Consider the following 144179-nt stretch of genomic DNA (forward strand, 5'->3'; position numbering starts at 1 on the left):
TGCTGACATACTTTTCCCCAGCTTTGGGGAAATAATTATGTACACAGAGAACCGCAGTTGACAAACAATGCCTGAGGCTCATCTGCTAAGACAAATTGTTCTGTACTTCTTAGCACAGTAAGATACATTTTCAGAAACTGAGAACCAAAGATTATTTAAAACACAAGCAGAAAAATCACACATACTAGTCATACAAAAGATTGACTGATAACACTGAAATTCTGTCAAATAGATTTTCCTTGAGGCTTTCATTTCAAACAAGTCAGGAAAAAAAAAAATCCTAAAAAACCCACATGGCTTTGTCCTCTTTAGAGTTGCTTTCTCATTTAAAGTTTAAAAATAATATTTAGAAAAAGAATTACTTATTACAAGAGGGTTTATCTGTCTCAGTCAACTCATTGTGAGAGGTTAACAATTGCTTTTAATGTTCTAATGTCAAGAAGTTGGAAGGCAGAAATAAATTTTGCAATTAAATATATGGCACTATGTGTCTCCTAGGGTGGGATTTTGTATTTCCCCTATAGCCTAATTTAAAAAAAAATTATTCCTGTCCTGGCCGGTGTGGCTCAGTTGGTTAAGCGTAGTCCTGTCCACCAAAAAGTGGCAGTTCAATTCCTGGTCAGGGCACATATCCAGGTTCTGGGTTCAATCCCTGGTCGGGGTGTGTTTGAAAGGCATTGATCAATGTTTCTCTGTCCCAATGATGTTTCTCTCTCTCTCTCTCTCTCTCTCTCTCTCTCTCTCTTCCTCTCTTTAAAAATCAATAACATTTAAGAAAAAAAATTAAAAATTGATTCCTTTAAAAACTCAGAACTAAACATTGATAATTTTTCTACTTCTCTTTCAAATATTTCCTAACATTTTCACCAAGTTTTTGCTTCGTGTTTGGATAGCATTTGCCATGACCTTTGTGTAAGAATTTTCCTCAGCCACCTTAAGGCTGGACAGTCCACTCCAGATACTCAATGCCAAAGGAAGCCCCACTAATGCCTCAAATGGGGGCTGGGGTGACCGGGGCAGTAGGAAGTAATAGCAGAGGGGTGGTATTAAGAAATTACTAACATGAGCTCAGTTGGCTGGAGCATCATCCTGTACAGCAGAAGGTTGTGGGTTCCATTCCTGGTCAGGGTACATACCTGGGTTGTAGGTTCAGTCCCTGGGGCACTTATGGGAGGCAACCAATTGATGTTTCTCTTGTACATCAATGTCTGTCTCTCTCTCTCTCTCTCTCTCTCTCTCCCCTTCCTCTCTCTAAAATCAATGAAAAACATATCCTTGGGTGAGGATTTAAAAAGGAAAAGAAGAAAAAAAAGAGAAATTGCCAACATGAAAGGCTCAAAGAGGCCAGGAGAACAGTTACCAAGATAATAAGAAACCTGTCCAATTCCATCTATAGTCTTTCCTTTGGGCCAGTTGAACATGGAGCTATTTTGTTTTTTAACTTCACATACCCTTTGTAGAGTTCTCTGAGAGCTTGAAAACAAGAGAATACCAATAGAAACTGCAGGGTTTTTTCTTTTGGATAATGTATAACTTTTTACATCAATTTTCCACTGGAAAAACAGTACTATTGGAATTGGACTTTGTTTTATGGTTTTCTGTCCTACACTTTGTTTTCTATAAATTATATTTCACTAGAGGCCCGGTGCATGAAAATTCATGTACTGGGGCGGGGGGAAGGGGGTATCCCTCAGCCCAGCCAGTCCCCTGTCACAGTCCAGGAGCCCTCAGGGGCAGGAGGCAACCCGGTGATCAGGGGAAGGCGACGCCCGCATCACACCTCTGCTGCTGCCACTGCCGGCAGCACAAGCCTCAGCTGGCCCTGGTTACCTGAGCCTCGGGCAGCCCTGGGCGGCTGGGGGGCTGAGGGAACTGGGTGCTGCCATCTTGTGGCTGTAGGCGCTGCCATCTTTGAGGGTGTGGCAGTCAATTAGCATATTCCTTCCTTATTGGCTGTGGGCGCCACCATCTTTGCAATGGTGTGAGGGTCAATTAGCATATTTCCTCTTTATTAGATAGGATTTCTACAAATGAATTAAGCAGGAAGTTATACTAAACCAACTAAAACAGAAATGCTAGGTTTAAATTCTGACTTGAATGCTGGCCAAAATGATAAGAGAGCTCACACTGGGGACCACCCACAAGCAAGCAGAGAAGTCCTATGAGTCCTTCTTTGGAAGAGTATGAACACTTAACTCCCAGGACACATCTGTGGTTTAGCGATATGAAGTCCTTTGTCGCTGTTACAGAACTTTAAATTCATGTACTTCATTTGGTGTAACCAAACCATCCTACATACTTCATACAATCATGACCTTTGAAAAGAGGCGTGAATTAAGTTCTTAAAAATAAAGGTACTCTAACTGAAAAAGTCATATAAAATTCCCTTTGTGTTACTTCTTGTAAACTATCATTCATTGAATTCTGCAATGTAATTTTTTTTCTTCTTTGAAAGCAACTTGCACGCATAACATTTTTTTAGTCTTCTTGGGGTGATTTTCTTTTCTCCACAAAAAACCAATTAAGGACGTTGTACCAATTTACTCTTACTTCCTTCCTGTTCATTGAGTTTAAAGTGGGTATAGGCAAGAATGCCAAATAATGTACATAACATGCCAAGACACTGATTAACTGACAGCGGATCCTTAAATAAAACATAGCCTCCAAATAAAGTGATGCAGAACTTGAAGTGTCCAAACATGTTGTAGCTGAGGGTTTTGGATAAGGATAAAAAGGAATAACAGGCGAGGTGCTATATTCACACACACACACGCACACGCACACACCCGCACACACACACACACACAGCAAGGGCTTCCTGAAGCTGGAAAGAATGGCGTGACACACAGCCGGAACAGCTAGCCGTCCACCCTGCCCCTCGTCTAAAGAACAACGGGAGCTTCAGTGAAGTGCTGGGTCCATCCTAGTTCCACAGGTAGGTTTCAGCAATGAGTCAGTGACAGGAGACTGCGTCAGCTATTCCTGCTCACCTCTCCAAAGAGAGAAAAGGGGCTAAAACAGAAAGTTAGGAAAGGAATTCCGAGCAAGGTAGAGAGAAGACATGTTGTACAGCAATTTATGACTGTTTCAAAGTGCCATTTCTAACAATAACTTCCCTTGGCAAGTGAGGTGAGATGCGACGTGTAAGGCACCAGAGAGCTGCCTCAAGGCAAGCTCTCCGTATGCTTATTTAGGAGGGTGTGAGGGGAGGGGAAGGAAGCAATACTGAGCCCCAATGACATGCCAGGCACTAAGCACCCTGTGTGTTAGCTATAGTAATAGTTATCAGCAGCAGTATTGATGCATAATAAACACCTGCCAGGAGGTGCCTGACATATTCTCTCAAACACTCAAAACCAACCAACCATCACTTCGTAGATATCATTTCCCCCATTTCTTAAGTGACGAGAGTGAGGTCCGAGAGCTCTCACGCCTTGCTCAGGCCCACAGGTAGGGGCAGAGCTGGCGTGTGCACCTGATCTGCCTCACTTCAAAGCCTAGGCTCTTTGCTCTGTTCTGGGGCCAACTGAGCAGCCAGGAAGCTCCTCTCCGCAGGAAAGTGCTGGCGTGTCACAGGGTTACCTGAGCCTGCCTGACCCAACAGAGGCGACTTCCTCAGAGACAGGATCTTCCCAAGGATCGTCATGAGAACATGAGAACTATGCTTATTTCCAATGAGGAGCTATCTTCAAGTGCACTGCCTCTACCACTGTGGCATTCCTTTATCGCCCAGCCTCTTTTAAGAAGATCACGATGTGTTAAAGATATTTATACAAGAGGGAAGGCTAATTTAAAGAAATTCTTCAGGAATCCTTTTGTCAATAAAAAGAAGAGCAGCTATACTTGGTATTTACAATTCCTCTCTCCAATTTTCCATTCGTTAATTTTCACTTCAGCACCCTGAAAGCTTTTCTCAAAACTGTCAGGACCTCCGCCTTGCAACCCCCCTCCATGGATTACCAGTCTCGCTCGCACCTGACCTGTCGGTGGCATCCCTCCTCACTTGGTTTCTACAGCACTCTCCTTCCTTTCCGCCTCGGTCGCGCTTTCCCTGTCTCTTCCACCTGGCTCCTCTCATCCCTCTGAGCTCGAAACACTGAATGGTGCAGGATTCCATCTTTGGGCGTCTTTTCTTCTACTTCTTTGCTTGGCCTTCTCAACCAGTCTCACCACTTTAAACCACTGGCTCTCTCTGGACTCTCCCCAGCTAAGACCCTGAGCTTCCAGACTTGTTCACCCAAAACTGAGCATGTGCTCTTCCTCCCCACCCCCAAACCTCAGGGCTGTCCCATCCCAGCTGACGGCAACTCCATTCTACCATGTGCTCAGGACAAAACCAAAGGAGTCAACCTTGTTTTCCCTCATATTCTCCACATCCAATTTGTCAGAAAAACCTGTTAGTTCTACTTAAATATATCCAGCCCTGGCCGGTGTGGCTCAGCTGGTTGGGTGTCTTCCTGCGCACTGAAAGATCACTGGTTCAATTCCCAGTCAGGGCACATGCCACGGTTGAGGGCTTAATCCCTGGTAGGGGGTCTGCAGGAGGCAGTCGATTGATATTTTGTTCTCACATCAATGTTTCTCCCTCTCCCTCTCCTTTCCTCTCTAAGAAAAATCAATAACAATATTTTATGAAATATCCAGAATCCAATAACTTCTCACTGTATCCACTGCTACCACCCTGGAACCAAACCACTGTTACTTCTAAATTAGAATATTGCAATGGCCTCGACAATTTCCTTTCCTGCGTTGCTTCACATAGTCCAGTGGTTTGGTTCAATGGTAGCAGTGGATATAGTGAGGGGTGGACTCTGCCACCTAGACAAGGTCTGATACATAACTGGGGTCAGGGAGTGCTACTGGCATCTACAGAGGCCAGGGATCCTGCCAAACATTCTACAACGCATAGGACAGGCCCCTGCAACAAAGAATTGTCTGGCCAAAAAGGTCAATAGCACTGATTTGGGAAACCCTGCTTTATTCTTGACACGGTGGACCAGAGTGACCTTATTAGAACATAAGTAAAACCATGTCATTTCTCTGCTCAAAACTCCAGCGGCTTCCCTTCTCACTCAGAGGGACGGTCCTTCCGTAAGAGTTCTACCCCACCTGGCTCCATCACCTCTCAGTCCTACTACACACCTCCCTCTGCGCTTCCTGCTCCAACCGCAAGGGCCCCCTTGTTCCTTAGGGCTCCTCACCCACCGTTCCCTCGCCTGATCTGCCTAGAGTAACCTCTTTCCCTTCAGGTCTTTACTCAAAAGTCCCCTTCTTACAGAGGCCTTCCTGACTTCTCCCCCTAAAATTTCACTCTGTCCGCAACATTCCATATCCTCATCCCTGCTTTATTTTTTCTCCCTGGCACTTAACACTATCTAACACAAATCTGTATATTTTCTTTTTGTGTTTTGTTGATAGTCTGTTTAAGCCCATGAGAGCAAAGATTTTTGTCTATTTTATTATATCTCCAGTGCCTGACATACAGTAGATATTCAATATGTAAACAGAAACTCAATGAACAGTTTACAGTGGGTGTTCAACAGATGTTTGTTGAATGCATAAATGTTCTTATTAAGGGCACACACTTGGATGCCTTGACGTGGCGCATGGTGCAGGAGTTTGGGACCAGACTGCACGGTTTGAAATCTAGATGCAGCACTTACTTCTCAGCTACCCGACCTCGAGTTACTGACTCTCTGCACCTCAACTTCCTCCTCTGCAAAATACAGGAATAGAATTTACCCGACAGAGCCGCTGTGAGAACTAAATGCCTAACATACCCACGGTGACTGGAGAAGTACCTGGCACAAAATAAACATTTATTAAGTGTTGTTCTTTTAAAAAAGTGATTATTTATTGATAGCTGGCAAGTAGGATGCTTTTTTACTTTGATGACATCAGTGTTCACTCACTTATATAAATCAGTACACTATGACATAACATCACTAAACTACTTCTCTGATGTAAAGAAGTCCATTCTTTGCATTTGCCTAAGAGTGGAGCAAAGGGAAATGAGAAAAGAAACAGAATGACAAGCAGAATGTTAAGAACTGGTAGTTGAGTTTGATTCAGACCTTCAGGGTATGACTTCATTTCTTAAATACTGAGAAAAATAGGCACACCCATATCCACATAAGCACAAAAACATATGCTAGAATTCAGAGGTCACATGTCAATTTCAGAGGCCTGGTTATATTTTGTCATGTGGATAACCACACCTCTACTTTGTTACTATAGATAACTGAGAATTGACTGAAGACCCAAGCATCCATCCCATTATTCAACCCACAAACATTTATTTAACCCCACTGTGCAAGAAATGGTTTTCTATGTTAATTTTGATAAGGGAAAGGGTCATCTATGATGTGAGAAAATGAAAGAATGTTCATGATACAGAATGCTAATGCATTTTCCCAGTTCGCATTTCTTTAAGTTTCTACAGGCTTAAGTGTGGAATGAGATGATTAATGATTAAAAATAACTCACTCTACTCAAATTAGGCCATGCAATAGTAATTGTCAGACTCAAGGAAGTTAATGTGATGGTGTTTTAGAAAAATATAAAAGACTATGCATTTGTAAGTCATTAGGAAAAGGATACGTGACTGGTGAAGTGTTCCCAATGATCCAATAAATTGATAAGTTCACCATGAAAGCTATTACTCCAGATAGAAGCACCATAAGCTACAAATAAAGCAAAAGAATCATTAATGCAGCTTCAATCATTATAATCTTCAAGTGAAAATACATTTCATTAGGCATTTCTAAAAACTCAAATATCAACCATTAGGAACAAAATTTTTAAAAAGAATCAATTTAAACCCTGGCCAATGTGGCTCAATTGATTGGGCGTTGTCCCTTACACCAGGAGGTTGCCGGTTTGTTTCCTGTTCAAGGGCACATACTTAGATTTGGGGCTCGATCCCCAGTAGGGGGTATGCAGGAGGCAGCTGATCATCGATGTTGTGCTCTCACATTAATGTTTCTCTCTATCTTCCTCTCCCTTCCTCTCTCTAAAAATCAATAAACTATTCTTTTGTTTTTTTGTGTTTTTTTTTAAAGAATCAATTTGAAAGACAACAAGAATTGAAGGTAAAAGAATAGAATAAATAATATTCAGAAATGTAATTTTGTCTAAAAAAACTGAAAGGAAAATCTACACTAATAATAGAGGAATATGCAAATTGTCCAGGATGCTGTCATGTAAGGATCAATCAGGAGGGGGTTGCCGCGGTGGAGAGCTCTCAGCACACCTGTGCTGCGGGTCCAAAGGGCAAGGAGAGGAAGGGAGAACAGATAGGCAATTAAGGGGATCAGGCCAGGAGGGGAGAGCAGTTAGGGGGATCAGGCCGGCAGTGGACAGCAGATAGGCAGTTAGGGGGATCAGGCCAGGAGGGGAGAGCAGTTAGGCAGTTAGGGGGATCAGGCCAGGAGGTGAGAGCAGTTAGGCAGTTAGGGGGATCAGGCCAGGAGGTGAGAGCAGATAGGCAGTTAGGGGGATCAGGCCAGGAGGTGAGAGCAGTTAGGCAGTTAGGGGGATCAGGCCAGGAGGTGAGAGCAGTTAGGCAGTTAGGGGGATGAGGCCGGCAGTGGACAGCAGATAGGCAGTTAGGGGGATCAGGCCAGGAGGGGAGAGCAGTTAGGCAGTTAGGGGGATCAGGCCAGGAGGTGAGAGCAGTTAGGCAGTTAGGGGGATGAGGCCGGCAGTGGACAGCAGATAGGCAGTTAGGGGGATCAGGCCAGGAGGTGAGAGCAGATAGGCAGTTAGGGGGATGAGGCCAGGAGGGGAGAGCAGTTAGGCAGTTAGGGGGATCAGGCCAGGAGGTGAGAACAGATAGGCAGTTAGGAGGATCAGGCCAGGAGGTGAGAGCAGTTAGGCAGTTAGGTGGATCAGGCCTGGAGTGGACAGCAGATAGGCAGTTAGGGGGATCAGGCCAGGAGGGGAGAGCAGTTAGCAGTTTAGGGGGATGAGGAGGCCGGCAGGTGGACAGCAGATAGGCAGTTAGAGGGGGATTAAGGCCAGGAGGGAGAGCAGTTAGGCAGTTAGGGGATTAGGCCCGGCAAGTGGACAGCAGATAGGCAGTTAGGGGATCAAAGGCCAGAAGGGGAGGAGCAAGTTAGGCAGTAGGGGGATCAGGGCGGCAGTGGACAGCAGTAGTCAAGTTAGGGGGGATCAGGCCAGGCAGGTGAGAGCAGATAGGCATTAGTGGGATTAGGCCAGGAGGTGGAGAGCAGATTAGGCAGTTAGGGGGATTAGGCCAGGAGGGGAGAGCAGTTAGGCAGTTAGGGGGATGAGGCCGGCAGGGGACAGCAGATAGGCAGTTAGGGGGATCAGGCCAGGAGGGGAGAGCAGTTAGGCAGTTAGGGGGATGAGGCCGGAAGTGGACAGCAGATAGGCAGTTAGGGGGATCAGGCCAGGAGGGGAGAGCAGTTAGGCAGTTAGGGGGATCAGGCCGGCAGTGGACAGCAGTTAGGCAGTTAGGGGGATGAGGCCGGCAGTGGACAGCAGATAGGCAGTTAGGGGGATCAGGCCAGGAGGTGAGAGCAGTTAGGCAGTTAGGGGGATCAGGCCAGGAGGTAAGAACAGATAGGCAGTTAGGAGGATCAGGCCAGGAGGGGAGAGCAGTTAGGCAGTTAGGGGGATCAGGCCAGGAGGTGAGAACAGATAGGCAGTTAGGAGGATCAGGCCAGGAGGGGAGAGCAGTTAGGGGGATCAGGCTGGCAGTGGACAGCAGATAGGCAGTTAGGGGGATCAGGCCAGGAGGGGAGAGCAGTTAGGCAGTTAGGGGGGATCAGCCAGGAGGTAAGAACAGATAGGCAGTTAGGAGGATCAGGCCAGGAGGGGAGAGCAGTTAGGCAGTTAGGGGGATCAGGCCAGGAGGTGAGAACAGATAGGCAGTTAGAGGGATCAGGCCAGGAGGGGAGAGCAGTTAGGCAGTTAGGGGGATCAGGCCAGGAGGTGAGAACAGATAGGCAGTTAGGAGGATCAGGCCAGGAGGGGAGAGCAGTTAGGCAGTTAGGGGGATCAGGCCAGGAGGTGAGAGCAGTTAGGCAGTTAGGGGGATCAGGCCAGGAGGGGAGAGCAGTTAGGCAGTTAGGGGGATCAGGCCAGGAGGGGAGAGCAGTTAGGCAGTTAGGGGGATCAGGCCAGGCAGTGGAGAGCAGTTAGGCAGTTAGGGGGATCAGGCCAGGAGGGGAGAGCAGTTAGGCAGTTAGGGGGATCAGGCCAGGAGGGAGAGCAGTTAGGCAGTTAGGGGGACAGGCCAGGAGGTGAGAACAGATAGGCAGTTAGGGGGATCAGGCCAGGAGGGGAGAGCAGTTAGGCAGTTAGGGGGATCAGGCCAGGAGGGGAGAGCAGTTAGGCAGTTAGGGGGATCAGGCCAGGAGGGGAGAGCAGTTAGGCAGTTAGGGGGATCAGGCCAGGAGGGGAGAGCAGTTAGGCAGTTAGGGGGATGAGGCCAGGAGGGAGAGCAGTTAGGCAGTTAGGGGGATCAGGCCAGGAGGGGAGAGCAGTTAGGCAGTTAGGGGGATCAGGCCAGGAGGGGAGAGCAGTTAGGCAGTTAGGGGGATCAGGCCAGGAGGGGAGAGCAGTTAGGCAGTTAGGGGGATCAGGCCAGGAGGGGAGAGCAGTTAGGCAGTTAGGGGGATCAGGCCAGGAGGGGAGAGCAGTTAGGCAGTTAGGGGGATGAGGCCGGCAGTGGACAGCAGATAGGGGGATCAGGCCAGCAAGGGAGAGCAGTTAGGCAGTTAGTGGGATCAGGCCAGGAGGGGAGAGGAGTTAGGGGGATCAGGCCAGCAGGGGAGCCGTTAGGGGCATGAGGCAGACAGGTAGGTGAGCAGTTAGGAGCCAGTGGTTCTGGATTGCAAGAGGGATCCTGGATTGGAGAGGGTGCAGGCTGGGCTGAGGGATGCCCCCCCCTCCCTGTGCATGAATTTTGTACACCGGGCCTCAAGTTCTCCAATAATATCCTGCCTCTGAATGTGAATATCCAAGTTCATTTTCTTATCCATCTGAAGAAAAATTACTTTTTAAAAAAATTTAATATTATGAAAGTAATACATGTTTATCATAGAAAAATCAGAAAATAAAGAGAAACATAAAATAATTTTTATAATCCCAACCATCAACCACTGTTAATACTTTAGCATATATTCTTCCAGATCTTTCTTCTATTGAATTGCTCATATTTGTTCTTATTTAAATTAAATCAATATGTATTCATTGGATATCTACAAAACGAGGCCACGCCTTGTGAGGAACACAGTATGTTCTTGTCCTCAAAGAGCTTAGAAAACACTTAAGGACACAAAGTCATGGTAATCATAGCTTACACTTACATAGTCATTATTATGTGCCAAGAATTGTCCTAAATGTTTTACATATATTACTTCATTTAATCCTCACAAACCCCATGAGGTAGTAAAATATTATCCCTTTTATAGACGAGAAAACAGGACACAGTGAGGTGAAGTAATCTGCCTGAGACCACACAGCCAGGAAGTGGCGGGCTGAGATTTAAACCCAGCAGTCTGGTAATGGAGACCCTGCTTTTAACCCACTCTCTTATGCTACCTCTTAGCCACATGAAAGCGAGAGTGCAATGCAAGATTTCTGTCTCAGGCAATAAAAGAATATGAGCTACCTCATTTATAGGCAAACAGACAATATAGGTTCTATATGAATCTCTAGGCAGGACACACCATTTTGGGCTGGGATAATGAGAAAAGTCTTTGGATTTCAAATGTATGTATCCATTAAAGAAAAAAGAGGGGGCGGGATTTCAAGCAGAGGGAACAGTATGGGTCAAAGCATGGAGGCATGAAAACAAAAGGTACATACATAGGATAGTGAATAAGACAACTTGGCTGAGGACTGAGGAACAACGTGGGCTGAACCACTGTATACGTATACAGCATTCCGTTCAAACCTATCTCACACTTTTATTTTAAAAGTTATAGTCATTTTTTTATTTCTAAAATAAGAGAGTTTAGATAAAATATTAGTTATGATTTGAATTAGTAAGTAGTTTACATTCCAAAGAGATGAATAAGTCATATTGGAAGATTCTTTCTGTCTCATGTGGGTTTTTTCAGTTTCAGATCAGCACAGTCATAAGAGGCCTAGTGGAGTTGGATTTGTGTCTTATTTAGGTAAAAAGAGTAATCTGTCATTTGTTTAATAAAAGTGAGGCCCATTACATTTTCTTTCTTTATCTTATTTTTTTATTAAATTGATTGGGGTAACATTGGTCATAAATTTTCAATTAAGAGAAACTTGCTCCTTAAATATTGTAAAAAATATATATTTTATTGACTTTTACAGAGAGAAAGGGAGAGGAATAGAAAGCTAAAACATTGATGAGAGAGAAACATCGATCAGCTGCCTCCTGTACGCCTCCTACTGGGGATCGAACTCGCAACCAAGGTACATGCCCTTGACCAGAATCGAACCCTGGACCTTTCAGTCCGAGGGCCGATGCTCTATCCTCTAAGCCAAACTGGTTAGGGCAACTCCTTGAAGATTTTAAAAACTGTTTCTAAAAATATATCATTGTTAATTTTATTGAGTTCACAGAATGTTACATACTTATTCTTGATGACTTAGCATTAAAAATACAATTACAAGCTCTACTTTGAGGCAATGATGCCCTCTAGGGACATTAGAGAAGGAAGGTGACTTTCCCTTACTTAAATGGCCTTAGTGCACTAAGTATCTTTGACTTGCCTTATGGCTTTTCTGCTGCTCTCTTCTTTCAAATCTGTCAGAGGACCTATGACAAAAAACCTCTCCATTTCTAATTTAAGATGTCTAAGCTGCAATGGTTTGAAGACCAGATCACTAAGATGGTTAGAACTTTTGTAAGATTAATAGGAAATATCTGACAGAGGGGACAGCAATTTCTATTTTGGAAAAAAGGGTTTGTGTTGGTATGGGCTTGCCCAGGGTGGGAATGGCTGGTGGGGGGAGGGAGGGGTGTCAAGAGGGAAAAAGGAGACATATGTAAAATTTTAGACAAATAAAAAGGGGATTTATGTCAAAGCACGTGAGTTTAAAACAACTATCAATCTGCTTACAGGCAGCACAGTGGATTGGTGAAGAATATGGACTTTGGGGCCAGAAAGCATCGATTCCAATTCTAGCTCTGCTTACGAGCTGTGGGATCTCAGGTCGGTTACTTAACTCTCTGGCTCTGTTTCCTCATCAGTCAATATAGGGAGAAAATAGCATGGATCCACACAATAAAACTGTTATAAGCAAGCTAATATTTGCAAAGTGCTTAGAACAGAGCCTAAATAGACTAAGGGCTATGTAAGTTTGATAAGTTAACACCACTAACAAAAAAAAGACATTCCTATTGACTGTGTTCCAAAGGTTACACGGGAAGCAGACATTCCTTCCCTAAGTGGGGGATTATACTTTCTAACTTAAAATATCACCAAAGTACATATCGCTTTGACCTGGCAATTCTACTTTTAGGATTCTATTTCATTAAAAAAAAAAAGTACCAGTTCACCCTAGCCGGTTTGGCTCAGTGGATAGAGCGTCGGCCTGTGGACTGAAGGGCCCAGGTTCAATTCTGGTCAAGGGCACATGCCTGGGCTGTGGGCTCAATCCCCAGGAGAGGGCGTGCAGGAGGCAGCCAATCAATGATTCTCTCTCATCATTGATGTTTTTATCTCTCTCCCTTCCTCTCTGATATCAATAAAAAATATATATATTTAAAAAAGAGTTACTTTAAAAAAAGATACTTTCATGAGATATTACATGAGAAAAGTAAGATACAGAAAATCATGTGATATGATGCCATTTTTGTAACCAAACAAATGTCTATTTATGTATAAATATATGTGTGCTTTGTGTATGTTGATATATGGGTATGTATACTAAGGAGAAAAATATGAAACAACAAATACTAAATGTTGACATGTCTTACTTCAAGGGACAGGAATGGGATAATGATATGTGGAAGTGTGCATGGGAAAAGGAATCCATGATGGAAAAAAAAAAGCATATATGGTAAGGATCCGTGCATATAAAATTATATATCCACACATACAAACACACATACATGTGTGTCTATGTATCTGAAAAATAGATGGAATAATCACGAAAATGATAAAGGTGATTATCTTGGCTTTAGAGGACCTTCACTTTCTTTATATTTTTACTAGGAGCCCGGTGCACGAAATTCGTGCACTGGGTGTGGGGGGTGGGGGGAGTGTCCCTCAGCCCAGCCTGCCCCCTCTCACATACTGGGAGCCCTCAGGCGTTGACCCCCATCACCCTCCAATCGCAGGATCGGCCCCTTGCCCAGGCCTGATGCCTCTGACAGAGATGGGGGTCCCCTGTCCAAGCCTGACACCTCTGACAGAGGCGTCAGGCCTGGGCAGGGGACCCTCATTTCCCCCCATCACTGGTTCTGCCCCCAGCCCAGGCCTGATGCCTCGGGCCCAGGCATCAGGCCAGAGGCGTAGACCCCCATCACCCTCCGATTGCCTGATCGGCCCCTTGCCCAGGCCTGACGCCTCCGCCAGAGGTGTCAGGCTTGGACAGGGGACCCCCATCTCCCCCCATCACTGGCTCTGGCCCCTGCCCAGGCCTGAGGCCTCTGGCCCAGGAATCATGCCTGGGCAGGGGACCCCCATCTCCCTCTGATCGCTTGCTCCACCCCCCGCCCAAGCCTGACGCCTCTGACCCAGGCTTCAGGCCTGGGCAAGGGGATCATCATATCCCCCCAACCCCCGGCTCCGCCCCCAACCCAGGCCTGATGCCTCGGGCAGAGGAGTTGGCCCTCATCACCCTCCGATCACCAATCGCCGGATCAGCCCCTTGACCAGGCCTGAGGCCTCCGGCAGAGGTGTCAGGCCTGGGCAGGGGACCCCCAGCTCCCCGCGGTTGCAGGCTCCGCCCCTGCCCATGCAAATTAACTGCCAACTAAGATTGGCAGTCCGGCCCAGGCAGCGGGGACCCGCAGCTGCAGTGGCCCCGCGATCGTGGGCTTTGCTTTAGGCCCAGGCAAGGGACCCCTAGCTCCTGGGACTGCCAGCTTCAACCGTGCCCAGCTCCCTCGCTGGCTCCACCCCTACTTCCTGCTATCACTGGCCAGGGCGGAAAAGGCACCTGATTCTCCGATCATGGCTGGGGGGCATGTTTCTTTTCTTTTTTTTTTTAATTTTTTTTAAAGTATATTTTATATTTTATTGATTTTTTACAGAGAGGAAGGGAGAGGGACAGAGAGCCAGAAACATCGATGAGAGAGAAACATTGATCAGCTGCCTCCTGCACAACTCCCACTGGGGACGTGCCCGCAACCCAGGCACATGCCCTTGGCCAGAATCGAACCCGGGACCCTTCAGTCCGCAGACCGACGCTCTATCCACTGAGCCAAACCGGTCAGGGCAATGTTTCTAACTCTCTATCCCTCTCCCTTCCTTTCTGTAAAAAATCAATAAAATATATTTTTTAAAAAAGAGAAAGAAATGTTAATGGACTTCTTTAAGAAGAAAGAAGATAAAAACAAAATCAATAAGCCTATATTTTCACTGTAAAAAAGTAAAATAAAAGTAGGTACCTGAATTATTTGTGGGCTATAGCTTTGAGTGGTCAGAACAGTAATCAGGCATTAGCAGACCTGAATTTTAGGCCTGGTTTTGTCACTATCTGTCTGACCCTAAGCAAGTCCCTTAATCTTCATGCCTCAGTTTCTTCATCTAAAAAATAATCCTTACGCCAAACCGGTTTGGCTCAGTGACTAGAGCGTTGGCCTGCGGACTGAAAGGTCCCAGGTTTGATTCCGGTCAAGGGCATGTACTTTGGTTGCGGGCACATCCCCAGTAGGAGGTGTACAGGAGGCAGCTGGTCCATGTTTTCTCTCTCATCGATGTTTCTAACTCTCTATCCCTCTCCCTTCCTCTCTGTAAAAAATCAATAAAATATATTTTTAAAAAATAATCCTTACTTTGCTTCCCTGAAAGGATAATGATGAATATTAAATATGAGGATGGATCTGAAACAGTGCTCTGAACATTAAAACTGCATTAATGGAGGGGTTGTTATTATTTTGTTTCTTAGACACAAAAAACAATTAGAACTCACCAAAGCAGAAACTGACCAGGGGCTGAAGAGTCCTCCTTCTCCAAATAGTGGCTCAAAGAAGGGCACTGCGACCAGCAACATGCCCGATGACATTGGAGCCTGGTAGTACAGCAGCTGCATTGAGTTAACTTGCAATTCATGCTGTTTGGCTCCTACCCACTGAAAATTAGGAGATAAAACCAGTTAGGCAGAAAAAAAAATAGTATTACTCACTATAAAGCAAAGATGCAACTCTAGCCACAAAGATGGAAATGTGAGGCACAGGGCTGGGGGAAGAGGAAATGCCTGATTATTCTACAAAATTTCAAAGATCAATAACATATACAAATGTTCTTAAAGCACCGTGGATGAGAGGAGCTTTATTAATTCAGTGTCTGATCATGTATTTTCTTTTTTTTTTTTTTATCTCATTTTAGTTTTTTTTTCTTTCTTTTGATTATGTATCTTCTTCTGAATTATAAAGAAGAAGAAAAAGATCCTCTCTTCCCTCCCGATTCTAGTAAATGGGGATATCCATGCATACAGGAGCCCACAAGCATAAGAGATCTCAGGAAAATATGTCAGGAATGGAAATTTTGGTCATTAGTAGGAATACAGATGCAGTGTCCAACTTCATTTCTTTCTAAAATGCGCCCCCACAAAGAAACTGGGGGAAAGGGCAGACTAATTAGAGACAGACAGGAACCTCAGTTACCCCAGGTGGCTGCCAATGTATGTGGCTAGAAAGGTGTGTGAGGTCTTTCACTTCACTTTAAAAAGCCCAGTCAATGGTAAAAGGACTGAGGTCTTTCAATTCCTCTTTATGGATGACTTTTCTGTGGGTAATCTCCCTCTAATACATGTCGAGAAATGAGATGATCACAAACCCTAAACAACTATATCATTCAGCAGAATCAGCACCTCAAAGCCAAATCCCACCAGTCCTCTAAATGCTTCACAATTATAACTGCTTAAAGAAAGCTTGACAGGGCGGTTTGAATAAGATCTGGCAAAAACAGCCAGGCCTTTGAATAACTGCTCCTACATAATTCTTTTTCCTGTAGGTCTGGGTATCCTATTACATATACTCTAAGTCTATAGAACTTCACCAACACAAAAATAAAAGAGCAGGAAATCTGACACATACTCCTGCCAGCCTTAACTAACAGTCTTCTGTGACTATGAAGGACAAATAATTGATTCTTCTGCTGCTGGCTCCTTGGGGCACCGCAGTGAGCAGAAACGAAGGCAGAGTGTACCCCTGCCCCTCTGGCAGCCTCGCCAGGCAGCTGGGTATCTCTGACACGGACCCGCCTGGTGAGTCAGGGCCTCTACTTCCTCTTCTTGCACGGCAGCCTGGCTTCTGCCCACCACCCCTCTAATGCAACTGCTCCCTCAAAGGGCACCATCACCTCCAATAGCTCCATCCAAAGAACTCCCTTCCAATCTCCTCCTGCTGGAGCTCTCTGCAGAATCTGAAAATTTCTCTTGGAAGAACCTGATCTCTGGTTTGCACTGCTTCCTTTCTCACCCCTTCCTTCATTTACTATATTTAAGGCTGGTGTCTGGCCTTCCTCTTTTAACTCCCTAATTGGTTTCCATTACTATCTGCTGACATCTACAGCTCTGACCTCTTTCCTTGAGCATCCTTAAACTCACATCTTCAACAGTTTATGAGTTATCCTCACCCGCAAGCATGTCAAACTCGCAGCTGGTGGGCCACATGCCTTGTATATTTAAAGAGGAAAATTCCTTTTACCATCAACTGGGCTTTTTAAAGTGAATTGAAAGACCTCACACACCTTTCTAGCCACATTTATTTAAACGAGGCATGCGGCCCGCCTGTCGCGAGTTTGACATGCTTGAATCAGGACTTGTGTGAAATCGAGTTCATTTCTTCCTTCCCCAAATTAATTCCTCTTGCGTTGCTCCAATAATTGATATAATCTCCTCCAAGGATCAGACTCCTTGCTTTCCTTGCTCTCACATTCAGTCAGATCCCACTCATTCTTTCTTTGAAAGGTTTCTGGAGTGTTTTCCCTGACCTATTCCACTACCACTATGCTTGATGAGCACCCTCCCGTCTTCTCCTTGAACCATGGAGAGCTTCCGAACTGTTACCCTTCCTTCCCTCTCTTATTCATTCTTCATTACCATGAGTTAATTTTCTAAAACACAGGGAATGATCAAGTGACTCCCCTATCCACACTCCTTTCCTGATGCCTGCAGGGTGAAGAGCACACTTCCTTCTCATGACAGCTAAGACTCTACCATCTGGTCCCACCCACTTCTACGCCTTGTCCTTCCACAACAGTCTCACCAAACAAATCAAGTTCTCCAAGAATGCTCCATCACTGCAAAGAAAGACCTCTGCTATATTTATTTGCTAAGCAAATTCGTCTGTCCTTCGATGTAAATTGTTCACGTTTCTATGAAGACTTAACCCACCACCTTCTGGGGTAGAACTGCCACTTCCTCCCTGGTGTACCTCAGAACTTTCCTCATACCCTGAGCTATCCTACTTGTGATCAGCTGTCTAAATGTGTTTCTGCAATACTGGGTTATAGCTGCTTTTCATCGTTGTATCCTCAAGGCTAAGCATAAAGCAGAAGAAATGTCTGCTGAATGAATCAACAGTCTTTCCACACAGTATTTCTACAAAGATGACCACTCATCTTTTAACTCCTTTTAATGCCCCAGCAGAAATAACTGACAAATTATACCTGGATACAATGGGAAAATCCAACTTTCTTTAAAATGAATTTTGGGGAAATATACCTATTTTGTAACAGTACTTTTACCACTTACTAATAATGAAGAACTCTGCCCATTTGTTAGTCTACAATCATTCCTTGGTCAATCTCATTTCAAATATCCACCTGAGGGATATTGAATCCTTTGATTCTAATCTATAACATGTTGGGACTTGTGTGGACAAAAATGTTCATACTGGCATGAACAAGTGAGTGCTCTGAATTTAAATTATATATAGTGAATACAAGAAAGTCTAATATTCAACAAAATTTCTTGCCATATTTAATAAATATTTAATCCATACTGGGCAGAAAAAAAAAATAAGTTCATTTAGCAGAAAAGAATGCTCATTTACTTTATCTAAAACAAAAGTTAAACTCACTGCAGGACACACAGTATAATGTTCTTAAAGCACAAAGCTGAGCTTCCTCTGGTTACTCTCTGTAGTAAAAGACAATTTCTGGGAGCCAAGTGACAAGACTGCGTGGGTGCTCATCCTTTCATGCTGCTGGTGTTTTTTTCATACTGTTTCTCTGCCACTAAAATGTGTATTCAACCCCAGAATGTTTACATAACAACATTTCTGAAATGATCAGTATTATAAAGTTTAAGATGCTAAGGCTGTATCATTAAACTTCTAACACTCAGTAAGAATGCCTTAGTTTATAACTAGTAAATGTTTGCAAGAAAAGTAAAATTGGTTACACATTTTGACTCTAATTTCCCCATGCAGGCACACCCAGAATTTTCAGTCCAAGGTTTCCAGTATAGAGAAAATACTGTTTCACTGTACCCTACACCAACTTACTTCCCCGCCCAATATAAAAAACAAAAAATATACTTGTTCAGATTTTATGGTAATGAAGTAAGTGGATCCATGAGCAAATTTTTAACGAATGCCTGCTATATAGGCAAGACACTGTGCTAGTACAAGAAGTGAAATACCCATTGCTATAAAATATTGATATAAATTATTCGAAGCCAATAATTGTAACAGTAGCATTTTTTTGAGGCAAAGATTTATAAATCTGTAATTTTCCTTTCCCATTCAAATTTTTGAAAGTGTACTCACTCCTTTCACAATGTTATAATTTAAGAGTAAATGATACATGTAACCCATGAACTCAGTCCTCAAGCAAAAAGTCTTATTACTCATTTTGTGAAGAATTCCCAGAAAATAATGTACCACCACCCCAAACTCAAACTGTTAAGCATGGGTATTATACACTTACAAACAGGTAGGTGGGTATTTGGTGAGCATCGCACACCCAAGTTTCTCTGTCTCCTTTCTTCTCTTCACCTTGAGTCAGACAAGTTATGCAATGATGCTTTCTTCCTAACAGTCTATTGTCTCTATACTGTATTTTATAAACCTTGGGATACAGCTTCAATTATGAAATCTGCTAAAAAGGCACATAAAGAAAAAAAAATTACCAACCACTTGATAAAGGGATGTAACTAAAACACCAAGAGCAGCAAACACCATTCCAAGGAAATTAAACTTCACATCGTAATAAGAATTTAGGATTACACCTAAAGTTATAGGAATCTGTAAAGAAAAAGAGGTAAATGTTGTTCAGATTAAGTTCAAGAGTATTCCTTTCATGGTGTCTTACCAAGTTAATTTTAAAAAAACATCACTAGGAAACAATGAACCTCTATACATTTTTCTTTTCTATTTGAAAACACTGACTGTTAATCCTGTTTCCTTAAAGTTAAATATTATAGTTCTCACTGTGTTCACATTTAATTCTATTTAAAATTTTGGGTAGCCCTACCCGGTTTGGCTCGGTGGATAGAGCATTGGCCTGCGGACTGAAGGGTCCCAGGTTCGATTCAGGTCAAGGGCACATGCCCGGGTTGCGGGCTCGATCCCCAGTGGGGGGCGTGCAGGAGGCAGCCAATCAATGATTCTCTCTCATCATTGATGTTTCTATTTCTCTCTCCTTCTTCCTTCCTCTCTGAAATCAATAAAAAATATATATTTAAAAAAATAAAATAAAATTTTGGGTAAAATAATGAGTTAATGCATTGCACTTTGCAAGAAATGAATATCATATGCCGGGACATAGGAGGAAAAGAACCCCCAAACTAGTGTCTAAACAACATATAAACATAAACATATAACAATAGCACTTGGATCTTAAATACTGTAAATTATTAAGAGCTAAGATTATTTTAGTCCATTTCCTTCTATTTATAGATGCAGAAATCACTGCAGAATGTTGCTGCTGACATAGTCAGAGACATATTTTATCTTAAACCTTTAACGTTTATTATACATGGTTTGGTTCCCCTGGGGGAGGTGGGCTGTTTTCGGTTTGAGATTTTGCAGATATCTAATGGACTGAATTGCACTACCCAATGCAGCTTTTCTTTCTTACCGACCACAGCATTTAAGGATATCCAACAAACAGTAGTTATTAAAACGCACAAGCACACTTGTAGGCTAAGAGCCCAAAGGAGTGTCAAGATGGCTTTTTTCCATCTCCCCCAAGTAAGCCTTAAACTGACTGCTCACAGATGACACGTGTGTGGATTTCAAGATGATGAAAAAAAGCGTGGCGCAAGGTTAAACATTCAAAATTCCCGGTGAAAAAGACAGTCCAGGAGGTGGGATGTTAGAGGAGCGCCTTGCGAAGCTGAAGCTACTCACCAGCGTGAGCTGTATTTTGGTGGAAAAGGTTTTCTTGTAGCAGAGGGTCTGGATCACTATGATCACCGGCGTGGTCATGGCCTTGGCCAGCTGATAGGTGCCGATGGTGTTGTTCTGCAGGGAAAGGTTGGTGAAGACCACGAAGCCACAGAAGCTGAGGGCCAGGAGGAGGAGCTTGGAAGGCGGCAGACTCTTGGGGGCAAAGATGTTCAGCTTCTGGCAGAGGTACAAGCCCAGCCAGGTGACCACAAAGTGCACCAGGGTCAGGCTCATGTTGGGGAAGCCGTGGTGCACATAGATCCACTTGTTGAGGAACACGATGCAGATGGACACCAGCAGGTTGAGCAAGAGCCCGGCGGCGATGCGCCCATTGCCCCTCATTCTCTCCGCCAGCGATGCCATGACCCCCACGAAGCCCGGGCCCTTCAGCCTCGGAGAGGGACGCCCGGCCTGCCTCCGGCTGTCCTTGCCCTCTTCCTCCGCGGCCGTGTTCCCGCAGCCCCTGGCTTCAGCTTCTGGCCGGCTAGAGGGTCCCAGGCCAGCAACAGCAGAGTACACATGCTCTGCCACCGCCCATTGAGCCTGCGACGACGCGGCGGCACGTCCCGCGCGCCCCGCCCCTTGCCACGTGACTCGGGGCGCCGGCGATTCCGCCCCCAGCTGGGAGCCGAGCAGCCGCTACCCTGCGCAGGCGCACTGGGCTCATCGTGTGCAAAGCTGCGTTCTTCATTCTGTGTTCCCCCTTAATTGCCTAACCTGGACCCTGCGGGGCCTATCTGAGTTTCTTTTGATGTTTGGTATTTTCTGTGTGTCAGTCGACTCGACTTGCTAGGCTGCTGCTCTCAAGCTGATGGAATGGGCTGTGCACACGGTTGGTCAGCTTTCTGTATGAGACAGGTGCTGAGCAATTTTAGTCCTCCAAATATACAGAAAAGTCAGTATGATGAAACTTAATATATTCATCATGGTTCGTAAACAATGCAGATTTCCTTTTTGATTGTCCTTTTACTATTCTAGAAAAGTGTCCATTTTACTTAAGTGTTTTATTATACTTGGTTAGAGTTGTAGATAATATTCTATCATATTTTAAATTTATTTAATCTGTTGTTATATCACTTTACTTATTATGCATTTGGGATTTCTCTGTCCCTTGATTAGCCTTGCCAGTGATCTATCTATTTTATGGGTCTTTTCAAAGATTACTTCTACTGATTTTGTTTCAAGTCATTACTTTTTTCATTCCAACTTCCCCCCACTCCCACCCCCAATCTCTTGAATAGAATGTTCAGTTTGTTTAAAGGATTTAAAGCTGTGATTCCCACCCACCCCCCACCCCCAAGAACAGCTTTGCCCACAGTCCTCTGGACAATGTAATATTCTCATTGTCCTTAATTCCTAAGTCTGATTGAATTTTAAGAATTATTCAGATATTGAGCACCTAGTTGGTGTCAAGCACTGTATTTTGCACTTGGAGATAATGGAGAGCAAAACCAATCCAGACTCTTTCTTATAGAACTTAGTGAGAGAAACCTGGTACTCAACAATTATAAACCATAATGAATGAATGTTGTGAACAAAATATGGTCCTATGAATGTATAAGAGAATTTAATCTAAACTTGGGGAGGCAAAGGTGGTCAAAGGCTTCCCCAAGAAATTACTCAAACTAACATTTGAGAATGAGTGAAGTTATTTAGGCAAAGTCTAAAGTCTACCTTTCTTAACATGGTCTTTCTGATATGCTTTTTTCCCTATCAAGCCACCAAACTCTATCATACTGTGTTATGTGCCTTTCCATTGTATACTTATATTGCCATCCTTCCTTCCAGTTTGGACCTACAGATCTCTACCTGATCAAGGATTTATCATGTTTACCCTCACCTGTTTTCCAATGAGAAGCCTAGGCTTTAATTAGCCTATCTTTGTTGTCTCCTTGTGATTATAGATTTGGACTGATAATCTTAGCATGGATGATAAGTTATATTTTTATCATTCCTCTATTTCTTATACTGTATTTTGAAAATAGTTAAACTATGAACTCATAGTTTAAAATATCTAGTTAACCCATTTTGACACATTCAACGAGTTCCATGCCCTTTTCACTCCCCAAATAAAAGCTAGTTTATAAGAACCAGTGTGTTATTTCCCAAGTCCGTCATGTCATCAGGCTAAAAATAACAATAATTTTTAAAGTCCACTTATTTGTTCTGTCCTTAGTGCAATTGTATTATGTTTCTAAGTTAACTATTAACAATATACATAACTTGACATCATTTAAAAAAAGTTAAAAATATCTAGCAGATTCTAACTGCCTGTTGGGTTAGGGCAGTGGTTGGCAAACTGCGGCCCCTTGAGTGTGACTCTTCCACAAAATACCATGTGCAGGTGCGCACATACAGTGCGATTGAAACTTCGTGGCCACACTCAAGGGGCCAAAGAGCTGCATGTGGCTCACGAGCCGCAGTTTGCCGACCACTGGGTTAGGGTTACAATACTGTCATTCAAGGCCTCCCTTAGTCTGATGCCATCTTTGATTCTGTCATTCAAGGCCTCCCTTAGCTGATGCCATCTTTGACAGTCATCCAATTTCCCAGTTTCAGACTTTTACCTCTCCAGGCTGATTTAGTTGGTAAATGGCTTTATTTCCTTCAGCAAAGCACAGAAGCCCTAACCCTTATCAACCTGAAATGTGATTATCTTACTCTCATTTTTACATGTTTAAAATAGAGGTTCATGGATGTTTTCTTGCGGCTAAAATGGGATGAGGATAAGGTTCAAACCCAAATTTCTCTGGCTCCCTAACCCATTTCCTTCCTTTTTGTTATGGAAAAAATGCAAACTTGTGCAAAGTTAAAACAGTGCGGTAAGCCCACTTGTACCTGTCACTTGGTTCCACCAACTGCCATTCTTGTTTCATGTATACTCCCCACCCTTCCATTCAGGTTTTAAAAGGTAAATTTATAACTCTTAAACTGTACAATTTTTAAAGTATGTTTTTTATTGATTTTTAGAGAGAGAGGAAGGGAGAGGGATAGACATATCCATGAGAGAGAATATCATCGATCGGCTGCCTCCTGCACACCCCTTACTGGGAATTAAGCCCACAACCCAGGCATATGCCCTGACTGGGAATCAAAGTGTGACCTCTCAGTTCCTGGGTCCAAGCTCAACCGCTGAGCTACACCAGCAGGACAAATTGTACAATTTTTGACAAATGGATGCACCAATGTAATCCACACCCATTAAGCTATAGAACATTTCCATCACCACACAAAACTCCCTAAATTCCTGCCCACATCCAAGAGGAAGCCACTGTTCTAATTTTTTCACCAGTTCTATAACTTCATATAAATAGATCATACAGTATGTACTCTTTTTGTGTCTAAGTTTTTTTGTTGAGATCAATTCTTTCCTTTTTATATTGCTAAGTAGTACTATTTTTGTGTGTGTTTTCATTCGCCCGAGGATATGTTTTTCATTGATTCTACAGAGAGGAAGGGAGAGAGAGGGAGGGAGGGAGGGACACACACACAGAGACATAGATGTGAGAAACATTGAGAAGTTGCTATGCATCCCGACCAGGGATTGAAACCACAACCTGGGTGTGTGCCCTGATTAGGAATTGAACCTGAGAGTCTTTAGTGTATGGGACAATGCTTAACCAAGTGAACCACACCGGCCAAAGTAGTAGTACTGTTTTATATAAATACTAGAGGCCTGATGCACAAAATTCATGCAAGAGTAGGCTTTTGCAGCCCTGGCTTCATCAGGAAGGTCGTCCGGACAGTCATTCCGCTGTTTGGTTGATTTGCATATTATTCTTTAATTATAGATTCCACAATTTGTTTAGTCATTCTCCTAATGACAGTATATGGTATAAAGTGGGGGTCAAGTTTATTTTCCATATAGATATTCTGTTGTTCTGTCACAATTTCTCAAACTCCACCCAAATTTTTCATTTTGAAAAAATTTAAATCTATAGAAAAGTTGAGACTAGTATAATAAACATTCTTGTGCCCTTCCTGTAGATTCACTAGTAAGCATTTAGCTGTATTTGCTTTATTTTTGTAGACTTTTATTTTAAAGCCTAAACCATTTAAAATTAAAGTGTAGACTTCATGACCTTTCATTTATAAATATTTCAGCATGCATCTCTCCTACCTAGCCACAATACCATTATCATACCTAAGAAAATTAATATGAATTGAATCATCCCAACTAAAATGCAATCTATTTTCTGGCTGGAATTTTTATGGGAATTATGTTAAACCTGAATATCAGTTTGAGAAGGGCTATCTTGACCATGTTGAGTGTTCTAGTTAATGAATGTGCCTCTCCATTTATTTCACCCTTCTTTGGTTTCTTTCATCAGTATTTTGTAGTTTTCAACATACAAATCCTATACGTTTTGTTAGATTTACTCTTGCTTATCAGTTCATATGGCTCTATCTCATTTTAAAATGGATACATAGTAAGATATAAAAATTAAAAGGTTTTGATAAGTAAATATCTCATCTTTGGATCACTTTAGCTAGAAAATGAGGCAGAGTCCATGTCTCTATTATGATCAACAGTACACTGCTATCTGCTTTAGGTTCAGGAGGAGTACCAATACCCATTTCTGATGTAAGCCAGAATGACTCAAACTTAGCTATTTAAAAATCACCCATAGCTTCATTTAAAAAATACAAATTCTATGACCCCATTCCAGGCTTCCCGAGCCCAATATCTCTAGAGCTGGCACCTATAAATACATATTTAGCAGTTCCTCAGGAGATTCAGATGATTAGCCAGTTTGGGTAGTTATTAACCTAGACCGTGTTTCCTATTAGACGCACATTGTCTCTTCCTTTCTTCCTACACTGTAGTCAATGTGGCACATTTGCCGATTCATAAACATACAGTGCTACTCTTTCTCGGTCTTGCTCATACCGCTTTCTTACTCTGTAGTGCCTCACCCTTCTTGTGCTTTAACTTTGCTTTTGCAAATTGAGTGCATTACTCAAATCCCAGCCCAAATGCTACTTCTTCGGGGACCTTTTAGCTGGAAGTAGTTTCTTCCTGCTCAGATTGGCTGTATATCCTAATGGCATTTACAATGTATATTGATTGTCTTTCCCTTCCTAAAAGGCTGAATTAGGTTTTACTCATTTTGCATTCCTCAAGTCATTCAGTTTACTGTGTGCCGGGTCCCACACCAAGTCTGTATAAGCGCCATTTCAGTGGCAGGCTTGCTGAGAGTTACTAAACTGAAAATGTCTTCAAAGTCAAGAAAACAATAGCTTAATATTATTTTAGAAAACATTCTTCCTCTATTCATCTCCTTAGCTGTACTATTTAAAGAAATACTAAATTTTATGATGAGAAATTACATACCTGGCTTAAATCTACTTTCCACCCTCTTCATAACTTTAAGATACCAGAGTACTTATGATCATAGGAAAAAAATGGAATAGGAATTTTAATTACTTATTATATAACAGAAATAATCCTGGAATTTCTAAGAAAAGATTTTAATTTTTACATAATTTTATTAATAAACACAGGGAAATACTGATATAATACACTAAAATTTCAGTGTCACCATAATATTCTGAAAAGTACAAAATTCAAATGTCTACATTTTAAAAACATTTCTCCCCATGATAATGCAAAAGAAAAGCCCCAGTAATTACAAATATGTATATTTTACAAAAAACTCCATTTACCATGGAAATTGGTAAGATTATACAGAGTAGATGAATTATGACTGAATTTCATATCCTAATGGGTCAAGTCCCTGGTCTAGAAGCATCAAAGAAGATTCTCTTAACTTCTGTAGCAATTTCCTTAGTTCTTCCTTAGAGAATACCTGATTTTTAAAAAAGAGAAAAATGTTAAGAATGAGAACAAAGAAGAGTAGGAACTTATAGTCAACTAATCAACCTGATTAGCTTAATACAAGAAGAAATTCCTTATTAGACTTAATAAATGAATTTGGCAATGTAGCAGGATACAAAATTAATGCTAAGAAATCCATGGCATTTCTTTACACCAATAGTGAACTTACAGAAAGTGAAACTACAGAAGCAATCCCATTTACCATTGCACCAAAAAAATTAAAATACCTAGGAATAAACTTAACTAAGGAGGTAAAAGACTTATATGCTAAAAACTACAGGACACTGAAAAAAGAGATAGAGGAAGACATAAACAGATGGAAGAATATACCGTGTTCATGGATTGGTAGAATCAACATCATCAAAATGTCCATACTACCCAAAGCAATTTATAGATTCAATGCAATCCCCATTAAATTACCAACAGCATATTTCACAGATCTAGAACGAACGTTCCAAAAATTCATCTGGAATAAAAAAAGACCCCGAATAGCTGCAACAATCCTCAGAAAGAACAAAGTAGGTGGGATCTCAATACCAGATATCAAACTGTATTACAAAGCCACTGTTCTTAAAACAGCTTGGTACTGGCACAAGAACAGACATATAGATCAATGGAATAGAATAGAGACCCCAGAAATCAACCCAAACCACTATGCCCAATTAATATTCGATAAAGGAGGCAAGAAGATACAATGGAGTCAAGACAGTCTTTTCAATAAATGGTGTTGGGAAAATTGGACAGATACATGCAAAAGGATGAAACTAGATCACCAACTCACACCATACACAAAAATAAACTCAAAATGGATAAAAGACTTAAACGTAAGACGGGAAACCATAAAAATACTAGAGGAATCCACAGGCAGCGAAATCGCAAACATATGCCGAAGAAATTTCTTCTCTGATAATGCTCCTAGGGCAATGGAAACTAAAGAGAAAATAAACAAATGGGACTACATCAAAATAAAAAGCTTTTGCACAGCAAAGGAAACCATCAACAAAACAACAAGAAGACCCACTACATGGGAGAACATATTTGCCAATGATACCACCGATAAGGGTTTAATTTCCAACATTTACAGGGATCTCATGAAACTTAACAAAAGGAAGATAAACAATCCAATAAAAAAATGGGCAACGGACCTAGATAGACACTTTTCGAAAGAGGACATACAGAAGGCCGAAAGACATATGAAAACCTGCTCAAAGTCACTAATTATACGAGAGATGCAAATCAAAACGACAATGCGTTATCATCTCACACCTGTCAGAATGGCTATCATCAACAAATCAACAAACAACAAGTGTTGGAGAGGATGTGGAGAAAAAGGAACCCTTCTGCACTGCTGGTGGGAATGCAGACTGGTGCAGCCACTGTGGAGAACAGTATGGAGCTACCTCAGAAGACTAAAAATGGAACTCCCATTTGACCCAGTGATCCCACTACTAGGAATATATCCCAAGAAACCAGAATCGCCAATCAGAAAGGATATATGCACCCCTATGTTCATAGCAGCACAATTCACCATAGCTAAGATTTGGAAACAGCCTAAGTGCCCATCAGCAGATGAGTGGATTAGAAAACTGTGGTACATATACACAATGGAATACTATGCTGCGGTAAAAAAAAAGGAACTCTTGCCTTTTGCAACAGCATGGATGGAACTGGAGAGCATTATGCTAAGTGAAATAAGCCAGTCAGAGAAAGATAAATACCACATGATCTCACTCATTTGTGGATTATAGAGAACAACATAGACTGATGAAAAGGGACAGACTCAAAGACTGAGAAACAGCAATCAGGCTATCAATCCCCAGAAGGAAAGTAGGGGAGGGCGGGGGTAAGGGGAAGGGATCAACCGAAGGACTTGTATACATGTATATAAGCCATACCAATGGACATGGACAACAGGGGGATGGGAGCATGAGTGTGTGTGTGGGGGAGGTTGGGGGTTAATGGGGGGGATGAGGACACATTTGTAATACCTTAACTAATAATAAAAAAAAAAAAAAAAAAAAAAGAAGAAATTCCTTTTTAATACTTATGTAGCCAGAGGCCAGTACATTAGCATGGTTAGGAATTTCAAAGCTGTTTCTCTGAGCCAGTCTATATACCCCTAACTCAGCCGTGGGCAAACTACGGCCTGTGGGCCGGATCCGGCCCCGTTTGAAATGAATAAATCTAAAAAAAAAAAAAAAGACCGTACCCTTTTATGTAATGATGTTTACTTTGAATTTATATTAGTTCACACAAACACTCCATCCATGCTTTTGTTCCGGCCCTCCGGTCCAGTTTAAGAACCCATTGTGGCCCTCGAGTCAAAAAGTTTGCCCACCCCTGCTCTAACTGCTTAGGAATGTATACATATTGTGAAAAAAAACAAAACAAAACAAAAAACAAAAACGGGCACAATCATTAAAATGAGACTATTTAAGAAAATCTAAGTATAGCTGACCAAATCACTAAAATTTAAAAGCGCAGGTGCTCTAGAACTTACCAGATACAGTTTGTGGCGCTCAGAGGATACCATATCGGCTAACTGCAGGCATTCCTGATATTGACCCGTATTGTGCAATATGGTGTGAAGCAGAAAACACAACATTGGCAGACAAAGCTTTCTCAGTAGAACCATCTGATGTGTTCTTTCATGGTCTTCTTCAGCATCCTACAGACAGACATTAAGTAGTCATAAAGTTGTTAAAAATGACTACCTTTCAAGCATCCTGTCCAGATATCTTCCAGGCAGAAGTAACCTTTTTATTTCCGGAATTTACAGAATACTCAATTGGTGTGTTTCTCATGGCATTTAGTACTTTTATAACTGATTCTCAACCCAGCCTACACATTAAAGCTCTCTAGACAGCTAACAAAACAAAACAAAAACCCAGCCCTACCTTAGACTAATTAAACTAGAAACTCTGGGTGTAGAACCGAGTAGTTTTTAAAAGCTTCCCAGGTCATTTAAGTGGACAGCTCAGAGGTGAGAGCCACTGCTTTATATATGTACTAGAGGACTGGTGCACAACATCCATGCACTCGGGGAGAGTGGTGGTGTCCCTCAGTCTGGCCTGCGCCCTCTAGCAGTCCGGGAGCCCTTGGGGGATGTCCGACAGCTGCGGAGGCGAAGGGAGAGGCTCCCGCCATCACCGCTGAGCTCGCCAGCCATGAGCCCGGCTTCTGGCTGAGTGGCACTCCCCCTGTGGGAGATCACTGACCACCAGGGGGCAGCTACTGCATTGAGTGTCTTCCCCCTGGTGGTCAGTGCGTGTCATAGCAATCGGTCATTCGGTCATTCGGTCGATTTGCATATTAGCCTTTTATTATATAGGGTTACTCATACTACTAAGACTTATCTTTGTATCCCTAAACTGAGTTGAACACATGTATAATTAAAAATTTTGGTCCAGGCCCTGGCCAGGTGGCTCAGTTGGTTAGAGCAGTGGTTGGCAAACTCATTAGTCAACAGAGCCAAATATCAACAGTACAACGATTGAAATTTCTTTTGAGAGCCAAATTTTTTAAACTTAAACTATATAGGTAGGTACATTGTTATTAACTTAATTAGGGTGCTCCTAAGGGTTAGGAAGAGCCACACTCAAGGGGCCAAAGAGCCACATGTGGCTCGTGAGCCGCAGTTTGCCGACCATGGGGTTAGAGCGTTGTCCTGATATGCCAAGTTTTGGGTTCAATCCCTGGTCAGGACATATACAAGAATCAACCAATGAATGCATAAATAAGTGGAACAACAAATCAAAGTTTCTCTCTTCCCCTGAGTGAACATATTAAATCTGAAGAAATAGTTTACCCAAGAGTCAAATATTTCCATTCTCTAGCTCATATTTTTAGTTTAGGTTTAAATTACGGGATGTTCAGTTATAAGAATAAAGGTTATATAAGAAGTATAGATGCTCCTATTCAGAAAAAAAAAAAAAAATTAAAAAAACAAAATAAAAAACTTTTGCCTGACCGGTTTGGCTCAGTGGATAGAGCGTCGGCCTGCAGACTGAAAGGTCCCAGGTTCGATTCCGGTCAAGGGCATGTACCTTGGTTGCGGGCACATCCCCAGTGGGGGCTGTGCAGGAGGCAGCTGTTCAATGTTTCTCTCTCATCGATGTTTCTAACTCTCTATCCCTCTCTCTTCCTCTCTGTGAGAAAATCAATAAAATATATTTTTAAAAAATAAATAAAATAAAAAAAAATAAAAAACTTTTGCCCAACCAGCATGGCTCAATGGTTGAATGTAACCTCTGAACCAGGAGGTCGATCATGATTCCATTGCAGGTCAGAGCACATGCCCAGCTTGCAGGCTCAGTCCAGGAGGTAGCCAATCAAGGATTCTATCATTCATGTTTCTATTGCTCTCTCCCTCTCTGAAATCAATAAAAATATATTAAAAAAACAAACTTGTGTTTTGCTTTTAGCTACAAACAATACACATAGCTTACCTCTCTAACATCTACCATCCAGCCTCCATCAACAAACAACAGGACATTATACATTTTTTCCTTCACGTCAGCAGTTAGGGCATCCAAATGCCCTTTCCAAATACCATAATCCATCTGCAAAACAAACATAAGGCAGATATATCGTGGACGAAAACCACTAAATAATGTATTTGTAAAGTACAGACAGGAATATATATGTGGAACATCACTCACAAGCAGCGATTTTCAACCTTTTTCATTTCACAAAACACATAAACCAATTACTAAAATTCTACAGCACACCAAAATTACAGTTTTTGCCCATCTGACAAAAAGAGAGTTTAATTTTGATTGATTTACCAAAAAAAAAAAGTTATTACTATTTTTGCTCCAAAGTGACTTTTTAAAAAGTCAAAAATCAGATGCCTAGCCTGGCCAGTGTGGCTCAGTGGTTGAGTGTCGACCTAGAAACCAGGAGGTCACCATTCTATTCCTGGTCAGGGCACATGCCCGGGTTGCAGGCTTGATTCCCAGTGTGGGGCGTGCAAGAGGCAGCCAATCAATGATTCTCTCTCATCATTGATGTTTCTCTCTCTCTTCTTTTCTGAAATAAAAATATATTTTAAAAAAATCAGGTGCCTATACTTGTATATAAGGATTTCTGATACCAAGTACTAACCAATCAGTCCTAGCTGTGTGGCCCAGTTGGTTGGAGCATCATCCTGTACACCAAAAAAGGCTTCAGGTTTGATTCCTGGTCAAGGCACACACCTAGGTTGTGGAATCCGTCCCTGGTCGGGGCACGTATGAGAGGCAACCAATCGATGTTTCTCTCTCTCTCAAATTAACAAACATATCCTCAGGTTGGGATTTAAAAAAAAAAAAAAAGAATTAACCAATCAGATGCAACCTTATTATGCAACATGATCAATAAGATACAACTCTATTATATGACCTACATATTTATGATTCGAGACAGGGCAGTCACACCAGATGGCCATTGTTGGGTTGGCTGTTGTCATTTTTTCATTTGACAATTTAAGGAAAGAGGTCAGTGCCCCTGACTAAATAGTTAGGTATTGCAGATTTTAAAAATTCTTGTGGCACACCAGTTGAAAATCACTGTTTTAAATTGCTGACATTCAGTTAGCCAAATGTAAAAATAAACATCAACAGGCTGCAGTTAAATAAAACACTAAAATAATAGCTTTGTACATGAACATTACTGTCACCTGAAGGTAGGTTTCAGGTCTATTTAATTCTCTACAGAAAGTTTTTTTTTTTTCAAAGTAGAACACAAACAGCAAGATCATCTGTTATAATAGGAATATAGTTGCTGAAAAATGACCTCTTTAAGTATACGGCATGTGTTGTTAAGGTGCAATACACAGGTTTTAGCTATAGTCAACTTACTTCATATTTCTTTTCTTTGTGCTCATGAGCCGTTTTCTCAATGAAGGTTGGTTGAGGTATCAAACTAGGTTTTTGGGGGGCTGAATTCATATGTTTAAACCACTCATTAAAGGTTTCATGGGCTTCCTAAAAATGAAATAAAATAGAAAAATACAAAAGAAGTTTTCACATATGTTCAACAGTTTTTCAAATTTGGTTCTTAGAAATAATTTTGCAGCATCAAGAAATAAAACTTTAAGATTTACTTTTTATGCAAAATAATCATTGGAATAAATGTTTTGTTGAGTGACAAACACTAGTAAGGTTTATATTATACTAGTAGCCCGGTGCACGAAATTCGTGCACATTAAAAGGGAATTAATTGCCCTAACCGGTTTGGCTCAGTGGATAGAACATCGGTCTGCGGACTCAAGGGTTCCAGGTTCGATTCCAGTCAAGGGCATGTACCTTGGTTGCGGGCACATCCCCAGTAGGAAGTGTGCAGGAGGCAGCTGATCAATGTTTCTCTCTCATCAATGCTTCTAACTCTCTATCCCTCTCCCTTCCTCTCTTTAAAAAATTAATAAAATGTATTTTTTTTAAAAGGGAATTAATTAGCAGAGATATTTTAATATTGCTATTTGCCCTTTCTCTATAATAGAAGTGTGAGAGATAAAAGGAAATTAGTAAAATGTATATGAAAATAATAAATTTATTAATAAATAAACAGTAACAAAAGGATATAACAACAACAGAGGCATGATATAAAAATGACAAAAACATGATATGAAAACAACAAAATGATAGGAAAACAATAAAAACATGATATAAAAACAACAGTGATGCAAACAATGACTGATAAAGTGATTCAACTTATTCTAATATCTCCCTGTACACCACATTAAGAGTGAAAACACTTTCAGAGTGCTTGACTAATTTCCCTTGTGATGAAGTACTTAGAACTTTAACTGTAACATCACATGCTCTTCAAACTTGGGAGAAAGCAACCTATAACTGACCATGTGCAAAAAAGGGTTCAGGTAGGAATATGCCTACTTTATCTAGACTTTGTCCTTGTGATTTATTAATAGTCATCACAAATGCTGGCATCATGGGAAACCGTCGTCGAATCAATTTAAATGGGAGGCCAGTGTCAGATGGGGACAAATTAATTCTTGGAATCAGAACAGCCTCTCCCTCTGCAGATCCTGTTAATACTTCAGTTTCGATAATGTTAGGTCATAATCTTTTGGTAATAAATCTGGTACCATTACAAAGACCCCATTTACTATTGAGATTTTTCAATAGCATGATGATTGCACCCACTTTCAATTTTAATTTATGACACAACATTCCCAAAGGAGTAATACTATCAAGAAATTCGATGGGAAAATTTTCCTTTTCAGCATCATCTGTGGAATCAATGGAATCATCACTCAAATATGTGTGAAAATCTCCGTCGAGTATATCCATATTTTCTTCATTTAATTTTTGAACATGCTCATTTTTTGGACAAAGAATTGCACGTTTAGATATATTTGTAATACTATCTATAGCAGTGGTTCTCAACCTTGGCTGCACATTAGAATCACCTGGGAATCTTTTTAAAATCCTGATTCCTGGGCCTCATCCTCCGGATATTGTTTCTTTGTTATGGGGTGGGGCCACAACATTAGTAACAAAGAAACAGAATTAAAACTTTATTGTGGGGAGCCGCTACAGTGTTTTGGACAGGTTCAAGCCTTGGACTGATGAGAGGGCACAGTCCTCTCATTGCCACGTGCAAGTTCCAGCTTGGAGGGCAGGGCCCTCCCAGCACAATTATAGCCAACAGCTGTAGTTGTAAGCTTGAACCTATGGTCCAAACACATGGCCCCATGTGCCTGAGTGATGTAGGCTTGACAGAGTTCAGGTGCATGTAGTTGAGTAGGATTGAAACCCAGGAGAATGTTGTAAACATCTTGGTCACGTCCTTACTTTGCCTCGTAGCATCTGCTATAAAATAAAGGCATGGCTGTGGGTGTGGTCGCTGTCTCTCAGAGAAGCAGCATCTCACCAAGACCCAGCTTTCATTCTCTTGTCTGTCTTTTCTAAGCCTTTCAGCCGCCCCCACTCAGGTTCACCCTTGGCTGTGCTGGTGCGGCACACTTTATAAAGATAATGCCTCCACGCTCCCAGGGCGGGCTCCTGCTTCAAACCCCGCCCTTATAGGAAACAGCTGCGGGAAACAGCTCTGGGGAGGGCGCAGCCGTTGCCAAGACAACCCCTGCAGGACTGACTCCCTTCCGCTTAGTCACGGCGGTTCTGGTCATGATGAACACCACCCAGGGTTTTTATATAAGTAGATAGATAGTAGAGGCCCCGGTGCACGAATTTGTACACTGGTGGGGCCCCTCGGCGTGGCCGGTGATCGGGGCAATCAGGGCTGGACGGCAGGGGGGAGGGACAGTGGGAGGTTGGCCGGCAGTAGGAGGTTGGCTGTGGGAGCGCACTGACCACCAGGGGGCAGCTCCTGCGTTAAGCGTCTACCCCATGGTGGTCAGTGCACATCATAGCTACCAGCCGGTCATCAGGTCATAACGGTCGCTTACACTTTTATATATATAGATAGATATGTGTTTTCTGGCACTTATTCCTATCTTAGCATCCTGATCACGTATGTATCTTGTATTTGTCACTCTGTAATGTTATCACTCTGTGATGTATGCATGTTTACTGTCTTTTTTATTGGTCTATTAGTTTCTAGAAGGCAAGGACAGAAAGCCATCCACAGATTTAGTCCTAGAACATAAGCCCACTGTAATCAGTTCATTATTTGTTGAATAGATTTTGAATGAGCTTGTTATTATTTTAGTCAGAACAAATAGAGAATATATTGCTTTTCTCAATTATTGCCAAAAACAGAAATATTAAAGACAAAGCATTCAAAGAATCTTAAGAAAACATAAGTTACAGATATCACATACACTATGTGCCATGTGAGATGTTCTTAATTAGCAGCTCATGTTAATGAAGACAAGGTCATGATTTCAATGCCCATATGGATCAGTCAGTACCACAGTCACAAGAGAGATGATAATGAGCCAATCATCATTTCTGCAAACAGTTCAAAGTCTGAGAGTGAACCAGAAAATCATCATGAAGATAGGCACATTTGTTGTTTTCTTTACAAACTCACCAAATAAGCTCTAATGCACAAATATTCTCTGATAGCATTATCATCTTCAGGGGGAAGTGGACTTTCCATTCCTTGCTCTTCCCACTGATTATAGATTTCTGCTATAGAATCCTGAGGAATTTTCACAAATACTTCTTTTGCAGCTTCATGCTTTTTTGATGCTGTGAAAAAGATACAAAAATTTTCAATATATGTAGATTTATTTCTGTATAATGGTTTATAAAAGGGAGTCTAATAATTAGTTTGCAACTTTTACAGTGAGCAGTAACATTTCAGGTCCCAACATACTTAAAGGTCTGGGTGATCTTTCAGCCTAAAGGCTGGAGTTTTTCCTTACTTCAATGACATAATCACAAAAGGATTTATTAAATACAGTTATTTTCACATACATCTGTGTCTTATAAAAAGGATTACATTTTTCAAAGCCTTGAGATTATATGCAGAATTGAGTAGGATGTGAAAATTCACTGTAAACATTTTGTTTCATAACATCAGGTTTGATACAGGAGAGGCTGTTTTGTGCTCTCCCTTATTGGAAGGGTTAGAAAAACAAAAAACAAACAAAACAAAGTTTAAGAATATATGGATTTGAACAAATACTTTTAAAAAAGAATATAAAAAATACAGCATACCCAAGAATTTTCTCATTATTGCATTGCCTTGTTTTAATGCCTCTGCCCTCTGTGCTGGGTCAAATACCAACCAGTCAATTACATCAATTTTTAAACGGTCCTCCTATTCATTTAATTGAAAAAGGAAAAACAAAACAAAACATCAACTTTATTATTTTCTAAGATATTCTGCAAATTAGTAAAATTAACTTACACCTGCACTTTAATAAACATAATTTTCCCTCCAGTTATACAAAATTGTGAAAGAATCTAGCTTTCTTTAGTATATTTCCACATTTAATAGCTTTCTATTAAATTACAGAAAAACTTACTGGACTATGAATCTGGAATTGTATATTCTATGACCCACTAATTTAATCGTGATTCCTTTAAATACTACTCTTAAATTTATTTTCTTTCCTAGACAAAACTTTCATTCCTTTCTGAAAATAGTAATAAGAAAGCTTCATAAGGGTTAGTATCTAGAATAATCTGATGAGCAAAAATCCAATGCTCAGGTTTTTTCTATTAAAGAAGCTTCCTGTAACATAATACTAATATAAGTAAGCCCTTACATAAGACCTTAAGCCTGCTCCTGATTTTTATAATTTAAAAGGCTTGGCTGACAAAACAGAATTCTTAAAAAAAAAAAAAGCAGCCAGAGTATTTTAAGGCAGAAGTTCACCAGAGCACAGCACTTCCCTTCCCTTCCGCTTCATATTACCTCAGTAGTGCCAGTATCTAGGGCTGGGGCCAGGTCATGATGACTGAATTCACCATTATCTTTCTTTCGAATATTCTCAACTACAGTTTTTGTTATAGTAGCAATATCCAGATCTAAAGAATTTTTTAAAGAAACAAAAGCAAGAATTAATTGTTCACACTAATATTCTCTAAATAGATACAATAATTTGGGATAACCATTTTTTAAAAATATAACATAAAATGAAACACATTTTTAAAATGCCAAAATTAAAAGATATTTTATGCATGAGTTACAGTGCATCTTATTCCTAAAACAGAATTTCATTGAAATTCTCTTAAGAGAAATAAGATTTAAAAGTAGAAGGATAAATGTTACTAAAATCAAAATGATAATTTGCTTACAAAGCTCAATAGATGAAGTTCTCAATCATTCTTACCTGCTTCTTTAGCCAGCTCCAGGCAATGGTGGCGCTGTTCAAATTCTGTAACACCTTCCAAAAATAATGCATACTGGGCAACAGCAAGGTCTTGAGGCAAATGACAGGTATAAAATGCTACAAGATTTGTATGTTTCTCATTTATTAAAAGCTAAAAAACAGAAAAAGATCAAAGTATGTAACCAGTTAAACAAAAATTTTAGGATCAGTGGTACTTTTTTTAAAAGTTCACTTCAAAATTTCAAACATATTTAGGAGAAATTTATACAAACATAGATTTGTGCTGCTAAACAGAATAATTTTGAACTCTAAAAAAAATGAACTTTGGATAATTAAAAATCTCTTGTGGATTCTAATGAATTTCCTGTGACTGGGAATTAAAATATTATCATTTTTTTCATTAAAATAGTAAAAAATAAAAATAAAAAAGGACCATATTGTGGATTCTTAAACTTTACCTGTATGTATGTCTTTAAGACCTCAATGGAAACTTCTTCCTTCATAGGAAAAAAAGATATAATTCAATTTTAAACACAACTGCCTATATATATCAGCAATATATCTAATAAAAATTCTGCTATGAAATGATTTAATGATTCAATATTTAACACTAAGCAATAACTAGTGCTTAGCAAAGTCCATGCATTGCCTGATTTAACCATACCATATTCTCTGTGAGTAGTTACTATTATTCACATTTTACAGAGAAAGAAACTAAGACCTATGGAGGTTTTATTTACCCAGAACTAAAAAACTGTAAGCTGGTGGGTAAGGCTGTAAACCCAGGATTCTTACTCCAAAACCCAAGCTTTTAACTACTGTATCATTCTGCCTTCTACATGTACTCTAATCAAAATGTTATTAATCATTTAGGAAAAGAGAAAAAGAAAAAAGAAAACAAAGGTTTACAATCTCATATAGAATTTAGTCTGGTTCAGTTAGCTTAGCTGGTTGATTCAGAGTTGGGTATTAGTGAGGATTAAAGTTCCGAATTTACCAGAAACCAGAAGAACATCAGCATTCTGCAGCGGCGGATTAGAACCCTAAGGGGTCACCCACAGGGAGACTGTACAGAATACTTTGGCACCCCCATCACCAATTGTAGAAAACCACAACAAAAAGCAGTGTTTTCCTGATGACAGGTGTAAAGCATCAGCCTTCCAGAGAAGGGTAATGGTTCACTTTTATTTACTTTTGTTTGTAGTCCCAGCGTGCGAAAAAACAAAATGAGATGAGTCATGAAGCGGAGGAGGTGTCCAGGCAGGTTATTTCTGCTTTTGGAAAGCCATTTGCTAAACTCATCCATCAAACCTGTAAGCCATCAAAGCAAAGATTCAACAATAGGGATAAAAAACAACAACAAAAAAGCTAAATAAACATCACTAAAAACATTTACCACATCCCTCTAGTGCAGGGGTGGGCAAACTTTTTGACTCGAGGGCCACAATGGGTTCTTAAACTGGACCGGAGGGCCGGAACAAAAGCATGGATGGAGTGTTTGTGTGAACTAATATAAATTCAAAGTAAACATCATTACATCAAAGGGTACGGTCTTTTTTTTTTTTAGTTTTTTTCATTTCAATCCGGCCCGCGGGCCATAGTTTGCCCACGGCTGCTAGTGCTATGAAATCACTATCTCATTGTTAATAACCATCACATAACACAGTCTCTGGATGAAACCCAAACTTTATAACAATTAAGTGGATAGTTGCATTTAAATAGGCTGACATTTATACAGATTAAAAGATGAGGTAAGTCATATGCATTGCTTTGACAATTTTTTACATTACTATAAGACAACAAGGAATTCATACAAAGTAAACTAAAATTATAATATCTTACCATCAATGTCTCCCAGGATAAGGAATTTTTGAACTATATGATAATGCTCTTGATTCTCTTCCAGAACTCTCTGAAAAAAAATTTTTACATTTTCCATAAATCTTCTAGTGGTCATTCTGTAGTATGTACTCATTGTTAAACTAAAAATGTCACAAACTTCTGAAAATACATATATAAAGAAAAAGTTGGAAATGAAAGATTTTAGAAAACTAAAACAAAATAAAATATGGACAGAATTCTGCTTCTGAATATACTTAAGACTTACAAATCTAGGACTGAACAGTATTTTTGAAAGCAGAGAAGTATGATAAAATGACTTAATCTCTGTGAATGCTATTATTAAACTTTAATTTTTATATTTTACTACTATTTTCCTTGGCACTCCATGGTGGACTAGAAAGGAAGGGCTTTAGTGAAATAAATTATAAAGATTTCTATCGACATGAACAGCATTCTTTGGGTAGTCTCTTCAGCATATGGCACTAAGAGTAATAAAAAACCATCAAAATAGTGATTAGGCACAGAGGAGAAAAAAAAATCTACAGGTCACTGGGAGATGGATTTCTTGTAGCAAATAGTTTATTTTTTATTTTTTAGCAAATAGTTAAATTTTTATTTAGTTCACATTTTCTTTCAGTATTTATTCTTTTTACATTTGAACCATTGCTTCATCTGGAATTTATTTTAATACATGGCATGAGGTAGGGATCCTGCTTTGTTTTCTGTCTGGATGGAAAGTCAATTATGCCCATACTGTGAATCTAAAGAAACCATCCCTTTTTCTCTAATATGAAAGGTTACCAGTATCATTTACGTTCTCATCTATACTTGGATTTCATATGAACTTTTGTATTCCTGTGTCAATGCCATACTGTTTTCCTTTTTTAAAAAATCTTTATTGCTGAGAGTATTACATATGTCCCCATTTCTTTCCTCATTGACCTCCTCTAGCCTGTCCCCGCCTCCCACCCCAGGCCTTCACCACACTATTGTCTGTTTTGCTGTATCTCTATATTAAGTTTTATTATGAAGACAACTATCCCATAACTATTGTTCTTTTCTAATTTCTCTTCTTTTTCTTATTCTTCTATTTGGAAATTTTCTGTCTAGAAATAATCCCCTAAAGCACTAACTTTCTATGTTAACTTTGGAATGAATGACATTTACTAAGGATTAAGTCTTCTCATCTAGGAATGTGGTATATCTATTTATCTGTGTTTTTCTTTTTAATTTTTATTTATTGATTTTATAGAGAGGAAGGGGAAGAGAGAGAGAGCAACACTGATCTGTTGTTCCACTTATTTATGCATTCATTGGTTGCTTTGTATATGTGCCCTGACTGGGGATTGAACCCGCAACCTTAGCATATAGGGATGTCGCTCTAATCAACTATCTGACCAGGGCCATCACGTTTTTCAATAAGATTCTACAGTTGTCTTTAGGAAGGTTCTTGAACCTTTGGTTAATTTTTAATTCTAGGTATCTTATAGTTTTAATCAACAATTTAAATGGCACTATTGGGAAGGAAGGCTATATCCTTTTCGAACTAGTTGTAACAAATATAGAGAGGCTATGACTTTTTTGTAACTTTTTTTTGAATTTTAGATGAACAAATTCTTATCTTATTAATTCTATGGAGTTCTGAGTTTCTAGATTTACATTTTTATCATATGAAAATTTTCCTTCCTTTCCAATATTTAGATCTATTCCTTGACTTTCTTATTTTATTTTCATTAGCTGGTATCTCCAAAATAATAAACTGGCAATAAACCTTTGACAGAAAAAGCATTAATTTCCTTACTATACAAAGAACTCATTATACAATAAGGAAAAGACAAAACCCAATAGAAAAATAGGTAAAAGATCTGAACAGGAAATTCACAGGTGGTCAATAAACATAGGAAAACTTGCTCAGCCTTCTGAATGCACAGAAAAATGAGTAGAACAGTGCACTCCTATTATCTTTTAAAAATATATATATTTTTATTGATTTCAGAGAGGAAGGAAGAGGGAGAGAGAAAGAGAAACATCAATGATGAGAGAGAATCATTGATCAGCTACCTCCTGCACGGCCTCTGCTGGGGATCAAGCCCACAACCTGGGCATGTGTCCTACACGGGAATCAAACCCGGGACCCTTTAGTCCACAGGCTGATGCTCTATCCACTGAGCAAAACCAGCTAAGGTGGTACATTCCTATTTTCTACCTAATGTGATGGATGGGCAAAAAATAAAAAGGGTGATATCTGGGACCAGTGAGAATGCAGGGAAATGGACACACTAATAAATTACTTGTGGGGGTATGAATCAATTTCTACAACCAGTTAATAAATTCAATATACATACACCTTTTAAACAGCAACCCTGCTTTAAGGAAACCTATCCTAGAGAAACAGGACTAGTAGATAAGCATATATATATATATATATATATATATATATATATATATACACACACAAATGTTCATTACAGTGCTAGAAACAACCTAAATATCACCAAAAGTGGGATGATTTAAAAATTATATATCATTGCCGAAACCGGTTTGGCTCAGTGGATAGAGCGTCGGCCTGCGGACTGAGAGGTCCCAGGTTCGATTCCGGTCAAGGGCATGTACCTGGGTTGCGGGCATATTCCCAGTGGGAGATGTGCAGGAGGCAGCTGATCAATGATTCTCTCTCATCGATGTTTCTAACTCTCTATCTCTCTCCCTTCCTCTCTGTAAAAAATCAATAAAATATATATTTAAAAAAAAAATTATACATCATTATACAGAATATTATGTATCTATTAAAAAGAATAAGTTGAGTTGTTAAATCTGTATCTACTAACTTGGAGTATCATTAAATGAAAAACACACACAATAGAAGTTGTAATGTATATGTACTATAAGAAAAGCCATAACAAAACCCAAAATCGTACAGCAGAATATCTACATTATTTCTACATATTTGTAAGACTATGGAGAAACATATGGAAGAATACATATCAATTTGCTTTACCATCTCAGGGGAATGAGAATAACCACAAAAGTGTTGAGAGGAAATTATAAAAGTTTTATTATTGGACTAGAGGCCCAGTGCACAAAATTCGTGCACAAGGTGTGTGTGTCCCTCAGCCCAGCCTGCACCCTCTCCAATCTGGGACATCCCTCTCACAATCCAGGACTGTTGGCACTGAACCACTTGCCTGCCTGCTTGCCTGATCACCCCCTAACCACTCCCCTGCCAGCCTGATTGATGCCTACCTGCTCCCCTGCCAGCCCGATTGCCCCTGTCTTCCCCTGCCAGCCTGGTCACCCCTAACTGCTTCCCTGCTGGCCTGGTCACCCCATACTGTCCTCTCCTGCAGGCCTGGTTGCCCCCAACTGCCCTTCCCTGCTGCCCCGGTCACCTCTAACTGCCTGCCCTTGCTGGCCTGGTCACCCCCAACTGCCCTCCCCTGTTGGCCCGGTCACCCCTAACTGCCCTCCCCTGCAGGCCCGATTGCCCCTAACTGCTCTCCCCTGAAGGCCTGGTCCCCCGCAACTGCCCTCCCCTGCCAGCCTGGTCCCCACCAACTGCCCTCCCCTGCAGGCCTGGTTGCCCCCAACTGCCCTCCCCTGCAGGCCTGGTTGCCCCCAACTGCCCTCCCCTACAGGCCTGGTTCCCCCCAATTGCCCTCCCCTGCTGGCCATCTTGTGTCCACATGGGGGCGCCATCTTTGACCACATGGGGGTGACAATCTTGTGTGTTGGAGTGATGGCCAATTTGCATATTATCTCTTTATTATATAGGAGTAGAGGCCCGGTGCACAAAAATTTGTGCACAGGAGGGCGGGGTCCCTCAGCCTGGCCTGTGCCCTCTCGCAGTCTGGGCACCTGCACCCCTCGGGGGATGACCACCTGCTGGTTTAGGCCCGCTCCCCGGGAGGTTGGGGCTAAGATGGCAATCAGACATCCCTCTGTCAGCCCGGCAGCCCTCGGGGGATGTCCATTTGCCAGTGGAGAGCAGGCCTAAGCTGCAGTCTGACATCGTTAGTGCTGCTGAGGAGGCGGGAGAGGCTCCCACCACCACTGCTGTACTGGCAGCCGTCAGCCTGGCTTGTGGCTGAGCAGAGCTCCCCCTGTGGGAGCGCACTGACACCAGGGGGCAGCTCCTGCATTGAGCGTCTGCCCCTTGGTGGTCAGTGTGTGTCATAGTGATCAGTCATTTCCAGTCTTTCTGCTGTTAGGGTCAGTTTGCATATTACCCTTTTACTATATAGTATAGAGGCCTGGTGCATGGGTAGGGGCCGGCTGGTTTGCCCTTCAGGGGTGCCACTTGGGTGCCTGCTCAGCCTGGGTGAGGGGCTGATGGCTGTTTTCAGGCTAGCCACACCACCTTTAGGGTGGAGGGTCCCCACTGGGGTGCCTGGCCATTCTGGGTGAAGTGCTGAGGGCCGTTTTCAGGCTGGCCAAGCCTCCCCAGCGACAGAAGCTCCCAGCCTCTCCTTTTTATCTTTTTTTTCCTGGGATTTATTTACCTTCTCTAATTGAAACTTTGTAGCCTGGAGTGGAGCTCAGAGCCGGCCAGGGTGGGTGGGAGGGAAAGCCTCCTGCGCTCTCCAGCTCCGTGGTCACGGCTGGCCGAAAGCAGGTATCTGGGGTTTATTTATCTTCTATAATTGAAACTTTGTTGCTTTGAGTGTAGCTTACAGCAGGCCGCGTCAGGTGGGGAACCTTGGCTTCCTCCATCACTGGAACAAGCAAGACTCCTGCTCATTCCAGCTCCGTGGCTGCCGGCCACCATCTTTGTTGGCAGTTAATTTGCATATCTCACTGATTAGCCAATGGGAGGCGTAGCGAAGGTATGGTCAATTACCATGTTTGTCTATTGTTAAGATTACTTTGCTCCAAGGACATATGTTATTACTTTGGTCATATAAAATTTTTTAAAGAGCATTACTTTAAAAATATTAGATTATTTTAAGATCTAGGAAAAGTTTTATTATTTTCAATTATGTGTCTTTATTTTTCAAAAGAAAAGGGATAAATTAGCTTACATACATACTGTATATTTAGGTGAGACCAATCCTAAACCAAAGAAACAGAAATGTTGTATTACTTAAATATGCAATTACGCTTTTTTGCTTTTAAAGACTATCCCTCATTTGGATAATAGGTGAGGAAAAGAAGGGAGAAGATAACAAGGTTTCACATATTTTTTTGCCTCCCAGCTACAGTGCACAATAGCAGAACATTTATTGTTTCCTATTTCAGCTAACGTAAAATATTCATATTAATATTTACCTTTTTATCAGTAGCTTGAAGTTCTTCAAAAACCTTTTCTAAGGTCCAACTTCAAGAGAAAGAACAGGAAAGGGATAAAATAATATTAATAATATGAACATATGAACAAGGAATAAAAAATAAAACTTTAGAGTATACTAAAAATCACCATGACTATAACAAACGAACAAACTCACTTTGTTTCCAAATATTCTCTAGGGAGTTCTTCAGTTTCATCCAGAGTTATTACTGATGTCCGGATCTCCTGTTCCACCAGACTGTCCACCATCACTCGAAAATAGGCCCACACTGTGTCTTCCCAGGTGTCACAGACAGGAAGAAGCTTTTCCCCCAATCCAAAACAAAAACACAGACACGGTCAACAAAAAAAGAAAGGAAAGCAGTTACATCCATGGATACGAACTATAAAGTCACTATAATCACAAAATATTACGGACTGCAATGTAAAATAGCATAACAAACACCCCACCCATTCCCTGCCAAACCACATCTTCTAAGTTTGAACTATTAAGATTTTTCCATACTGAGTTCAATTTTCTATGCTGCTATATGATGGGATTTCCACTAATATAGCATACCTCAAAATGGATGTAAAATGCATGGAGTAATAGGGTTACACATAGGATTGTTAGACCTCAGTGGTACACTTCTGCATAAAGCTATGCATTCTATAAGTCATCAGCAAATGTATATTGTAATTAAACATAATTCTTAGAAACTGAAGTCAGATTTCATGTATTAAAGCATCATTTAGAGTATGGGGTACATCATATCTAAAATCTTGAGTCATTCTATTGCGTGATTATTTTTATCATTGTTACTCTTAAAAAGCAGCTGAAGTTTATGATTTATTAATATAATTAGAATATTTTATGTATCTGATTTCATTCCATAGGAAAAAAGATTAAAATAGATTGCATACCTGTTTGAGATTTCCACTTAAAGCAGCATAAATTGCTCTCTCATATCTATTAAAAAGCTCCTGAAATAAAATAGAAATAAATTTGGAGAACTATTTTTCTTAACATGTCAATTTCTTTCATAATCGAGTATGGCAATATCTTCCAAACTGAACTTATTTGATAGTTTCTAAACTTTAGTGAAAGATCTGGTGGGGTAATAGAGAAAGAATCGCACCCAGGCGTGGCTCAGTGGTTGGGCATTGACGTATGAACCAGGAGGTCACAGTTCAATTCCCAGTCAGGGCACATGGCTAGGTGCAGGCTCAATGCCTGGGGGCCTGAAAGACGCAGCCAATCAATGATTCTGTCTCATCATTGATGTTTCTATCTCTCTCCCTCTCCCTTCCTCTCTGAAATCAATAAAAATATATATTGGAAAAAAAAAGAGAGAGAGGATCCCTTAGTCTGATGATATAGTCAATGCTGATATCTTTAGGAGAAGACAAACATCTAACTTTCAAATACAGGATAAAAGCAGATCCAAGTCTAATGGATTCTTTATTTATAATAGTCCAATTTTAGTCCAAATAGAATGTGTATAAGTGTTGTCAGCTAGAAAGTTCCTAAATATCTAATACTACCTAATACTGCCCTAAAAACATCAAAACAAAGCACTTGGACCCGCATCAGTTTGCATCAAATTCCTAAACAGAATTCATTATATTCATCAAATGATTCCTTTTTACTTCCAGAATCTATTAATGGTACTTCCAGTTTTCTTATCATCCACACAAGAGACTTCAGAGACTCTCACTATCTGAGCCCTCCTTCTGTCTCCAATTACTTGTCCTGACCATTCTTGCTCCCTCCCTTTCCACTTTCAATATTATTCTAGGACAGGTCCTTATCACTTAGTATCTGAATAATTCTAACAGGTTCCTATATAGTTTCTTGGCCTTTAGTCCAATCAATTATAAACCTATTTTCCACTGCCAGGCTAATCTTAACACTGCTGTCCCGTGTCCTTGAGGTTTCAATGGTTCACCATTATCTATGATAAAAACCCTCTCATTCCTTAGAACAGCACTCGAGGACCACACTGCCTGTTCTTAATTCACCTCTTTCATCATCTTTCCATTACAGTCAGTTCTGCTACAATGCTTGTTTTGAAAATGTAAATTTGTTTCAATGCAATTGGTATATCAAGGAACAATCTGAACAAAACGCAATTTTCCCATTTGATTATGCACAATTTCATCCTCAAGAAAGACGAAGTGAATGTAGAAAACTACACCCAGCTGAACTGGCTACTTAGACATATACAAACATCTACCAGCCACCTCAGTTCATCAGGTGTGTGATCAGCTAAACTGACCCACAGAGTGTTATAATTTTCTGTTTGATTTCAGATAACCTCATAAGTTGGAATCCTCTGACCCCCAATTCCACAAGCAAACTTTAGGTCTCTTTCAAGGTAAAGTGCCACATTTATCATAGTATTTATGTCTTTCCTAACCATTTAAGTGTGAAACTGTTTCTATTAAGTTTTTATCTTTTTATGTATCACTGATGGTTTCTCACTATTGTATTCTTAACTCCTTTCCCCCCAAAAGCCCTGTGGGTTTTTGTACAATTTTGCATGCTACAGTGAATTTTAGGAATGCACAAGTCACATCATAACCTATGCATCCTACCTAGAATTCCTTATTTTCATGCCCAACAGCCCAAATCCTACTAATTGTTAAAGGTTCAATTTAACTCTCTCTCCTGGGAACCAGCTTTAGTCCAAAGCTCATTTTCAGGATTCACTGGTCCTCCTTTATATTTTTGCCTTATATCAATTTTTAATCCTTATTACTTAGTGTCTGAATAATTCTGATTAGTACTTAAGTCTGCCAATTCCTCAATATGACTAAAAGTTCTTGAAAGCAAGAACTTTAATCTTACACTATTCTGAGCATCTAGTAGGCCTTCAATTAATTAGAGTAAAAATCAGTAATAGTAAATATTTTATTATATCTTACATCTTCTGCCATTCTCCAACAGCTTATTTTCCAAATGCATCTATATGGATTCCCTTCAACAGGCTCTAATTCTGTTCCTGTAAAACAGTTAAAGAAATAAAATATATAGTTTAAAATGAGATCATTCATTGATTTCTAAAAACAAAAGCTATATTTCACAAAGACTGGCATTTAGAGCTAAGAAACTATATGTCCCCAGCTCTCAGAATAAAATCTACTAAATACCTCCATTAACATTAGGGTCATGATAGAGCTTCCAGCCTTCAAGTGTTGCAGCTCTCCATGCCTGACCACAACGTTTACAGAGCCGCTGTGCCTTCAGAAACAAGAAGAGCAGTTAGTCACCTAACCAGTGCAGTGCTGGGAAAGTCCTAATGCGTTATAGAAAAGTGTGGGCGATGTGTGACAGGATTAAGTAACTTATGACATGTTACAAAGGATAATGCGGACAACTAGAAATGGCATTTCACTTTATCACCATATGCATGTCTTACTATTTTCTCTGCCTTTCTTTTCCTAATAATCCCTTTGCTCTGATTTTGGACTTATCAACAGGTTCCCATGGAGCCCACAGGCATTTAATTCTGCTAGAGACAAATGGGGCTAAAGAGGTTGATTACCCTCAATTTATGTAAAAGTATTACAAAAACATTGTTAGTTTCTATTTTAGAATGACAGGGTGCTATTGTTCATTCACCCTATTGACAATATTTCTTTATGTTAAGTGTGGCCAATCAAATGAGCTCACTATGACAGTCAGATAGATAGGTTTTTGTTGTTCCATCATCTCCTCAGGAACTTTCTCTTCCCCATTCTTACTTAGCTTATATGGTTTAAGTAGGCCTAAGCCCACGTCTGAACTCTAGGGTTAGGCATATGATTTAACAAGAATCACCCCAGGGCTCTTGCTGAAGATACTGAGAAAGAGATACACTCCTTCTGCTGGGATTGCTAGCTGGCAGGAAGATGTAAACTGCTGGTGGCCATCACAGATGCAAGAAGTGACTTCTTGAGAATGAAGTCAGAGAAGGCGGAGCCAAGAGATAGTATCCTAATGACATCTTCTGAGTCCCCGAATCCTGCTTCAACCAGACTTAACCCTCTGTACTTCCCTGTCCCATGAGCCAATTAATTTCCCTCTTGTAAGTAATATTTTGGGTTTCTCGAACCTAAAAAACCTAATGAACACAACCTGTTAAAGAATATCTCAAACACCACTCTGGATTGGTGACTTTAAAACATTATGAAATAAATTATAAAAGCTGTGCAGAAACATGGAAAAATGTTTTGATAGGCTACATAAAAATAAGATTAAAAGCTGAATCTAAAACCTTGAAAACATTCTAAATGAAATAAGCCAAACATAAAAGGACAAATATTACATGATTCCACTTATATGTAACTAGAGGCCCGGAACTCATGCAAGAGTAGGTCTTCCTTCCCCTGGCTGCCGGCACCGGCTTCCCTCTGGCACCTGGGACCCGGGCTTCCCTCCGGCCTGCCAGCAAGCACCCAGGACTCGGGCTTCCCTCGCAGCCCTGGCTTTGTCCAGAAGGACATCTGGTCTAATTAGCATATTACGCTTTTATTATTATAGATATCTAGATGAGGCAAATTCATAGAGACAGAAAGTGGGTTAGAGATTAGCAGACACTGGGGGAAGAGGGAAATGGGAGTTACTGCATAATAGTTAATAGAGTTTCTGTTTGGGGTGATGAAAACTTTTGCATATAGAGGCAATAGTTTCACAATGTTGCGAATGTAATCAATGCCACTGAAATGCACACTTAAAAATAGTTAAAAAGACAAATTTTGTTGCCTCAATAAAAAAAATCAATATTATACTAAAATCATTGAAGTATGTACCTTAAATGGGTGAATTGTATGGTATGTGAATTATATCTCAATAAAAATGTTAAAAGGAAAACAAACGCTGAATGTATACTATGATTACAATTATGTTAAAAAGTTATACAAGAAAAAAGCTTTAAGTAAATACAAAAACCTACGATCTGGGGTAATGTAAACGTAGAGGGACCTGGAAAGTTCTTGTTTCTCATGTCTTCAGTAATGTGATCATTTTCTGCTTTCTGCTTTTTGTTTGCCCTTACCTTTCCTAGTTCTTACACACGCCTGGCAGACTTAAATATTTTCTGAGTAAATGAATGTATGAGATCACCTTCTTTTATTAATTAAAAGAATGATGCTTATTAACCCAAGACTATTAATAAAAGAAGTTACTTAATATATGCTAATGGTTTATAACCCAGAACAAACAACAATTTGAATTAATTCAAAAAGGACATCACCAAGAGTACTGCAAAAGATGTACAACATAATATCTAAAGCTTAAAGCTCCCATGCATCAGACTGCCTCATCTAGTAAGTTGTCTAATTAGAAACTTAACATTCTACAGGCAAACCTCATTTTATTGTGCTTCACTTTACTGCACTTCATAGATGGTGCATTTTTTACAAATTGAAGGCAAGACCCTCTACCATCAAAAAGATTACCACTCGCTTTATCATAGTGTTCTGGAACAGAACCTGCAATCTCTCAGAGGTATGCCTATACATTCAAGATCTTAAAATTCACGAAGGAGATTAATTTTAAAGAGGTGAGATTAAAAGGAGGAAATCTGAGGGCCATGATGATCTTCAAATGCATCTTTTCAGTGTCACCTGAAAGAGCAATTTGGGGCAGACTTGTTCTCAACTCTTAAAAATCAGAACTGGAAATAATGGAAATATGCCTAGGGAGGCAAAGTCTGACTTCTTTTTTTTTTTTTTTTTTTTTTTTTTTTTTTTTTAATTTCATATTATGTTTATGTATCAAAAATATTCTTTTCATTGTTTCCTAACCTTTAAAAAGTGAATAAAAATGATTCTTATCTCATGTGACATATATAAACAGGCAATAGTCCAGATTTCACCCACTGAGTATAACATCCTGACACCTGGTATGCAGATAATATACTGACATACCCTCCTTTATAACATCTATAAAAATTATTTCCTTCTTTAATATAAAACAATGAATAAAATAAGTCAAAAATTAAAAGCTCAGATATTCTACATGATGATGAGCAAACCAGTGACCTAATGAAAAATTCTGGCTCTCGACAGTGACTTGGTCAGAATGCAGAAGTGTCCTGTGTTGAAGTTATTCTGCAGGGACAGACTGTCAGGAAGCAATGCTGGGTGGATGAACTAACCCACACTACTGAGCACAGCAGGATGGCAGCAAGGAGCCCAGGGTGGCCTCCTGGTACTGCTCAGAGGCGCCTCCAAGTGGCGCAGCAGCAGCAAACGCGCCTGGCAGGCCAGCCTGGCAGATCTGGCCACAGGCTCCCATGTGGGTGAGGGGGACACGCCTGGGGACCGCGAGTCACAGGACCCGCTGGGCTTCCTGGCTCGCACTGCTGCCTCGTCCGGGTCCACCAGGGTCCCGAGGGCGGAGGAGCCATTGGAGGCCGAGCCCAGCTGGTGTGGATGCCGCCCCTGCCACCAGACCAAGTGCATCTGCCTGGAGTCCAGGCCACCATCCTGCAGGCTCTCCTCTCCAACATGTGGGCAAGATCCACTTGCTCATCTGAGGGAGGAGCTGGAGCGGAAGCTGGTGAGGGGCAGCGCTGGACCAGACCACCTTCCTCAATGTCACCAAGGTGAGTGCCCTCCTGCTCACCTGCCCAGCGACTCCAGCCTAAAAGCCTAGTCGACCCCCCGCCCTCCCCTCCCTGCAACGGAGTGCGGGTTCCAGCCTATCTGGCACCTCCCAGGTGCTGGGACTTGGAGTGTCCCACGTGGTAGTGGCTGTTGTGGGCGGGAAGGGCTCATTCCAAGGGTGAACTTGTGCCGGGGTCCAACCCCAGCAGGTCCAGGGGTCCCCAAAGGTGTAGACGGAGTCGGCGAAGAAGGAAAGACACAGAGACAGTGTTCAGTTGATCAGCAGCCTAGCCAGGATCTCCAGCCAGGATCTCCAGCCAAGTTCTGGTCTGGATCTCCAGAGAGGTTCTGGTTCAGGATCTCCAGCCAAGTTCTGAGTCCATGTTCCCTTTGCTAGGTTCTCCAGGTTCTCCAGCCAGGTTCTGTAGCCATGTTCCCTCGCTAGGTTCTCCAGCCAGGTTCTGTCCAGGTTATCCAGCCAGGTTCAGTCACCAGGTTCTAGTCAGGTTCTCTTGCCAATTTCTGTAGTCAGGTTCAGTCCAGGATCTTTCGCCATGTTCTCTCCAGCGAAGTTCTTCTGTCTGTAGGTTCTGTGTAGGTTCTGTCTTCTTAGTTCTGTGTTCTAAGCTCTGTATTCTAAGTTCTGTGTCTTGCTGTCTTGTTGCATCTGTATTTATAGCAGTTGATTCAATCCTATCAGTCTCTATTACAAAGGTTAGGGCGTTTCTTATCTTCATTCCAGGGAGTAAAGATTATGTAGCTTAAGCACGATTGTTCGTAGTTAAAGTGATTAATTACCCACCTGGCACTTAGTTAAGAGGTTTTATTCCCTCCCTAACTTCAGGGGAAAATCCCTACCTGGGGAAACAACCTTTCTCAGAGAGGAGACCTTGGTTAAAACACATAGTGCCAAGAAGGTGAGCAAACATATTAAGAACAATATGCCATATATGCCAGGTCCCTTGAAACAGCAAGGATGGACCGGCTCCCGGCAAATTCCCCCTTTTATATTTTTTAAAACCGGGCATTAAAAAGAAAAACCTGAAATGCTCTCTTGTATCCATTTTAAGAGTAGGATTGGCGCTTTCCGCTATTACCTGAGTCCTGATCTATCACCCCAGGGAGAGCTTGCCAATCCTGCACTTTCCCGGGATGGAAAGGCTGCAGTGGGGTTAAGGATAAGGCTCCTTGGGCCTATCTTCTCCCATGCCTTTACATTTACCTTTCCAGCACCTTTCCTTCCTCAGAAAAGCATGGACATACTTCTTGTATAAAACATTCCATCTGACTGGGCATAACCTTAACTCCTCTGCTAGCAAGCATATGTGTTAAAAGATCAATACAGAGTCTTATTTCTTTAGACTCAGTATGGCACATCTTCTTAATCTAAAGATCAATACAGAGTCTTCTTTCTTTGGACTCAGTATGGCACATCTTCTCAATCTAAGAATCAATACAGAGTCTTCTTTCTTTGGACTCAGTATGGCATATCTTCTCAATCTAAGTTCTGTACTATCCACCTTCTTACCCTACTTATCCTCTATAGGGGGGGGGTCTGTAGCACCCTGGTGGAGTCCTATCCGTCCTGAGTGTGGGGTTCTCAATGGGGGGGGGGCTTACCTAGGGGAATCCTGTTCCAGGGGTTCCCAAAGGTGTGGACGGAGTCGGCAAAGACTATCCACCCTCTTCCTACGGTGGAGTCCTATCCAACCCGAGAGTGGGGCTTACCTAGGGGTCCCTGTTCGGGCGCCATTTGCTGGGGTCCAACCCCAGCAGGTCCAGGGGTCCCCAAAGGTGTAGACGGAGTCGGCGAAGAAGGAAAGACACAGAGACAGTGTTCAGTTGATCAGCAGCCTAGCCAGGATCTCCAGCCAGGATCTCCAGCCAAGTTCTGGTCTGGATCTCCAGAGAGGTTCTGGTTCAGGATCTCCAGCCAAGTTCTGAGTCCATGTTCCCTTTGCTAGGTTCTCCAGGTTCTCCAGCCAGGTTCTGTAGCCATGTTCCCTCGCTAGGTTCTCCAGCCAGGTTCTGTCCAGGTTATCCAGCCAGGTTCAGTCACCAGGTTCTAGTCAGGTTCTCTTGCCAATTTCTGTAGTCAGGTTCAGTCCAGGATCTTTCGCCATGTTCTCTCCAGCGAAGTTCTTCTGTCTGTAGGTTCTGTGTAGGTTCTGTCTTCTTAGTTCTGTGTTCTAAGCTCTGTATTCTAAGTTCTGTGTCTGACTTCTTAAAAAATTTTTTCTATTAAGAGTTGTGCAAACTAGAGTGCAGTGCCCCTGAGGCAATGTGTTTCTTATCACTGAAAATGTTCAAACAGCAGTTACATCTAGATACATTGAGAAGGCATACTAGGTGGTCACAAAGATCCCTTTCAACTTAAGAAGAGTCTATGCCTTTTTACAATTGGATAAGCACAGAGTACACAATTTACCTCTTCTGTCATTCCAGCACGGATTAGAGTGAAAAGATATTTGAGTAATCTAACTTCATCTTCTCTATCCAGATCATCAAGGGGCATTTTCTGTCTTATGGGAGCATCAGGGTCCTATAAAAACAAAAAAAAAAAATCACCAACTGTAAGTCCTTTGTACTCACATACATTTATTTATTTAATATATTTTATTGATTTTTTTACAGAGAGGAAGGGAGAGGGATAGAGTTAGAAACATCGATGAGAGAGAAACATCGATCAGCTGCCTCCTGCACACCCCCTACTGGGGATGTGCCGGTAATGCGGAATCGAACCTGGGACCCTTCAGTTCGCAGGCCGACACTCTATCTACTGAGCCAAACTGGTTAGGGCTGTACTCACATACATTAAACACATCAAGAGATGATAAGTCTCTCCTGAATATATTACTGAAATAAATTCACTTACGATTTAGTTATTTAACAGGAATGAAAGTGTCACAAGTGTTCCAAATAGCCACACAACTGCCTACTGCCCATTTCAAATAGATTCCTTTGGCCCACAAAAGTGTATGCCTAGGTCAGGAAAAGTGGAAATACCACTAGCTTAGCCCAGCCCAACCAAGTAACTCTAGAATGATACTCATAATTCAAGATGGCTTGATCTTTACCCTGATACAGTAGCAACTACATGGCAAGTTAATTCTAAAAAATGAGCACAGAGGAGAAACTGAAGGAATCTCAATCTATTTTGTGACTAGAAAGGGCTAGTTGGTAGTTTCTGATAACCTATGTGAAGAGAGCCCATTATGGGGTTAATGCAAGATAAAACACACCAACACCGAATGAAACAAACAGATTTTGAATAAATAAATCCACTCCCCCCCCCTCCCCAAAACAAACAAACAAACCCATCAGTTATTCCTTCCTACTACCTTTCACAGATAGAAAGAAATGTACTTTTTAACGTTTGGGAATAATATAATGTTCTCACTTTTAAGCCAAGAGCACCATGATCTGCATGTTGAATTTTACATGGAAAAATATTTTAATGTGACTTAAAAAAGGAAATAATTCTTATTCCAATGCTACTGTTTATGGCAATGTGAATATACAGAAAATGAAATGCATAACAGGTTTGGCTATTTTCACAAATACTTTGCAGACAGATATAATCATTCAATTTTGGAATATGGTCTCTTTCTGGAAAAAGGAAACCACTACTTTCCAGATAAGAGAAAATCACTTTCAGCTGCTTGCTACTAAGTAGTTTAGCTATAATTTATTCCAAACTCTTCTAACAGTTTCCAAACAATTTTCATCAAAAATCACTTTCGTGCCTGACCCATGTGGCTCTGTGGTTGAGCGTTTGACCTAATAATTAGGTGGTCATGGTTCGATTCCTGGTCAGGACTCATGCCCAGGTTGCGGGCTTGATCCCCAGTTGGGGGCATGAGGGAGGAAGCTGATCAATGATTCTCTCTCATCATTGATGTTTCTCTCTCTCCCTCTCCCTCACTTTTGTTACCAAGTATAATTTTATCAATTTTTTCAACTGTTACTTATTTCTCCCACTGTTCACTATAAATATTTATCACATGCTGCCTCCTGTCACAAAGCTCTATTCCTTTATTTCTATAGACTCCTGTTCTTTTCAAATCCACTGTTACTCATGTCCGAGAATGACCTTTCTAACCTCAAGCTAATTCACGAAGCTTTATTTTTCCCCCTGCTTTCTATATGAAAGAGCTTTCATAGGTCACCATCAAATAGTTCAAGAATCAAACCTTGCTGTAAGACCAAAATTAATTTGTTGTTAATGCTGGAAAATCAGGAACACTTCTATACCTTCTTTTAAAATTTATAACTCATAGGTCACAGATATGTTCAAATACATGTCATCAAATTTAAATGCATCTTAGTAGTTTTAGAGTTAGTTTGTGCAAATCTTCAGGAAACAAAAACAAAGATCCAACTCTTAAAAAAAATATCACCTAACTTTGAAGACAACTTTCCCTATTTTTCTTCAGTTTTTCTTTACTTTTTCTTCTTTTTTTTTTTTGAAGAGAACTTTCATTTCAAAGAACACTTACCAATTCAGTGACAAGAGTACGGACACTTCCTATATAAGATAGCTGCCGCTGTTTCAAGGTATGCAGAGTATTTTCCCTGAGAGAAAAATAACAATTTCTTTTTAAGGAGCAATTCTAATAGGTTTATTTAAAAAAAAAAATCATGTCAAAGTTAAAAAGCGTATAAACTCAGAAAAACAAGCAAAAATGCTAAGTATAAAAGGGCATTTTATATTTTATTTTAGCACAGATGAGTAATGATATTGAGCATTTTCATGCTTTTGCTTTTGTGAGGTATCCATCTAAATCTTTGCTCTTTTTATTATTGGGTTATCTTTTATTACTGAGTTATAGTTCTTTATGAACTATGGGTTCTATGTTTCTTCCAGTCTGTGGCTCACCACTAATTTATTTTCTCAATGCCTTTTAGTGAGAAGTTTTAACTGATGAAGTCAACTCAATTTTTGACCCCTGATTATTGCTTTCTGTGACCTAAGAAAGAAACACTTGCCTATCCACTAGTCATAAAGATTCCTCCTATATTTTCTTCTAAAAGCTTTATGGTTTTGATTTTTATATTTAGCACTATGATCCATCTTGAATTAATTGTTCAGTATTTTTCACATAGATACCAAGTTTTTCTCAGTTTGTTGAACAGAGAGTCCTTTCCTTATCTGATTGCTTTGATTGCTTTGTTGAAAACCAAATGACCATATAAGTGTGGTCTATTTTGAGGTTCTCTATCCTGTATTTATTTAAAACTTGCAAAGACCTTAACAGGGCATTTTAACTAAAATTTTTTTTCTGAAAATGAAAATTCCTGTTTTGCTCAGAAAAATCACAAATATTGAAGATTTAATTTTAAATAAACACTCAGTAACACTAATTACCTAGTTAACCAGAGAAAAAATACAATTGACTTGCAGACTTTGTACATATAATATTACTGAATTCAAAGGCAATCTGAACTTTTTCTTCAAATCTTGAAATAAATTGTCCCTTTAACCTAATGGTGCTTTCTGGTTTCAAGGGCATACAATAACTTAAAAGTATTGAAGGGTATGGGGAAAAAATTTTTTTTAAAAATTACAAATAGCTAGAAACATAGTACAAAGTGTCTTTTTTTTAAAAAAATATTTTTTTTAAATTGATTTCAGAGAGGAAGGGAGAGGGAGAGATAGAAACATGAAAGAGAATCACTGTTTGGCTGCCTCCTGCACGCCTCCTTTGGGGATCGAACCTGCAACCCTGGCATGTGTCCTTGACCAGAATTGAACCCAGAACCCTTCAGTCCGCAGGCTGATGCTCTACACATTGAGCAAAACCAGCTAGGGCCAAAGAGTCTTCTTGATCAAATAATGATTATTAAGAAAATATAGCAGGTGATTGCTTGAAAACATGAATCAAACCATATCACATTCTATTACTCTCAAGGTTTCCCATCACATTTAAAATAAAGTCCCAAACACTTACCTTTGCCTGCCTGTAAAAGTCCTACGTGAGATGGCTCTCTTCTATCTCATTTCTTATTATTCTTTTCTTTACCGTGTTCACAATGGCCTCCTTATGAACAAACATTTTACCTTCTCAGGGTCTTGGCAATTTCTGTTCTTAACCAGAACACTTGTCCCCCATATTTTTGCATGGCTCACCGCCTTTATATCTTAAAAGCCTCTTGCTCTTAACTACCTGTTACTTCCTCAGAAAGGCCATCCCTAATCACTTCTACTTAAAGTAGTACCCATTATCATTCTCTATCCAGCAACTCTGATTCTTTTTTTTTTCAAAGCTTTTAATGCCTAACAGGATATGTATTTGTTTTTCCTCTTAAACAATTACAAATCCCTTAAAGGCAGGGTTTTTATCTATTTTGCTCACAGACTGAATAAGTAGTAAGTGAATATTCATCTTTCAGTATTTGCTGAAAGAATGAATAAACAAAACCAACTTTAAGTCTTTGGAATAAAAGTTTTAACGACTTACCAATATACTGATTTTGCATAAAACTCAATATTATCAGAAAAATCTCCAATCTCATCTTTGGCAATGCTCTCTAACCAATCCACCACCAACTAGGAAAGTTAAAAAAAAAAAAGAAAGTATTAACTATATAAAATGTTAGTATTTTATTTGTAGTACTCCGACACTTAATTTAAAAAAAAAGTTTCTGATACAAATATACCAAGTAACAATTTCTCTAATCACTATTTTTACTTTTTAAAGATATATAAATATTATGGCAAAAGAATGAAATTTTCCACAGGAATAATACAGTTCTTAATAGGCTTTCCTGGAAATACTAGGGTTATTATTTGAAAACCAAAAACAAGGTTCTTAATTCCTTTTAATTACAAATAAAAGGATCAAAAAGAAAAAATTAAGAAAAAAAGTTTTAAATTAAAACACCTTTATTTCTATGTTTCATAAAAAATATTTAAAAATTCTAGCCATACCTGACTTTGTCGGACAAGTGAATCTCTCTGAAATAACGCCTCCACAACTGCTTTTTCACTAGCATTAAGAGCCTATTAAAAAAATATTAAAGGAAGAAAAAAAAATGCTCTAAGAATATTATTTCAACAGGAAGGAAAAAACATACCTGAAATAAGGATATTCAACCACCATAAACATTTTACTACACAGCGAATTGGTATATTTTTCTAAGAAAAGTTTCTGTAAATAAATTTCAAACTGCTATATCAATGTGTGGCTGCTTTTACTTGATATTTTAGTTCTTTAGCTTTACTTGGAGTTTAAAATATCTATTTTCCCCAGAGATATTGTTTTAGGGCAGTGGTTCTCAACCTTCCTCATGCCGCGACCCTTTAATACAGTTCCTCATGTTGTGGTGACCCCCAACCATAAAATTATTTTCGTTGCTACTTCATAACTGTAATATTGCTACTGTTATGAATCGTAATGTAAATATCTGATATGCAGGATGTATTTTCATTGTTACAAATTGAACATAATTAAAGCATAGTGATTAATCACAAAAACAATATGTAATTATATATGTGTTTTCCAATGGTCTTAGGCGACCATTGTGAAAGAGTCATTCGACCCCCAAAGGGGTTGTGACCCACAGGTTGGCGACCCACAGGTTGAGAACCACTGTTTTAGGGGAAAATAAAATAAAGAAGAAAATGAAACAAACAAACAAAAATCATAATAAAGAGATGGATTCAGTCATGTGACATGTTAGAAAATTAACATCTAGGAACTTAAATATCTATTATTCTACACGGCAGAAATTGAGAGGTGATAAAACTTAACAATCCAAGGCTCTTAAGACCAACTTTAAGGACACTTTGACAAAAATATGAGTAAGTAATATTAAACAGTATATTAAAAGGATAATAGTCCAGCTGATGTGGCTCAGCGATTGGGAATCATCTCATGCACCAAGAGGTCACTGGTTCGATTCCCAGTCAGGGCACGTGACAGGATTTTGGGCTCAATCCCCAGGAGAGGGCTTGCAGGAGGCATCTGAGCGATGATGTGTTTCTCTCTCATCGACGTTTCTATCTCTCCCTCCCTCTCCCTTCCTGTATCTCTAAAAAACCAATCAAAAAATATATTTTTTAGAAAAGAATAATATGTAGTGATAGAACCTATAATCAATCTTATTCAAAGATTCAAGGAGAAAAGCCATAGGAACATCTGGATAGATGACAAAATGTCATTTCATAAAGATATCTTCATAAATTACAAATAGAAGAATATTTTCCTAATATGATAGAGTACTAGCTAAAGCCTAGAACAAATATTACACTTAACTTGAAAACCAGAAAAAAACACACACAAAAACCTAAGCAGTAGTAAATACAGAAGAAGAGTCAAAGTTGTCACTGTTTTTAGTTAATAGGATTGCCTACCAGAAAACCAAGACAATCAGTAGAGAACTATTAAAGCTACCAAGGTCATTAAAGAGCCAAAGTAAGATGAATAATCTTCCTAGACATGTATATCACTTGGTTGGCATAAAATAAGTATTTGCAGAATAAATAAATTAAAAGATTGAGAAAGCAACAAATGAACACAAAAATAATAAACAAACAAAAATTCATAAACAATAAGCATAACCAGTGGACATAAGACATTGGGGGGTAGGGGAGGCTAGGGGACTGTCTAGGGCGGGGGGATAAAATGGACACATATGTAATACCCTTTGTAATACTTTAATCAATAAAAAAAAAAAAAAAAAATTCATAAACAGACATATGGTATAGTGGTTACGAGATGGAAGGGGGGGTGGGAAATAGTAAAAGGTAAAGGGGGTCAAGTATATGGTGACTGAAGATGATCTGCCTTTGGATGGTGGGCACACAATGCAGTCAGTATAAGATAATGTATTACAGCCGAAACCGGTTTGGCTCAGTGGATAGAGCGTCAGCCTGCGGACTCAAAGGTCCCGGGTTCGATTCCGGTCAGGGGCATGTGCCTGGGTTGCGGGCACATCCCCAGTAGGAGATGTGCAGGAGGCAGCTGATTGATGTTTCTCTCTCATCGATGTTTCTAACTCTCTCTCTCCCTTCCTCTCTGTAAAAAATCAATAAAAATATATTTAAAAAAAAAAAAAAAAAAAGATAATGTATTACAGAAATGTACACTTGAAATCTATAGAATCTAATTAATGAATGTCACCCAATAATTTTAGTTAAAAAGTTAAATTAAAATAAAAAAAAAATTAGCCGGTTTGCTCAGTGGATAGAGTCAGCCTACCGACTGAAGGGTCCTGGGTTAGATTCCAGTCAAGGGCATATGCCCGGGTGGAAGGCTTGATCCCTAGTAGGGGGCATGCAGGAGGCAGCAGATCAACGATTCTCTCTCATCATTCATGTTTCTATCTCTCTCTCTTTTTTTTAATATATTTTATTGATTTTTTACACAGAGGAAGGGAGAGGGATAGAGAGTTAGAAACATCAATGAGAGAGAAACTTCAATCAGCTGCCTCCTGCACACCCCCTACTGGGGATGTGCTTCTCTCCCTTCCTCTCTGAAATCAATAAAAATATATAAAAAAATTTTTTTTCAACCCATAGGTTGAGAACCACTGCTATATAATAAAAGGGTAATATGCAAATACACCAAACGGCAGGACAACCAAACAACCAAGCAAAGCATAATATGCTAATGATATGCTAAGGTTGCTCAACCACTGGCTATTATGTGCACTGACCACCAAGGGGCAGATGCTCCAACTGGTAGGTTAGCTTGCTGCTGGGGTCCAGCTGATGGAGACTGAGCCAGATGGGCCGGACACTCCCTAGAGCCCTCCCGCAGTCCCTCCCCAGCTCGACTGTGCTCTGGTGGGTCCCTCAGCCTGGCCTGTCCCTCTCGCAATCTGGGACCCCTCAGTGGATATTGGAGAGCCAGTTTCAGCCAATCTCGCAGGCCATCCCCTTGGGAGGGCACCAGATGCAGGGCTAATGGCTGGTGAGCACTGCTGTGGCAGCGCGAGCCTCTCCCAATGGGGACTGATTGGGCACAAGCCTGCGGCAGGCACAGTGGGGATGGGATGAGTGGGAGCAGCAGGTAGGAGCTGCAGGCGGCATTGGACTGCAGGTTCCAGCCTGATCCCTGCAGGCCACCCAGAGGGACCCCACCCGTGCACGAATTCGTGCACCGGGCCTCTAGTTATAACTTAAAACAGATAACTATAGAAGCTAAAAATTAGCTATAGAAGCTAATAAATTATAGCAGATATTACAGAAGCTAAAGAAAACATTTGACTGCATTCAAAATCTATCCCAACTCTTAGCTAGTTAGGAGAAAAAAAAAAATCCATAATCTGTAGTAAAACAAAGTCAGGAACGCTAACTGATATAATTGTATAGATGCTCCTAGTCAACGGAATAAAGGAAAAGTAAGAAATTAGGAAGGATTAAGGAAACTATTTATAAAATACTGCCAATATAGAAAGCCCAAGAAAATCAATGAAAAACTTACTAGAGCTAATAAAAGCTCCAAAAAAATGGCCAATTATAAGTTTCAGACATAAATCATTGAGCTATCTCACAGTTATAACTAATTATAAGATGTAATAGGAAAGAGAATCCATTCACAATAGGATTTACATAGACTTTCATAAAGAGCACAAATCTATATAAACTATATAAGATCTAAATAACTGGGGAGACATGCAATGATCATATACAGGAAAATTCAACATAAAAATGTTATTTCTCCTCAAATTAATTTACAAATTCAATATTACTGCAATAAATATCCCAATTAACTTAAAAAAAAAATGGAAATTGTAATGTTCACCTGGAAAAAAAAAAGTGTGCAAAAATAACCAAACATGTTTTTTAAAATGAAGGAGACTAACCATCTGAGATAATAAAATTTCTGAGCTAGAGTGATTCAGGTGAGTAGTATTGCCTTTCAAATGAATCCATCAATAAAACAGAAAAGATCCATGCATAAGTATGATAAATATATTTGCTTGATAAATGGTGTTGGGATAAATGACTTTCCATATAAAAAAGTTAAATCCCTTACATCTTTTTAAAAAAATATATATTTTTATGATTTCAGAAAGGATGGGAGAGGGAGAGAGAATCACTGATGGGCTATCTCCTGCATGCCTCTACTGGGGATCAAGCCCACAACCTGGGCATGTGCCCTGACTGGGAATTGAACTGGGACCTCCTGGTTCTTAGGTCAATGCTCAACCACTAAACCATGCCGGCTGGGCTAAATTCTTAGCTGCTTCAGAGACAAACTTACTCCAGATGAATCCAAGAGCTTATTATATAAAAAATAAGATTTAGATCTGGAAGAAAACATTGGAAAATATTTTTTTAAATAGATAGTAAAGGTCTTCTTTAACAAGACAGAAGATAGTGAATGACAAAGGAAAATATGACAAATGTGATCAGTTAGATATGGAAATGTCAGCTTTACAAAGACCCTTAAACAAAGCTGAAAGACAAGTGACAGAAAGATGATTATCTTTAATATATACAAGAAAAGAATTATTAGGAAAATAAGCTAAGGATATGAATATAGAATTTATATAATATAAATCCGTAAGAATGACAAATATCCCACCTCACCACTAATTGTCACTGACATGTATCTTAAAATAATGAGATATCTTCCCTCCAATTGGCAAATTCAAATGATTAATATCAGAGTAAACATTTTCACACACTGTGAGAGTGTATGTAAATTGGTACATTCCATTACCAAACTCTGACCCAACAATTTCACTTCCAGAAATATAGAAAATACTCAAATACATAGATAAGTATGAAGAAGAATATTCATTGCATTATTGATTGCTATAGCAAAAAGTACTGGAAACAACCTATATATATATCCAGCCAAATGTCTGAAAAAATTATGGTATATTTATGTTCTCATATACTATAAAAAAATAAGGTAAACATAAGTAAACTGACATGAAAAGCAACTAAAAATATTGATAAATAAAAACTCTCAGAATAATGTACAAATTAAATCATACCATATGTTAAAAAAAAATCTGTGTGAATAGAGCCTGGGAGACTAGATGAAAGCTATTGCCGTAATCCCTGCAAAGAATGATGATGGCTCAGGCTGAAGTGGTGGCAAAAGAAACAGAGATGAGTGGTCACAGTTGGGACTGAAGAGATAGAAGAGAGTCAACCAGACTTGATGATGGATCACATTTTGGAGAGCAGACAGAGACCAGGATCTACACCCCTGCTACTCCGAGTGTAGTAGACAGAACAACAGCATCAGCATCACCTGGAAGCTTATTAAAAATGCAGAACTGCTCTAGCTGGTGAGGCTCTGTGGACAGAGCTTCAGCCTGCGGACTGAAGGGTCCCGGGTTCAATTCCGGTCAAGGGCACATGCCCGGGTTGCGGGCTTGATCTCCTGTAGGGGGCTTGCAGGAGATAGCTGATCAATGATTCTCTCTCATCACTGATGTTTCTATCTCTCTCTCCCTCTCCTTTCCTCTCTGAAATCAATAAAAATATATATTTTTTAAAAATGCAGAACTCATGCCCTGACCAGTGTGGCTCAGTTGACTGGATGTCCTGTGCACCAAAGGTCGCCAGTTTGATTCCCAGTCAGGGTACAGGCCTGGGGTTGCAGACTCAATCCCTGGTAGAGGGTTGTGCAGGAGAAAACCAATCCATATTTCTCTCTCTCTTTCCCTCTCCCTTCCTCTCTAAAAAAAAAAATCATAAAAATATCTTTTTTTAAAAAATGCAGAACTTAGGCCCCACACCAGAAATAGTGAATCAGAACCTACATTTTAACAAGATACCCAGGTGACTCATGTGCACAAAATAGTTTGAGAAGTACTGATTTAGAGGACATTCAGGTTCCTTGGAAAACTGCCTATGGTGCTGTCCAGTGAAAGACAAAATCGGGTTTGGCTTTTGGCAGGCTTGAGTTATGATGCTTGAAAGTTATTTTGAATAGAAAAGACTAGACTAGACTAAAGTAGAATTTAAAAAAAGGTGCTCGCTCTTGAAGGGGAGCAGTTTATAAGTTCCCCTGAATCTACTAGGAGGCAGAAAAGAAAAATATGGGGAAACTATTTATAGAATGAAACAGAGCCAGGGGACACATTCCTTTCAGGCTCTATCTTCTTTCTGCTTGGAGTCAAGAAAGGAATACATCCCAGCATTGATGAGGAGTCTGCACAATTCAATAACCTGATACCTTTGCTAGGCACCAAGTCATTGAATCCTGCAACACTTTACTGAGATTGTATAAAAAATAAGCCCTTGAGCTTTTGCTGAACAGCCTGAGGGACAACCCCCCTTAAATTTTCTAGAGGTTCAATGTTTGATACAGAAGACAGTGAAGCATACCTCTCTTCACCTTTGAGATCCCTGTCTGAAGGAAGAGATCTCTAGAGCATCACAGTGGCTCTTTCCAAGAGTTAACCAATTATTTCACAATGAAACTCTCATCTTTATCTTTTTAAAAAACCCAAAACAATAACAACAAAAAAGCAAACTATGTTTGCATATATCCTATGTAATAAAAGGGTAATATGACAATCGGCGGAACGGTGGAATGACAGGTGGCTATGATGCGCACTGAGCAGGCAGGCAGGCAGGCAGGCAGAGCGGTTAGGGGTGATCAGGCAGGCGAGTGGTTAGGAGCCAGCGGTCCCAGATTGCGAGAGGGATGTCCCAAGGATCGGGCCTAAACCGGCAGTCGGACATCCCCTGAGGGGTCCCGGATTGCAAGAGTGCGCAGGCTGGGCTGAGGACACCCCTATGCCCCCGTGCACGAATTCTGTGCACTGGGCCTCTAGTGCATGTACAAAAATGCATAGAAAAATGTCCGATGGGCTACAATACCAAACTCTTAGACTGAACAGTAAGAGAAATAAAGTGGACTTTTATCTTTTATTCTATAATATAAATAAGTATTTCATTATTTTATCTTTTACTCTTTTATTTACTTGAAAAAATATTAAAATGAAGAAATTCAAAAATCAAATTCTACTACTAAAAACATTTTAACTTTTAAGCATTTATGAAAAAAATTAATATAAAACTTACGGTAACTGCAAACATATTTTCATCTTCTAAGGCACACTGTATCCTGTCTCTGGGGAAAAATAACACAAAATTTCACAGGAGTATATAAAATCACCTTTTAAGCTATATGCATGCACAAACCTACAATCTAAAAAGTGGGTTTCAATTATCTTAGCCATCATGCGTTAAACACAAGATACAAGCAGTAAATGCCTTCTGAATTTTACCCAAATAAAACTGATATTTCTTAAAAATACACCCTGCAACAAGCATATCACACTCACGGCCCACAACGAAAATGTTTGCAGCCCAGCCAATATAACAGTATGTAAGAAACGTTTTAATAAAAATTTCATAACTTAATTTTTACAATATCCTGTTATACATAATTATTAATAAGGAACTGCAACGTTTGCTAATGACCGATTACTATAATCGTGTTGCATTCATTTCCCTTATGCACCTTACACACAGGTGCTCCATTTCTTTCCACTAATACTAGCAGCAAATATTTTAGCAGCCAATTGCCACATCATTAGTCTTGGACTGACTTGTTTGGTGTGTGCAATAGGAAATATTTCACTTTCGGAGAACAGGAAAAATAGGTTTATTTGTGTTACGCTTATTAATTTGTGCAGTTATTCAGTGTCTGGTAAGTTAATGTTCAAGAAAAAATATTAATTTTTATTAAAATGTGTATTATTTTATCTTAATGATTACTCATTTATTTCAGCCCTTTGTATCCAGCATGTCTCTATCAAAATAAACCTACGTTTCTATGAGAATTGAAGCTTTTGTTTTTTTGTGGCCCATATAAACTTACACCTGGTTTACTCGGCCCGTGTTAGCTTTTGAGTTTGACATGCTTACCCTACAGTCTTTATTAACTACCTGCTGATGCATACACCTAACTTTTGAATATAATGTTTTCGCATGGCAAGATTTTCTCATAAGGATGAGAGAGTAACAATGAATCAAAACCACTGAGCATCTGAGAGAAGAAAAATTTTGTTTATTTCTTTCAAACATCCATATTACATAAATCATCAGTTTTTTCTTTTAATCTATCCTCTCCCAAGTATTATAGTATTTTTAGCACTTTCCTTAAATCTTTATACATATCCAATTTTTAGTAGCCACCAGCTTTATGACCTGATATTCAACTCCTCCCTCACTCACTCCTAACAGCTAAGGCATCAGAAATGATAAGCGTAAAGAATAGCAGAACCTATTTCCAAACACATCCTACTCTAACTTTTAAATTAATTTCTGTTGGTTTGTGTTTATTTTATTCATGACTTGTACACCACTTTACCTGTACAAAGAAGCCAGCAGCCTCCACGTGACCATCTCCTGTTGAAGAAGCCAGAGCATACTGGCTGTTTTTGAAAACTTTTGAAGACCAGGTGTTGCTCGGTTCACTATTTTACTCAGTATATTCACCTGGATTATAAACACAGACATAAGGAAGTTTCCTGTAATCCTGAATGACAACTTTGTATTCTTTAAGTATATTGTGCTAAAACTAATTACATAATAGTACGTATGTACATATCCTATCTAGTAATAGAGAAACATGGTAATTAACCATAACTTCACTACCCTTCCCATTGGCTAATCAGCGAGATATGCAAATTAACTGCCAGCAAAGATGGTGGCCGGCAGCCACGCAGCTGAAGCGAACATGAGGCTTGGTTGCTCCAGTGACGAAGGAAGCCAAGGCTCCCCGCCTGCCGCAGCCCAGCTCTGAGCTCCGGATGCAACAATGTTGCAATTATAGAAGCTAAACAAACTCCAGATACCTGCTTTCAGCCACCAGCGGGCTCAGAGCTTAGAGCGCCAGTGATGGTAACAGAGTTTCAATTATAGAAGCTAAACAAACTCAGATACCTGCTTTCAACCAGCTGCGGCCTCAGAGCTGGAGCCGGCTTTCAGCTCCATTGACAGCTATAGAAGGTAAATAAATCCCAGAAAAAGAAAAAAAAGAAAAAAAAAGAGGCTGGGAGCCCCAGTCACCCACCAGCATGAAAACGGCCCTCAGCCCCTCAACCAGACTGGCCAGGCACCCCAGTGGGAACCCCCACCCTGAAGGGGGTGTGGCCAGCTGCAAACAGCCATCAGCCTGTCATCCAGGCTGGCCAGGTACCCCAATGGGGACCCGCACCCTGAAGGGGGTGTGACCAGCTGCAAACAGCCATCAGCCTGTCATCCAGGCTGGCCAGGCACCCCAGTGGGGACCCGTACCCTGAAGGGGGTGTGACCAGCTGCAAACAGCCATCAGCCCGTCATCCAGGCTGGCCAGGCACCCCAGTGGGGACCCGCACCCTGAAGGGGGTGTGACCAGCTGCAAACAGCCATCAGCCCGTCATCCAGGCTGGCCAGGCACCCCAGTGGGGACCCGCACCCTGAAGGGGGTCTGGCCAGCTGCAAACAGCCATCAGCCCATCATCCAGGCAGGCCAGGCACCCAAGCAGGACCCCCACCCTGATCTAGATCACCCTTGAGGGCAAAGCAGCCAGCCCCCACCCGTGCACCAGGCCTCTATCCTATATAGTAAAAGGGTAATATGCAAACTGACCCTAACAGCAGAAAGACTGGGAATGACTGGTCACTATGACACACACTGACCACCAGGGGGCAGACGCTCAATGCAGGAGCTGCCCTCTGGTGGTCAGTCGCTCTCACAGCAGGGAGCTCTGCTCAGCCACAAGCCAGGCTGATGGCTGCCAGTATAGTGGTGGTGGTGGGAGTCTCTCCTGCCTCCTCAGCAGCGCTAAGGATGTCTGAATGCAGTTTAGGCCTGCTCCCTGCTGGCAAGTGGGCATCCCCCGAGGGCTGCCGGGCTGCCAGAGGGATGTCTGATTGCCATCTTAGGCCCCATCCCCCCGGGGAGCAGGCCTAAGCCAGCAAGTGGTCACCCCCAAGGGGTCCCAGACTGCGAAAGGGCACAGGCCGGGCTGAGGGACCCTCCACCCCTGCCAGAGTGCACAAATGTTTGTGCACCGGGCCTCTAGTCTATATATATAAAAAGCCAGTGTCCCTAATGACCAGAATGACCAATCGACCAGTTGCCATGAGGTGGCATTGACCACTTCTTGGTTCCCGCCTGCCCCCCAAACTCCCCGCAGGCTCCGATGAATCAGATGGTGAATGAGGGAATAGGGTAGGTGGTGGGAGGACCGGGCTGGTTGTCAAGCTGTTGGGATCACCAGCTTATCCCTGGCTGCTTGGGGTCTCAGGCCTGCGGGAAAGTGGGCGCTGGCAACTTCACCTCCTTGTGTGTGCGCCAGGCCGGCCGCTGATGGAATGCACTGCCCGCTCAGGGCCGCTCATGCTGGGATGGGTAGGTTGCAGGTGCACCCCGCAGCCTCTGTCAGTGCCTCAAGTCCCAGCAGCAGTGGCAGCGGCGGCGACACCCACATGAGCAGCCCCGAGCAGGCAGCACATTTCATCAGAGGCCGGCCCAGCACACGCACATGGAGATGAAGTCTCTGAGCAGCTGCAGATGAGCTGGTGATCCCAACAGCCTGACAGTCCGGCAGTGGGGGCAGGGTTTGGCTGGGGACTGGCGAACGGGCAGAAGATGGCCCTGATAGCAGGAGGCTAGGCCTAGAGACCCTATCCGCATGATTAAATCGTGCACTGGGCATCTAGTTATATTATAAATATGTCCTGCCTATCTATGGTCTTTTTTAACTAAATTTAATATAACGTTTCCACTAGAAGTGGCCTTAAAGTAAGGTGTGTTTATGTGAGTATATATGTAAAAGTTTAACATAACCTAGACTCAACAAGAACAGCTTTGGGTATATTTTTTTCTCTCTGTATATTACCCAGAAGATAAGCTAACTCTAACCTACACCTGACAAAATCATAACATGAACCAACGGAGTAGCAATGAAAATTAAAAATAAGATATCTTCAAATTATGGCTGATAAATTTATACCATATAACAAATCAAGAAAAATGTTTTCTTAAGATTGGCACCAAAACAATGCCAATTCTAGCCAAAACTTCAAAGTAAGTCCCTCCTTGTTCTAAAACAGTTCTTAACCTTTTTGGGACTGAAGTAAGTGTGAAAAATTAATGAAAGATATGCATGTTCTCTCCAGAAACACACACAAAATTTGTTTATCAGGAGGTTTAAGTACTCTGGGTAAAAGAAACCTTTCTCAAAGGTATTAATGAGCTGGCACAATAAGAGCACCCTCCTTATCTTATCAAAGGGAATAAAGAAACATGATTATTCTCATTCAAACCTTGAAGAATCACCACCACAACAGGTTTCCCTCCCTTTGAAAAGTATTCACAAAGTAATGTTACTTCTGTCTTAGGCCAGTTTTTAATAAAAGTGGTGGCAGTGTTTGGCATATCTCTACTCTCATTCATTAAATTCTTTTTTTTCCTTTTCATTGAATTTATTGGGGTGACACTGGTTAACAAAATTATACAGATTTCCAGTGCACAATTCCATAATATATCATCTGTTCACTATATTGCATGTTCACCACCAAGTCTCCTTCCATTACCATTTATTTCCTCTACTAGAGGCCCAGTGCACAAAATTTGTGCACTTATGGTGGGGGTGGGGGGTGGGGGAGACAGTAGTCCCTCAGCCTGGCCTGCGCCCTCTCACAGTCTGGGAGCCCTCAGGGGATGTCTGACTGTCAACTTAGGCCCAGGACATCCTTAGTGCTGCTGCGGAGGCAGGTGAGGCTCCCACCACTGCCACTGCGCTAGCCAGCCATGAACTCAGCTCTGGCTGAATGGCGCTTCCCCTGTGGGAGTGCACTGAGAGTCTGCCCCCTGGTGGTCAGTGCACATCATAGCGACTGGTCATTCCACCATTCGGTCCATTTGCATATTAGCCTTTCATTATATAGGATACCATCCTCCACCTCCCCTCAACCCCTACCCTCAGCAATTACCACTGTTGTCCGTCAATGTCCCTGAGTTTTCTTTTTCTCAATCCCCCCCAACTCTCTTGTCTCTTTATGGCATGATAAGCTTTTAACACTGAATACTACTCTATTGTCTGAACCCAGAACCACAGTTGATTTATCCATTCACCTACTGCAGGGGTGGGAAATGTCCAGCCTGCTACAGACCGTATAAGGCCCACGAAATTATTTGGTCTGGCTTTGCCAAGGCAACTGCAGGTGGGACTCAAAATTCAATAAATCTAGGAGTTTTCATAGCAGCATAAATTTATATTAAGTGAATGATGTTATAAATATCCAATTAGTCCTTGGTAGAAAAAAGGTTCCCCACCCCTAACATACTGAATGGCATCTTGGTTGATTCCAAATTAAGCCAATCCTATATAATAAAACCTTAAAATGCAAATGGACCAAACAGTGGAACGACCAGTCACTATGATGCGCACTGACCACCAGGGGGCAGACGCTCAATGCAGGAGCTGCCCCCTGGTGGTCAGTGCGCTCCCACAGGGGGAGTGTCGTTCAGCCAGAAACTGGGCTCACAGCTGGTAAGCACAGCAGCAGTGGCGGGAGCCTCTCCCGCCTCCATGGCAGCGCTAAGGACCCCTGGGGGGATGTCCTGGACTGTGAGAGGGCTTGGGCTGGGCTGAGGGGACCCCCAACCCCCAGTGCACGAATGTCATGCACCAGGCATCTAGTTATGAATAAAGCTGCTACAAACACCTATATGCAGGTCTTTGTGTAAATATAAATTTTTAACTTATTTGAGTAAATACCAGAGTATGAACGTTGGATCATATGCTAACAGTATGCTTATATTTGTAAGAAACTGTCTTCTAAAGTGGCTGTACCGTTCTGCATTCCCACCATCAATGAATGAGAGTTCCTGCTACTTCACATCCTTGCCAGCATCTGGTGGTTATTAGTGTTTTGGATTCTTGCCATACCAATAGTACTGTGTCATCTCATTGTTTTAATTTGCAATTTCCCAGTGACATCTAATGTTGAGTATCTTCTGATATGCTTATTTGCCACCTGTACATGTTCTCTGGTGAGGTGTCTATTAACATGTTTTGTCTATTTTTTAATTGAATTGTTCATTTTCTTATTATTGAGTTTTAAGAGTTTTTTTTATATTTTATTTTATTATTTTCTTTTTGTTAATCCTCACTTGAGGATATTTTTTTCATTGATTTTTAGAGAGAGTGGAAGGGAGAGGGAGACACACAGAGAGAGAAACATCAATGTGAGAAAAACACATCGACTGGTTGCCAGGGATTGAGCCTGCATCTAAGGTACGTGCCCTTGACCAGAATCGAACCTACGTCCCTTCACTGATTCTCTACCCACTGAGCCAAACTGGCTAGGGCTAAGAGTTCTTTATTTTAGATTTTCCTTTTTTAAAGCAGCAGAATCCTTTTGACTCCAAAACAATTCTGATATGGACCCTCAGTATGTAAAAAGCAGAGCTACTTTGCTGATGTGCCAACCATGCCATCCCTGCCATTATAGCTAAGACATCTCTTTTAAATAACATATAGAAATTCACAGGTTGATGCTGTTAAAAAAAAAACACACAAAAGAAAACTAAGCATACTTCAGTTTGACCAACAATGGTGTGAATTAACATACCTGAACACTACAAATGTTTTCATACTCTTCTACAAGGTCAAAAACTGTAGTTGAAGAGTGCTTCAAAAAAGACTGCAGGAAATCAGAAAACATACTCATGGATGCTAGAACACATTAAAAAGAAAAGAAATAAAAAACATTAAATGACATACTTCTAGGTAATTGTTTGAAAACTTAAAAGCATAGGTACGAGTCTTTTTTTTTACTGCAATATGTTTTAAAAAATTATAATTGTGGTAAAATACACATAAAATTTACCATCATAACCATTTTTAAGTGTATAGTTCAGTGGCACTAAGTACATTCACACTGTTGTGCTACTGTCATCACCATCTATTCACAGAACTCTTTTCATCTTGTAAAACTAAAAACCACAGAATAGTCAAAACAACCCTAACAAAGAAGAACAAAGCTGAAGTATCACACTTCCTGATTTCAAACTATCTTACAAGGCTAGAGTAATCAAAACAGTATGGTACTGGCATAAAAACAGATACACAGAGCAGAATAGAGACTCCAGAAATAAACTCCCACATATATAATTGAATAATATTTGACAAAGGAGCCAAGAATACTCAATGGGAAAAGGATAGCCTTTTCAATAAATGGTATTGGGAAAACTGGATATCCACCTGCAGAAAAATAATATTAGACCCCTATTCTACATGGCTCATACAAATGATTAAAAATAAATTAAAGACTTAAACATAAGACCTGAAAACGTACAACTTCTGGAAAAAAAATATAGGGAAAAAGCTTCTTGTCATTAGTCTTGGAAGTAATTTTTGGATATGACATCAAAAGCACAAGCAACAAAAGCAAAAATCAAGTGAGACTATATCAAACTAAAAAGTTCTGCAAAACAAAAGAAACAATAAAATAAAAAGGCAGCCTATGGAATGGGAAAATATATTTATGAACCATATACCTGATAAGGAGTTAATCTCCAAAAATACACTGAGTGGCCATATTATTATGACTGGCCAGATTATTATGACCACCCCATCAGTACTTCATTGGGCCATCTTTTGCCTTCAATATTGCGGCGATTCTTCTTGGCATTGACTCCACGAGATGTTGAAAGGTGATGCGAGGAATCTGACACCATGCCTGATGAATAGCACTGTCCAGTTCTGTGAGATTTGATGGCTTTTAACTTCGTCCCACAAATGCTCAATTGGATTGAGATCTGGTGATTGTGGGGGCCACCTAAGCAAGGTAAAGTCTCCCTCAGGTTCTTGAAACCACTCCTGCACAATATGAACACCGTGGCATGGTGCATTGTCTTGTTGGAAGAAGCCATCTCCATTGGGATATGCCATCAACATGATAGGATGAACTTGATCAGCAACGATACTTAGGTATGTTGTGCTATTCAGACATTTATCATGATCTGGCCCTCTAGCAACGTCAGCGCGAAATTATAGCTAATTTGCCTACAAACGTCAGGTGGTCATAATAATCTGGCCACTCAGTGTATATAGCATTAGCATGCCGGCTGATGATGATGATGATAAAATTGTGAAGAACTTATATGATAATGTGTAGATACAGAGACACTAAAAGCAAAAATTTTCCCCAAAAGGGAATGGTAATAACTAACCTAAACCTAGAAAGGTTTCAATACTATTTGAAAAAACAACATCAACATCCAGGCCAAAGCAAGACAGGTCAGCAGTGTTAGATAAAACTAAACCTAAAGAAAAAGAGAAGCTCTTTCAACAGCACAAATAAGAAAAAAAATAAATAAAAGAATAAAAATATCAGAGACCTGTCTACTAATAAGCTAACAGGCTGCTCTTCACACTGAAGGATAAAATGGCAACATGCTGCGCCAACTGAGAACTAAGGTGACGTTCTCAAACTTCTAGAGCTGCTACATCACTGGCTTAGCCATTATCAGAGCTAATTAGCTCAACAAAAAAATATTTAATGATGGCATTCAGGAACAGGAGGGGATAGCCTCCTTGACCTTAGTAAAGCGACAGGCTACCCGTTGTTACAAACAAAGCTCAAAACCATTTACCAGCTTCTCCAGGATCATCCTCACGTAACATCACAGCACTGAGGGTCACGTCCTCTGTTACGCCATGGGGCTCTAAGTTTGTGAAGAGCCCTGAACGCTGTGCGGAGAATGCCGCGGTCCAATTACTGTCGTCCAGATTAGTTACCTTATAAAAAAGGAAGATACAAAAAAGAAATGGAGTTATTGCCATTGAGTGAATAAAGACATTAATGCTGTTACATTTTTTTAAAACATTATGTATATTTTCCATTTTCAAAAGATAGCCTTGGGGGCTATTTTGAGAAGGAAAGTGTGGCTTTTTAAAATTGCTTTCTTCTTTGTACTACTCCTGCTTAAAAAAAAAAAAGCCAATAGAGACTACATCTTGTAATATTTAAGCTGATATAAGTAGGTAAGTAAGGAATTCCTACCGCTCTAAGTTCACGTTAATTTTTTATGTTGGGAAAATTGTCCTGGACAAATGACCCAGCTTCTTCAACAAATAAATAGTAATTTTAAAAAAAGATGAGGGAGATGCCCAGCCAGCATGGGTCAGTGGTTGAACATCGACCTATGAACCAGGAGGTCATGGTTCAATTCCCAGTCAGGGCACATGCCTGGGTTGCTGGCTCAATCCCCAGTGTGGGGTGTGCAGGAGGCAGCCGATCAATGACTCTCTCGCATCACTGATGTTTCTATCTTTCTCCCTGTCCTTTCCCCACTAAAACAAAAGAAAAAAAAAAGATGAGGGAGAAACTTAAGAGATTTAAAAGACATATCAACCAAATGCAATATGGTGACCTTGTTTGGTTCCTAATTTGAACCAACCAACTTAAAAAAAATTGACACGACTCAGGAAATGTGACCAGTTAATGAATATACAATAACAAATATAAAGTAGATATGTAAAATGAAAGAGGAATTAGTCTCTATATGTTTGGGGGAGGTTTAAATGTTAGAGATACTGTAGGTCTAGTCCCAGACTACTACAATAAAGTGAGTCACATAAATTTAGGGGTTTCTCAGTATATATAAATCATGTTTACACTATACCATAGTCTATTAACTGTGCAATAGCAGTATGTCTAAAAAATAATGCACATACCTTAACAAAAAATATTTTATTGCTAAAAAATGCTAACGATCATCTGTGCTTTCAGTGAGTCATAAATTTTTGCTGGTGGAGGGTCTTGCCTTCAATTTATAAAAAAAAAATGTAATATCTGTGAAGCACAATACAATGATGTATGACCTGTATGTATTGTTTTTATGTTACAGAAAGTGTTGCTCTGTCTCAAAGGTATGTACTGAAGTATTTATGAATGAAATTCCCAGTCAGGGCACAACAACCTTTCAGTGCACAGGACAATGGCTATGAAATTTGAGAATTGTAAGGTAATATAGGGGAAATGCCATGGTATAGATGAAACAAGATCAGCCATATATTGTTAACTGTTGAAACTGAGGAATGAGCACATGGGGGCTTATGCCACTATTCTATTTTCGGAGATATTTTAAAATATCCATAATAAAGTTGTTTTTTAATCCTCGCCTCAGGACATTTCCATTGATTTTTCCAGAAAGAGAAACACCAATGTGAGAGAGAAACATCTACTGGTTGCCTCCTGCACTCACCCGGACCGGGGTTGGGATTGAACCCAAGACCTTTCAGTGTACAGGATGATGCTCCTACCAACTGCGCCACACTGGCCAGGTCCATAAAAAAGTTTTAAAAAATTCACCTTTATTTAAAATCCAGGCATAAGCAACAATAAAACTATACCTTTAAATCAGTCTTCCAAGGAAAATGTTAAAGATGGGTGGTGAAACCCTATATACTCATGAGACACTAACTATGGGCTGAGGAGAACTCAGTTTCAACTATTAGAGACTGATTAATAGTTCACTCCCTCTGGGTACGTAACATCATTAGTACAAGGATCAAGTGAAATCTTACACAGCAATGACATTTTGCATTCAGAAAAATACTTTGCTCCGCAATCAAGTCTTGGTAAGCAAATATATGGTAAAAGTAATGTAAAAATTTTACTTCCTTCAGGCAACCTACATATCCAAGGCCACCTCTTATAGCCAATATTACAACTGGCAAAACAAATCAAGAAAATACATTTGACTGCACAGTAATTCATAAACATTTTATAATAATCAATACACACCTTATTCTACCCTTGCCTTTAAGAGAGTAACAACTTTACTATTAATATTGAAGCTTTGAAGCCAGTAAATAATAAAAGTCATCTTTTGCTTAAATCCAGAGGCAGTCAATTCACTCATGTTTTTTTTTAAATCCTCACCTGAGGAAATGCTTAGAGATCATTGTTACACTCTATAAATCCACAAGACTATAATAAACATTTCAAAGATCAAGTTAACCTTCTAAGATAAAGACAGGTTTCACAAGCAAAACCACTCATCAGAAAACACCAAATTTAGACAATTTCAAGTGCGTGTAAAATTTGTGCCTTTTCAGTAAGCACAGAGTCAAACAGAGAAGAATTGTTTTTATCTCATTTTTGGAATGAAATGTGCCTACTAAGTCCTCTACTCTTCCAACAAAACTCTTCTGTTTTTATCCTTCTTCCTAGCGAGATACAATTCTTTCTTTTTCTGTAGTATTTAAACTAAGTCAAGTCATTCTATATCACAGTTTATAAGACATTTCTTCTGCTATTTTAAATACTGTACCATAGGGATTCCTAGAGAGCATCATATCATACTTTTATGAAAGGGAGAAAATTTCAGTCTTATATTTCAACATACCATAGATAGATTTCCCAATAACCCTGAAGACTGTGTAAACCGGGGAGACCTCCCTCCCGTTCCAAGAATGCAGGAAACATCTGGCTGCCTGAGAAAGCTTCGGTTTGGTGGAGTAACTACAAACAAGAAGTTAGTAAAAAGAATCCAGAGTGCATAAGCACTGATCATGAAAACAGAACAAGCAAACAAACAGTAAAGAACAAATAATATTCAGTTTTCAATTATAAGCAAATAAATACTTTACATATTCATTTCCATATGAAGAATTTAACTTATTTTGGTAATATTGAGCCCATCAAGAAAAATTTTACTGCAAACAGAGATACTTTCATTATAGCATAACTGAGCAGTAAAAAAGAACACGAATGAGTCAATGGATTCTTCATATTCTAATTTTATAAAATAGCACACTGAAGAGGCAGTACAGTGTAGAGGGCATGGCCTTTGGAGTAAGCAGATCATTATTTGAATTTTGGTTCCAATACTTACATACTTACTTGGCTATGTTATCAGCATTAATTAACTTCTCCAAGTCTCACTTTCAGTTGTGGCAAAATAGAGATAATACCTATATCACAGTTATTGTGTATTTATGTAAAACAGAGTTATAAATAGCAACTGCAATCGTTATTATTTGTTCTTAGTTATTGATATTTCAACCAATATAATTTAAGTGTATCATCAGTGTTAGCTACTACTACTACCACTATTAAATGCTTTATAAGCAGAAAATCTTACAAGGCGGTCGAAATGAGCTGGGAGTTCGAGGGGTAACCTGGTTTCTTGGAGTGGTATTGGCAAAAATTTCATCTTGGGATGCCCGAACTGCAGGAAGTTAAGAAATATTTTCCATGTACAAAATACACCATTAAAGTTAGAATTAACCATGTTTACACTATACAAAATATATGAATACATTTTTCAAGGACAAGGGATTTTATGTCTATCATGTTTTCTACGCAAAGAATAAATAATTTTCTCTACCATTTAAGTTCTCAGATTTCAGTCTTAGATTACTGCACACTGAACTAAGAGTTCTTAGTCACATTTCAAATTGCATACTTACCAAATAGCATATCTGAGAAATCAAAAAATAGTTTCTGCAGCATTTTTTTATTACAGCTAGTGTTTAATGCCTCTCAAAGAAAGGAAATTCTATAATCCTGATCCCAAACATGCTGCAATTTTTATAATGATACTTAAAATGCAAAGGATACTTAAAACTCTTTTCTGAGCACTCTGTTTCCGCGCAGTCCGTGTCACCTCCGCCTCCCGGATCACAGGGGATGGCATCTCTCCAAAGCCACTCCTAAAACAGCACAATCAAGCTCATGTGAATGAAATGAGAATGTAGCATTTGCACAGAACTTTATCATCATGATTGGAGCAAAGGATCCTGAGTTAGTCAAGGTATAGATCATCACAGTAATGTCTTTGCTTTTTGTTGTTGTTAATTCTCACCTGAGGATATATTTTTCCCCCACTGTTTTTAGAGAGTGGAAGGGAGGAAGGGAGCGGGAAGGGAGAAACAATAATGTGTGAAAGACACACTGATTGGTTGCCTCCCCCACATGCCTCAACCCGGGCCAGGGATTGAATCTGCAACCAAGAGAACTGAACCCTTTGGAGCACAGGCCCATGCTCTAAGGGCAAACTACGGCCCGCGGGCCGAATCCGGCCCGTTTGAAATGAATAAAACTATTGAAAAAAAGACCGTACCCTTTTATGTAATGATGTTTACTTTGAATTTATATTAGTTCACACAAACACTCCATCCATGCTTTTGTTCCGGCCCTCCGGTCCAGTTTAAGAACCCATTGTGGCCCTCGAGTCAAAAAGTTTGCCCACCCCTGCAACCAGTACGCAATCTTGGCCAGGGCTCATCTTTGCTCTTTTTGTTGACAATGCCCTTCCAGTTCTAAATCCTGCTATCCCTCAAAGTCCTGCTTAAATTTTACCTGCACAAAGACTTCTTGGCTTTCTAGCACGCAGTACATTTTCTCCTTTGCAATTATTCCAACACTTGGAATGAGCTTTTCCTCCACTTAAAACCTTCAGATAACTACTGCTGACTTACAGAATCAAGTCCAAGTTTCCTCCCATGGTTTTTACAATCTGACTCCAGCTGACCAACTTCAGCCTTACAGTCAGTCACAAACATCACCCCCACACAAACATAAACATGTGAGCACTTCGCTACATAAGCATGCACTTTCATATCCACACACCTTTGTACACGCTTCTTTTACAGAGGCGGACGTTTGCCCCCTTGGTCTGCCTGGCGAACACTTACTCACCAAACAGGCTCCAGGAGTCTGGAGACTCCCAGATCCAGGTGGCAACTTGGTTCTTCTATTAATAAATAGCTTCCTAACTTTGACCAGGTTCTTAACCTTTTAGTCCAGTGTTATCTATGAGAAGAGGATCATAGCATCCATCCTCACAGGGCTGTTATGAAAATTACATGAGCTAAGAATATATTTGAAGTGTTTAAGGCACTCAATCTTTGGCTACTATTATTATTCAAAGACCCTCTAGGTTTCCTCCATTGAGAGGTCTTCACGATTCCTCCCGGGAAAGGGAGACTTAACTGCTTCACTTCTTTTCCCACAGAGCAGTACAAAGCTGCTTGTACTGCTTGGTTGTCTCCTCCACGACAGACCTAATTCCCCGAAGGCCAAAACCTTGAACAACACCTTTGCCACAGCGGCTAGCTTAGTGTCAGGGTGCGAGGAAAACTCAAGTCCATCACTATCGGATGCTGTAATGTGTAATCTGTAAGTCTGAGATGAGAGTCCTAGTTCTGCTATTCACTGGCTTGGTGATCTCGGGCCGATCACTGGGCATCTCGCATGCAGGGCCACCTTCTACCCCGCCCACCCCAGGAGCCGAAAAGTGCTCGGCAAAGGCGCAGAACAGACCGCAGAGCCGCCGCGGGATTCGCTTTCCCCGCATCCCTCTCCCACCCAAGCGGTCCTTCCTCCATCAGCTGCCGTCCCCGGCCCGGGAAAGAGTCCTAGGGTCGGCCCGGGCCCTGCGTGGTCTCGTTCTGCCAACAAGCAACGAGTCTCCGCGCTCAGCAGACACTACCAGAACTGACCTGTCCATGGATACAGCCTTCTCCACCCAGAACCTTGTTAATTGGATTTCAGCTCAGCTACCGCGTTTCAGCCTTCCCGCTCTCCGGAAGCAAACCCTTCGACCCGGAAGCATGTTCCGGCTGTGTCGCCTTAGAACGGGCGGGGGGCGGGGCAGAAACGACTGCGAGCGCAGGGGCAACTTCCGCCTACACTGTAGGCTCAGACCCGATCTGCGCAGGCGCGAAGGTGTGTCCGTGTGGGAGGCGGGGCTAGCCGGACAGGGGCGGGGCTAGTCGGGCAGGGACGGGGCCTGACAGGGTTGAGCGGGCTGCGGGGCGGCTACTTGGCCTGACTGGCATTTGTGGGCGTGACCGAGGCGCCTGGTTGTCCTACTGGGAAATTTGACTTATACTGAGAGCTTAGAAAACACGTGAAGTCATTTCCTGGCATTTCCTGCGAGAGAGCCTGCACTTGGAATACAGACGCGCAGGCTCTGCCCTACGCCTCGGGGGGTGGGAGGCTGGGGGTGTGGGGGGTGGGAGGGTCTCTGTCTCTCTCTCTCACTGTACTCACTTTGTTTGAACTGTAGTGTAAAACCCCTACAGTTTTTACAATTGTTTTTCATAATGGCTATTTGTTCTTTTACGTTGTATGTTTCCCTATGAAAGAGGAAAGGCTTACCTGCCCTAAAAAGCATAAAAGTACTTCAAAGAGCAATGTGGGTAAAAGTAGTGTATTCTGGCCCCGAGGGGAGCAGTCCAAGTGTTGTCGTAGGTATCCACATTCTGCTCTAATCCTGGTGACATCCCTGAAAGGCCTCTTCACACCTGTCCCCGCGGAGACAACTTCGCCTTCTGAACAAAGGTAGGCGCGGCCCCTGCCACCGCACGTTTCTCATCCGTGGAAGGGAGATAACGCCTTCACGCGGGGTTCTTGTGAGGATTGAAAACGAGATGTCAGATGTTCACTGCGCACAGTCGTCATCGAAATGGTACTTTTCTTCTCCTTCAATAACTTAACCTGACCAGTCCCACCCTGGCGCGCTGTCCTTCTTCCCATCGCCTCCTTTTCCTGTGCAAAAGAGCACTTCTCTTTTGCAAAGTGAATAGTGACCCTCATTGTTGTTGTCAGTGCCGTGGCAAGTTTATTCAAAGTGTGCGCCAGGGGTTCGGGTTCTCACCATGCTTTCCTGGCAATGCAATCCCCGGGTGCTTTATTCGTATAATGTACTTGAAGGGATTGGCTGTAAGGCACACAATTAAAAAGGAAGAGCAGTTTCGGGCAAAGGATTAGCCCAATGCTCAGTTCATATACAAAGAGAGGACACTTGTTGAAAAGTGCCCTGGGGTTCGTTTTTTGACACAATTAAGTAGATATAAGCACCATGCTATCCTAAAATATTTCAAAATGTGTCCATTTGACTTCTTTAAAACTACTTGAAATAAATCCTTGTGTGGTGCAGATTGTATACACTCTAAGTTTGTTTTGAGGGTTTTTGGGTTAGGTGACAGAAATTCACTGCAGCCAACTTAAGAAAAGGGGATTTTACTAGGACCCATCAGGAGCTCACAGAATTGGTGAGAAGCTGGAGAAAAGGCTTGGGAGAGAACAGCTGCTCAGGAACTCAGATCCAGTAAGTAAGCAGCCATCCTCAAAACACTCAAACCTGACCTGTCCGATGGGGAGCACCATTTTCTCTCCCTCAGCCCCAACAGCTGAGAAGATCAAACATCATTGCCCTCCCCATCCCACCGAAGTTTTAATTTGAAAAATTTCACAACTACAGAAAAGCTGTAAAATAGTACAATAGGCATCCATACACTCTTTTTTATTTTGTTGACAGTATTACAGATGTCTCCTTTACCTCCCTCCACCCAGCCCTGGCCCCCCCCCCCCCATCTTCACCACCCTATTGTCCATGTTCATGGGCTATGAATATCTATAATAATAAAAATGAAATATGCTAATTAGACCAGACATCCTTCCAGATGAAGCTGGGGCTGTGAGGAAAGCCTAGGTCCTGGATGCCAGAGGGAAGCCGGTGCCGGCAGCCAGGGGAAGGAAGGCCTATTATTTTTTTAAATAATATATTTTATTGATTTTTTTACAGAGAGGAAGGGAGAGGGATAGAGAGTTAGAAACATTGATGAGAGAGAAACATTGATCAGCTGCCTCCTGCACACCCCCCACTGGGGATGTGCATGCAACCAAGGTACATGCCCTTGACTGGAATCAAACCTGGGACCTTTCAGTCCGCAGGTCAATGCTCTATCCACTGAGCCGAAGCTCTATCCAGAGTCAAACCAGTTAGGGCAGAAGACCTACTCTTGCATTATTTCATGCAACAGACCTCTAGTAAGTATATAAGTTCTTTGGTTTATCTCTTTTCGTCCCCGACCCCCACATGGAGGTATGTCAGTCTGTTCCATACCTCCATGCTTCCAGTCTTATTTTGTTAGTCCATTCATTTTGTTCTTAGATATACTCTTTTTTAAAGCAATTTTATTGATTGATTGATTGATTGATTTTAGAGAGAGAGTAAGGGAGAAAGGGAAAGAGAGAGAGACCCATTTATTGTTCCACTTATTTATGCATTCATTGTTTGCTTCTTGTATGTGCCTTCTCCAGAGATCAAACCTGCGGCCTTGGCATGTCGGGATGACACTCCAACCACCTGAGTTAACTGGCCAGGATGGCTTCAATATACCCTTTGCCAATTGCTAACATTTCTGCACAATTGCTCTCTCCTTTTGTTTGTTTTTGCCTGAACCATTTGGAAGTTAGCTGTATACATCTTGACACTTCACCCCTAAGTACTTCAGAATGTATATTTTAAATCAAGGACAAAACATTCTTCTACCTAATAAAATAAAGTAACCACTCAGTAAACATTGACTAATGTTATAATGCACCATATATGGTAAATATTCAGTATAGGTGTTTGTTCTTTTGTTCAGCTCCAAGAAGGCAGGGACCCTATGTGTTTCATTCACCTCCACCTTTTGTCACTTGGTAGGTGCTCAAATTTTTCTTGAGCGAGTGAGTCATTTCCAATCAGTACAGTTTCATTCAATTTCTCAAAAAATATTCTAGAAAGAGTACCTACATTTGTACAATCAGATTGAATTTATTCTTCTTCATATTAAATTATATGATACTTCACAGTACTCTCTCATGTGCCCCATGTTGGGAACCACTTTTCTAGTGTCTTAAGCAAAGAGTAATTAGTGACATTTTCAAGGTACTGAGGAATTTGCTGACAAAAAGTTTGCCAGACAAATACATTAATTGCAATGACTCCTCTTTACAGACATCTTAGGCCTCATCAATAGTGAAAATGACCTTGGGGGCAATTGAAAAACTAAAATCATGATTCCCTGTTGATATGGCATTCTCCAGCTAAACCACAAAACTTTTATTGCAGCTTGCACATTTTACCTTGCTGTTTTCACATACTTCTCTGCTTGGCATAGAAATCTTGTAAATCAAACACACATTTGTGTTTCTGAAGAATGACTTATTACATCTTTGTCTTCTCTAAGTAGTACTATTTATATTGCTTAGACTTTGTTATGAAAAGAAGGTAGCTAGTATGAACCTTACCCCATAAATTTGACTGGGTAAGAAAATCACATTAAAAAATTTTTTTATGTGGTCTTAGTTCTGACTGAGCCCTCCTCATCCTGGATGGTTTGATGGGTTGAAGGCAGGAAATTCAACCTCATCTAGTATAGGGGTTTTCTCCTCTTCTGAGGTTTGCATAAGAATCCAGAGGATGGCTTCCGTGGTGCTAAGAACACAGATGAAGACATTCAGTCTTTAGTCCACTTCATCTAATGGGGGTCATATCCACACCTCAGTGTTGGCTCAAGTGGGAGGCACGTGTTGATTGCATACTGAGATAGTTGGAAGAGGGTAGGGAGGGGGAAAACAAACATACATCATCACCTGACTAATGATAACCTTTTGAGAAATAATGTAACAAATAATTAAAATTTTGAATAGGTAATTACCATATATGTACAGCGTTCTTTGTCTTTAAGATCTCATAGCATGCACGATCCTATGAATCTATTTTTTAACAACAAAATTTTCAAGGTGTTATTTTAATGATTAAAAATGTAGTATATTTATTTCACAAATCAAGACCAGGAACTGACTTTTAAAATACTTTGAGTATATTTTGAACTAAAAACATATTGACATATAAGAGCAAACTATGCAGGTTCTATTAATAGAAGTGCATTAAAAAGCATAAACTGATAGAATGTAAATATTGGCAGTGCAATATAATGCCAAGAAAAAGCTGTGCCTGTCTTGAACATGGCCCTTGAAACTTGAGTCTGTGCTGCAAAAGGGCATTAGGTAGATCTGTGCTTCAAAATCCATCCTGGCTTCCTATTTGCAATTTTTAAGTGATTGAGTTTAATCTTTAGGAAACTGCTTGCCATCCTAGGGGAGCCCTTCTGCTTCTTTGTCCTTCACAAGATCAACTGAAGATTTTTAGCTGTGCAACAAGGTTGAATTTCAGGTAATAAAAGAAAGTTAAACTCCTTTGACTTTTTGAATGACGATTTCCCCCCCAATTTAAGTATAAAGTTATGATGATTACTTAATGACAAAATTTTTAAAATTTATTTTTGGAGAAACCAAGATGGCGGCATAGGTTAACGCCGGAGATCGCTGCCTCAAACAACCACTTCAGAGATATAACTAAAGGACAGAACGGACATCACCCAGAACCACGGGAAGGCTGGCTGAGTGGAAATTCTACAACTAGGAGGAAAGAGAATATCATACCCAGACTCAGAGGAGGCGCAGTGCTGAAGTGAAATACTCAGGTGCGGAGTGTGCGCGCGGAGCGGGCTGGCGGCGGAGGGCGCGGTTGTTGTTTTCAATCGGGAGGGAGTTTCAGACTCTGAGCTCCAGATCCGGGCGAGTCTCTGGGGACCGAGACTCAAACGGGAGAAACGGGACTGTCTGGCTTCGGTCGGAACTCGAAGGCAGCTTTCTCTCCGAGGTTTGCAGCCATTGCTGGGGCTCTGAGAGGCAGAGCCCCTGGGGAAGGAACTGAGAGTCGCCATAACTGCTTGTTCCGCCCGCCCTGTAGATCCCCAGGGACCCGCCCTGCCCAAGCCCTGCACAAAACCATTTGCCGGATAGCCTCAGGCAAACACTAGATTAGCACCGCCCTAGAGATCCAGCACAGAAGCCCTCCCACTACAGACACAGCCGACTCTCATAGCCAGTTAGCCTGGAGGTCAAATCACCCCGGTATTGCCGACATCAATCAAGGCTTAAAGGCAACAAGACTGCGGACAAAGACCACTAGGGGGTGCACCAAGAAAACATAAAAAATGCGGAGACAAAGAAACAGGACAAAACTGTCAATGGAGGATATTGAGTTCAGAACCACACTTTTAAGGTCTCTTAAGAACTGTCTAGAAGCTGCCGATAAACTTAGTAAGGCCCTCGAAAAGACTGGTGAGACCGCCGATAAATGTAGTGAGATCCTCAAGAAATCTAATGAGACCCTTGATGTTGTGATAAAGAACCAACTAGAAATTAAGCATACACTGACTGAAATAAAGAATATTATACAGACACCCAACAGCAGACCAGAGGAGTGCAAGAATCAAGTCAAAGATTCGAAATTCGAAGAAGCAAAAAACACCCAACTGGAAAAGCAAAATGAAAAAAGAATCCGAAAATATGAAGATAGTGTAAGGAGCCTCTGGGACAGCTTCAAGCGCACCAACATCAGAATTATAGGGGTGCCAGAGGATGAGAGAGAGCAAGATATTGAAAACCTATTTAAAGAAATAATGACAGAAAACTTCCCCCACCTGGTGAAAGAAATAGACCTACAGGTCCAGGAAGCGCAGAGAACCCCAAACAAAAGGAATCCAAAGAGGACCACACCAAGACACATCATAATTAAAATGCCAAGAGCAAAAGACAAAGAGAGAATCTTAAAAGCAGCAAGAGAAAGAAACCCAGTTACCTACAAGGGAATACCCATACGACTGTCAGCTGATTTCTCAACAGAAACTTTGCAGGCCAGAAGGGAATGGCAAGAAATATTCAAAGTGATGAATACCAAGAACCTACAACCAAGATTACTTTATCCAGCAAAGCTATCATTCAGAACGGAAGGTCAGATAAAGAGCTTCACAGATAAGGAAAAGCTAAAGGAGTTCATCACCACCAAACCAGTATTATATGAAATGCTGAAAGGTATCCTTTAAGAAGAGGAAGAAGAAAAAAAAAGGTAAAGATACAAATTATGAACAACAAATATGCATCTATCAACAAGTGAATCTAAGAATCAAGTGAATAAATAATCTGGTGATCATAATAGAATCAGGAACATAGAAAGGGAATGGACTGACTATTCTTGGGGGGGAAAGGGGTGTGGGAGATGCGGGAAGAGACTGGACAAAAATCGTGCACCTATGGAAGAGGACAGTGGGTGGGGAGTGAGGGCGGAGGGTGGGGAGGGAGCTGGGAGGAGGGGAGTTATGGGGGGAAAAAAAAGAGGAACAAATGTAATAATCTGAACAATAAAGATTTAATTAAAAAAAAATTTATTTTTACGTAAAGGTAGCAAAACAATGTTAGGGCAAAGTAATTCGAAAGTCATGTACTACTGCTAGCACAATAATTTTTATAATTATACATTATACTCCTCACATGCTTACATTCATATTTTACACTAGAGGCCCAGTGCATGAATTCGTGCATGGATGGGGTCCCTAGGCCTGGCCAGTGATTAGGGCTGATTGGGGCCGTCTTGTCCAGTCCTGATTGGGGCCAGGCTGATTGGGGCCCCCTGGCCGGGGAAGGAACAGGGGGAGTGACCATGGGAGGTTGGCCGGTCAGGGGGAGGGACTGCGGAAGGTTAGCCAGCTGGCCTGGGGGAGGGACTGGCGGGGGGAGGGACTGTGGGAGGTTGGCCGGCGGCCAGGGGGAGGGGCCAGCTGGGGGGAGGGACTGCATGAAGTTGGCTGGCCACAGGGAGGCACCAGGGGAGGTTGGCCGGCTGCAGGAGGTTGGCTGTGGGAGTGCACTGATCACCAGGGGTCAGCACCTACATTGAGCATTTGCCCCCTGGTGGTCAGTGCATGTCATAGTGACTGGTTGACCAGTCATTCCGATCATCCTGGTCGTTTGGTCGTAACAGTCGCTTAGGCTTTTATATATATAGACTAGAGGCCCCGTGCACAAAAATTTGTACACTTGGGGGGGAGGGGGGTCCCTCAGCCCGGCCTGTGCCCTCTCGCAGTCTGGGACCCCTTGGGAGATAACGACCTGCTGGCTTAGCCCTGCTCCCTGGTGGCAGAGGGCAGGCCCAATCCCTAGGTGCAGCTCCTGGTCGGGCTCAGAGCAGGGCCGATTGGGGAGTTGGGACACCGCCCCCTGTCATGCACAGAGCAGGGCGGATCGGGAGGTTGCGATGCCACCCTCAGTCATGCACAGGGTAGGGCCAATTGGGGGGTTGGGGCACCGCCCCCTGTCACACTCAAGGCAGGGTCGATGGGGAGGTTGCGGCGCCACCCTGTCACGCACAGAGCAGGGCCCATCAGGGGGTTGGGGAGCTCCCCCCTGTCACACACAGGGCAGGGCCAATCAGGGGGTTAAGGAGCTCCCCCCTGTCACTCACAGAGTAGGGCCAAAAGGAGATTTGGGGCACCGTCCCATCACACACAGAGCAGGGCGGATCAGGGGGTTGGGGTGCCACCCTCTATCACCCACAGAGCAGGGTCGATCAAGGGGTTGGGGCACCGCACCCTGTCACACTCAGGGCAGGGCCGATGGGGAGGTTATGGCTCTACCCCATCACACACAGAGCAGGGCCCGTGGGAGGGGGAGGGTTGGGGCGCTGCCCTCTATCACCCACAGAGCAGGGCTGATCAGGGGGTTGGGGCGCCGCCACTGTCACACTCAGGGCAGGGCCGATGGGGAGGTTATGGCTCTACCCCGTCACACACAGAGCAGGGCCCGTGGGGGGGTGGGGGGTGTTGGGGTGCCGCACCCTGTCACACACAGAGCCGCAGGGCGATCAGGGGGTTGGGGAGCTCCCCCCTATCAGGCACAGAGCAGGGCTGATCAGGGGGTTGGGGCGCCTTCCCCTGTCACAAACAGAGCAGGGCGGATAGGGAGGTTGTGGCCCTGCCCCCTGCCACACACAGAGCCACAGGGCGATCAGGGGGTTTGGGCGCTGCCCCCTGTCACGCTGATCCTGGTGCCGGGAGGCCTCTCGGCTCCACTGATCCCGGTGCTGGGAGGCATATTACCCTTTTACTATATAGTATAGAGGCCTGGTGCATGGGTGGGTGCTGGCTGGTTTGCCCTGAAGGGTGTCCTGGATCAGGGTGGGGGTCCCCACTGGGGTGCCTGGCCAGCCTGGATGAGAGGATGATGGCTGTTTGCAGCTGGTCACACCCCCTTCAGGGTGGGGATCCCCACTGGGGTTCCTGGCCAGTCTGGGTGAGGGGCTGAGGGCTGTTTTCAGGCTGGCGGGTGACTGAAGCTCCCAACTGCTCCTTTTTTTATTTTTTTGTTTTTTTATTCTGGGCCAGCTTTAGCTCTGGCTCCAGCTCTGAGGCTTCTGCTGCTGAAAGCAGGTATCTGGTTTGTTTGGGTTCTATAATCGAAACACTGTATCAACTCCAGCTCTGAGATCCCGGCTGGCTGAAAGCAGGTTTCTGGGGTTTTGTTTAGCTTTTATATTTGTAACAATGTTTCAAACTGCAAGCTCAGAGGCCGGCAGCGGCAGGCGGGGATGTTGGAGTCCTCCGTCACTGAAGCAAGCAAGCCTCATGTTCGCTTCAAGCTGCCCGGCTGCCGGCCGCCATCTTGGCTGGCAGTTAATTTGCATATCGCCCTTATTAGCCAATGGGAAGGGTAGTGGACGTACGGCTAATTACCATGTTTCTCTTTTATTAGATAGGCTATAACATATAGCTTTTTAATATTTATATTCCAGAAACTTATTTAGTTGCTACTGACAATGAAGATTCTCTATACCTTTGTCCTCCTGTTTTTTCCCCATGACTGTATTTTTGCTTTTCTTCTCCCATCTACTGAGATCTCCCAAACTTGCTCACCCTACCCTCCTTTAGCAATTTAATTTGTGTAAAATATTTTAATTTTAAAATAGCTTCCAAGTTTCTTGAATTGGGCTAAGGTCTCCCCTATCTAGACTACACTTCCAGTCTCTTAGATTTTCTTCTAAAATTTTTGTTTTGGGGGTTGGGGGGGGGCAATGGGGGATAAAGACACATATGTAATACCTTAGTCAATGAAGAAAAAATAAAATTTTTGTTTTACTTATAGCTTGAAATTTTTCAATATATCTGCAATGTGCTTTTGGTGTGATATAGGGGTCAAACTTTTATTTTCTTCATAAATATTTTCTAGCTTGAATATTTACTTCAAACTAGTTATGCCAGCATCATTTACAAAATAATATTCTTTCTTATTGAAATGTTTTTGTTATATGTTAACTTTTGTTATATACTGGAATCTGCTTCTGGACTCAATTCTAATCTACTGGTTAATGCTATTTCCTCTTTCCCTTGAACTTTAAGATCATTTAGTTCATTTTCAATTTTCAAATAACCCTGTTGGAATTCAAATTGGAATCATATTACATTAAATGTTAACTTGGGGGAATTGGTATTTTATGACATTGTCACTGCATTCAAAAATATTTATTCAGATCTTGATTTATGTCATTTAATAAAACTTTATAATAGCTCTTTTGTTATCTTTATTCCTTTAGACATTTATAGTTTTTATCTGTCATAAATATTTCCTCCTGTATCAACTTCTAGGTGCTTATTGTGACTATAGGGAAAAAAAAGCTATTTGTTTTTGGCATATTTATCTTATATCCAGCCACATTTCAACTTCCTGAATAATTCTTAGATTTTTTTGAGTTTTTGAAGTATTCATTTAGATCAGCAAAAATAATTTAATTTTCCAGTGTTTATAATGAATATTTCATTCTATTGATTTGATGCACCATTAGCACTATTAGGGGATACTAATAGCCCCTATTTCATGGCATTGTTTTGTGGGCTAAGACAAACACATAAAGTCCTTAGAGAAGTGGGTGGCACATAGTAGGGGGGGTCCAAGAAATAACTAATATGATTACTTAACTATCAGAGCTTGTGAGTTGTTCATAGAAACATCATGCTGAAGAACCAAGAATTAAGCTATCATTTGCTTTTTTTACTATTCTCCTTTTGTGATTCTCTTAAAATAGAATAACAGGAAAGAAAAGCAGAGAAACAGTCTATGTATGGAAATGGTACTGCAAATTGTTATCATTTAACAACCTCAGTTTATTTTCCTTTGGGAAAGAAAAGTTAATAGTCTAACTAAGATTAAGGCTAGATATTGAATATTTTTGGTTTAACTCAAAAGGTGTTTTAGGGTTCATTTGCGCAGATCAAGACCTGTCAAAATTTTTTGCTTCCTATAATTTGTCACTTTTCTTCTTCAAAGTGATAAAGCAGTTGAGCCAATTGTGACAAATTCTATTGCTCCCTCCTCTCAGTAAGTTTTACAAATAACTGATTTAAAAATTCCTTCCTTATGATGTAATAGCCTTGGGTAGATGAACTCTTGGGGAGATGCAGCTGACAGACTTTTGGAGAGGTAACACTGTAAACTGTTTTCACTTTCCAGGGCTGACAAGTTACATTTATTCCATTTGGATGACATTCTGAGACCTGTTCTCTTTACTGTCCCTGAACAAGAAGACCCTTGGCAGAGCGCCTAGGGCAACACAATCATTAATTCCGTATCCGGCATTAGCCACATCCTGCTAAGGGGAGAGTGCCCTTATAACAGGAATATCCTGTACGTGTTTAGAGTGGGAGGATGAGGGGAGAGACAGTGGGTGCCACTTTCTTCCTTAGGGACATCCTCCATGACAGCATTGGTGGAATCAGTAAGGGTCATGGTGGTGGCTGTTTCTGAAAAATTGGGAGCTGGCTGAAAAATCAAGTCAGGTATTTGCTAAATAATAACTGGTTCAGTTTCTACAAGGAGCCCAAGATGTAGTTCAGGTATTGTCTTTCAGTCTAATAAAATAGACCCTATAACTCTTCAGTTAAAATCTTTATTTTATTGAATTCAGAAAACTCTAAGGAAAGAATGAGTGAAGTGACGAAAACTATTTCCAGAATAGTTCTAGGAAATGATGACTGGATCAACTTCTGGGAACATGTGTCTTAGACACGTAAACCATACAGATAATTACCATCTCCTTACACCATTGCTTTAAATAATTGACAAATAAGGCCTATTTGGAGACGATCCAGTGACAGAAACCTCACTCGTATGCAGGGTGCACTTACAGATATTTTTAAAAAACTCAAACCCATTGGGTTGAATTAATCCCTAATTTTTTTGAATGTTCAATGTACTTCATCTAAGCATATGATTTTTATCATCTAATCCTTGTGCCTGCACACTCCTCCCATTTCTAAAAAACAAAAACAACACATAAACAACACATTAAATTAAGGGCAGAAATTGAGTACAATCCTCTAAATCATGACACTGGTTTCAGCAGCACTCACTGTCTTCTAATATGAATCATGTATTTCTGATTAAAGGTGGGGGGTGAAGTGGAGGTAAAGCCCTCTTGTGGCTGAAAATGATGAAGAAAATAAAGTTTGCTATTTACATCACTCAGTGGAAGGGGGAAATTTCTGTCATCACTGAAAAATATAAAATATTTATAGTACACAGGATGTATGCTAACACCAGAAGGTAATTCAGTGGGAAATGGTTAACACAGCATTCCATGGACACTATATTGATTCTTGAATTGCAAAACTAGCCCAGACTAGACATCTTACTGATTCCTGCAAGTTGTGTCTGATTCTAGCTTCCTCCAGAATCGCTGCAGTGTAGCTTCATTCTGGAGCTTTACTAGGTCTGATGTAATTCAGCATACTTTGGGTAATTCTAGAGTAGACCCATGCTAGTCTCTGTTATTGCAAAATTAGTAAAACACTGTGTGGTGGGCTGATAATGTCTCCCAAAGATATGCCTGACTCCTAATGCCCAAACCAATGTATATTACTTTTATTTTAAAAAGGTGTTTTTAGGGGATGATCACTTAGGAAGTTTCATAATGTCTAATTACTGAGGTGTATACCTGGAACTAATATGTCAACTGTAATTAAAAAAAAAAAAATAAAAAAAAAATATATATAGTCTTTGCAGATGTGGTTAAGGCTCTTGAGAATATCCTGGATTGTGCTGAGGGGCCCTAAATGCCATCACAAATGTCCTTAAAAGTAAGAGATAAAACACAAGAGATAGGAAGATGGAGGCAGTTTGGGTTGTGGCCTAATGACAAGGAACACCAGCAGCAAGGAATGGATTCTCTCCTGGGGCCGCTAGAGGGAGCAAGGCTTGCTGACACTGATTTTGGACCTCTGGCCCCTAGAACTGTGAGCAAGTTTGTTTTAAGCCACCAGATTTGTGGTAATGTGTTATAGTAGCCTTAGGAACTAATACATACTGTTTAACTAGGACATTCATCTTTTTAGAAAATAATAGGTCAACATAAGAACCTAGTTAATAAGAATTAGTAAGAATCACCTAACACATTTTTGTGGGTAAAACACCAAAGTGCCATTTAAGAAAAATGAGAGGAACAAAAATGTGGCCTTGGTGCTGCTCAATTTGAAGTTTTCAACACTGGTTCTGAAACAGACTTTTTAATCCTTATACCGACATCCACAGACCTGGTACTAATTTAGAGGACGATATTTCCAAAACTATCCCATCATCTCCTTAGATTAGTAGCCAGTTTTCCCCTAAGAAGTATATATAGAGACAGATACAAATTATGATGTGTCCAAAGGATGGAATTACTGCTGGTTTATAGCATAGCAGGGGGAACATAAGCCTCTGTATGCTCAGACAATAGAAGGCTATCTTATCTGTAAGAGCAGTCCTTTGTACTCCAACCCTCCCCTCCCCATCCCAACCCACTTAGGTCAGGATGTCCTATTTTTCTTTCTCATGCTTAATTCTTATGAAAATAGTTTCATTCACATTCATGGTTTCAGTTGTATGTGAGTGACTTCAAGGTCCAACTGTTAAAAAAAAGCCTCTTCTCAGAAGATACTCATGACAATATTTCACTCAACTTAAACTTTGTCTCAACAAAAAATTCTTTCGCTCATACACTAAAAATCAATTCCTTGCTGGCTTCTTCAATTTATCTTCATTGGTGCTCACTCTGGTTCTGCTAATATAATCAGATATTTTACTTTGCTTCAGCCCCCGCATCTAAGCCATTAACCAAATTTCCAGTTATTCCTTTAAAAAATTTCTTGGGCTCCCTTTCTCATCAGAGCTCCAACCCTATATACTTCATGCTTCCAGACCCAAGCAGCCTACAAGCTGGCTGGGTTAACTCCAGCTCTACTACAGTGGGGCCTTGACTTACGAGTTTAATTTGTTCCGTGACGGAGCTAGTTACTCGTATGTCAAATCAAGACGTGAACAAGTGAGACACGTGATGCTGGGCTGATGTGGCGTTCACTGTGACGTTCGCTGCGCCAACTAGCGGTGGGGTATCTGAAGCTGGCTCGTAACCCAAATTTTAGCTTGCAACTCAAAGCAAAAAATCCGCCGAGAGATGGCTCGTATCTTGAAAAACTCTTTGTTATTCGGTACACTCGTAAGTCAAGGCCCCACTGTATTACTCCTCTCTGGCTATCTTTCACACAGCTGTCAAAATGTTACTTATTCGTAGTACTCACTTAGAACAGTAGAGCGGCTCCCTCATAGCTACTCACTACAGACCACACCAATTTGATTATACTCCATTTCTAGTGTGTAAAGATACTCATTTTTTTCCTGCCAGCCATGTAGTTCTCCACCACTGGTTGATTTGCTCAGAGACTCTAACATTGACCTGAGTAAAACTAATAATTACACATTTGAAAGCAATTTTTACTTTTATGTCACTTGTATAGTATGGATAACAGAATATGATCTATTATTAGATATGTTACTAGATTTTTGATTATTTAAAACTTTTTGAGTTGTCTTACCCACCATTGATGCATTAAGCGTCTTGCAGGAACTGGGTTTAGCATTTACTTTTTTTATTTTTTTTAAACATTACTGATTTCAGAGAGGAAGAGAGAGGGAGAGGGAGAAACATTAATGATGAGAGAGAATCATTGATTGGCTGCCTCCTGCATGCCCCACACTGGGAATTGAACCCATAACCCAGGCATGTGCCCTGATGGTGGAATCAAACCATGACCTCCTGGTTCATAGGTCCATGCTCAACAACTGAGTCATGGCGGCTGGGCTAGCATTTACTCTTTGCTACTTCCCTCTGCCCCAAGCACAGAAAGGTGCACATTCAAAAGTTTGACAGTAAAGTCATGAGCAGCTTAACATGTTCTGAGAAATCCTTTGTTAGATGATTTGTCATGTGAGCATCATAGATTGCACTTACACAAACCTAGATGGCTTAGCCTACTACACACACCTAGGCTATAAGGTGTACCACTGCACATGCAGTCCATCATCGACGGAAACATTGTGCAGCACATGACTGTAACAGTTTCCTGTTCTGAACGTAGTGCTTAGAGGGAACATAAACTACCACACTATACACAGAAATTTGAAGGACTAATAATGGCAAATGACAAAAACATGAAAGGCTTTGATCTGTGCCTTTTTAAAAACTGCTGAAAACCTTGACTTAATGAATATATTATTCACATAAAAATCCTGTAAGATCTGTGCTAATTCTCAGGAAAAAAAAAAACAACAAAAAACAAAAACACAAAACTGTGCATGTTGACCCAAATGCTGAATCTGCATTATTCTCATTTATGTAACTGTATAAGGAAAACCATGTTAAACTAGGTTCAGAATATAAAATAGTAAAAATTGTCTCCACCCCCTTTCAGGCAAATCAGGAGATTATTGATTGCCTATAAATGATAAAACAAGGTAGATAAGCAATATTGAATACGTTAGTTGATTCTTAGCTTAAAAAAAATCAGGTAGCTATCCCTAATTTTGGTCAAAATTTTTCATTCTTAAAGTCAGTAATCTATAGGCCACTAAGAAAGATGTTTTAAGGGAGCAAGTTCAAAGTATGTACAACATGTGGAATATTTTTTTTAAATCTGAAAAAACACACTTAGAAAACAGCACTTAGAAAACAGACCTATTTAGCAATGAGTATATTATTTCTACCTTTCAAACATAAATTAATATCAAACCTACTAACTTAGTTATTCCATTAATAGATTTAGTAACCAATTCTGACAAGTACCAATATCCCAACAAAGACTCACACATATCTCTGTTAATATCAGTTAAGAGAACATAAATTTAGTTCTATTCTTTTTTTTTTTTTTTTAATATATTTTATTGATTTTTTACAGAGAGGAAGGGAGAGAGACAGAGAGTTAGAAACATCAATGGGAGAGAAACATCGATCAGCTGCCTCCTGCACATCTCCTACTGGGGATGTGCCCGCAACCCAGGTACATGCCCTTGACCGGAATCGAACCTGGGACCTTTCAGTCCGCAGGCCGACGCTCTATCCACTGAGCCAAACCGGTTTTGGCATAGTTCTATTCTTAATTACACTTTTCTCATGCATTCATACCACTGTATTAATGCACTGAAACAAATTACAGAACAAATTTTTAAAAATAATTTGAGTCCCATAAATCACAATTTGTTAAGGCTTACTGATAGGTTGAAAGGTTGCAGGTTTGATTCCCAGTTAGGGAACATGCCCAGGTTTCAGGCTTGATCCCCAGTAGGGGGCATACAGGAGGCAGCTGACCAATGTTGCACACTCATGAATGTTTCTCTCTCCCTTTTCCTTCCAATCTCCAAAAATCAATAAAAACATATTAAAAAGAGAAGCCTGCAAACACGATTTCTAAGATAAGGTAATAGGAATATTAATTTCTAAAATACTGTAACTCTGCCCTAGCTGGTTTGGCTCAATGGATAGAGCATTGGCCTGCGGACCAAAGCGTCCCGGTTTCGATTCTGGTCCAGGGCACACCTTGGTTGCAGGCTCCTCCCCAGCCTGGGCCCTGGTCAGGGCTCATGCAGGGTGCAAACAATCCATGTATTTCTCTCACATTGATGTTTCTCTGTCTTCCCCTCTCTTCCACTCTCCCTAAAAAAAAATCAATGGAAAAATATCCTCTGGTGAGATTAACAAAAAAAAATAAATAAAAAAAAATAAAAATACTATAACTCCTTCCTATATTTCCAAGATTCAATAGAGAGGAGACAGAACAACACATGGGGATTAAATTCAAAGAAGACACAGATTGAGGTAAACGAAAACCAGGTTGCATTGATTCTAAGTTTGCTGCCCCACATCTAAAGTCAAGATGATTAAAAAAGCAAAGCAAAACTCTTTCAAAAATAGGTTTTAAAAACTTTTTACTCATATAAAAAGCTGAGCCAACATTAAAGCCAAAATAGGGTTTTTATATTTTAAATTAAGTGAAATATCCTTCTGGTTTTCTCTTAAAATTCCAGTTTCTACAAGTATCCTTGGGGACATTAAAAGGAGCTTGTGAGTTTTCTGACTGAATTACTTTAGCATTTTTCCATTTAAGCACATAAGTTCTTCTACATATGATTTGCATTCCTAAGGTGCAGTTACTATTTTGTATGAGAGATAATGGTGCTTTCTGTGTAACCACAGCCCTATATCTATCAGCAAAATAGAAATATATATATATTTTGACCTCAAGGGTGGTATTGGCATTTATTTCATTCTTTTTAACTCCTATGAAGTAGGTGCTATTATCATTCCCATTTTACAGATAAGGAAATAGAGGCATCTAACCAGGTTCACATGCTAGGAAGTGGCAGAACTGGGATTAAAAACCCTGGAAATCTGGTTCCAGAGGTTACATTCTTATTCATAAAATGTCCATTTTGTATTTTTACTTTTAAATAAATTAATGTATTTCCTACCAGATCTCAACCAGGGCGATTTTGCCTGTCAACACCTGCTCTCCTCCCCTTTCCCTAAATCTAACTAGAGGACAGCTGGTAATGGCATTACTGGCATCTAGTGGGTGGAGACCATGGATGCTACAAGAATCCTGTCATCCACAGGGCAGCCTCCCACAACTCCTTCATTATCCAGCACAAAACATCCATGGCGCTGGCTGAGAAATTCTACAATAGAATATAAATTCTAGGAGATCAGGGTACTAAGTTAATCTCACTGCTCTATCGTCAGACCTAGAACAATGCTTGAAATGGAGTACTTAAATTTTATCTGTTTTTAAGAGCCTAGAACTGAGCCTGATACATAGATGGTAGGTAACAAACATTTGAATTGAGGGTTGTCCTAGCTGGTTTGGCTCAGTGGATAGAGCGTTGGCCTGTGAGTTGAAGGGTCCTGGGTTCGAATCAGGGCAAGGGCATGTCTGGGTTGTGGGCTCAATCCCCAGTAGGGGGCTGTGCAGGAGGCAGCCAATCAATGATTCTCTCTCATCATTGATGTTTCTCTCTCCCCCTCTCCCTTCCTCTCTGAAATCAATAAAAATATAAATATTATAAAAAAGAGGGTGCCCTCAAAGAGGGTCAAATGGATGCAACAGGACACAGTAAACTGAAGTGACTTTAGTGCTCCACAACCCCATGTCTTTTGGGTTTAATTTTCTCCCAATGACTGTACAACCAGTCCTGCCAAAATAAGTCTTTTTAGTTAAGTGGGGCTACTGCAAGGACAAATATTTATTTTTTTATAGATCCATGGAACCTTTAAAGACACAAAGATCCATGGAACTTTGTGAGTTAAATATATAAGGAGTAAGATCCTTTTCTTCTTTAAATGAAAGTATCCAATTCAAATAGAATCTATTTAGGGGATTGGCAGACACCCCTACGTGAGATGGTTATCAGTAATTAATTGATGATATACTCCAGTGGCTGACAAATACTTTAAGAAAGTTTGAGTTAACATTTGTTTGCAACCACCACCCCCCAAAAAACTGAATTACAGTACACATAAGACAAAGACAGACCTATTATCTAAAAAGAAAGTAGTACTTGAGTCCACTTCATTCAAAAAATTTTATAACCATAATATTCTAAGTATAACTTCATCCTATATTAAAAAAAAATCCAAATGTGTAACATCTGTCAACGTATTTTCAATTCTTCCTTACACCTCAAAGAGCTATTAAACATTATGCAGAAGGCATATGTTTGTAAGTAATATTGCTTGATTTACAAAATTCTTTCCCAAGGATAAATTCAAAAGGTTGTTATATGGATATTCAAATAATACTAGGGAAAAAATGACATTATTTCACTTATTCTGTACGTAATGAATGAGTCTGCTTGCCCAAATGTTAAATTATGAAACCACACTATGTAAAATACACCTATTAGATTTAAAAAGAAGTTAAATCTATATTTATTTACTAGCACTGTTAAACATTACACAAAACACATTCAAGTGGCAAGTAATTATAATGCAAGCCCTTGCATGGCAATCCAAATTTATTGAACTACTGATGCTAAGTTATACAAAATTGCACCACTTTAATTAAGGCTTTTAGTTTACATTTGGCCACCTCTAAGTAGTTGTAACATTAGGTTGGTCAATTTAAATACTGTGGCTCCCTGTTGGATAGACACACAATCTTTACACCCAAACATTAATGCATACAAAGCAACAAGGCATTGTTAAATAAAACAGCAATAGTTACTGCAACTTGGGCCTTGTGACCAATTATACATGATTAAAATTACTTCCCACATTCACATCCACAGTACTCGTCCACCATTTAACATCTCAACCAAAACGTTACACATGTGAAACAATCACTAACAGGCAAAAATACTAAACCTGTATATTTGGTATTGCAAATACACTTATGCATGAGCAAGCAAGGGATTCACAGTGAGAATCTACAGCTGCAGAAGCCTGAAAATGATTTACAAAAATTGTTAAATCATTAAAAAATTGTTTGAAAATATACACTTCTTGTTGTAGACCCCCACTGTACACACAACTATAAACATTGTTCCCTATGTAAACAAAAAAGGAAACATATAATAAGAGATTTGAAAAATCTGGACATTTCCTTCCCAACAGATATTAAAGGCAACGTCTTTAATCTAAGACATTATACTGAAAGGACTATTGTATTTTTAAAGACAAGATCACTGTCTCCACAGGTTTTTTAAAAATTAAAAAAACTATATAGCTGTGTTAATCAAAGCGCTTATTTGTATAATACAATGATAATGACCTTGATTTTCTTAAAAAAAATTACAATAAGCTACAAGTATCAAAGAAGCAAAGTTATCTGGAGTAGTCTATATAGGAGCTCTTTGGACTTTCTTTTATTATGCTAAAATAGTGGTGCTTTTAGGATTTACATTATTGTACTCTCCAAAACAAAGTATGGGGCGCGTTATAGTATACAGTACACCATTTTCATACATGTACAACATTGGTGGATGAAAATGTCTCTTAGCAGTAATACTGGATTGTAGCCTCTGGTTTTACCAGATGCATACACTAGGGCTATCATATAAGTAAAAATCTCTCTTGTGATACTGGAAAGTGATTAGAATGTGCAAACTGATGTAGTAGCTTTCATCCGCCTCTTAAAGGGTACCACCACAGAAAGTCCATTTAAGATGTTGGTAGGTTTAACAAAGTTGGAATGCTGGCACTGTTGAATTGGGCAACAGTTCTTCAGACCTGTCAAAAGAAAAAAATAAATTGCAAACATGGGTTGAAAATAGCACACAAAGGAGCCAAAGGAACACATTAAGACAACAGGATTCAAGGTTTAAAAATGAATAGAATGCAGGCTCTTGTCCTCATTACATTAATGACATTGTACCACAACTCATAGCAAGGCAAAGCAAGGGTAGATGTTTTCATCTTTTTAGAATGACTTCATCTAACCTGCTGCCCTCTTGAAAGCTAGTCAAATGAAAGTCTTAGATAAAAAAAAGGCAGTATCCCTTAGTGCAAATCTCTGTGTATTACCTTCCAAAGATTAAAAGCAGGGGGAGGAGGGAGGAAACCACATTGAAATTTTACGTCAGTTCAACTTCCTTAGAATTAAGATGAAAAGACAGCAATATTAACAAAATTGGTGATTCTACAAGTGTTCACAATCCCAGAATTACATCATAAGTATAGAATGCACAGCTCACTAAGGTTGCTAGTATCAGAAAATCAAGGCCTTTCTTCCTCGCTCTTTCAATAAGAGTGGCTAAACGCTGGTTCAGAGAGCAGACAAGAAATTATCCTATGATGGCTCTTTACAGTTGAGTTATATATATACTTTCTAATTCCATATTTAAACACATTCTATCAATTTTTAGATGTCAGAAAAAAGGCTAGTATTACACTAAAATCACGTAAACTTAAAAAATTGTGAGTGATATAAATAAAAGAAGTCAAAACACATTGCCAAATATCTATTTACTTTGGATGGTTTTCTCCATACATGTCTGGGCTAAAAAAATGTTCCCTTTTTTTACTGTTTTTGTGGGGATCAGACTTGTTGCGAGCTCCAGAAATGCTGTTAATACATATGTGTTTGCTGATTTCCCAAATGCCTCGAACTTTAAGCCCTCATTTAGACTCTGAGTTTGCTAAGTTTTTCTAGCAGACTGAATGTAGCAAATTGGAAGGGACAGATGGGAATATGTGAGTTCAGGCACATATGTGCTAAGAATGGGCATGTATCTGGTCAGGAAAGAGAGAATAACAAAAGTGAGAGGGTATAACTCTAAACGGAAAGCCTTAAACAGAGTAGGGTCAAAACCCCCCAAAGATACAGAGCCAGAGTACTATGGTAGTATAGGGCCATTTAATTTAACACAAGAAGCAGCAGAATCACAAACATATAAAGTGCCCAAGGATAAGAGTACAGTACAATATGGTTTAATTAACACTGAGCAGGGAACCATTATTATTGGCAAAAAGCAGTAGCTAAATGGTTGAGGATTTATCATGTGCCAGGCACTGATCAATTGCTTTATAAGGTTTAACTCATTTAATATGATTATTTTAAAAAACTATATAAAAATGTTATATGCTCAGTTTTCCTTTGCTATCTCATCGGTGGCCTGAATTTGTGGTTCTCTCTGGCTGGAATTCTCCATCCCCTACACAATTTCTATTTGACTTTCCTATTTCAGCTTAGATGTCTCTTACAGACTTTTCCTGAATCCATAGTTCATGTGACATACCTGATTTGGTGTCCCAGTTACAAGCTCCTATAGTACTCATTATGACATAGTACTCATTAGTAATGAAGCATGGACTTGGCAGCCAGTTCATGGCTTAAATTATGTACTCCAGATCATTGGGTTCAAATTCTGGCTTTGTACTTACTTACTGCAGGGCTTGAACAAGTAATCTTTTTGTGTCTCAGTTCACTCATTTGTAACACAGACAGTATTTAAAAATAGTGCCTGGCATATGATAAACGTGTCATGAATTCTTATTATCAGTACCAGGCTGGATTTATTCTATAACATTTATAAATGTTATAGAATAAATAATATTTATTTATAATTGTTATTTGCATTTATCATAGTTTGCAATTATTTGTCCAACTCTACCACTAGACTTCAATTAAGGCAATGAAGAAGCAAAGAGAGGTCAGTATTGTTCATCACTGTATTGTCAGCAAAAACCAGTGTCCCATTGGGGCATCAGCATTTATTAAATGAACTACAATATTCACTTATGGGTAATACTTCTGATGATATGTAAATGAAATAATTATTTTAATCACTAGGATATTATACTAACTCATGAATATCTTAAAAGGGAAGTAATTATTTCTTTTTTAGAACAAGAAAAAATTCTATACTTGCTGTCTTAACAAGAGTGCCCTAAATGAAGTTGAGGTTACAAGTTAAAAGATTTAAAAAAGGAGGCAAATAAACAAACATACCTGGCTCAGAGCTACAATGCATTTAGTATATTAAAGCAGCTGACATGATGACTTTTTGCGGGCCTTCCCAGGCACTGGAGTTTTTCTGTTAATTTGCCGCACTAGGTCATAAAAGATCTGCAAACATATATATTTTTTTTTAATTTATAGGAGACAAAAAACTAAAAACAACAACAAAAAAACCCCCCAAAAAACCTCCAAAAAGTAAAATTAAAAAATAGAATTTTCCATGGATATAAATGAACCCAAGAAAGGAAATATTTTTTTTCAGTTAAGAAATAAGAGTAAGACCAGGTATTATAAATGCCAAGTTCTTTTCTGTTTATTTTTTGGGAGGGCTAAAATTGTTCTCCTTAAAATAAGTACTGAGTTGAAGGAGCTACAGAGATCTTAACCTTAGTTCAATTAGAACATTTACTCTTCTTCAGATCTTTCCATGTATCTTTACAATATGACTTTAAGCCCCTTCAAGGCAATAACTGTGCATACTTTTTTCAATTTGCTCTCTTTTACATAACACATCTTTCATATATCCAAAGGCTTAATTCGTGTTCCCTACCCTTACTATTTTTTTTTTCCAGCCTTCCTTCCTTTCATGGTTTATTCCACTTTAATGATGAGATTAAAATACACTGTTGCTTATTAACATGCATATTATTTAATAGAAGATTTTTGCCTAAAAGGATTAACAAAGCACCCTGAGCCCTAGCTGGTTTGGCTCAGTGGATAGAGAGTTGGCCTGAGGACTGAAGGGTCCTGGGTTTGATTCCAGTCAAGGGCACATGCCTGGGTTGCGGGCTCATTCCCCACCCAGTAGGGGTCGTGCAAGAGGCAGCCAATCAATGATTTTCTTTCATCATTGATGTTTCTATCTCTCTCTACCTCTCCCTTCCTCTCTGAAGTCAATAAAAAATACTAAAAGGAAAAAGAAAAACAACAACAACAACAAAAGCACCCCGAGTACACATTAATTTGAGGTTGTGTTAATACACATACGTTATTTCCATTAATTCTGCATGTTGAATTCCAAATAGAGATTTTAAAGTATAGTTCACCATACCTCATTAACATTTATTTTTGATTTTGCAGAGGATTCTAAGAATGCACAGTTGTTCCACTGTCTTGCTAGATTTTGACCTTGTTCCTTTCCTACAACTCTTTCATCTTCCAAGTCACACTTATTACCAACCAGAATCATTGGAACCTAAAAATATATTTGTGAGGGTAAAAAGAATTAAGTAAATAAATATATGCTATAAATTCAAATTCAAATAATTCTTAGAGTCAACTCTAAGGATTATTTTTTATATTACACCAGAGAAAAATATTAAATTAATCATTTGTAATATAATTTACAGTTAAATATGAAAGCCTTAATAATGTTAATTTAAGAACCTTTCACATGAAAATTTTAGAAAACAAGCTAGGATCTGTTTATGAAAGGGGAAAATAACCCTTAAGATTATATCACAATGGAATTATAACTGATTATAATAAGCAAAATACAAAACTTTTTCAAAAAGGAAGTACCAAAGGGTGTTGCTGTAAAAAGCCAGTATATCTCAAAATTTTAAAATGTTTCTTTTAGAGATGTGAATCAACTTCAAGTTTTCTGACACACATTTATCAAATAACTAGAGGCCCAGTGCACAAAAATTTGTGCTCTCGGGGGGTGTGTGGGGGGGTCCCTCAGCCCAGCCTGTGCCCTCTCACAGTCTGGGACCCTTTGGGGGTGACCACTTGCTGGCTTAGGCCTGCTCCCTGGGGATTGGGCCTAAGATGGCAATCAGACATCCCTCTGGCAGCCCGGCAGCCCTCGGGGGATGTCCATTTGCCAGTGTGAAGCAGACCTAAGCTGCAGTCAGACATCCTTAGCGCTGCTGAGGAGGCAGGAGAGGCTCCCACCACCACCACCACTGTACTGGCAGCCATCAGCCTGGCTTGTGGCTGAGCAGAGCTGCCCCCTGTGAGAGTGCACTGACCACCAGAGGGCAGTTCCTGCATTGAGCGTCTGCCCCCTGGTGGTCAGTGTGTGTCATAGTGACCAGTCATTCCCAGTCCTGCTGTTAGGGTCAGTTTGCATATTACCCTTTTACTATATAGGATAGAGGCCTGGTGCACAGGTGGGGGCCAGCTGGTTTGCCCTGAAGGGTGATACGGATCAGGGTGGGGGTCCCACTTGGGTGCCTGGCCAACCTTGATGACGGGCTGATGGCTGTTTGCAGCTGGTCACACCCCCTTCAGGGTGGGGGTCCCCACTGGGGTGCCTGGCCAGCCTGGATGACGGGCTGAGGGTTGTTTTCAGGCTGGCCTGCAACTGAAGCTCCCAGCCTCTTTTTTTTTTTACTTTTTGTTTTATTCTGGGATTTATTTACCTTCTATAGCTGTCACTGGAGCTGAGAGCCCACTCCAGCTCTGAGGCCGTTGCTGGTTGAAAGCAGATATCTGGGTTTGTTTAGCTTCTATAATTGAAACTCTGTTGCCATCACTGGCCGCTCTAAGCTCTGAGGCCCCCCTGGCTGAAAGCAGGTACCTGGGGATTGTTTAGCTTCTATAATTGCAACATTGTTGCATCTGGAGCTCAGAGCTGAGTGCGGCAGGCGGGGAACCTTGGCTTCCTCCATCACTGGAGCAAGCAAGCCTCCTGTTCGCTTCAGCTGCCTGGCTGCCAGCCGCCATCTTGGTTGGCAGTTAATTTGCATATCCTGCTGATTAGCCAATGGGAAGGGTAGCGAAGTTACGGTTAATTACCATGCTTGTCTATTATCAGATAGGATTAGTCTCAATTTTACAACTTAAAAAGGAGAAATTTGAAAAGTCCCTAAAGCAGAATTTTTATTTACAGTCTAATTAAAATGCTACAAAGTTACAATCATCTTGATTTACTAAAATCTAGACCACATTAATAATGTGTTTGGATGCATGTGATGTTGTAATTTTAAAAGGACACTATGGAAAAATAATACTTACTCTTCAAAACTCCCTTTAATCATTTAGAGATTGACTTTCTAAAGAATTTTTGGGGAAAAAATCCAAACTAGAAAATCAAGAATTTTGGCCTTTTAAGAAGATATAGAGTATCCTATCTAATAAAGAGGGAATATGCTAATTGACCCTCACCATCACAAAGATGGTGGTGCCCACAGCCAATAAGGAGGGAATATGCTAATTGACTGCACGCACTCAAAGATGGCGGCGCCCACAGCCACAAGATGGCCAGCAGGGGAGGGCAGTTGGGGGCGACCGGGCTGGCCGGCAGAATCGGTTAGGGGCAATTAGGCAGGCAAGTGGTTGGGAGCCAGCAGTCCCAGACTGTGAGATTGGGCCTAAACCGGCAGTCGGACATCCCTCGAGGGGTCCCAGATTGGAGAGGGTGCAGACTGGGCTGAGGGACAACTCCCCCCGCCCCCGTACACAAATTTCATGCACCGGGCCTCTAGTTATATTAATAAATACTTGTTTAATGCAATTGATAAAAGAAAAGTACAGTAGTTACTACAGATAGTACAAAACAGATTTACTAATTAAGAAGTGCTTCACTGAGGTCACTATAAATATGTAGGGTGCCCCAAAGTTTTTATTTCAGAAGTCCAAGAAACAACAGCATTTCCTAGAAGTCTCACAATATTTACCATAATTAAATTATAGATATTACAGTGGTTCTTGAAAGTGTTGGGTCAGACCAGCAACATCAACACCATCTAGAAACTTGTTAGAAATACAAATTCTTGAGCTCAATCCCACACCTAATGAATCAGAAACTCTGGGAGTGGGGCAGGTGGGGCCTGGCAATCTGTTTTAACCAGTTTCAGCTAGTGATTTAATGCAAGATGAATTTTGAGAACCACTGCTATACAGAGTAAGATAAGGAATTAAAATAATCCTTTTGAAGTTTCCTACAGGGATTAAACTCCATTATGGTGCACTTTGAAGGGGCATGTAAATTAACATTAGAATCTAATATATTTGTTGGTTTCCTGAAAAATAATTATTATTTTTCTCCTTTTCTGTCATAGTTTCTTTAGATGTGTTCATATGTTAAAAAGGCTCTTAAATATACCAGTAATGTGGCCAGAACATAATTTGCTCTATTAGTTAACATTTGTCACACACATCTGTCCTTCTTCCCCACCAAATGCATGATTTAAAAATGGGAAGGATATAAATTTTATTTTACACAGGTTAAGGGGAGAGGAGTGTTTTCACTTTCCACATTATATATATTTGAAATAGGTATGAGGGTTAAAGATATATTTTGCCTCTCAAGGAAAAAGCTTTTGAAATACAAGCCTCCCAAATAAATACATCAACTTTAAATTCTTAGTTTTAAATTGGATATCACTACAATAAGAGTTTAAAATAAAGTACATTTATTTATTAGGATGTCAGCTTACATCATCAGTGTCTTTAACTCGAAGAATCTGTTCTCTCAGATCTTGTAAATCATTAAATGTGGACTGTGCTGTGATGGAATAAACTAATGCAAAGCCTTGTCCATTTTTCATGTACAAATCCCTCATTGCTGTAAATTGTTCCTACAATAGAAAGAATCATTAAAGAATAATGTTGTGACAGTTAATTTGACAATTTTTAAAGTCTATAATTAGAGCTCAATGAAGAATATTGTAGTATTATGTAACATATCTTTAAATTACAATCTGTGGCAAGATCCTATTTGAAAAGCTGATATTTCAAAAAATAAGCTTTTAATTTAAAAATGATACACCAAAGCAGATTTAGGTGCAAAAACTATACTCTAGTGGAACAGAAATATCCTGTCTCTAAAAGCTACTTAATGGAAGCCTTTAATATTTTATAACTTACAGGGCACCCAAATAAGTCCCCAAGTTACAGCTAAGCTCACAGTGCTCTAGTTCTATGGGGTCCACCAGCATGCTTACCTACATCTTGCCATTTCCCATACCTTTTCTCTTCCATTAGGGAAAGAACACAGTCGATGGCACATATTATGTACTCAAACATTAGTTGAATGAATACCATATATCCAGAATAAATCTGCCCTTTATCTTCAGATACCAACAAATCTAGATGGTTTGTAAATACTTTAAAGGAGGAACGCTATCATTCAAAATATTTCACACAGCTACAGAAGAATAAATATATCTTATAAATAAGTATATCGAAATATTTTCCACATTATTTAAAATGTGGTAATAAATTTTAACATGCTTTAAAAGTACTAGTGAGACTGAAAATTTTCATCCAAACAAGTTTCTACTTATTTTTTAAATAACTGACTCCCTGTAATTACAAAGGTCACACAGAAAAAGTAGAATTCAAGGATAAAAAAGCTTTACAATTTAATGTAAGTAGTACTTTTATATAAGCTTCACAAACATCTGTCTATAGAATATTAGCATTTACAAGGACAATACTGCATAAGTTGTGCATATACTTTGGTTCTTCATTTTACATACCGTTCCTGCAGTATCCAAGATTTCAAGCATACACTGCTGTGCATCTACTTCAACTTGCTGGGGGGGGAGAGACAAAATAGACCTTCATTTTTTTTTTTATATATAAACAACACTATCTTAATATACACAAAAGCTAATATGATATTTAAAACAGAGACAGATTATAGCAACTCTAATCTCAATACTTTAACAGAAGAAAAATATAGCTAGATAATTAAGGTCCACCAACTTTGTATTAGGTGCAAAAACCATGTATTCCGACTCAACACAGATAGTGACAAGATCCAAGATCAATATGAATCACTAAACACTTTATTCTGGAAAGGAAATTATTTCAGCCCTAGCTGGTTTGGCTCATTGAATAGAGCGTCAGCCTGCAGACTGAAGGGCCCTGGGTTCGATGCTGGTCAAGGGCACATGCCCGGGTTGTGGGCTCGGAGCCCAGTGGGGAGCGTGCAGGAGACAGCCGATCAATGCTACTCTCTCATCATTGATGTTTCTATCTCTCTCCCTCCCTCTTTCTTCCTCTCTGAAATCAGTAAAAATATATTAAACCCCCCCCCCACCCCTTCATTAAAAAAAAGGAAATTATTTCAAAAAACCTTAAAAAATTAAAACCAGTTGTAGTGAGAATAATATCAGAAGTGATTCTGCCTACCGCAATTCTGCCAATATTTTAGAAAGAGTTTCATTTTTCTAGATAACCACTTCCCCCCTTCTCTGTATTGGAATAAAATTTCTGGTAGCAAGGAAGCAGAGGACAGCTAAAAAATAAATTGTGTTTCTCTGTTACCATCTTTCACCCAACATTTTCTAGGGAAAAAAGTTATTTAAAATTAGCTGTGGAAAAAAAGTTCTACTGCCTCACTGCTAGGGTGCAGGAAGGGCATTCCAGTTTTGTTTTGTTTTTGTAGACTGTGGACAAAGGAAGGAATGAAACACACTGACTGCACAGCAGCAGGGGCCATGTTGGCTGCTACATAAGGTGAGGCATAACTTTCTTGCTATTACATTAAATGTCTCCACATTAAGTTCTATTGTCATATGTTGTGTTAGCGAACATCGCAATAAACCTTTCCGTTATGAGCAGTGACACTTTCTCAAAGAGTTATTAGTAGGAAGGTTAGGGAGACTCCTGTACTCACATCTTTAGGTTAAAATTAAGGGAACCCGAGAGTATTTTTTCATCTTTGGGGTGGGGTTTGGATAGACCATGAAGATACCACTTGAAATGGATGGCCTAGCTTTTAAGTTTATTTGTCAAATTAAAATGTTGGGGTCATGGTAAACTTGAAATTCTCAGAGAGAGAAAGAGAGAAAGAGAGGGACAGCGAGAGCCAAGTCTTCAAGAGCCTCATAAACTGGTAGACATGGAATGCCAAGAAATAATCAAGTGTAAATTTTTCCCACTATGTAAATAACATTCAATAATTATAAAGCTAAAAACAATAATTTATATTTATAGTACAGTGAAAAGCAAAAGGCCTTTAAAAGTAACATATACCTTTCTATAAGAATCTTCTATCGTAGGATCATATTTTTCAACAAAAATTCCTTGAACAAACTGTACAGTCTGAAAAAAATTAACATACCATTATACTTCTAAAGAAAAGGACAAATCCAAATCTGTACATTTCAAACTATTGATTTCACATAGTAGTTATGCCACTGATAAAAAACACAACCACATTTGAATGCATGCATTTAGTAAGATTACCTTAGAAAGTTGTTTTTTTAAAAAGTAATCACTATGCTCTTTGTTAGGTAATTCTAAATTTAGAGATCATACTATATTTAAAAATTTTTAAATATTTTCAGTGTCAGTCTTAATTGAATTTTAATTAGAAAGTGGCTAATTGTTTTGTGTACACACATGTGTGTATACTCATAACACTTCCCCATTACTCTGGATATAATTACACATGAAAAAGCAGCTCATGCTCTGTTGTACATACTTCTCAGTTTGATTTCAGCAAGTCAAGTTCTGTGCTAAGTGGCCAAGTGAGATGATCAATCTATCTTATTGTGGGGCTTTGCTAAACTCTCATCTATTCATCAAGTTATTTTCCCTAAGTTTCTTCCCTTTCCCAACCACCATCAAGCTGTGTCTTTTTTCTTGCTATACTATTCCTTGATACAGAAAATATGGACTGTCAAAATAATGTAAAAACTGTATATCAGAGGTGTTACTTGGAAAAAGATTCTTATAAGCTTTATTTAATATTTTCTAACATAAAAATATATATAATGACAAAGACCAAAATTAACTCCTATGTGGCTCTGAAATGCACACTTTTATATGCTCTCACCCTCTGTGCTGAGCTCACACTATATTCTGGCATATTTCATGTTGGTCTGGAACCAGTGTTCCAGAGAAAATATGATCTACCCAGATACAACTAAGAGTTGACTAAAATTATAAGAAAAATATTACATTGCTTCTAAAATTACTGAGATTTCACCTTAACAGATAAACGAAAACCAATAATCAAAACCTAAAACTCAACAGAAGAACATGTCTTGGAGTGAAGAGCTTAGGTATAGTGAGAATGACTTACCAGAGCGGATTTTCCAACGCCTCCTGAGCCAAGAACGACTAGCTTATACTCACGCATGGTGCAAACCTGTCAAAAGCTAGTACCTATTAAAGAAAAGAAAAAAAAATCTTAATCTCTGTAATCAGATGGTCCTTTTATGAATAAGACCTTTAAGCAAATAGATTTATTTAAAAATGATTACTATACCACACTAATATGGAGCATCCCATAAACAGACTTACTAAAGAATGGGCTCTTTTTAACACATCAGATGCAGAAAGAAACTGCAAAATTACAGATATGACTTTCAGCATTTCCTAAGTTCAATTAGAATAAAATATTTACTCTATTAAGAAAAAAAATGGGGGGAGGAGGCTGAAGAAAAGCTTGAAAGGATATTCTATTGGTTATAAGATGGCAGCAACAGACATGTTTACCTTCCTTTCTATCCTGAGTCACAAGTAGTTGAATGCCTACTAAGTACAGGAATATACCAACTTGGGGGTGGGGAAAGGGAAAATCCTGTCTTCACTGAGCTAATATTCTAGAAAGATAAATAGGATAGGGCAGGAGTCTATAGACAAATCCAGCCCACCATCTGTTTTTATACATAAAGTTTTATTGAAATACAGCCATGCCTATTCATTTGTGCATTGTCTGTGGTTGCTATCTTGCTGTGATGGCAGTTAAGAAGTTACAGGAGAGACCATCTGGTCTGCAAAGCCTAAAATATTTACTTTGTCATTTATAGAAAAAAAACTGCTGACCCCTGAGATACATGAATGGTAAATGAGTTAGCAGAGAAAGCAGACCAAATATTCATTGCTGAAATGGGAGAGGTACAAGGTATCTGAAAATGGTCAGGAATCAGTGGCAAAATTGAATATGAATGCCCAGACTCTGTTCAATATTATGAAATACTAAGTATCAATAGCAATAAAACAAAAAGAAGCAAACTATACTAAGACTTATCAGAGACACTAAAAGTTTCCATAATAGGGGAGAACATGAGAATACAAAGCTCCCACATTCCTAGGGGGAAAAATTTAGTCAGTGGCTATGATACAAAAGTAGCCACCAGAACAGGTTCTAAACTTTCTTCTTAATCAAGAAATAATAGTTCTTTAGTCATAGCAACAAGTAACTACCAGAACTGTTTTAAAAACATTTAATCAACTAATAATTGTTTGCTTCAGTGAATATGATTCTGTAAACCAGTCACTATCTGATAGCCCCTTCTGAAAGTCAATCATAAATGGACTCACTTTGGTATATTTCTTTGTGTTAAATCTCTTTATATATTCTTTCTTCCAGCTTATATTCTTAGAAAAGATATCCTTTGTTTAATCTCTCTCTCTATGACACTCCTTTATTTCTCAAGATGCCAGGCTTATTGCCATGGACTTTCTTTCAAAACTTTCTCCTTCACTTCTCCCTAATATATACATACACACACTGAGTGGCCAGATTATTATGACCACCTGACATTTGTAGGCAAATTAGCTATAATTTCGTACTGAAGTTGCTACAGGGCCAGACCATTACAAATAGGGAAGCAGGCTGTTTACCACGACAGTAGAAGTGATTTTTTTTCTGAAGATATGGGTAAACAACGTGATTTAACGGCCTTTGAACTTGGGATATTACACACACACACACACACACTCCCCCCGAGTGGCCAGATTATTATGACCACCTGACGTTTGTAGGCAAATTAGCCGTACACTGCATTGTATGGGATATGAAAGCTGAAGGCCTGTTCGAACACCTTTGCTGTCTGCAGTTACCAAGATAAAACGTCTCCAATTCACACAGGAACACAAGGATTGGACAGTCGAGCATTGGAAAAAAGTCAGGCGGTCCGATGAATCACGTTTCCAGTTGCATCATGCAGATGGCAGAGTGAGAATTTGGTGGAAACAGCATGAAAGCATGCACCCCACATGCATGAGTACAACCCTTCAAGCTGGTGGGCCAGTGTTATGGTTTGGGGCACGTTTTCCTGGCATGATTTGGGCCCTTTAATTCGTGTGCAACAATGTCTGAATAGCACAACATACCTAAGTATCGTTGCTGATCAAGTTCACCCTGTCATGTTGATGGCGTATCCCAATGGAGATGGCTTCTTCCAACAAGACAATGAGCCATGCCACGGTGCTCGTATTGTGCAGGAGTGGTTTCAAGAACATGAGGGAGACTTTACCTTGCTTAGGTGGCTCCCACAATCACCAGATATCAATCCAATTCAGCATTTGTGGGACGAAGTTAAAAGAGCCAGCAGGCAGCTGGTTCCACAACCATCAAATCTAACAGAACTGGACAGTGCTATTCATCAGGCATGGTGTCAGATTCCTCGCATCACCTTTCAACATCTCGTGGAGTCAATGCCAAGAAGAATCGCCACAGTATTGAAGGCAAAAGGTGGCCCAACGAAGTACTGATGGGGTGGTCATAATAATCTGGCCACTCAGTGTGTGTGAGTATGTATGTATGTATGTATGTATGTATCTATCTATCTATCCATCCATCCATCCCACGTTCAAAGGCTGTTAAATCGCGTTGTTTACCCATATCTTCAGAAAAAAATCACTTCTACTGTCGTGGTAAACAACCTGCTTCCCTATTTATAATGGTCTGGCCCTCTAGCAGCTTCAGCATGAAATTATAGGTAATTTGCCTACAAACGTCAGGTGGTCATAATAATCTGGCTCCTCAGTGTATGTATGTATTCTCATTCTCTCATTCCCCCCCCCCCACCCCCGCCGGCGCATGAAATTCGTGCACAGGTACGGCCCCTAGGCCTGACCTGCAGTCAGGGCCCATCCTATTTATCTTTCTAGAATATTAGCTCAGTGAAGGCAGGATTTTCCCTTCCCCACCCCCAATTTGGTATATTCCTATACTTAGTAGGCATTAATTCACTCCTGCCTTTGAAAGTTTGTTGATCTTTAAACTCTAATTCCCTAAAACCATATAAAACTAGCAGTCTGCTCTGTTCAGGGAAGACTGTGTCAGACTAGGATAGCTTGTTTTTTAAAGTAATTAATAACTTCAGCTTTGTTTTTTGTTTCAGATATGAATAGTCTCTCTTATTCTTGGAGAGTTGACCTAAGACCTTCATTTGGCATCATTCCAAATGAAGCCCTTAGCCAAACAAGTGTACTAAATACATAGGCTGCTTTTGACCCACTGCTATTTGTTCTTTGAACTTACTGTCAGATGAGTCAGTCTTAACAATGGTGGGAGCTCCAATTGGTTCCTTGAGTTTTCATTGTTAAATTTGTTTTGTTATCTTGGACTTGCAAAAAAATTGATCTTTGTGTAAGGCAATTAGGCCTTTAGGTTTTGGCTTGGAGGTGTACTGTTTGGTAAATATTTCTGCCATTAGTTTAATTCTTTAGTTACTTGCTTTGCTTTTGTCCATCTATTTGTGATGTGTTTTGTTTTTTCCTGGACTGTCTAGTTTCATTCCCTGAATAGAGGATGCTTCATTTGGAATAGATGGAGGCATAGGCCTGATAAGCCTCCAATTAAATTCAAACTAGCCCCAAGTACTAAAAGGTTGAAGATGAGTAAAACCAGTGACCAAGCAAAGGTGAATGATTGTCAAATTTCACCTTGGGTCACTTTCAAAACCTTCATGATGGCATATTATAAGGTCAATAACTGTAGAATTGTTGATTATGTGGTTCCTTCCTAACCTCTACTTGGTTAGGGAACCTGAGAATCTGTTTGCAAGGGCACATCTATTAAAAATTTTTTTCTAAAGTACTCAAATCATTTAAAAAAAAATATTTTATTGATTTTTTACAGAGAGAAAGGGAGAGGGATAGAGAATTAGAAACATCAATGAGAGAGAAACATCGAACAGCTGCCTCCTGAACACCCCCTACTGGGGAAGCGCCTGCAACCAAGGTACATTCCCTTGACTGGAATTGAACCTGGGACCCTTAAACCCGCAGGCCAACCCTCTATCCACTGAGCCAAACCGGTCAGGGCTCAAATCATTTTTATTTAGGAATAATTTACATCTAATGAAACAAGTAGATCTTAGGCACTAAATTAGTTTTGACATTTTCTAGTGCTGGCAACCACAAACACAGCCCTCATTAAAATTTAAAACACTTTTATCACCTATAAAGTTCCCAATGTGCCTCTTCTAAGTAATTATCATGACACCATTTTTCTTGTCTCTAGTGATCTCTTTCTTATTTGTCAAAGCCAAAACCTTCTCTAAGTAGAATTTGTGTCTTTTATAAACTTCCAATATAATCCTGATTCTTGCACTTAAATTGGAAAATGACAAAAATTGTGACTAACAATTGTGACTTAACAACTAGACCGATGGTCAACTTTTGGAATGTCAAAATTAATACCTTAATAGGAACTAAAATTTTATGAAGAATTATGGGACAAAAATAATACTGAATAATTAACTTCTTTAATTGGTACTCTGGAGCTTCAAAATATGACTAAAATAGTCTCTCTTTTGTTCTCTGTTGCTCAAATCTTTGGAAACCTACCCTCCCTGATTCATTCTGTCTATTTATACTACCCACAAAACCCTTCTATTTCTTCTGCTCCTCCCCTTTACCTCTGAAACAAACTACCTTCCTGAGGGTTTCTCAGTAAGGGAACAATTATACTAAACAATAAATAGCCCCTTTAATCGACTAAGTAGAAAGCAGAGCTATAAAAACTGAATTTAAACACTTGGTCTAGAATTTAGTTAAAATTATGTTTAGGGATTTTCCTAAATCTCAGGAAGACTGACAGAAATTTGGTGCAGAATTCCAACTGAATTACTAATTATTTAATTTCCCATAAAAGAAAAAGGTTAAAACAGCAGGATAAAGAAAGACCAGATTCAAATATCTTTTAAAAAAGTGACTTAAAGAGAACAATAACCTACTTAGGTTCTATTTCAGAAGTCTTTCTAAGGGGTAGATTGGTCAAGATTTAAAGTTGCAAACAAAATAAAAATGACTTAATAGAAAAAAAAATGACTTCAGGAAATTAAAAAAAAATATTTTGTGGTAGGACCTAGCTGAGGTACAGGGAGACAAGCCCCTGCTCTCTGATTGGCTAGGAAACTTAAAATGGAAAATTGTAATTTAGAAAATATACAATGGCTAAACATTTTCAGAGACCCTCACAAAGTAAACAAGCTAAAAAGAAACACTGAACCAAAAGGTCTTTGTTTTCTAAGAAATGGGAGCCTATGGAATAGGATACCTGTATATACTGCAAGTAGAGCCATTGGAAGAACCAATGTTCCATGCTTACTAAGAAGCAAAAGTAGAAAGATCCCCAATCTGTCCCATAATGCTGCTCCAAGGGAAACTTGAGCACTCAATAATTCCAGGAGTAGACTGACTACACAGAGTCATAAAGGAATATTTTGGGGTGATGGAAGTGTTGTAAAACTGGTTGAAGTGATGACTACACAACTATAAAGTTACTAAAACCCAAGAACAAAAACACTGCCACAGCTGAAAAACAAAAACACTGATTGAATCAACATAAAAATTACCATTTAAAAAACACCGACTATTGCCCTAAGGCGGTTTGGCTTGCTGGTTAGAGCATTAGCCCACAGATGGAAGGGTCAGGGTTCAGTTCCCAGTCAAGGGTATGCATCTCGATTGCAGGCTCCATCCCTGGCCCAGGTGGGCATGTGTGGCTGGCAACCAATCAATGTATTTCTCTCCCCCATCCCCCTTCTCATCAATGTTTCTCTCTCCTCCCACCCCATCCTCCCTCTCTCCCTCCCTCTCCAAAAATCAATGGAAACATTTCCTCAGGTGAGGATTTAAAACAAAAAGACATTGACTATAAAAGTAAACATTTATGGAAACTACATTTCTTTCTTTTTAAAAATATTTTTGTTTAATCCTCACCCAAGGACATACTTCTATTGATTTTAGAGAGAGAGGAAGGGAGAAGGGGGGTGGGAAGGGGTTGAGAGAGAGATGGATGCGAGGGCAAAACATTGGGTTGCCTCTCACATCCACTCCTACCCAGGATTGAACCCACAAACCAGGGATGTACCCTGACTGAGAATTGAACCCACGATCTTTCAGTGCATGGGATGATGTTCCAACCAACTGAACCACACTGGCCAGGGCAGAACTCCATTTCTTAATGAAATGGTTGGGCCTCTTTTTCCCAGTCACTTCATTTATCCATAAATATTACCTGTTGCCAGAATGAGTCATGTTTACCCATATTAGTGCTTCTGTAAGTAATTGGTTCATCTTATTTGTTTTTATTGTTGTTGTTAATCCTCACCCAAGGACATGTTTCCATTGATTTTTTTAAAAAAATATATTTTATTGATTTTTTACAGAGAGGAAGGGAGAAGGATAGAGAGCCAGAAACATCGGTGAGAGAGAAACATCGATCGGCTGCCTCCTGCACACTCCCCACTGGGGATGTGCCCGCAACCAAGGCACATGCCCTTGACCGGAATCGAACCTGGAACACTTCAGTCTGCAGGCTGACGCTCTATCTGTTGAGCCAAACTGGCCAGGACTCCATTGATTTTTTACAGAGGAAGGAAGGGAATGGGACAGAGAAAGAGAGAGAAACATCAATTCATTGCCTCCCGCCGGGACTGAGGAACTTGCAACTGAGGTGTGTGCCCTTGACCAGAATTGAACCTGAGAGTGTTCTGTCTGCAGGCCAACACTCTAACCACTTAGCAAAACTGGCTAGTGCCCTTCCATTTTTTATTACTGACAAAAAAGATCCTTTGCATGGGTATAGGACATTTTCTTTATCCACTCACCAGCTGGTGGACATTTGGATTGCTTCCAGCTTGTTTTAATTTTAGTAACTCAACCAAGAAGAATTTTTACCACAGAGCCCTATGGTCATAGGAAATTGAAAATAACTCAAATTTTGAAGTAGAGAAATGTGACTGAAGTCAGCAATAGACTTTGAAATCTAAAAATATAGTGGCAAAACACATCTAACTTACCAATAAGTTTTTTAACAAGGAACACCAATAAGAAGAAAATACAACTAAACATAGTCATTATTTTTCATTAATTTTTTTCAATACTTACTTATATGGACTTGCAACCATAATATTTTAATTTAAATCCTGATAAATACCAATGCTATAAGTATTTTTTCCTTAAAAATAAAACCTAACAGTACAACAGCCAAAATTTGTGAACTAATATTATTTTTTCAAATAATGTGTTTTTTAGTACACCAGTTTTGAAAAATTTGTTTCCAGATTTCAAGACTGACAAAAAAAATCCCTGATTTAATTGTGAATAACAACTCTAGAAATTGACCATTAGTTTTCAGCAGAAAAGATAATGCTGATTAATAAGTAATGTCTGTCATTGGCTTGGGGGGGGGGGGGGCGGGGTGGGTAGGAAAGTGGTGGTACCCGTGTATTTGTGAGCCATAGGTGGAACCTTTCCTGTACTAGTGTTCTTAGCTACAAAGCCATGAATGAGTACTTGAGAACCTGTGAGATCCTAAAATTTCATGCACAATTTCAAGATGGGAAGAGTTATAGCAGAATTTCAAGGGGATCTGTGATAGGTAATGTTTAAGGACTTTGAGAATTATTGTTCTTTCACAGATCTTCAAAGAGGGACAATTTTGACAGCATAGCATAGTGTTCATAGCACCAAAGTTTCAAATCCTGGTTTTGTATAACCTCAGGCAAGTCATGAAAACTTTCGGAGTTTCACTTTCCTTATTGGGTAAATGGAGACAGTAATAACCATATGATAAGGTTGTGAGGTAAATATACAAAATTGTTAACTCCACAAAAACTAGAATTTTGGTCTGTTTATTCGTCATTGCTATATCCTCAGAATCTAAAACAGTGCCTAATATACTAGTACTAGAGGCCCAGTGCACAAATTTTTGTGCACCGGGGGGTGGGGGTGGGGTCCCTCAGCCCAGCCTGTGCCCTCTCACAGTCTGGGACCCCTCGGGGGATGACCATCTGCTGGCTAAGGCCTGCTCCCCAGGGGATTGGGCCTAAGATGGCAATCAGACATCCCTCTGGCAGCCCTCGGGGGATGTCCACTTGCCAGCGGGGAACAGACCTAAGCTGCAGTCGGACATCCTTAGCGCTGCTGAGGAGGCAGGAGAGGCTCCCACCACCACCGCTGTACTGGCAGCCATCAGCCTGGCTTGTGGCAGAGCAGCGCTCCCCCATGTGGGAGTGCACTGACCACCAGAGGGCAGTTCCTGCATTGAGCGTCTGCCCCCTGGTGGTCAGTGTGTGTCATAGTGACCAGTTATTCCCAGTCTTATATGCTAAAATTGGTTTCTAACCATCTGGGGGTTCTATCTTTATTTTAGTCCTCCTGTCACTCACTGTAACTAGTTTGGAATATATTAAAATAAACTGAACTATACTATAATTCTTTAGCTATAGACTTGAAGGTTTACTACTATATTCCACTAAATACATTTTAACATCTCTGAAACAGGAATGTGTCCTATAGCAACCTCCTCTCCCCTGTATTGACAAAAAGCTAATAGCATATTAGTATTTTGAATCATTAAAAAATGAAGTTCAGGTAGACTGGGAACTAATCCCCTCTTACAATTTTTAAAAAACAGATCATTACACAAAAATATTATTAGTACTGGTGTTTTTTGACCCTTAATATTAATTACACAAGTCAATGACCTTTACTGTGTGGCATATTATACAGACAGTAATTCTGATAGTATAGAGAAAATCTCATAGTAGTGTTACTACTTTAGGAATACTAAGAAAATCTTAAGATTGTATTTAATTTTCTTGAACTTAAGTTGTGGAGTTATCTTGTAACTACCCCATGTTGTTATAATTTTAAAATGTTGATAATTATTGGCATTTTAAAAAAGTGGGATTGGAAACTAAAAAATGCTAAGTTTAACAAGTCACTCAACTCAGAATGAATAAAATATTAATGCTGACAACACCTGCGTTGAATAAGGATGTGTCAGCAATAGGGGATATCTTAAACATTTTGCCAAAAATGATGGTGCTTGGTCAACTATATATAAAACATTCTAGTTTGAATTTCCAGTACAGCTGATGAGATTTTGTTGGTTTACATATTCTCTCTTTTATGGTATTCCTTGTAAATAATGGCATTTATATGTAAAAACTGGATTCGGTTTGGAAGTTATCTGTAAAGTTAAGAATTGCTAATTAATAATAATATGCCTATGCTAATCTGCAAATACAGCATTACTTTAATCAAGCTTTAATCTATGTACTTAACCAATTATATTAACTCATTAATTAGTGAGGGATTCCAAGATCCCCATTTTCTTTGGGTGGTTAAACAGGCAAGAACAAAGTATATATGCAAAATGAACTTAGGAGTGTGTTATTAACAGTGCCATTTCTCACATATATTATACTTCATCAGCAAGAAAGTGCAACTCCTGTAACAAGCAGGAACTTATACAATTATAAATATGAAGCATGATTCACATTACTTCTCCAACAATCTAAGAATACAGATGAAGAAAACCAATTAAATTTGTAAATAACTACCAAAACACTGCAAATTCCAATACTGTTAAAACTGGAAGCATTTTTTTTTTTTGGATGAGATCTGATTTTATGTTTTATTTTTTAGTGAGATCATTTTTATCTATTTTTTTTAATTAAATCTTTATTGTTCAGATTATTACATTTGTTCCTCTTTTTTTTCCCCCCATAACTCCCCTCCTCCCAGTTCCCGCCCCACCCTCCGCCCTCACTCCCCACCCACTGTCCTCATCCATAGGTGCACGATTTTTGTCCAGTCTCTTCCCGCATCTCCCACACCCCTTTCCCCCCCAAGAATAGTCAGTCCATTCCCTTTCTATGTCCCTGATTCTATTATAATCACCAGTTCATTCTGTTCAACAGATTATTTATTCACTTGATTCTTAGATTCACTTGTTGATAGATGCATATTTGTTGTTCATAATTTGTATCTTTACCTTTTTCTTCCTCTTCCTCTTCCTCTTCTTAAAGGATACCTTTCAGTATTTCATATAATCCTGGTTTGGTGGTGATGAACTCCTTTAGCTTTTCCTTATCTGTGAAGCTCTTTATCTGACCTTCAATTCTGAATGATAGCTTTGCTGGATAAAGTAATCTTGGTTGTAGGTTCTTGGTATTCATCACTTTGAATATTTCTTGCCACTCCCTTCTGGCCTGCAAAGTTTCTGTTGAGAAATCAGCTGACAGTCGTATGGGTATTCCCTTGTAGGTAACTGAGTTTCTTTCTCTTGCTGTTTTTAAGATTCTCTCTTTGTCTTTTGCTCTTGGCATTTTAATTATGATGTGTCTTGGTGTGGTCCTCTTTGGATTCCTTTTGTTTGGGGTTCTCCGCGCTTCTTGGACCTGTAAGTCCATTTCTTTCACCAGGTGGGGGAAGTTTTCTGTCATTATTTCTTCAAATAGGTTTTCAATATCTTGCTCTCTCTCATCTTCTGGCACCCCTATAATTCTGATGTTGGTACGCTTGAAGCTGTCCCAGAGGCTCCTTACACTATCCTCGCATTTTTGGATTCTTTTTTCATTTTGCTTTTCTGGTTGGGTGTTTTTTGCTTCCTCGCATTTCAAATCATTGACTTGATTCTTGTGCTCCTCTGGTCTGCTGTCGGGAGTCTGTATAATATTCGTTATTTCAGTCCGTGTATGCTTAATTTCTAGTTGGTTCCCCAATATAACATCGAGGGTCTCATTAGTTTTCTTGTAGATCTCATTAAGTTTATCGGCGGCTTCTAAACAGTTCTTGAGAGACCTTAAAAGTGTGGTTCTGAACTCTATATCTTCCATTGACAATTTTGTCCTGTTTCTTTGTCTCCGCATTTTGTTATGCTTCCTTGGTGCACCCCCTAGTGGTCTTTGTTCACAGTCTTGTAGTTAAGCCTTGATTGTTGTAGCTAATACCAGGGAGGGTTTGACCTCCAGGCCAGGTGGCTATGAGAATCAGCTGTGTCAGCAGTGAGAGAACTTCTGTCCTCTAGGGAGGTGCTAATCTAGCCTTTGCCTGAGGCTATCCGGCAAATGCCTGTGTGCAAGGCTTGGGCGGGGCGGGTCGCACAGGATCAACAGGGTGGGCCGGAGAGAGCAGTTATGGCGGCTCTCAGTCCTGTCCCCAGGGGCTCTGCCTCTCTGAGTCCCAGCACCCGCTGCAAAGCTCGGAGAGAAAGCTGCACTCGCTCTGACCGAAGCCAGACAGTCCCGCTTCTCCCGTTTGAGTCTGGGTCCCTAAAGACTAGCCCGGATCTGGAGCTCAGAGTCTGCGACTCCCTCCCGATTGAAAACGCCAACCGCGCCCTCCGCCGCCAGCCCGCTCCTCGCACTCCGCACCTCAGAATTTGACTTCAGCACTGCGCCTCCTCTGAGTGTCCGTATGCGCTTCTCTTTCCTCCTAGTTGTAGGACTTCCACTCAGCCAGCGTTCCTGTGGTTCTGGGTGATGTCCCTTCCGTTTTTTGGTTTCACTTTTGAAGTAGTTGTTCAAAGCAGCAAACTCCGGCGTTAACCTATGCCGCCATCTTGGTTCTCTCCATTTTTATCTCTGGAAGCATTTTTGACACTAAGTTTTCAAATACTCTGCTACTTATCTTTTAATAAAAACCTTTTGGTTATTTTAGGTATTATATGTTATTTGCATTTAAAGATTCCTAATTTTAGTTACTTATATAGATCCCCTAAAATTTGTGTGAATCAACCAAGTCCTGATCAAAGTAACTGATAGTTCTTATAGTTTTACTTGTATTTCTTGCAAAATTCTTGAGTACACTGTTCACTAATTTAAAGGGTTGTTTTATTATTACCTTCTACAACTTTCTCCATGTACTTTGCAGCTTGGCTTGCATTGTTGGTTCATCAATTTAAGAAGTTGTTTAGTTCTAGTCTCAGAGAAAAGCATAGCCAAGACATGGAAAGACAAGAAAACACCACCTCCTAAAGCAGCGGTTCTCAACCTGTGGGTCGCGACCCCTTTGGGGGTCGAATGACCCTTTCACAGGGGTTGCCTAAGACCATCGGAAAACACATATATAATTACATACTGTGTTTTTTTAAAAATATATTTTATTGATTTTTTACAGAGAGGAAGGGAGAGGGATAGAGAGTTAGAAACATCGATCAGCTGCCTCCTGCACAGTCCCTACTGGGGATGTGCCCGCAACCAAGGTACATGCCCTTGACTGGAATCGAACCTGGGACCCTTTAGTCCGCAGGCCGACGCTCTATCCACTGAGCCAAACCCGTTAGGGCATTCCATACTGTTTTTGTGATTCATCACTATGCTTTAATTACGTTCAATTTGTAACAATGAAACTAGGGGTCACCACAACATGAGGAACTGTATTAAAGGGTCGCGGCATTAGGAAGGTTGAGAACCACTGTCCTAATGGCTTTATCCCACATCAGGTTCCAGGAAATGTTTCGTAATTGCTTGAAATGAAAGTGAGGAAAGCAGCAGACGCAATCATGTTCCACATTAAGTGCAATAAACTTATCTAAGACAGTATTTCATTAACCAGAAATTATTAATTGGCATTTTCACAAAAAACACAAAACAATAATTCTGAGCAGAAAATTATGAAGAGATTTATGAGTCAAAGAAAAGAAAATTATAGTAAAGTTTTAGTCTAAATGTATTCACTATGTGCCCTAACCAGTTTGGCTCAGTGGATAGAGCATCGGCCTGCGGACTCAAGGGTCCCAGGTTTGATTCCGGATGGGGGCATGTGCCTTGGTTGCGGGCACATCCCCAGTGCGGGGTGTGCAGGAGGCAGCTGATCGATGTTTCTCTCTCATTGATGTTTCTAACGTTCTATCCCTCTCCCTTCCTCGCTGTAAAAAATCAATAAAATATTAAAAAAATAAAAATAAATGTATTCACTATGTAAAAGTACATATCAAAAAGCACATTACTGATACCATTATCCACCATTCTGTATTACATATATTTTTCATTAATAAGACCTAAGACAGACCCAACTTCAGATATTACTGTTCCTAATTGAACTACAAGAGTAATTCTGAAAATCATTGGGGAAATAAAAATGCCTAACTAAATGCTCTATAATAATAAAAGCATAATATGCTAATTAGGCCGGACAGCTGAACGACCTTCCGGACGTTGCCCCTGCGGTGGGGGCCGAGGCAGAGGCGGTTAGGGGCGATCTGGCAGGAAGGCGAGCAGTTAGGGGTGATCAGGCAGGCAGGCAGGCAGATTGGTTAGAGGTGATGAGGCATGCAGGCAGGTAGGCAAGCGGTCAGGAGCCAGCAGTCCCAGATTGTGAGAGGGATATCCAACTGCTGGTTTAGGCCCGACCCCTAAGGGGTCCTGGATTGTGAGAGGTTGCAGGCCGGGCTGATGGACCCCCTCACCTCTCCTCTGAGCACGAATTTCGTGCACCGGGCCTCTAGTAAATATATATTTTAAAACTCTTGGCTATTTACTTGGTGTTGACATGTACTGAGGACCTACTTTGATCTAAGAAATGTGCTAGAACCTGAGGATTAAAAAATAAATTCTAAGGAGACATATGTAAAAAAAAAAAATCTAAGAAATTATAACTTTTATCATAATTGCTGCAATATAGCATTCAATATTCAACATCAATATATAACGAGTGTTCTAGGCAATGGGAATAAAGCAGTGAACAAAAGACCCTGTTCTGAAAATTTATATAATCCAGAGGGGCGGGGGAAACAAATAAAATATGTTAGATGTGATAAGCACTGTGGAGAAAAAAAAATAAAGCAAGGTAAGGTAGAGGGTGCGGGACTGTGAGGACTGTTTTGTAAAAGTAGTTATAAAGAACTTCTGTTAAGATGAAAGTAATATATAGCTTATTGCCACAGAGTCCTTTCAATGGATTGATATTAAATCCTGTTTTTAACAAAAGGCTCTATCATTAGGCTTTGCTCTGTTTAATATTTTTAAATCAACAGCTTTGGTGGGATGACATGTCAATTAATTTGTGGCTGAAGTTAAATTTGGATTTTGGAGGGCTGGTGTCTTTAATGCCCTGCCTTCCTCTACTAATAGGGGCACAAATGAGATTTCTGGAGGAATCCAAATGTAGTTGTTCTTATGAAGGACTGTTATTCTGTACAAAACGTCAGTGTTTTCTTTTGCTAGCTCTATATAAGATATTCAACCCACCCCACCCCCCAATCAGGCTGAAATTCTTTTATCTTAAATGATAAGGACTAAGTGAAAACACGTAACTACTGGTTACTAAAGTCAAGTGACATTACTTTACCCACTAAATACTTTCTGGAAGAGATGATACCTGATTTCTCCTTTTTGCCTCCAATTCCCAAAGTAGTATGTTAGCAGTTAAAGAGAATTACTGTGTTCTCTTCTCACTCCCAAATAAAATTAAATACTTTAAATGTCAGAAGAACCTGGTTAATCTGTTAGACACAATGATAGAAATAAAAACTTGTGACCAGATTTAAAAATTATTTTTGGAGAAAGAAATAAGAGGTTTAAACACTACCTCTCATAGCCTCTTTTAAACATAAAACTTCTAACAGGGAACTACAAAATAAAGCTGTTTAAATGAGTATTGCTTACCATATTTACTTTCTGAGTTGTCTGACTCTCATAATGAGGACAAATGGGAAATGTTTCCAATCTTATAGTTAGCTGAGAAAGGTCCTCTCTGTGAACTAAAATTTTAAATCTAATCAAGTGCAGAATTTGTAGACTGTCAAACTGTTTATAGCAATTTCTCTATTTTGATCATATTTATAATACCTCAAGTAGGGAAAAAATTATTCCCTTGCACTTTCCATGATTAATATTGCCAGTAAATAAAGATTATTCCAACATACACTGTGACATGCAAATGAAAGTCATGTTTTCCAGTTTTATCACTGGAGTTTTAACTGTAGTTACCTTTCAGTTCAGTACGTGATCACATCTCTGAGAGACTATATTAACTACAGTATAATAATTTATCAGTAATGTGTCAAATTCAGAAGAACCAGTTTCTTTATAGATTTCTCAGCCAAGTTAATAGATTAGCAAGGGAGTTAAGTGACAAAAGATAAAACATAAAAAAGATTTCAACAATGTTTCAAAAACAGGCAAGAAGAAATAATGTGAGCTCAAGATCACTTTATTAGTTTCTAGCAGATCCTTCCACACAGGTTAAATTTGTGTAGAACTCTCCCTGCTTCCAAGACTAACTTGGACATGACCTAAAAATTAACCTGGCAGTTTTTCCCCCCTCAAGTCTGATTGATATAACTGTAAATTCTATAGGCATACAGAGTGACTCAAAGATCTACTACGTATTTCAAATATAATTTAGGTAACCTGAATATGAACAGTAACTTTATTATTTGCTGTTTTAGAATGACACACACACACACACACACACACACACACACACACACTCACAAATGCATGCACACGTGTACCTTAGTTAACGGTATTTTACTAGAGGCCCAGTGCACAAAATTCATGCACTGCTGGGGTCCCTAACGGCTGCCTGCCACTGACCAGGACCTCCCTCCCTTCCCCCGGCTAGCTCCGCCCCCTGGTTGAACTCATGGATGATGGGACAATTTGCATACTATGCTTTTATTATATAGGATACTTAAAAAAATCATAAAATTATAACAATAGTTATGAGCATAAGCTGTAGATCTGGTTTCCTGGGTTAGGATGTCAGTTCTAATACAGATTAGCTAAGTGACCTTGTTCATGTTATTTAACCTCTCTGTGCATCATTTACTCATCTGAAAATGTGACTAACAATACCCACTACTTAAAGTTTTTAAGTTTCAAATGAAGTAACTTATTCTACACAAAATGTTTAACACCAGTGAGTAGCATATAAACAGTCTATTTTAAAAATAAGTATTAGATTTTTAAAACACCATTAATGTTACCTTTCATAGGTAAACTGCCATTTAAGTTCACACCAATTATTGACAGATGTCACAAATCCCAACTGAAAACGAACTACATAAACTTTGGTATATAAAAAAAAGTTCTTATACTTGCCCTGTATGAATTGTAATTCCAGTAGAATTACAATTGGTATTTTTTAATCCCACTTATCTAGCTCTTTACAGGGCTTAAAATGTGAAGCACACAAAGGTCTTCAAAAGCATACTATACTATACTATACTATACTATACTATACTATACTATACTATACTATACTATACGAAACTGTATACTTGATTCATTCTACCTTGGTGTCTCTGGAATCAATTCCATTCTCTCCACTCTACTTATAAGGGCCCACACATTATTTCTCACACAGGGAAAGGAGGATAGAGGAAGCAAGTATGAAGGGAAGACATTTTTAAGGGAATAATGATGTTCATTGGAAGATGAGGATTTTTCTGGGTGAAAGCATTAACATAATTCATCACATCATCAATGCAGGGATATGTGGAAGAGGAAGAAAGGACCTTCTTTGCTTAAAAGTTTGTCCTGTATTTTATAAGAAACGGAGAGATTAGAGTTTGCAAGCTGGGAAATGATATAAACATAACTGTTTTAGAATGATCACAGAAACTAAATATTAATTTTCTGAATTTTGGAAATTCAGTAATAAGTTTACCACAGGTGAGAGATGATGACCTTCGTCAAGGCAGTGACAGAAGGAATAAATAGAAGGTATATTTGAGAAATGTATATAAGTCATAATCAAGAGAACATGGTGAATGACTAAATGGGTGTGAACAGAACAATAAGATGCACCATGATCAAACAGATGGATACTGAGGCCATTAAACCAGACAGCGTACCTAGGAGGAACAGACCTGGTTTAGTAGATATCTTTTATCTTTTGGAATAGGTCTCAAAGACAGTGGAGTAAAAACTGACTATATTATGGACATGACAGCAGCATCTTTTATTCCTAAAAAGATTTAGAAGGAAGATGCTCACTGCCTGTGTTCAAAAGGCTTCAGACATGGAACATGACTTGTTTAGTGAGATCAGAAATGCAACATGTGTAATTTTGTTTCACTCAATATTTCTGGCTTATTACGTTGAAATATTATTTAGATGATTACAAATATCTAAGATTTTATAGTTTTAGTTGTAAGGCTTCAAATAAACTCTGATGGATTTTTTGCCAATTTATGAGAAATAAAAACATGAAAAGAAATAATTAATATTGTATGAAATGAAAAGCCTTTCTAGTCTTAATGAGTTTCTCAGTGTAAAAAAGTCAGTAACTAGCTTGTATTGTACAATAAACCATAAAATATAAAAATCATTTGCCCATACAGTGCCTCTGGACTTGCTCCTTTTCCTCTTTTTCTGAAGGCTTTTGTAAACAGGATCAGAGTAGAATCTTACACCCTATTTTTTATTTCTCTAGAATTAAACAGATACTACTGGTATGGTGACACCATTGCCAATGTTTACTTCACAGTTTTTTAAGGTCTAGTCTGTATATGTATATGTATATGTATATGTATATGTATATGTATATGTATATGTATGTGTATGTGTATATGCATATGTATATATATGCAAACACACACACACACACACACACACACACACACACACACTACAAATCAACCAAAACTATTATAAGTAAAAAAGTACATTATTTCCTCCTTTCTCTTAAGAAAAAGACACCATTCTATTTTCTTGTCTTCTCAAGTCTTTTCATCAACCAAATCTTACTTTTACATTTCTATACAGGAATATAAGATTGGATACATTTGCTTCAAAGGCACAAGCAATTTTTTTACAACAATGTGGTCCAGGATATAAGTGGACAAGTCTCACAAGCTGGCAAAAAAAACCCCTAAAACACCATCAAAAGGACTCTATTCACATTCTTAAAACAAGAAAAATAATGAAACAAAAAAACAATTAAAACAAACCATCCCAGAAGAGCCTACTTTAGCAAACAGATTAATCAAATTAAGGACACTATTATTATTGCACATAGCCCATGAGGCATGTTAAAATGTAATCATTACAAAACAGGAGGAAACACTGATGTGAGAGAGACACATGGATTGGTTGCCTCCTGCATGCACCCTGATCAGGGCTGGGGATGGAGCCTGCAACCAAGGTACATGCCCTTGACTGGAATCGAACCCAGGACCCTTAAGTCATGGGCTGACACTCTAATCAATGAGCAACCGGCCAGGGCAGGAACTAGGTCTTTAAAGTCTTTTTAGGTATAAAGTATCGATATTTTTAATGGCTCTTTTCCAACAACACCATCAGGCACAGTGTTTGTCCCAGAATAGTTCTGTCCTGCTATCGCTTAACTGATAAAATTTGCAAGGATTTTTAGTAGCTACTTTAAGTTATATACCTGCTATTAGATCTAAACCATAGAGTTCATGGATTCATATAACATTAACACGTACAAATGCTAATTCCAGTAAAGTATAGACTATCCTAGACATTTCTTTAGAAACAGTCTCTGCAAATCTATTACCAAAGCTTAAACCACTTTATTTTTTTATTTTTGACCAAGGTATTAGCTTAAACCACTTTAAAGGCAACGAAGAAAACTTTCAGACTGCCTGAGACCTTGCTATAGCTAATAAAACACATTTAAATAAAGTATTAGTGCCCTAGCCTGTTTGGCTCAGTGGATAGAGTGTCGGACTGTGGACTGAAGGGTCCCAGTTTTGATTCCGGTCAAGGGCACATGCCTGGGGTTGTAGGCTCAATTCCCAGTAGGGGGCGTGCAGGAGGCAGCCAATCAATGATTCTCTCTCATTGATGTTTCTATCTCTCTCTCCCTCTCTCTTCTTCTCTGAAATCAATACAAATATAAAAAATGAAATAAAGATTTGTGTTAAATTTAAAAAAAAGATAAACTATTAGTATCTAACAGAGTATGAAATTATTAATTAAAAACTTGAGTAGTACCACCTTCTGATAAGACACTATGCTATGTCAAACAAACATCCTTAAATAGACGAATAAAATACTTTCATATTTTTATTTGAACATTAAAGAATGTCTGTCTAAAATAATATTCAGAAACGTAATACATAAAAGCCCAAGTGCCCCAATAATCCTCCCTTACCAAGTCAATCACCTAGTTACCAGGCATTTATTACATTTCCTTCAAACTACTAGCACAGTGATATGTAAAGGAGATGGGTACATTATTAAGTGAAATCTGGTGGTCAACAGGTCCTGGTTTTAGTACTGAAAAGTCTTGTGTCCCATAAAATCTTCAGTCCAGGACAAAACAACCAAGTTGGTTATTTTGGGTAGATACATCTTGATAGAAATTTAAAGCATATTTGAGTGTTTATGGAAACAGACAATATTTGTATAGCCTTTACAATTTTGACATGCATTTTCTCGTTTGGATAAAGTCCAAGGACATTTATCAAGGAACACTTGCATAATTAGAAAAGTATACCTTTCATCTACTCAGTATTTGAATATGCATTAAGTGAAGTCACCATGAAGGTTACAAAAATAAACAAAATATACTTGCTCTCAAGAAGCTTAGCATTTTGTAGGAAAGATGAGACATACAAATATGGAAACTATCATGAGAAACACAAAAATATTATGGAAATTCAGAAGAAGAAAGGCCGGACAGATTTATGAAGAAAGTGGCAAATGAATAAAAGTTACAGAATTTGAATAGGAAAGAACATACCATAGAAAAGAAAGGTGACAGCAAAGGCACAAAGGCAGCAAAATGTAGGAATAAGATTAAACGACAATAGAAAGTAGGGTCTGACTGCATCTCAGTGTGCAAAGGAACAGGAAAATAAAAACAGCAGGAGTCTAAAATTAACAGAGATCTCTGAGTCAAGAGCCTTGACTCATTTGGTAAGCAATAATACTAGACATTCTGAAGAGAAACACACCAACACTGAGAAAACTAAAAGTACTTAAACAATGAATTAAAAAGTTCTGCCTGGCCGGGTGGCTCAGTGGTTGAGTGTCAACCTACAAACCAGGAGATCAAGGTTCGATTCCTGGTCAGGGTACATGCCTGGGTTGTGGGGTTGATCCGCAGTAGGGGGCCTGCAGGAGGCAGTCAATCAAAGATTCTCATCATTGATGTTTCTATCTCTCTCTCCCTCTCTGAAATCAATAAAAAGGTATATATTTTTTAAAAGTTCTGACAGAAGTCTTGACAATACATCTATAAATGTTTAACATTTTATTAAAATGCTAGTGACCCAGCACACGAAATCGCACGAGATCCAGACCCATGGGAAATCGTGCGAGACCCGGGGCCCCAGACCCTGCCCTGCCCCACGGCAGGACTCCCCTGAGTCCCTCTGGCGCCTGAGACCCAGAGTCAAGACCCCGCCCACCTGTGCGCGCCTCGCTGTGCACACAGCCTCCTGGTGACCAGTCTCTGGTTGTTACGGCGTTAGGGCCACTGGGTTATTTTATTAAAATATGATCAGGATGTTATACTTTTAAAGTGTATAAATAGGTGTACAACAAAAACTTACAAAAAGATGATTAAAACCAAAATTAAGAGGTCAGAATCATGCACTGCATAGATTCGAAGAAAACTATAAGAAACTGACAAAAGACAGTTAAGGTAAGGGGTAATTTCAGCTTTATTCGACAACACTGTGTGAATATTAAGTAGTTACTATGTGCAGGTAGTGCAGACACGAAATGCACATATCTTATGCTCCCTATTTTTTCACAGCAGGATGCTAACTGATACCACAGCATCTGGTATCTAAAGCATACTGAGATTATTTTTAGTTAATACCACTACCATCGAACATGACACTTAGGGTATTTACCTAAGATCTCACAAATAAGGCAGATGTATGGCCATATTTTTCCTCAACCTGCTTTGGATCTGCCATGTGCATAAAAAATACTCAGGGCTTAAATACTTCATTGTGTATGTTAATTGCTGCACAACTAAAACTTAACACAGTGTGTGTAATACAGAAGCTATTATTTTTGAATGAATCAAAACCAGTTTCTTGCCCTACAGCAGGGGTTGGCAAACTCCAGCCCTCAAGCCAACTCCCATCTGCTACCTATCTTTTTGTAAATAAAGTTATGTCAAAACACAGCCATTCAATTGCATATTGTCCATGGTTTACTCATAATAGCACTAGCAGAGTTGAGTGGTTGTGACAGAGACTTGTATGGTCCACCAAGCCTATTTGCTGATACCTGCCTGCCCTATAGGCTAGACAGCCTGGAAGAGATAAGGAGATCTTGTCCATTAATTCACTGGTAACAAGTGGGTTTTAGCTCAAACACCAACTCAAAACATTAAGTTACCTGAACTACAAAGTTAAGAACTGTGGATAAAAGGGTCCACATACTAAACCTGACAAGCTCAGGGAAGGCCTGAATGGTAGCCTTACACACTCGGAGACCTAAGATAATTACAAAGGATGATCTGAAATTAAAACTTTTCAACTAAAAGCAATTTATGGCAGGTAGTCATGTTCTAGGCTAGAATTTTCCCTGACAAAGGTCAATTTTCACCTTAATTAAGCCTGTCTATTGTCTTTGTGCATCTACAATAATGTAACCTTTGAAATGTCAAAGTAATTCCCTTTTCCAGACCCCTCAAAGCACAGGGACCATATCAGAGATGAGACCACAAATATTATTGTTGTTTATTGTTATTGTTGACTTCAACCATCCTGTACCCACCTATGTAAAAAAAAGTATGTGTCTATCATTTTTCTTTCTATCTAATCCCAAAGGTTTCTTTACTTTGCTTTCTCTCACCTTCCTAATCTATCACCAATAGATTTCATGTAACCCACTTATGTCTTCTCTTTTTTGTTCTTTATATATTTATTTATTTATATTTATTTCAGAGAGGCAGGGAGAGGGGGAGAGAAACATCAATGATGAGAACCATTGATCAGCTGCCTCCTGCACTCCCCTTACTGGGGATCAAGCCTGCAACCCAGGCATGTGCCCTGACCGGGAATCTGAACTGTGATCTCCTGGGTCATAGGTTGACATTCAATCACTGAACCACGGTGGCTGGGCTTATGTCTTCTCTTTTGATGGAATATATAAAATAAGATGCAAAACTGCTATTCTCTGGCCCTGGCTAGTGTGGCTCAGTAATTAGAGTGTCGCACTGAGGGGGTCCTGGGTTTGATTCTGCTCAAAGGCATGTAACTGGGTGACAGGTTTGATTCCTGGTCCCTGTTGGGGTATGTGTGGGAGGCAACCAATCCATGTCTCACATCAATGTTTCTCTCTCTCTCCTTCTCCACCTCTTTTCCACTTTCTCAGAAAAATCAATGGAAAAAATATCCTTGGGTGAGGATTAACAAAAAAACAAACACCTGCCATTCTCTAGAGCATTTTCTCAATTTGTTGAAATTTTGCTTCCTGGCAGTTGTCAACAGTTTGGCTCAAATAAACTAAAAAATTATCTACAGGTTTTACTGTTGTAATTAGCTAGCTATTAATAATAAGAAGGAGCAAAAGGGAGGCCAGACATTATAAGTATGGCCATCTGAACAGCTTCACTAGGAAGCTGCAGCTCTACACTCCCCTGGGAACCAACAAAGGGAGGTGGAGGCAAGCGCAGTAACACAGTGAGATAGGGAAGGTGCCTGTCAGTCAACCCTGGGAAGAGAGATCATTGGCTAGAGAGGACAGAGCCACAGCAAGCCCACAAAAATTTGGGAATACATAATCCCCCAAAGGAGTTTGCTCTCTTCCATTCGCCCATGTTCCCTCCATAGCCATGTGACTGGCCTCAGAGCAGTGATGGCGAACCTTTTGAGCTCGGCGTGTCAGCATTTGAAAAACCCTAACTTAACTCTGGTGCCGTGTCACATATAGAAATTTTTTGATATTTGCAACCATAGTAAAACAAAGACTTATATTTTTGATATTTATTTTATATATTTAAATGCCATTTAACAAAGAAAAATCAACCAAAAAAATGAGTTCGTGTGTCACCACTGACACGCGTGTCATAGGTTCGCCATCACTGCCTTAGAGGCTGCATGGCCTATGGCCTTGTGGATCCCACAATGCAATGGATTGAAGGACTGCAGTTGGGAACACAAACTAAGCTGGCCTGATGCCGGATTGGACTGTGCAGGCATGGGATGGAAACTCTGGGCAACGGCTTTACTCTTAGCCTTGGTAAAGACACAGCTGGATTTCTTCCTTGGCAGCACAAAGGGAAATGGGACTTTGGAACTCAGGGGTTTGATTCCACAGAAAGCTTTCTGCAGTACCTCTTAGAAAGGTACTGTGCAAGTCTTAGAAAATTCTTTTTCTTATGACATTGCAAGAAGCCCACGTCCCCTGCAACAAGTGGGGACAAGGAGAGTTCCCCCACTGGAAACAAAAGTTTGAATGTTTCCTATGTTGACAGAACGATTCTGAAACCAACTCTGGACTCAAAGGGAAAGAATTCAGTTCTCAATTACCAATATCTACTGTGCTTTAGGGGAAGGAGAACCAGGGTTGTAACTCTAAAATCCTTTGAAAACGTCTAGTGCTAGCTATTTAAAATGTAGAATACTTCTTTTAAACAGCTAGCACTGTTGTCTGAATATTACAAAGATGAATTACCTGCAAAGTAATATGCAAAACAAACAAACAAACAAACAAAAACCCCCACAAAAGAACTCTGAAAGGAATCACTGAGAATAGTCCACCTGAATGCTTGAAGAGTGTCTACCAAAAACAATGATTGGGTTCCAGCATAGTGATGTTTACAACATTCATTCAACAGGCACCTTATTCACCAGTGAATAGATTTAGTTAACACGTTAAGGGCACAGCCTGTTTTGTCTTCTGGTTGGAAAGTATAGTGTCAAGTCACTGGTGACTGACTGGGCGCTTAATGTGTAAGGCCATTCGTGAGGATGATAAAGTAGTGATATCAGGGTAACCTATGGCAAAAAGGTAAGCCCCCAACATACTAAATAAACTCCATCAATTTTACAGATAAAATAAAAAAAGGACATCTTGGGTAAAGTACATTTTTGCATATAAAGCTAAATCTGACCTACTGAATCTGCCCACTTTGATTCTGGAAATAGTTAATAGTCTAACATTAAAGCATTCATGCCATTAGGGCAGTTTCCCTTCAGATTATTTTAGAAAAATCCTTTGTTTGCTAGACCTACATCAAGTACTTGCACCCTAGCTACAAGGGAGACTGAAAGCTAGGATCTGACACTTTCATTTATATAAAGCAAGGCTGTCCGCCAAGACTCATTTAATTCTGTCTTTTCAGACACTGTGAGTCTCTAAAGATAAATGTGAACACTATATAACAAAGATACTATGTTTCTGGAAGATGTAGTCTGGCCCGTATGGGTCACACCCTGGCATGACAGGAAGAAACCACACATGGGGTACATGAAGAGGTGGCAAAACAGTCACTACTGGGAATGAGCAGCAGGGGATGTGTCAAGGTCATATCAAATTTAAATCTGAAGACCCAGAAGCCTAGCTCAATGATGAAATGATGAAAGCAGTGATCATTAGTAACATTTCTCATTATAGTAGGGAGTGTGTGTGTGCTTGCTTTCTTAAAATTGATTTTTAGAGAGGGAGAGAGAGAGAGAAATATCGGCTGGCTCCTGCATGCCCCTTACTAGCCCATAATCCGGACACGTGACCTGACTGGGAATCGAACTGACAACCTATTGGTGGCACAGGAAGATGCCCAATCAACTGAGCCACATGGGCCAGGGCAGATTCTTGAGTAATTTAAATAACCTGCTGTTAATGTGTTAGCTTCCACAGTTACAGAAAAAAAGAGATCCCACCACTGTGAAGGGATAACCATTATTGGGAATAAGAAGACTAGATGTTTTTCTATGTTCCGACTGAAGCCAAGTCTTTTCCAAGTCTCCTAATTTGTGATTCCAGAATTTAACACTAATACAAAAATGCTCAATAATGTTTGCTGAATAGGTTTCAGAATAAGATAATGACATTAATCTCAGAGATATCCCCATTCATTGTGGGACATATTTGTTTTCCTGTATTTCAAGCAAATACATACACAGTATAGTTTCTGAGCTATTGGGGCAGAGGTATAAGAAATCAGAGGCTAAATTCAGAAATAAATACAATTAGTGTCTTCTAAATAGAGAAGGAACAAATGACTACAAAAATATTTTATCTCATTTTACCGTTAACCTAACCAGAATTAAATGACAAAGCTTAACATGACTGCCCCCAAATACATTTGAAACCATAATAAAAACGCCATGATTTTAGGTTGTGGGTTCATCATTTGCATGACTATATTACATTCTAAATAAAATTTCAAGACCAGGACATTACTAATGGAAAATTCCCTAGTAAACCCACCAAAAGCTCAGAGGAGAAAAATTAACCAACTTAAAAAAAACCAGTGGAAGCCCAGGTACTTTCCATAATTTTCTTGAATAATTGTAGTATCTAAATCTAAGCAGTTTATGCTAGCTGCTTAATGCCCATACTAGCTTGTGCAACTCATATTTTTTTTTATGAAGTTGTTTTAACTAATTTAACAGTTCTTCTTTTTATACTCTACCCTCTTTAGTTTATTCAAAAAATGCACGTAATATCCAGGAAAATAAAACCACTCAGAAAAATAAAAAACATGCCACACATTAGAAGTCATAAATAATGCTTATATTTGGCTTTCACATACACTATTTCACTTACTTGATTAATTGTTAGGTAAGTACTTTTTTAAAAGTAGCTTTGAAAAATGCCTGTCTGCAATTTAATGAGATATGAAAAAAAACCCAAAAAAAAACAGTATCAAAGAAAAAAAACTCCCACAAGAAAACAGTAGCACATATACATTTGCAGTCTTGGACATTAGTAACACCAAATGAATGGAGAAGGGCAATGATAACTGAAGTTTGGATGTTAATTAGGCTGTTAGAATAAGCAGAGCATATGGAGAAAACACAAAAAGTAGGCAGGCACTTCTTGCAATCCTGTTTCAGAAGAGGATTTTCAGATATTTAACTTCTTTTCTGTCAATACCAAGTGATTCCATTATGGATTTTAAAAGAGAGGTTATGTTAAACCTGTAATATTCCTATTCTAATATTCTATTGTACTCTTACTTCACAATTAAATGTATCATATAATCCTTAGAAACCTTATCAATTGAGAGAAAAAATGGCATGGAATCTTATAAGACTTTAAAAATTTATCAAGAAGAAATTGTGGCTAAAATATGAGCTCTCAATCATTGTACATTAAAAAAAAATACTTTCTATTTTCCAGGCATGAATATACACAAATGAATCTTCACTATTTCCAAACATTTAACTGGTGTATAACTAAGGAATTAAGTGGTTCTCCCATACCCTTAAATACTCATCACCCTAGCAGTACATTCCACCCCACCAGAGTAAAACATAATTCCTTGGTAGAGACTGTTTCTAAGCTAAAAGCAATGTTGCTTTAAAGTAACATTTTTCAGGCCTCCATGTCCTTCCCAAAGACACAAAGTAATGATTTTGGACCTCAGGAATTCTGAAATCCTAAAATCTTTGAAACCTGAAAGTTTCTCAACTAATCTGGTGACAAAGCCTGACCAGATATAAAGTTTATACATAGCAAAACTTCACCTAAGTACTATGAGACTATTTATAGTTTTTATGTATCCTATTTAGTGTGACTATTCATGTGTCACTTTAGAAATATTAAGTGCTTGATTAATCTTACCAAAATTCAAAACAGAGCTTTCCCAAAAATTCTGAATTCCAAAATACCTGGCACCAAGGGGTTATAGGTGAGGGATTATGGATCTATAATCCATTTCATGGATATCTACTACAGGAACACATTCCCTTGAACATACTTTGCAAGATTCACTGTTAGCCTAAAATTTACAGACCCCTTTAATATCATGTAAGATCTCACCTTATTTTTTTTAAATATATTTTGATTTAAAAAAAATATATATTTTATTGATTTTTTACAGAGAGGAAGGTAGAGGGTTAGAGAGTTAGAAACATCAATGAGAGAGAAACATTGATCAGCTGCCTCCTGCACACCCCCTGCTGGGGATGTGCCCGCAACGAAGGTACATGCCCTTGACCAGAATCGAACCTGGGACCCTTGAGTCCGCAGGCTGACGCTTTATCCACTAAGCCAAACCGGTTAGGGCTATTGATTTTTTACAGAGAGGAAGGGAGAGGGATAGAGAGTTAAAAACATTGATGAGAGAGAAACATCGATCAGCTGCCTCTTGCACACCCACTACTGGGATGTGCCCTTGACTGGAATCGAGCCTGGGACCCTTGAGTCCGCAGGCTGACACTCTATCCATTGAGCCAAACTGGTTAGGGCTCTCACCTTCTTTTTAAAGTCTTCTTGGACTGTGAGAACCTAAGAGTTTTTAGTTCTTTCTCTGACTCTATAAGCACTCATTTGGGGACTTATTTTAAACTGCTATTTACTAGTACATTTCACATTAACTTTTCATGTCCTTGCTATGAACCCTTTGTGTCTAAATTTTCAATTTAATCCTACAACGGTAACTGAGAACTAGCTTTCAATAACCTGAAGTTAGATGAAGGAGTCCTCAAGAGACAGATGCTCTAAATGAGGAATTAGTCGGATTATACACTTTTAAAACTGTATAAAGGTAACCTATGATGGGAATTGGTAAAAACAAACCACTGAACACTTTATATATTCTTTCAATTAAAATAATCTTTGAGCACTTACTATGTGCCAGTTACTGGGTAACCATTTGAGATCGTGGTGTAAAAGTGGCAAGGTGTTCCTGTCCCGCTGACACAAATAATTTAGAGAAGAGTGGATAAATTGAGAAACAAAGTATTTTTATTTTTTTATTGATTTCAGAAAGGAAGGGAGAGGGAGAGACAGAGAAACATCAATGGTGAGAGAATTAATTGATCGTCTGCCTCCTGCATGCCTCCACCGGGGATCGTGTCCTGACCTGGAATCAAACAGGGACCTCCTGATTCATATGTCAATGTTCAACCACTGAGCCATACCAGCCAAGCAAATATAATTATTGAGTGTGATAAGAACTATGAGAGTAACAAAAGAGAATGCTCCTTTATATAAGATAATCAGGAAAAACTTTGTAGATATGACATCTGAGCTGAGATCCAATGTTGAGACTGAGGCAGAATTGCAGACAACTGAGGAAAGAAAGATTATGATAGAAAGTAGGTGTAAGCACCAAAACTCAAAAGGTCATAAAGGACCCCAATCAAGATCAGAAAGAAGTCCAGTATTGTACGTCAACTATACTTAATTAAAAATGAAAGTGCAGTATATCTAGAGCTTGGTGAAAGGAGGTAGACTAATGAAATAATAAGCAAGAATTGAATCTGGTTTTTATTTTAAGTCACTGGGAGGAAACTGGGACTGGAGGGCATTACATGATCTGATTTACATTTTTAAAAGAGGACTGTCTTTTGGATGGAGACTGAGGTAAAAGGAGGACAAGAATGGAATAAACAAGTAAGGAAGCTCCTATAGGAGTCCAGACAGCAGAGGACTGCCGGCTTTATCAAGGGCAACATCACAGTAATACAGGATTTAGAGCTCCGAAAGGCCTTAACACCCATTCATTTAAACTTTTTCTACATAAAGAGAGGAGTTAACTTGTTCAAGGTTTCACGGCCAGTGCCAGAGAGAGAATGGAAGTTTAGGGCACCCAGGTCAAAGTTATTACCACTAACCATGCTATACTGAAGACAACAGGGTGGAATCAAAGGTCTAGCAACTAATCAAAATTAGCACATCATTTTTCAGATTTACCTCTTATGCTCAAAAAAATTAGCTAAAACTTATGAGTAAAATGAAATGTGTACACTTTGAGCAGAGGAAAGTGCATAAGGACCTGTTGGGAAGTAAAAAAAGCAAAAGTACTTTCAACTCACTCTGCTTAGTAATGAAACTTTAACACCATAATCTCTAAGATAGATAATACCAAGTTATCCCCTACATAGGACCCTCTGGAGGAAAAGATCACAAAAGCATCACAAGTGCTTTTCTCTCCCCCCCACCCCACCAGCTTGTTCTTTTTACTTAAAAAAAAAAAAAAAAATCTTATTGTTGAAAGTATTACATAGGTATTCCTTTCCACCCATAAACCTTTTCTAGCTACACCCCCAACACTTTTCAAAGTGTTTATCATTCCTGTTCAAACCAGAACTCTAAACAGCTATAGCCCTGTTCATTTACAATGAGACCCTCCTACTCACTATCTTCACTCTTTTCTGCTCTACTTACTACCCCTTCCACCTCTTCATGATTTATTATTCACCATCATCACTTTCATGTAAACAATAGAAAAATGTTATAAATGCTCTTCTATCTTTAAAAGCTTACAAACTCTGTCTTCTCTTTATTTAAGGTTATGCAGTAAGGTGACTGGGCTCGTGGAAGACAAAAACAACAACACACCCTTAAGTATAAAAAAATCTGAGACAAAATTTGATAAAAACATATTTTTTAAACTAGCAACTAAAGCTGCATATGCAGTAGGCAGGGGTAATCTTGTGACTAATATGGATGTCCTGGACATAAAATATTATTTCGGTATGTTCCCTAATTCAGAACGGACAGAACAGCTGACCAGTTAATTATTTAATACGAGAGGCCTGATGCACAAAATTCCTGCAAGAATAGGTCTTCTTTCCCTCGGCTGCCAGCACCGGCTTCCCTCTGGCACCTGGGACCTGGGCTTCCCTCACAGTCCTGGCTTCATCTGGAAGGTCGTCTGGAAGGACATCTAGTCTAATTAGCATATTATACTTTTATTATTATACATAGGGAGAACTAAAGCTCCTTATTAAATTCCCTCCCTTCCTGTGGGATTAAGCTCCAGTAGGCAGGAGTACTATGATGTTTACTGCCTGAACAGACTCTTAAATTAGCAGTTTTACACTTATTCCTCTCTATACCATTCTACACCCCCTTCTCTTTCTCTGAAGTAAACTGTAATCAAATAGTGATGCTCAGATTCAATACCCTCGTTCTTCACAGAACACACCAATTTTATTATCTTCAGGGAAATAAATGGTGCTAAATTTCCAAGAAATTGAGTATAGTATAAACTGTAATTTACCTTTCTTCTTTCATAATCTGCAACTTATTACTTAAAACAAATGCAGGTTAGCCTAAAAATCCTTTAAAATTTGGAACTGTCCTATAACATGAGGTTTATATAAAAACAATGGTTTAACAAAAGTTACTACAACTCTTAAATAAACATGAAAAAGAAAAAGCTTTCTCCCAGAAGGTAAGAACATTATCCATTATCATTCGTTTTGGAAAAGGACCTACTGAAAGTAGACAACACACCAAATTCTCAGGTCAAATAGGGACATTATTAAACTTCAATAGGAAAAAGTCCATAGCTTCACTATAAAAAAGCTGCCACATATCCTAAAATTGTGCAAGTCAACTATTATCTTAAAAATCTGCTTTTTTGCCCTGACCTGGTGGCTTAGTTGGTTGGAGCATCATCCCATACTTTTGAAAGGTTCCATTCCTGATCGGGGCATATACCTGGGTTTCGGGATTGATCCTGTTCAGGATCTGGGCACATTAGGGACACGACCAGTCATCGATATTTCTTTCTTCCTCTCTCCCTTCCCCTCTCTCTAAAATCAATAAACATATCATTGGGTGAGGATAAAACAAAAAAACTGCTCTTTTAAGATTATGCCAATGGACACACATACAATCTATCTATGAGTAACCAGATGTACAAAACAAGAATTAAAACAAAAAAATAGGCTTAAAAATATCAATTACCTAATCTATTACTGTGATTAAAAGTGGAATGGACACTCAAAAGACTGCAAAAGAACTGAACTTAAAATGTTTCTATATTAGTAAGAGATTTCAAGATAAAAGCACATGGAGCAACTAAGATGGCGGCATAGGTAAACACCGGGAAATTATCGCCTCATACAACAATTGAAAATTACCCCAAAGGACTGAGCAAACATCATCCAGAACAACAGGAAGGCTGGCTGAGTGTAAATTCCACAACTAGAAGGAAAGAAAAGCACGCTGAGAGCCAGAGGCGCTGCGGAGGTGAAGTGCAGAGGTACGGAGGCGCGTGCGCGCGAGGAAAGAGGGTGGCGCCTGAGGACGCGGCTGTCTTTTTGAATCACAAACTCCCGACGGCTCTGAACTCCGGTTCCGGGAAGTCTCTGGGGACCCAGGTCTCACACGGGGAGAAGCTGGTCTGTCCGGCAGCGAGCGAACTTGAGGGCGGCTTTCCCTCAGAGGTGCTTGCAGCCGTTACCGGAACACTGAGACGCGCGACCCCGGGTGGAGAATCGGCCATGGCCGCTTTCTCCGCCCTCTGACTCCCTGAGACCCCGCCCCACCCAGGCTGCCGCAGAGGCTTTTGCATGTGAATGTACCTAACTGCAGCCGAACCAGGCAGACCTGGAACTTCCAAGAGAAGGCCCAAGGCCCCGCAGCGGCTTGCATTGCTTCACAGCTGAGCCTCTTCGTGGCTCCTGCTGTGTGGCCTCAGGCAGAGGCTGAATTAGCACCTCCTTAGGTCCAGGAGCCACTGTACCCAGTGGTCAGAGGGGGACCATCCAGACTGCAACTCCTCAGATCCATAAGGGACGCACTCAGGGAGCAGACTCAGTGAGCACCAAAGCCCCACTGAAGCAAGTCTTGCCCCAGAAGGGTGTCTTCAGCACAGAAGTTCTCCCACTTTAGACACAGCTGATTCTCACAGCCAATTGGCCTGGAGGTCAATTCCTCCCAGTGATTCTACAACAACCAAGGCACCAAGAGTGCACCAAGAGTGTCCACCCCAGGTAACTGGGGAGGCTGAGCTACTGGGCCCTACAGGACACCTGGCGCACAGGGCCACTCTATCAACACAGGGAAGCTGCCAAAATGCGGAGACAAAGAAACAGGTCACAAATGGCAGAAATGGAGGAAAGCAAACGATTGGATATAGAGTTTAAGGCCACGGTTATAAGGTTTTTCAAGAATTTTATGGAAACCGCCAATAAATTTAATGAATCCCTCAATAAGTATAGGGAGACCATGGAGGACATGAAAAAGGACCAACTAGAAATTAAGCATACACTGACTGAAATAAAGAATAATTTACAGAGATCCAGCAGCAGAAAAGAGGATCCCAAGAATCAAGTCAAAGATTTGAAATACAAAGAAACAAAAAATACCCAACCGAAAAAGAAAAAAGAAAAGAGATTCCAAAAATATGAAGATAGTGTAAGGAACCTCTGGGACAACTTCAAGCGTACCAACATCAGAATTATAGGGGTACCAGAAGGAGAGAGAGGGCAAGATATTGAAAACCTTTTTGAAGAAATAATGACAGAAAACTTCCCCTACCTGGTGAAAGAAATGGACTTACAAGTCCAGGAAGCGCAGAGAACCCCAAACAAAAGGAATCCAAAGAGGACCACACCAAGACACATCATAATTAAAATGCCAAGAGCAAAAGATAAAGAGAGAATCTTAAAAGCAGCAAGAGAAAGACAGTCAGTTACCTACAAGGGAGTACCCATACGACTGTCAGCTGATTTCTCAACAGAAACCATGCAGGCCAGAAGAGACTGGCAAGAAATATTCAAAGTGATGAATAGCAAGAACCTGCAACCAAGATTACTTTATCCAGCAAAGCTATCATTCAGAATAGAAGGTCAGATAAAGAGCTTCACGGATAAGAAAAAGCTAAAGGAGTTCATCACCACCAAACCAGCATTATATGAAATGCTGAAAGGTATTCTTTAAGAAGAGGAAGAAGAAAAAGGAACTCTTACCATTTGCCACAGCATGGATGGAACTTGAGAGCGGATAAATACCACATGATCTCACTCATTTGTGGAATATAATGAACAACATAAGCTGATGAACAAGGACTGATCCAGAGACGGAGAGGCATTGATTGGACTGTCGGGACTTGGAGGGAAGGTAGGGGAGGGTGGGGGTAAGGGGGAAAGATCAATCAAAGGACTTATATGCAAGCATATAGGCCTAACCAATGGACATGGACAACGGGGGGGTGAGGGCATGAGCGGGGGTGGGGGGGGGGTGGGGGGTAGAGGGTAACGTGGGGACAAGGACACATATGTAATATCTTAATCAATAAAAAATATATTAAAAAAAAAAAAAAAGATAAAAGCACATGAAAATACTGCCTCACATTTATCCATGGTTCCTATTCTTCTCTACCCCTCAAAAATAAATAAATAAATTAATTAATTAAAAAAAAAATGATGTTAAACATTCAGCACAGCATGGGAAAATGAGTAATAAAAAAAGAAAAAAGTGAATAACCAGACAGATAGTGGGAATCTTTTATTAGCCTTTTCAGATAATTGTGGATATTTTCCTTTACTACTACACCAAAACTCGACAACTGGTTGCAATATATTGAAATGAGAAACCATATCAATAAATTTGATGTTCTCTTTAGCATTAACATCCACTGGTCTAGGTAGAACTGTGGAAAAATTTCTTATCGATGCATGATTTTGTAATATCATGCTTAGTCACTTGGAAAATATTGGTTCACAGAGTTACACAGATCTTCAAATATTGACACACTTCATTACATTTTGTTAAAAACAAAAACATACTCATTAACATCACCAACATCATCAAAAGAATCTTTTTAAATAATGAGAAGCTGTCAAGAGCACAGTGGCTGATACAAGTTTTCAAAAATTCTAATTTTATCACTGGCCATAAATACTGTCAATCTTTTCCTCAAAGCAACAGACTCACTTTATTTTTGAGAAAAATGTCAGCCTAATACCCAAATCCAAATAACTATAGTTTGTCAGGGATTCTTTCAAGTAAAAATGGTGTTCGTTAGAAAAATGACCAGTCCAACTTGCAATTCAAATAATCACACAAATGCTTTTCCCAGAGACAACCATGACAGCAAAAAGTGTTTTAAGCATACTTCCCATTTTGTCACAGTACATTAAAATGATGTATACAAGAGTTGAGATTTAATTTTAAAAATGTTTACTTCTTCCCCCTGGCTGGTTAGTGTTGGCCTGAGCACCAAAGGGTCTGGGGTTTGATTCCTGGTTAAGGGCGCATACCTGGGTTGCAGGTTCAATCCCTGGCACATGGGGGAGGAAAGCAATTGATGTCTGTCTCTCACATCAATGTTTCTCTTGCTCACTTGCTCTCCTCCTCTCTCTTTTACTCTGTCTGAAAAGCAGTGGAAAAAATATCCTCAAGTGAAGATTAACAACAACAACAACAACAATAAAAAACTGAATAATTTTTATTTTTAAAAAAATATTTTTATTGACTTCAGACAGGAAGGGAGAGGGAGAGAGAGAGAAACATCAATGATGAGAGAGAATTATTGATGGCTGCTTCCTGCCTGCCTCCTACTGGGGATTGAGCCCGAAACTCCAGGCATGTCCACAGGCCGACGCTCTATTCACTGACCCAAATCAGCTAGGGCTGTTTCTGCTTTTTAAATTGTGAGTGCATGGTAGTGAAGAATATAATGATTACTAACAGTGTGGTGCTCTGACCTGATTCATTCTAAGGTGCCAGAAGTTTTACCCACCATTGCTTTTGCACCATTGCTACAAATGTCAACACATGGAAAAGGCAAAGAACATCTCAGTATTATTATTATTTAAATATATTTTTATTGATTTCAGAGAGAAAGGGTGAGGGTGGAAAGATAAAAATATCAACGATGATTGATTGGCTGCCTCCTGCACACCCCACACTGGGGATCAAGCCCATAACCCGGGCATGTGCCCCTGGCCAGAATTGAACCATGACCTCCTGGTTCATAGGGTGATGCTCAACCACTGAGCCATAACCAATTCATCTCAGTACTATTGTAAAAATAGTTTTGTGCTTGCAGACTTCCTGAAAATGTCTAGGCAATCTCTAGGATTCCTTTGACCTTTGAAAATCATTGAGCTAGGCCGGAACCGGTTTGGCTCAGTGGATGGAGCGTCAGCCTGCGGACTGAGGGGTCCCGGGTTCGGTTCCGGTCGAGGGCATGT

General features: G+C 39.9%; 3 protein-coding genes and 1 long non-coding RNA gene across 11 annotated transcripts in view; 1 reads left to right on the top strand and 3 right to left on the bottom strand.

The window, feature by feature from the left end:
* Window positions 1-1900: 1900 nt before the first annotated feature.
* Window positions 1901-21098, bottom strand: SLC35E3 (solute carrier family 35 member E3). Of its 2 annotated transcripts, XM_036299596.1 has the most exons (5): window positions 20486-21097; window positions 19268-19378; window positions 15097-15255; window positions 6601-6683; window positions 1901-2708 (listed from the first exon to the last, which is right to left on the bottom strand). In XM_036299596.1, the coding sequence occupies exons 1-5, from the start codon at window positions 20885-20887 to the stop codon at window positions 2522-2524; spliced, it is 942 nt and encodes a 313-aa protein (XP_036155489.1). In that variant the 5' UTR covers window positions 20888-21097; the 3' UTR covers window positions 1901-2521. The 2 variants fall into 2 exon arrangements, with proteins under 2 accessions (XP_036155489.1, XP_036155490.1); XM_036299597.1 differs by lacking the exon at window positions 19268-19378 and having other exon boundaries at window positions 20486-21098.
* A 4879-nt stretch (window positions 21099-25977) lies between these two features.
* NUP107 (nucleoporin 107) lies at window positions 25978-79405 on the bottom strand. Of its 4 annotated transcripts, XM_036299636.1 has the most exons (28): window positions 79253-79405; window positions 77370-77461; window positions 76891-76977; window positions 76153-76268; window positions 73393-73537; window positions 71367-71470; window positions 66109-66236; window positions 64815-64863; window positions 57744-57815; window positions 57274-57362; window positions 55312-55387; window positions 53241-53354; window positions 47372-47462; window positions 47147-47223; window positions 45143-45202; window positions 44397-44542; window positions 44221-44269; window positions 38956-39025; window positions 38306-38424; window positions 37572-37610; window positions 37114-37264; window positions 36696-36808; window positions 35993-36095; window positions 35361-35521; window positions 32204-32329; window positions 30812-30925; window positions 28864-29031; window positions 25978-26334 (listed from the first exon to the last, which is right to left on the bottom strand). In XM_036299636.1, exons 1-28 carry the CDS (start codon window positions 79258-79260, stop codon window positions 26227-26229), a joined length of 2775 nt encoding a protein of 924 aa, XP_036155529.1. In that variant the 5' UTR covers window positions 79261-79405; the 3' UTR covers window positions 25978-26226. The 4 variants fall into 4 exon arrangements, with proteins under 4 accessions (XP_036155529.1, XP_036155531.1, XP_036155530.1 ...); XM_036299638.1 differs by lacking the exon at window positions 76153-76268 and having other exon boundaries at window positions 79253-79349; XM_036299637.1 differs by lacking the exons at window positions 55312-55387; window positions 57274-57362.
* A 384-nt stretch (window positions 79406-79789) lies between these two features.
* Window positions 79790-81524, top strand: LOC118651913. The gene is made up of 3 exons (XR_004966364.1): window positions 79790-80223; window positions 80785-80865; window positions 81485-81524. It is a non-coding gene; the product is annotated as an uncharacterized LOC118651913 (long non-coding RNA).
* Window positions 81525-97674: 16150 nt separating this feature from the next.
* Window positions 97675-144179, bottom strand: part of RAP1B (RAP1B, member of RAS oncogene family) — a 53497-nt gene continuing 6992 nt past the window's right edge. The window contains exons 2-8 of one of the 4 annotated variants that reach the window (XM_036301377.1): window positions 109233-109315; window positions 108179-108247; window positions 106675-106731; window positions 105631-105771; window positions 102297-102440; window positions 101237-101353; window positions 97675-99015 (exon numbers count right to left, since the gene is read on the bottom strand). In XM_036301377.1, the coding sequence (XP_036157270.1) occupies window positions 101267-101353; window positions 102297-102440; window positions 105631-105771; window positions 106675-106731; window positions 108179-108247; window positions 109233-109289 (555 nt within the window). In that variant the 5' untranslated portion in view covers window positions 109290-109315 and the 3' untranslated portion in view covers window positions 97675-99015; window positions 101237-101266. Of the gene's footprint in view, window positions 99016-101231; window positions 101354-102296; window positions 102441-105630; window positions 105772-106674; window positions 106732-108178; window positions 108248-109232; window positions 109316-144179 lie in introns of those variants that run through there. The other 3 variants (XM_036301380.1, XM_036301379.1, XM_036301378.1) reach the window with 3 other exon arrangements.

Source organism: Myotis myotis, unplaced genomic scaffold (assembly GCF_014108235.1).
Source record: "Myotis myotis isolate mMyoMyo1 unplaced genomic scaffold, mMyoMyo1.p scaffold_m19_p_3, whole genome shotgun sequence".
Classification (NCBI taxonomy): Eukaryota; Metazoa; Chordata; class Mammalia; order Chiroptera; family Vespertilionidae; genus Myotis; species Myotis myotis.

Coding starts and splice junctions, on each gene's coding strand:
- SLC35E3 (XM_036299596.1), bottom strand. CDS start 20,887: ATGGCATCGCTGGCGGAGAGAATGAGGGGCAATGGGCGCATCGCCGCC. Junction 6,684..15,096: donor CCTGGTCAGTTTCTGCTTTG/GTGAGTTCTAAT, acceptor CTTTATTTGTAG/CTTATGGTGCTTCTATCTGG. Junction 2,709..6,600: donor GGGAACACTTCACCAGTCAC/GTATCCTTTTCC, acceptor CAAAACCCTCAG/CTACAACATGTTTGGACACT.
- NUP107 (XM_036299636.1), bottom strand. Junction 36,809..37,113: donor GGAGCTGGCTAAAGAAGCAG/GTAAGAATGATT, acceptor AAAATTCTTTAG/ATCTGGATATTGCTACTATA. Junction 29,032..30,811: donor GGATGGTAGATGTTAGAGAG/GTAAGCTATGTG, acceptor GTCTGTCTGTAG/GATGCTGAAGAAGACCATGA.